The sequence below is a fragment of the Pelophylax lessonae genome (assembly GCF_965119305.1).
Source record: "Pelophylax lessonae genome assembly, chromosome: 7".
NCBI lineage: Eukaryota > Metazoa > Chordata > Amphibia > Anura > Ranidae > Pelophylax > Pelophylax lessonae.
This window is the reverse complement of record NC_138774.1, coordinates 102,715,344-102,859,522: the sequence shown is the minus strand read 5'-3', so window position 1 is coordinate 102,859,522 and position 144,179 is coordinate 102,715,344. Positions and strand designations below refer to the sequence as shown.

Genomic DNA, 144,179 nt, shown 5'->3' with positions numbered 1-144,179 from the left:
CAATAGTCTACTTTGGGTTGTGTTTAAGAAGAACAGCAAAGAACTGTTTGCTATGAAAGCTGGTCTTAAAAACCTATTGGATTTGGATGGAGATCCAGAGATTTTCCAGAGGTTCCTTTCTAAAGACTTTCCTTTCACAGTGGAGGAATCCAGAAGACTAATAAAGTGCACCATTAATCTGGATTCTTCTATAAAGAACAAAATGGGTCTCCACCGTGGAATTAACAGCCTTCAAAATGACTGGAAGGACGCAGAAGGTGCCGACAATAAGACCGAGAAAGAAGTTGATATCTGTAATAATGATGCAAGTAAAGAAACAATTGGGGAAGGGGGTCCTGACCAGTCTAAAGATGCAGAGAAAAGTAAAATTGACAAGACACAGTGGAAAGAGGCAAGCTGGTTTAAATCAGAAGTATACGAGGATATTGGAGAAGGATCCATAAGAGCAATGCAGGAAAAAGTGTTTGACGTTGTGATAGAAGAACCTGAAATTACCATTCACACAACACCAACTTTAAAGCTGTGTGGCACAGAGTGTGACTGTAGGGAATGTAAACCTAAAAATGACTGGAAAGACGCAGAAGGTGCTGACAATAAGACAGAGAAAGAAGTTGATATCTGTAATAATGATGCAAGTAAAGAAACAATTGGGGAAGGGGGTCCTGACCGGTCTAAAGATTCAGAGAAAAGTAAAATTGACAAGACACAGTGGAAAGAGCCAAGCTGGTTTAAATCAGAAGTATATGAGGATATTGGAGAAGGATCCATAAGAGCAATGCAGGAAAAAGTGTTTGACGTTGTGATAGAAGAACCTGAAATTACCATTCACACAAAACCAACTTTAAAGCTGTGTGGCACAGAGTGTGACTGTAGGGAATGTAAACCTAAAAATGACTGGAAGGACGCAGAAGGTGCTGACAATAAAGAAGTTGATATCTGTAATAATGATGCAAGTAAAGAAACAATTGGGGAAGGGGGTCCTGACCGGTCTAAAGATGCAGCGAAAAGTATAATTGACAAGACACAGTGGAAAAAGGCAAGCTGGATTAAATCAGAAGTATATGAGGATATTGGAGAAGGATCCATAAGAGCAATGCAGGAAAAAGTGTTTGACGTTGTGATAGAAGAACCTGAAATTACCATTCACACAACACCAACTTTAAAGCTGTGCGACACAGAGTGTGACTGTAGGGAATGTAAACCTAAAAATGACACCACCAGAAGTGGAATAGAGCTCTCTCAGGATAGAAAACATGGTGAACTAATGACACAAATGCAAAAAGATGACAATGAATGCATATTACAGACTCAAAAGAAAGCCATGGATGAGTGCATAGAGGGCAACCAATTAAAGGAGCTATTAGGGAAATTAATAGTGGTGCAAAAGAAGGATGAAGAATCCACCTACCAAATGCAAAGTCAGAATTTAGACATAGTACTAAGCATGGAAAAATAAATATTAAAGAAACAAGAGGCTTAATTCTCGAAGCAAATACACCAGGATGTTGTTCCTAAAAATGATGATAATTATTTTCTCTTGAGTCAAATGAGATTTGAAAATTACAGTCACATGGCTAGAATACGTATCCTTATGCATGTGCCAAAGCTTTGTGAGTCGAGTCCAAGGTTTTATTAAATAGCAGTGAATTATCATCTGTGATTGATGAGTAAGGGATACATTGCTGCTCACACACTCATTCAATTAATCTCTTTGTCTTTAATTATTTCTGTTTATGAACACAAGATGCACCTTCTTTAATATTTTCCTATTGTCCTATATACTGTATATTATTAATAGACACAAAAGTATAGGCAAGGTATGCTGATATCAACTCTTTAGTTAAAAACGTGTTTGTTGAAAAGGTTAGGCTTTTAACACCATCACAGTATAGGAAGATCCAGGATTACACATAATGCTAAAATTAGCTCTGCTCCCAAGTTCTTATTGGAATGAATGCCACGACTTGTCATGTGACTTGAGAGTTCAAAGTCTCATGACAAGTCGCTCCACATTAACAGCAATGGAACTGTTCTAATTGGTGCGACTGAAGTTGCTCCGATTTAGAAAAAGGTCCCTGCGCTGCTTTGGTGTGACTTCAACACAACTTGCATTGACTACTGTTAAAGAAGTTGTATGCAAGCCGCAATGATGTCGCGCAGAGATGTCAGATTCAAAATTGCTCGACTTTGAATCCGCGGCAGTGTGAACCAGAGGTGGGGGACTCGAGTCACATGACTTGACTTAAGTCAGCCTTAAGTCACCAGTTTGAGGATTTGAGACTTGCTTGACTAAAATTAATAAAAGACTCGACTTGACTTTGACTTGGTATTCATGACTTGAAACTTGACCTTGACTTAAGACATATGACTCAAAAGGACTTTACTTTTTTAAGTTATTAAATATTTGCATTTTCTCAAGGTGTGTTAAAGCAAAATTAATGTGCCTGCTATGTTTCTGACACCACAGTCACTTAAAACACCTCAGTGTGTTCTGATTTTTAGGACACTGACTGTTTAACGATGGAAATACTTAACGTGTTTTTAGTGACTGTGGTGTTGAAACATGACCGGACGAAGGATTTTGAGCTGTTTGGGCATTCAAAGTATTTCTTTAATATGCCAAGAAAAAAGCACTAAGCAGTTTTGTTAATGTTGAAAATAAAACAAAACCTTTCCTGACCACTGACTTTTAACTGATTTAAAGGTGAAAATTGGGGTAGATCAGTATTTTGACTTGATTTGTGACTTGACCAAAACAAATGGCTTGACTTGACTTGACTTGCTTGACTTCTAGCAGGGACTCGACTTGACTTGCTTGCTTTTTGCCACAGTAACTTGGGACTTGCTTGAGACTTGAAGGTTAAGACTTGAGACTTGCTTGTGACTTGCACATGTGTGACTTACTCCCATGTCTGGTGTGAACAAGGGCTAAACCACTTATTTAAAAATGAATCCCAGGGAAATATTGAAGATGCAATTCAATGTGGTTATTATATATATTTCTTAAAATGCAGGCAGTGTTATGCCCAGTACACACGATCCGAAAATCGGACGACGTTCTGTCCGTTTTTGTTTTGTTGCTAGGAACTCTCAATTATATTCACAAATGGGAGAGGTTACTTACGATACGAATTTTCTCGGACGATTATTCAAAAGCTTCCGGTATGCGTAACCACGTTGTAGCGTGTGAGGGGAAATGATGTCTACTGCTCATGTGCTGTCTACTGCTCACCATTTTTTTCGGACGAACAACATACTGATAATACGATTATCGTACGATGTGTTATAATACGATCAAAATTTTTATGCTTGCATGACCGGATAATATCGGGCGAACTGTCGTGATCGCCTCTCGTAAGCTGTGTACTAACGATCAGATTATCGTCAGATCTTTTCACAAGAGTTATTTTTCGTCCGATTTTCGGATCGTGTGTACGGGCCATTAGTACCCTAATTTGTCTTGATATCAGCTTCTTCCTGTCCTTATATAGAAGTTTTCAGGGAGAGGAAGTGAAAAGAAGTACAAGGAACCAAATCAGGTGTGTTGCAGTGCAAAGAACCGGCTGAAAGAAGGAGAGAGCAGAGTAAGGGCAAGATGAGCTTATCAGTGTGCTGCTTTTCCTTTCACTGTCCAGTCACAGGGTAGGGGTAGGGAGAAGACTAAGTGAAAATAAACCTGCAGCAAAGAAAGACCAAGTCCCATCCCTGCCAGACAGAACTGTGCTGTGTGGCAGAGCTGTGTTTATCTCTGGACTGGATGTACCAATATACAGGTGCTTTTGGGAGGTAAAACAGCTCTTATATTTGTATTTCATCTGTGTTTTTAGCTGTTTGAGGTTCAGCTTCTATACAGGCTCATTGGCCCTGATTAATGTGTAAAGGTCTGTGAAATTGTGTTCATTTCAAACATCAAGCCATGTTCATGGGATGTTTACATTTTATAAAGCTGAACTCCAGAAGAAGTAAATACTCTTCCCTTTCAGTCTGGCTGCCTTGGCACGTCAAGGGTTTCATCCTCATTTATGTCTAGGGGACTGGAAAAAGCAGTTATATTTATCTGTTACCTTTGCTGCAAGACTAGTCCCCACAGCCTCTTCTCCATGTTGCACTCCAGAAGCTGGATGCCCTCTGAGATCATCAAGACTAATGCAGAGCCCATAACCCTGCACTGAACATGAGGACAGTGAGGAACAGTTCATTGCTGGAACATAAGGGAGTACCGTCTGCCAGAGGAGCAGAGGATCGAATAAGAAAAACTGCCTTTCCTGTCTCCTGAACTCCAGGCTCCTTCAGAAAAAAATAAAAGTCAGCAGCTACAAAAACTGTAGATGCTGACTTAATATTAGGACACTCACCTGTCCAGGAGACCAGTGTTGTCTTCACCCGAGCCAATTTTTCAATTGGTTCTCGGGTGCTGCCGTTTCGATCCCGGCTAAGGGAACCTGGCAGTAAAGCCTTCAGGCTTCACAGCCCTTTTCCTACTGCGCATGCGCAAAGCACATGGGAAGGAGGAGGGGGTCCGAACTTCCGGCTGCGTTCGCTGAAGTCAGCTGGAAGTGGGAGCCGCTACCTGTCAAAACCAGGTAATGGCAGCAGGGGGATCTCAAACAAGCAGAGCTTCCCCTTTTGGGTGGAGATCTGCCTTAAATGAGCAATGAACCCTTGCAGTGTGGGCGCAAACCCACTACAAGGGAGTATTTTTACTTTTCCTAGAGTTGGCCTTTAAAATCCCTCCTCACAGGATTGAATGTTTACTTGCAGAACTTAATCTACAATAAGGTATTATTTTGGAATTGAATTAATCTACAATAAAGTATTATTTTTCTCCTATATTTCCCTATAGAATAAGTTTATTACGTTACCCCTTACTTAGAATACAGATGCTTTTGATATTAAAAAAATATGATTTGACTTCATTTTTAATAGATATGATTTCACTTGATTTTTATTTATTACGTGTATTTATTTTGCACCAACCATTTACACAGCACTTTTCATATTGTACATTTACATCAGTCCGTGCCCTGAAGGAACCTATAATCTAAGGTACTTATCTCACATGTATGCCACATACAAACACACATACAAAGGGCAATTAGAAATGAGTCAAACTTACTATAGTGTCAGGCAGGCCATCCATGGTTCGAATCTCAGCCAGTTCAGCAGGAACTGGCCGAGATTTGAATCGTGCATGGGCAGGCTGAATGTACCAAGATGATTGATCGATCAACTTGGGTACAACCAGCATGCCAAGTTTTACCTGCGATTATCGCTAGAGGCTGCTATAGCTGCTAGCAATAATCACAGTCTTCTCCCAGCAGGGACGGCTCCCCTGTCCTCTCCCGCACCCTGCTGGGAGAAGACAATGGCCCTACAGCAGGGATTCCCACATCAACACTGTCTGTGCCAATGTGTTTTTGCAGTTATCCCCAATCAAATAATATGCTACCTGATCGTGTTTTCTCAGTAAATACTGCCTAATTTCAGGAGTGACAGGCTCTTGTTGAGTTTATGATCCATAAACCACTACAAGTAATGGTTTAAGGACCAATAGGTTAGCAACACACAGATCAGTTGGAAGGATTCCTAGCTAGGCAGTCATCAGCAGTGACTTTGATTATATACTGTAAACTGTTGAAACTTCTGGATGCTGGATACATAGGTAATCTTTTTCAGGAATAACATTGCAAAGGTGGTAAAGCAATTGCAGAGACAGGGTCCAGCCACCCCCCTTCACATCATATGTTCCCCCCCATCAGATCAGAGCTTTCTACATCACATCAGAGGTCGCCCTTCACAGCAGAGCCCCCCCCCCTCCATCACATTAGAGGCCCCTCATCATATTAGAGGTCCCCCTTCACAGCAGAGGCCCCCCATCACCTTAGAGGTCCCTCTTCACATTAGAGCTACCCCCCCCATCACATCAGAGGTCTACCTTCACAACAGAAGCTCCCTATCACATCAGAGGTCCCCCTTCACAGCAGAGGCCCCCCATCACAGCAGAGGCCCCCCATCACATCAGAGGTCCCCTATCACATCAGAGGTCCCCCTTCACAGCAGAGGCCCCCATCACATCAGAGGTCCCCCTTCACAGCAGAGGCCCCCCATCTCATTAGAGGTCCCCCTTCTTATTAGAGGCCCTCAATCACATTAGAGACACCTTTCACATTAGAGGCCCTCCATCATATCAGAAGTCCCTCCTCCATCACATCAGAGGCCCCCATCACGTCAGAGCCCCCTATACATTAGAGGGCCCAATACATGAGAGCCCCCTCTGATACTAAGCAACCTGGGTCCCATGTTCGAGGCACCCAGGGGTACCCCAGACGGCACCCTGGTTAATTAATTAATTCTCAAAGCTCACATCTAAGGCTCTAAATTCAGGTTCCAGTCAGTATCTATCAGTTTACAAACACCTGCTGTGTGTTTAGATAGGGAGGCTGACAAGCTGCTCTACTAAGCCTAAAGCCTCGTACACACGCTCAGATAATTGGATGAATTTTCATCTGTTTTTTTGTTGCATGTTAGTCTCATATTGAAAGTAAAGAGGTTACTTTCATACGAAAATACGAAAATGTTCTTTCGTTTCTGAAAATGCGTAATCTTGCTCTTATGATTTTTTTCGGAGGAAAACTGTACTAATTAAACGAAAATCGGACGTTTTGTTCACATACGATAAAAATTTTATAGCCCGCGTCTTCAGTTTTTGTCGTCCGAAAATTCCTAATCGGCTGTTGAAAGCACCATACTAATGATCCGAAAATCGGCAGATCGTTCGTCGGATGAAATTTTACTTCCGATTTTCTTATGGTGTGTACGGGCGTTTAGACACATTATTCGTTTTTTTTTTCTGTTCAACCCAGTGGGCAGAATAAAAAAAAAACTGAAGAGCTCAGGAGGAGCCGCTGCCAGAACACACCGGTCAGCGCTCCCAGCCATGCCACTGGCTGAGAGCGCTGCATGGATGCTGATCAGCAGAACTTTTTCAGTCATGCCCCTTCAAACGGGCAGCTTCTGTTGGACCAGCTGCCGTACACATGGGCCTAATGATAGTCGGTTTCTATTGATCTGGCCGATGCCCCCTGATATTCAACCAGTGTATGTACTTCCATATAAGCTAGCCATATATTGATCGAAATTTGGCCAGTTCAGTAGGAACCGCCTATATTTCGATCCATTTATATTCGACTTCTCTCAAACAGAACTTCTGGAAAATTAGTGTTTGATCAGTACATGCAGCCGATCGGCTGCAGCCCTCATCAGTGTTCTGACGGCAGAGAAGTCCCGCTGTCAGAATACAATAGTGCAGCGAGAAGGATTCCTTATTCTACCTCCAATGTGAGGATGGGGGAAATCTGTTTTTTTTTTTTTTGATCAGCTGACTGGCTGATCAAAAAAACAAAACCGAACCATCCATTGTCAGCTTTAGGCTTTATACACATGAGCAGCTGCAGCCATACAATGTAAAATCAGAGCACCCCCACCTGGGAGACATAGGTGCTGCATACAGCTGCTCATAGAAATGTAATGGCTGTACACAAGTATACGTGGGTACTTGCATAGACATGTGCATGCCTATGAACGAACGCCCCAGGACGCAGACAGTCTGTGTATCAGTGTATACTTGCATTCAGCCATTGATTTCTATTATTATTCGTACGAAGCAGCTATTGCTCCCAGGCAAGAGAATACACCCACATTTTATGTTGTATGGTCCCAGGTCCTTATGTGCATGAGGTTTTAGCTTGGATTTCTGTGCTTCTATCTATTGTATTGAAAACTAAATGTGCAACCAGAAAATGTAAACTGTATCTTGCTCTGTCACAACTCTATTGTATGAATCCGTATTTACTGAATGTAATGAACAATGTAATGTATGTATAGAATTTATATACTTTTATAAATAAAAATGATATAAAAAATCAGTGGTAAATTATAGTCTTATGTCTATAATATGCCATAAAACAGACAACTGTAATGTAACTGTGAATTTAAATAAAATAACCAAAATCCTACATTTTTTAATGGCAAAGTTGTTGATTTGTTAATTTAATAATTAAGTCTTATTAAGTTCAGATATCAAGAGCAAATCTTATCAATGTTATAAAAAACCTTGTTTTTATGACTAATTACAACTGATTTAACCTTTACTTCCTGCCTTGTGGTGCTACAAAGTAATTGTTCGTAGACATGTGCAGAACAGAAAAATTTGTTTTGTTTCATTCCGGTAGATTCGTTATGTTACTAATTTAGTTTCGTTATGGAATTTGATTAGTTTGGTTTCAGAATTTGTTTATTTCCTTTTCCTTAAATTTCATTTAGTTTTTAATAAAATTGTATTTATTAATTTTCTAACGAATTCCACCTTTCCAAACTAGTAGAATTCGGATCGGTCAAAGAATGATCGACCGATTCGAATTCTGTGTGAAGAAATAGCTGGTTGTTAAGCAGGCTTCCCCACTGACAGATGAATGTAAAGAAAAGAATGCCGGCAATCGCCTGACAATGGAGAAATGTTAAAAAAACAGCATAGGGTCCCCCCAGTCCATACCAGGCCCTTTGATTCTAGTATGAAATTTTAAGGGAAACCCCAAGCCAAAATTATAAAAACGTTGTGGGGTCCCCTCTAAAATCCATGCAGCCCGGCAGGTAAGAAAAGGGGGGGACAGGCAAGTGCCCCTTCCCTCCTGAACCATACCAGGCCACATGCCCTCAAGCTGCCCCCCACCACAAAGCAGGGCGGGGGGCTTATCAGAATCCAGATCCAGCCCCCCTCCAATTCACCAAAAAAGTGTAAAAAAATAATAAAAACACAGGGACAGTTTTTGACAAATCCTTAAAAAATAAAAAGTAAAAAACAGTGTCCCCCGATGTAGATTCATTGCCAATCATGCCGCCTGCCAAGCCGAAAAATCGCTGTCACCGACACGGAGGCTCTATGCCTACTGCAGGCTCCTCCGTTTGACAGTTCTTTTGCAGCGTGCACCGGTCAGAAATGGGGGAGCAGTGCCACCAGGTTACGTAGACGGGTGGCCCTGCCCCTTCCTTTTAAAAGAACTGTCAAACAGAGGGGCCTGCAGTAGGCATAGTGTCTCTGTGTCGGCGAGAGCGATTTTTTGGTGTGGCGAGTGGCTTGATTGACGACAGATCTACATCGGGGGACACTGTTTTTATTTTTTAATAAAGGATTTGTCAAAAACTGTCTCTGTGTTTTTATTATTTTTTTTACACTTTATTGGTGAATGGGTATGGGTGAATACCCATTCACATAAGGGGGCAGTATCTGGGGGCCCCCTTGTTAAAGGGGGCTTCAAGATTCCGATAAGCCCCCTACCCACAGACCCCAGGGTTGTCAGGAAGAGGCTCTTGTCACCAAAGACATGGGGACAAGGTGCTTCCGGGTGGGGGGCGTACAGCCCCCCCCCCGCTCTAAAAGCACCCACCCCCCCCATATTGGTCATGTGGCCTGGTATGGTTCAGTCGCTCATCCCCCCTTTCCTGACTTGCCAGGCTGCATGCTCGGATAAGAGCCTGTTATAAATTGGGTCTGGTATAGACTGAGGGGGGAACCCTACGCTGTTTTTAAAACATTTTTCTATTGCTGGGCAATGACGGCATTCTTTTCTTTTCTTTACATATATCTGTCTGGCAATGGTATTGTATTGCCGGCAATTTAAATGTGATTTCTTGCATTTTTTCTTTCTTTAGAAATGTCATTTTTGCTGCAGCATATTCTATACATGCCACAGAAGCGCCACTTTACAGGCACACTAAGGGGACTGACCAGGCACTTTATTTAAAGAAATTTTTCATTTTTATTGGTTCAATTAAAGTGGGAACCCCACTTTAAGTAAAACAATAAAAATGTAAAATTCCTTTAAATATAGTGCCTGGGGGGTCCCCTTACTCTGTCTGCAAAGTGGCGCATCTGTAGCATGTATAACACATGCTGCAGCAAAAATGACAATTCTAAAGAAAAAAAAAACGCTATAAATCACATTTAAATTGACTTGCAGTTATTATTGCAAGTTATTATTAACCGCTATTTAAAAAAAAAAAAAGAAAAAAAAGGGCAGATTACAGATAAATGTAAAGAAAAGAATGGTGGCATTGCCCGGCAATAGAAAAATGTTAAAAAAAAACCCTGCCCCAAATCAGCCCCCCGTCCTGACCTGCCAGGCTGCATGCTGGAATAAGGATCTGGTATAGATTTTGGGGGGGGGGCCCTAATGCTGTTTTTTTATTATTTTGGCGTGGAGTTTCCCTAAAATCCTTACTAGACCCAAAAGGCCTCCTGGTATGGACTGTGGGTGGTGGGGACCCATATTCTTTTTTTTTAACATTTTTCTATTGCCGGGCAATGCCCCCATTCTTTTCTTTATATTCATCTGCCAGTGGGGAAGCTGGCTGACAGATGAAGACTCATAGTTATTAAGAACATGGGTGGCTGGCTTCCTGGCCCACTGCTTAACAACCAGTTATTTCTTCACACAGAATTTAAATCGGTCAATCGTTTTTCGACTGATCCGATTTCTATTCTTTCTGAAAAGTTGGAATTCATTAAAAAACGAATAAACTAAACAAATTTTACAGATTATACATCCCAATCTCCGAATAACCAAAAATTTCTCTGAATTTGTATTCGGACCAATTGCACATGTCTAGTTGTTTGCTTAAAGTGGTTATAAACCTTTACATATTACACAGTGAAGTGACTGGCCTTAGGTGATACACAGAGATTAAACAAATCCTCCTATATACGTTGTACCTGTTTATCTGCAGTCTTCTCTTATCCACATCTGTTCATATTTCAGAAGTCTTAAGGCTTACCTTAGCGTTCAGAAAAAAGGGGGCTGAAGTCACACACTAAAACAAGCAAGGTGTGAATATGACTCTCAAAAGAATATCCTGATCACACTAGCAGCGCTCCAATGAATACATAAGGATTCATAAAAATTCATAAAATTGTAATGCATATAGATATCCAATAATAAATATGTAAACAAACACTATCCTTAAATGTGATGATATCCCCACATATAAGAATAAAAATATTGCTGGTTAAAGTTCATATAAAGTTCATATGATTCCGGATACAAACAGTCTTCACCACGGTGTTAGCTTGAGAATAGCTAGACCACCTTCACCACACCAAACGCGTGTCTCCCTAGTAATGAACACTCACCGGACCCAAGAAAATAGACAGCCTTATCATGGAATCCAGTAACTCCTAATCGGCAATGGAGGTGGTCAGCGTGGCTCTTAACAGCATCCACCGGAACCCAGAGAAAGTGCAAACTTTGAACCTGGACACCAGCACCTCATATCCGGCAGTTGTGGCAGTCAAATGATCAATCTGACATCCACCAGTATCCCATACATACCGATATGCATATTTATTGATTTTCCTGGTGGGCACAGTGTGGTCATTATGTCATTAAGTTGTTCTTGTAAAATATTTACCATAAATATCTCAGAAGTAGTGTTGAGCGAACACGGACTGTATTATTCGTGTTCGTACCGAATAATTGGATTTTTGTTACCCGAACACGGACCCGAAAACTTTACTGTATGTTCGGGTTTAAAATCCGTGTTCGGTCATTTTATTTCCTGTTTTGTATGTAATGGCGCGCTTTTAATGGCGGGCTTTCAACAGCCAATCAACAAGCGTTTAACTGGTGTGACTTAAGCCATCCCAGCCATGCCTACTAATGTATTAGTAGCTGTGATTGGCCATCTGAAGCATGTGACCCAGGTCTTATAAGCTGGACACAGCGCGCTGCACGTCATTCTGCTGTAGTGTAGGGACAGAGCACACATCATACGTGCTGGCTGCTGATTAGGGACCGACAGTGAAAAATTGTATTGTGTCCGAAAAGAATGCAGGGACAGGTCGGAGTGTAGGCAGGGACAGTTATTTGAGCATATTAGGGACAGGCTGGAGCGATTAGGCAGGGACAGTCTACATCGATTTTGCTGTGTGGGGGGTGGTGCAGTGAACGATCTTTTTGAGCATTTTAGGGACAGGCTGGAGAGATTAGGCAGGGACAGTGTACATCGATTTTGCTGTGTGGGGGGTGGTGCAGTGAACGATCTTTTTGCCCTCACTTGAGCCCACTGAGGAGGAGGAGGAGGAGGAGGGAGAAAAAAAATCTATTTTTATCAGTCAGTTGTGTGCAGCGTTCATCAGCTATATTTTACTACAAGTTAAAGGGGAATTTTTTTTTCCCCCCTTCATAGCCTGCTTGCTGCTGAATCTCTCTGAGCTGACCGTGACATAAGACACTGCTGTGTTGTTCACATGTGCTATTGAGTGATTTTCAATTTTATACACTTTTTTCTATTCCACTATTCAATATACACCCTTTTGGGTTAGAAAAAATTAAATTGTGGCATAGTCTGTACTAATCTATTTAAAAATTACAAACTTAAAGGGGAATTTTCTTTTTTTTCCCCTTCATAGCCTGCTGCAGAACTGACCGTGACATAAAACATAAGACACTGCTGTGTTCACATGTGCTATTGAAAAATCACCAATTTTATATCATATTTTCTATTCCGCTATTCAATCTACACCCTTTGGGGTAAAAACAATTAAATTGCGGCATAGTCTGTTTCGGTACGTTTGAGATACACCTTCCAAATTTTTGGGGCGCATCTTCCACCGCCAAGGATTGCAGGGTGCTTCAGTTTGCCTCCTGCCTGTTCCGAACTCCTCCTACTCCTCATCCTGCCTTTAGGGTACAAAAAATAGTAATCAGGGCCTAGTCTGGGTCTGTACGTGTGAGATAGATACACCTTTTGATATCATATTTTCTATTCCGCTATTCAATCTACACCCTTTTGGGTAAAAACAATTAAATTGCGGCATAGTCTGTATCGGTACGTGTGAGATACACCTTCCAAATTTTTGGGACGCATCTTCCACCGCCAAGGATTGCAGGGTGCTTCAGTTTGCCTCCTGCCTGTTCCGAACTCCTCCTACTCCTCATCCTGCCTTTAGGGTACAAAAAATTAGTAATCGGGGCCTAGTCTGGGTCTGTACGTGTGAGATAGATACACCTTTTGATATCATATTTTCTATTCCGCTATTCAATCTACACCCTTTGGGGTAAAAACAATTAAATTGCGGCATAGTCTGTATCGGTACGTGTGAGATACACCTTCCAAATTTTTGGGACGCATCTTCCACCGCCAAGGATTGCAGGGTGCTTCAGTTTGCCTCCTGCCTGTTCCGAACTCCTCCTACTCCTGATCCTGCCTTTAGGGTACAAAAAATTAGTAATCGGGGCCTAGTCTGGGTCTGTACGTGTGAGATAGATACACCTTTTGATATCATATTTTCTATTCCGCTATTCAATCTACACCCTTTGGGGTAAAAACAATTAAATTGCGGCATAGTCTGTATCGGTACGTGTGAGATACACCTTCCAAATTTTTGGGGCGCATCTTCCACCGCCGAGGATTGCAGGGTACTTCAGTTTGCCTCCTGCCTGTTCCGAACTCCTCCTACTCCTCATCCTGCCTTTAGGGTACAAAAAATAGTAATCGGGGCCTAGTCTGGGTCTGTACGTGTTAGAGAGATACAACTTTTGATATCATATTTTCTATTCCGCTATTCAATCTACACCCTTTGGGGTAAAAACAATTAAATTGCGGCATAGTCTGTATCGGTACGTGTAAGATATACCTTTCCAATTTTTGGGGCGCATCTTCCACTGCCGAGGATTGCAGGGTGCTTCAGTTTGCCTCCTGCCTGTTCCGAACTCCTCCTACTCCTCATCCTGCCTTTAGGGTACAAAAAATAGTAATCGGGGCCTAGTCTGGGTCTGTACGTGTGAGATAGATACACCTTTTGATATCATATTTTCTATTCCGCTATTCAATCTACACCCTTGGGGTAAAAAGAATTAAATTGCGGCATAGTCTGTATCGGTACGTGTAGGTACACCTTTCCAATTTTTGGGGCGCATCTTCCACCGCCGAGGATTGCAGGGTGCTTCAGTTGGCCTCCTGCCTGTTCTGAACTCCTCCTACTCCTCATCCTGCCTTTAGGGTACAAAAAATAGTAATCGGGGCCTAGTCTGGGTCTGTACGTGTGAGATAGATACACCTTTTGATATCATATTTTCTATTCCGCTATTCAATCTACACCCTTTGGGGTAAAAACTATTAAATTGCGGCATAGTCTGTATCGGTACGTGTGAGATACACCTTTCCAATTTTTTGGGCGCATCTTCCACCGCCGAGGATTGCAGGGTGCTTCAGTTTGCCTCCTGCCTGTTCCGAACTCCTCCTAATCCTCATCCTGCCTTTAGGGTACAAAAAATTGTAATCGGGGCGTAGTCTGGGTTTGTACGTGTGAGATACACCTTTTTATATCATATTTTCTATTCCGCTATTCAATCTACATCCTTTGGGGTAAAAAGAATTAAATTGCGGCATAGTCTGTATCGGTACATGTGAGATACACCTTTCCAATTTTTGGGGCGCATCTTCCACCGCCGAGGATTGCAGGGTGCTTCAGTTTGCCTCCTGCCTGTTCTGAACTCCTCCTACTCCTCATCCTGCCTTTAGGGTACAAAAAATAGTAATCGGGGCCTAGTCTGGGTCTGTACGTGTGAGATAGATACACCTTTTGATGTCATATTTTCTATTCCGCTATTCAATCTACACCCTTTGGGGTAAAAACAATTAAATTGCGGCATAGTATGTATCGGTACGTGTGAGATACACCTTTCCAATTTTTTGGGCGCATCTTCCACCGCCGAGGATTGCAGGGTGCTTCAGTTTGCCTCCTGCCTGTTCCGAACTCCTCCTACTCCTCATCCTGCCTTTAGGGTACAAAAAATTGTAATCGGGGCCTAGTCTGGGTTTGTACGTGTGAGATACACCTTTTTATATCATATTTTCTATTCCGCTATTCAATCTACATCCTTTGGGGTAAAAATAATTAAATTGCGGCATAGTCTGTATCGGTACGTGTGAGATACACCTTTCCAATTTTTGGGGCGCATCTTCCACCGCCGAGGATTGCAGGGTGCTTCAGTTTGCATCCTATTCCGAACTCCTCCTACTCCTCATCCTGCCTTTAGGGTACAAAAAATAGTAATCAGGGCCTAGTCTGGGTCTGTACGTGTGAGATAGATACACCTTTTAATATCATATTTTCTATTCCGCTATTCAATCTACACCCTTTGGGGTAAAAACAATTAAATTGCGGCATAGTCTGTATCGGTACGTGTGAGATACACCTTCCAAATTTTTGGAGCGCATCTTCCACCGCCGAGGATTGCAGGGTGCTTCAGTTTGCCTCCTGTTCCGAACTCCTCCTACTCCTCATCCTCATCCTGCCTTTAGGGTACAAAAAATTGTAATCGGGGGCCTAGTCTGTGTTTGTACGTGTGAGATACACCGTTTTATAACATTTTTTCTATTCCGCTATTCAATATACACCCTTTTGGAGTGTAAAAAATTTATTTACGGCATAGTCTGTATCGGTACATGTGAGACACCTTTCAAATTTGTTTGGCGCATCTCCTTCCACCGCCGAGGATTGCAGGGCGCTTCAGTTTGCCTCCTGTTCCGAACTCCTCCTACTCCTCTTCCTCATCCTCCCTTTAGGGTACAAAAAATTGTAATCGGGGCCTAGTCTGTGTTTGTACGTGTGAGATACACCGTTTTATAAATTTTTTCCTATTCCGCTATTCAATATACACCCTTTTGGAGTGTAAAAAATTAAATTACGGCATAGTCTGTATCGGTACGTGTGAGATACACCTTTTAAATTTGTTTGGCGCATCTCCTTCCACCGCCGAGGATTGCAGGGCTCTTCAGTTTGCCTCCTGTTCCGAACTCCTCCTACTCCTCTTCCTCATCCTCATCCTCCCTTTAGGGTACAAAAAATTGTAATCGGGGCCTAGTCTGTATTTGTACGTGTGAGATACACCGTTTTATAAAAATTTTTCTATTCCGCTATTCAATATACACCCTTTTGGGGTGAAAAAAATTAAATTACGGCATAGTCTGTATCGGTACGTGTGAGATACACCTTTTAAATTTGTTTGGTGCATCTCCTTCCACCGCCAAGGATTGCAGGGCGCTTCAGTTTGCCTCCTGTTCCGAACTCCTACTACTCCTCTTCCTCATCCTCCCTTTAGGGTACAAAAAATTGTAATCGGGGCCTAGTCTGTGTTTGTACGTGTGAGATACACCGTTTTATATCCTTTTTTCTATTCCGCTATTCAATATACACCCTTTTGGGGTGAAAAAAATTAAATTTGCGGCATACTTTGCATATATGACTGTGAGATACACCAGTTGTATTTGTATACTGTTTTTCTATTCCGCTATTTAATAAACACCCTTTTGGGGTAAAAAAAAATAAATTGCGGCATAGTTTGCATATTTGACTGTGAGATACACCCGTGCCATACTGTTGTTGTTTTGTTCCGCTATTCAATAAACACCTTTCTAGGGCAAGATCATAAATTACAGAAATATGAGGAGACCGTCAAATAGGGGCCGTGGCCTGGGTCGTAGTGCTGCTGGTAAAGCTCCTGTTGCAAGGAGAGGACGTGATCGATCTGTGCCAGCTACACGCACAAGTGAAACACCTTCCTCAAGTGTGAGTAGGTGACAGAACCTGCAGCAGTATTTGGTAGGGCATCATGCGCCTCTAGAAGTGATGAGGCCAGAACAAGTAGAGGCGATAGTAGATTGGTTTGCTGCTGACAGTGCCTGCAGAAAGGTCAGAGTTGGCACCTGCAGCCGATGTCCAACCGTCTTTCACCTCACCCCCTTGCAAATCAGGAAGGCAGTCTGAGCCCCAAGTCATGCAGCAGTCTCTTCTTCTTTTTGATGACTCTGTCAGCAGGGTTTCCCAGGGCCATCCACCTAGCCCTGCCCCAGAAGTGGAAGAGATTGAGTGCAGCGATGCCCAACCACTTATTTCTCAAGATGAGTACATGGAAGGACCATCGCAGCACGTCTCCGATGATGACGAAACGCAGGTGCCAACTGCTGCGGCACTCAGAATTGTGGAGACCGACAAGGAGGGCAGGGGTGAAGACTGGGTGGAAGATGATGTGGAGGACGATGAGGTCCTCGACCCCACATGGAATGAAGGTCATGCAGGTGACCTGAGTAGTTTGGAGGAAGAGGCGGTGGTCGCACAGAGCCACCAGCACAGCAGAAGAGGGAGCAGGGTGCAGAAGCGGAGCGGCCGTACCCTAGACACTACGCCTGCTACTGCCCAACGCAGCAAGGGACCGAGCGCACCAAAGCCAGCTCAAAGGAGTTCTCTAGGGTGGAAGTTCTTCAGAAAATGTACTGATGACAGGACACGAGTGGTTTGCACCCTGTGCAATCAGAGCCTGAAGCGAGGCATAAACCTTCTCAACCTGAGCACAACCTGCATGATCAGGCATCTAAGTGCAAAGCACGAGCTGCAGTGGAGTAAACACCTTCAAAACCAAGAAAGGTCTCTGGCTCCTCCTGCTTCCTCTTCTGCTGCAGTCTCGGCCCCTTCGTTCACCTCTGTAGTGATACCCGCACCTGCCACCCCGCAAACAGGCGATCTGTCAGCAACACCACCACCTGGGTCACCAACCATCTCCACAATGTCTCGTGGAAGCGTTCAGCTTTCCATCTCCCAAACACTTCAGAGGAAGAGGAAGTACCCCCCTACCCACCCGCGATCCCTGGCCCTGAATGCCAGCATTTCAAAATTCTTGGCCTTTGAAATGCTTTCATTCCGTCTGGTGGAGACGCACAGTTTTAAAAGCCTTATGTCGGTGACTGTCCCACATTACGTCGTGCCCAGCCGCCACTTCTTTTCCAGGCAAGCCATCCCTTCCCTGCACAACCAAGTGGGGGAAAAAATCAGGTGTGCACTGCGCAACGCCATCTGTGCCAAGGTCCACCTAACTACCAATACGTGGACCAGTAAGCACGGTCATGGACGTTATATCTCCCTAACGGCACACTGGGTAAATGCAGTGGCGGATGGGCCTGAGGCGGATAGCAATTTGGCGCATGTCCTTCCACCACCGAGGATTGCAGGGCGCTTCAGTTTGCCTCCTGTTCCTAACTCCTCCTACTCCGCTTCCTCATCCTCTACCGCCTCCTCATCCGGTCAGCGTAACACCTTCACCACCAACTTCAGCACAGCCAGGGGTAAACGACAGCAGGCAGTTTTAAAACTTGCCTGTTTGGGGGAAAAACCACACACCGCGCAGGAGTTGTGGAGGAGCATGGAACAGCAGACAAATAAGTGGTTGCTGCCAGCGAGCCTCAAGCCCGGCCTGGTGGTGTGCGATAACGGGCGAAATCTCATAGCAGCTCTGGGCCTAGCCGGTTTGACGCACATCCCTTGCCTGGCGCATGTGCTGAATTTGGTGGTGCAGAGGTTCCTTAAAAATTACCCCGATATGTCAGAGCTGCTGCAGAAAGTGCGGGCCGTCTGTGCGCACTTTCGGCGTTCTCCCCCTGCTGCTGCTCGCCTGTCAGAGCTGTAGCGTAACTTCGGCCTTCCCGCTCACCGCCTCATATGTGACGTGCCCACAAGGTGGAACTCCACCTTGCACATGCTGGAAATACTGTGCGAGCAGTAGCAGGCCATAGTGGAGTTTCAGCTGCAGCACGCACGCGTGAGTCGCTCTGCGGAACAGCACCACTTCACCACCAATAACTGGGCCTCCATGCGAGACCTGTGTGCCTTGTTGCGCTGTTTTGAGTACTCCACCAACATGGCCAGTGCCGATGACGCCGTTGTCAGCTTAACTATCCCACTTCTATGCCTCCTTCAAAAAACGATTCGGGCGATGATGGAAGAGGATGTGGCACAGGATGAGGAGGAGGAGGATGAAGAGGTAACATTTCCAAGGCTTTCAGGGCAGTCATTCGCAAGTGGCTCCGAGGGTGGGTTCCTGCACACACAAACGCCAGGGACACAATTGTCCAGCAGGGGCACAGTTCTGGAGGATGAGGAGGATGAGGAGGAGGAGATGGAACCATGTTCACAGCAGGGTGGCACCCAGGCCAGCTCATGGCCATCACTGGTGCATGGCTGGGGGGATACAGAGGACACAGACGATACACCTCCCACAGAGGACAGCCTTTCGTTGCCTCTGGGCAGACTGGCACACATGAGCGATTACATGCTGCAGTGTCGCCTTGCCCACATTCTAACTTGTGCTGATTACTGGGTGGCCACGCTGCTGGATCCCCGTTACAAGGACAACGTACCGTCCTGAATTCACTCACTGGAGCGTGATCGCAAGATGCGCGAGTACAAGCGCACGCTGGTAGACGCGATGCTGCTGGCATTCCCACCTGACAGCAGGGCCACAGTGGAAGCACAAGGCCAAGGCAGAGGAGGAGGAGGAGGAAGAGGTCGCCAACGCAACCAGGGCACCGCCAGCACCTCAGAAGGCAGGGTTAGCATGGCCGAAATGTGGAAAAGCTTTGTCAGCACGCCACAACAAACAGCAGCACCAGCAGCTCATATGGAACGTCTTAGCAGGAGGCAGCATTTCAGCAACATGGTGGAGCAGTATGTGTGCACACGCCTACATGTAGTGAATGACGGGTCTGCCCCCTTCAACTTCTAGGTCTCCAAATTGGGCACATGGCCTGAGCTTGCCCTTTACGCCTTGGAGGTGCTGGCGTGCCCTGCAGCCAGTGTATTATCTGAACGTGTATTTAGCACAGCTGGGGGCATTATCACAGACAAGCGCAGCCGCCTGTCCAGAGACAATGTGGACAAGCTCACGTTCATTAAAATGAACCAGGCATGGATCCCACAGGACTTTTCTGTACCTTGTGCAGAATAGAGATGGATGCCGACCTTACCCAGCCATTGTTATATTTTTGATCTTTCTCACTCTTTTGGGGTGTACCCTAATTTAAAATGACTGAAAAAAAGCAGTGTTGGCTACCTCGTCCCCCTCCACCGCCGCTTTCACCTACACCGCCACATCCACCGCCACCTCAACCTCCCTCCTACTCCATATGGGCCTCGTCCTTCACAGATGAAGAAAATTGTTTTATTTTTCTGTTTTTTTTTTTTTTTTGTTTTAAGTTATTTCCCTATCCACATTTGTTTGCAGAGCACTTGCCATGCTCTTAACTACGTTTTGCTGCCATTTGCAGCACTCTAGCCCTTTCCATTGGTGTTTTAGAGCCATTTTAGTGCCTGAAAGTTCGGGTCCCCATTGACTTCAATGGGGTTCGGTGTCCGGGTAAAGTTCGGAAAAAGTCCGGGACACGGACCCGGACTTTTTTTTCAAGTTTGGCCGAACCCGCCGAACACGGACATCCAGGTGTCCGCTCAACTCTACTCAGAAGCAGAAATCTGAAAGAACTGTTCTGCATGTCTCCACAAATAAGCATTAAGTGACCCAGTTTCATCTTCCAATGTAAGGTTCATAACAAAAACATATGTTAAGGGTTCAATACCCAATGCTTTTGCTATTTCAGTAGCATTCCAGGATCCTTCATGGGTTAAAGAGCTAAGTGCTTCTATAGACTTCAGGCTTGAACATTTTCTGCACCCATAATGCCATCTGTTGCCTTGAACAAGAAATGGAGCTGAAAGATCTAATTCCAAATTGGCCTGGTTACATGTTACTGGGATTATACTGTTAAACTCTTTTGATAGTTTGCAGAACTCCTTGAAAGTCCCACCTTTTTGCAGTATATAACCATGCCTTGTCTGGTCACCTCGCTCTCCCTTAGAAAGTCAAGACTTTCTATGTACACGCTATAGAGAATATACTTTGTTCATATTTATATATTGTCTGAGATTTACAACAACTTTAAAGCAGATGTAAACTCACTTGCTAAAATTTCTGATATGTTAAAAGAGAAGCATGGGATAAAAAAAAAATCAAACATACATACTCACTTATGTGGCTGCAGCATTGGTTCGATCGTGCCGCTGTCCCCTGCTGCCTCTAAGACTAGGAACCAAGCAATCACACGACTGCTGACTGCTTAGTTCTCTGTTCAGTTACTGCTCAGTGGTCTGCCCCTTCAGGGCTCACTGGATTGCTGGGATGTGAAAGGGGTAGTAGTGGCTGGCTCAGGCTCTCAGCGCTGTGTTGAGAGGCTGGGCCAGCTGCCAGTCAGACATCTGGGCGAGATCGCTGCCAGTCAGGCAATTGTCAGGGTTCCTTGCAAAGCCTGGAGAGGCTCTGTGATGTTTGGGTCACATGATTGCTGAACAAGGTGCACTCCTGTGACTCACAGGAGAAGTATAGCTAAAATAGTTTTGGCCATGCTTCCCCATTAATGGGATTTCCACAGAAATGTTTATTAATTCAAAGTTGACAAATGTGTAACTTAAATTAGATAATACCATGTGATCCTGCCATGAAGGTCTTTTTTCAGTTGTTAGTTTCAAGGCTAAGTTAACCTTTTTTTGTCTAAAATCCAGCTCCCTTAAGTATCAATATATCAATAATGTACCTCGGTTGCAGAAAAACAAAGCTTTTTTTGATTTTCAGAACAAGGCCTTACCTTAGCCCTTCTTGTGTTCCATAGAAAGCTTCAGAGACTTCCTGGTTAGTAGATTTGGGATGTAAGAGCCACTAAGACACAGGAAGTAGTTTACCAGCTGACCTCATAAGCGCATACTCTACACCCATCAACTAAGTTTGCACGGCATCCCGAAATTCTTGCACGCGTGCATTTGCCTGGCTTGTCAATATAAGCTGCCACAGCTGCTATGTTTGCATGTCATCTCACCAGAGGGGCCCAGGCCACATGCTAAACTCTCTGGGGCCACGTGTTGGACAAACCTGTCATGGGTCTGCTACCTAAGGGGTTAACTTAGTGTAGAGTCTGCAGCCTAATTGCAGTGATTGGCAACAGGCTGCTCTATTTAAACTCTGCAGCAGCATTATGTCCTTGCTGTCTGATCCACAGCTTCCTGTGACCCCTGCTCCTGTTTACCTGCTTCTGTGATTGATCTCCTGTACGACCCGGCTTGACTTTGGACTTCCCTTGCTTTCTGCCTGCACCTGACCTCGGCTCCCCTCTGACCTTGTACCTGCATGCTCCTTTGGATTCCACGCTGCCCGCCTGTTGTTGACCCGGCCTGTGAACTGATCCGTTTGCCTGTGAACCCCCAGAGTGAGTGTGGACTCGGGTGTTCCGTCCTTCTGCCTGCCTGCTGTTGGAATCCTCCTACCTGCTGGTTGTCTCCTCTTCAAGCATCTGGGACCTTGGAGCTACCCGTCCAACAGCTGACCCGCCAGGCCCTCATACCATTCTGCTCTCCCGTGCCACCTGTCTGCTCTACCAGGGGCCGCGAGTCAGATACGTAAGGGAGGCCTTCCTCTGCACTACCGGGCTCATCAGTCAGGTACGTGAGAAGTTGACAAAACCCTGATGTAGTGCAAGGGTCTACCTGACTGGATACAGAATGAATGGATAGATAGGTGGATCCTCCTATTCAATAGTTATGGTGAATCCAAAGGAAATTGTACTGAGATTATATAATCAGATTGTATAGTGTATGGCGATGTTTAAAGAACCCAGTACATACTTTCTATATTACAGCTCTATCCACACAGGCTGTTATCTGATCGCTCAGCTCCTGCACACCCTGTAAAATGAACACTCTATGGCTGTGTATTTAATGAGGATGGTATTCGCTGACTGCATTTAGAAAACATGCACCCGATAAGGGTGGCTAGATCTGCTGGAAGGGAGAGGACAAATGCCGGTGTTCCGTGAGAATTACCTACCCATGAGAAAAACCTACCCCTCGTCACTTCCGGTACTCGGCACTGTATGTAATGCAGCGGGTACATTAAAACAGCTGTGCTGAAATAGGAGTGATCTCCGCTCCTGTCCCGGTCACTTCCCTGATCTCGGATAGTAAATATAAAAGCGGCGGCGGCTGTATGAAAACATAAATCACGGAGCCGAAAGCCGCTTTTATATTTACTTGCCGAGAGCAGGGAAGTGACCGGGACAGGAGCGGAGATGACTCGTATTTCAGCACAGCTGTTTTATGTAAGCGCCGCGTCGGTAGGTTTTTCTCACGGTACACCGTGATCGTTTCATACTAGTGTGCATGCGCACTAGTAAGCTCCTCTGTTCTTCCATTAGGTATCCGGGGCTCTGAGCATGCGCACTGCTGCGCTGCTCAGCTGTTTCTGGCCGGAAGTGACGAGGGTAGGTAATTCTCACGGGGTAGGTAATTCTCACGTTACACCGGGTGTGTGCTAATGAGGTCAGCTGGTAAACTCCTTCCTGTGTCACATCCCAAGGCTGTCCAGTAAGTAATGTAGTGTTTTTTTACAGCCAGCTGAACCCACAGGTAAGGGGCGTGTAAGATGATTAGAAAGTGTTTTTTGCGGCAAAAGAAGTACGCTAATGGTATACTGGTACATATGGGAGCTGAAATTTAGAAAAAAGGTGAACTTATCCTTTACTACATTTAACACTCCCTCCCCACTCCCCCCTCCCCCTGACTGACAATGCTGTTGCCTGCTGTGCTTCCTGTGCCTATTCATCCAGAGTTGTGTGTGACTAATACAGGAATGAGATATACCTGTGCTCATATCCCAAAAGCTTGTACATGTAAATAATCTATCAGGTGCTAAAGGGATATAAACACATGTTAACACTAGAAATTCTGGATGAACCCTCTGCACATTGTCATATACCCATTCTGGAAAACTTTGCACTAAAAATTAGGGATTTTTTTTAAATGTTACACATATTGCAATACATAATTATGCTGGCCAACTGTGTCAAAGTAATCCCTTTTATGGCCAGTCCTGCTCTGCTCTGTCAACGTAAAGGGTGGGGTGATGTCAGGAACCATGAATCAGACTGAGACAAAAAATACAGTAAATACACAAATTTAATGTAATGGTAAAAAATGGTACAGAACTGTATATGTAGTCAAAACATAAGCCAGGGGTCGGAAACCAAAATGGGAAGTCAGACAAGCCAGTGATCAGGAAACCAAAAATCAGCATAGTTGGAGGCAGAGGAACAGGATCAGGAACCAGAAGGAACATCAGCCGGGCAAAGTCTTTCACAGGTACACAGCAGAGAAATGCCAGATATGTTGACCAGACGAAGGTAATAAAGGAATGAACAAGGCAGCTTAAATAGCCAGAAGAGGCTGGCTGTAAGGGGGACTGACGAGCAGATAATGATAACCAGGTGAGGCACTGAGGAAACAAAGAGTGCTGACAATTCATTGACAGCTGAGCAGCCTGAATACAGAGAAGAGAGCTGCTGCGAGCCCAGCCCTGACAATACCCCCTCCTCAATGACCCCTCTCCCCTCTGGAGGGGCACCAGGTTTGAGGGGAAAATGTCTATGGAAAGCACGTAGGAGGACAGGAGCATGTATGTCCAAGGATGAGACTCAAGAGCATTCCTCCAGACTGTACCCTCTCCAAAGAACAAGGTACTGTATGTGCCCACGGAACCTCTGGGTGTCAATGACCAATTGTATCTCATACTCCTCTTGGTTCTCAACCTGAACCGGAAAAGGACATGGTACCGAGGCGGTGAAGCAGTTGCACACCAAAGGTTTTAACAAGGAAATATGAAATACATTAGAAATATGCATCTTAGAAGGAAGGTCTAATGCACAAGCCACTGAGTTAATCCTACAGAGAATACGGAAAGGCCTATTATCCCGCGGTGCCAGTTTCATTGAGCTAACACAGAGTCGGAAGTTTCAGTGAGGGAACACTGAGTCGGAGGTCCATGCTCACCGCTGATGCCTACCTGCGCCTCCCTGAGGAAGGCTCAGGTAGGCATCAGTGGTCAGCATGGAGTCTGTACCTATCACTGGCACATCGCAAGGACTTTTGGACCTGCACCCAAGTGGAACAGAGATCACAGAGATGCTCTTCTATCGCATGAATTCTTTGAAGAACAAATGTGTCAGGCAACATGGATGGCTGCAAGCCATAATTCGCCATAAACAGAGACTATCAGGAAGCAGCATTGAGGACACTAATATGAGCAAACTCTGCCCAAGGTAAGAAGTTTGACCAGTTATTATGGTGGTCAGAAATAAAGCAAAGTAACGCAACGTTGTTCTGTGGCCCCATTGGACTGTAGGTGATATACCGAGGAGAAGGAAAGCTGAATTACCAACTGTGCACAAAAGGCTCGCCAAAACCTGGACACAAACTTGGTACCCCTGTCCGAAATGATAACCTTGGGTAGCCCATGTAACTGAAAGATCTACCGAGCAAAAATGGATGCCATTTCTTTAGATGTAGGCAACTTTATAAGTGGAATACAGTAAGGCATCTTCGAAAATCGGTCAACCACAATAAGAATTACTGTGTTGCCCTGGGAGTTAGGTAACTCCACAATGAAATCCATAGACAAGTGGGTCCAAGGCCTCTCTGCATTGGGTATGGGTTGTAGGAGGCCCACTGTAAGGTGTCGTGGTGTCTTACTCTGAGCACACATGGAACAAGCCACTATGAAGGCGGTTACATCAGTGCAGAGACTAGGCCACCCGAATTGTTGGGAAATAGACCAGATGATCTGATTCTTCCCAGGGTGACCAATATTGAGCAAAAAACAAAAAAGTCTGGCGCTAAACAGCCAGGACTGTCACTCAAGCGAGGCTTGAGCCACAGGTGGAGAGGAGAGATGCAGAGGGAGGTCACTGTCGTCCTGACTATGCATTTCGGGCATGCCCCTTTGTCAAGTCACCTTGACAAAGGGCCACGCCCGAAATGCATCATCAGGACGACAGTGACCTCCCTCTGCATCTCTCCTCTCCACCTGCGTTCCACCTGCGGCTCAAGCCTCTCTTCAGATCAAGACTTCCTGAGTGATGACTACATGCCCGGGTTGTTCCTCTGTTGCCTACGGTACTGCTTGTCAGTCTCACCAGCTTCCGTATTGACACTGCCGACTGCATCTACACGGCCAAATGCCTCATCTTCTGCCATTCCCAAGCCTGGCTTGATTGTGGTCTTTTCCCCTTTCCCCTCTACCTCGGGGCCTCTGCTTGCTGGAACACACCACAGCAGCCTGCACCGCATTACCATCCTAGATGGTTGAGCCTGTGTGACAGTACATTGGAGGAGATCCATCTTGTCAGTCTTTGCCCTGACATGGTTCACCAGCGTGGCCAAGGGAATTTTGGCTTTTATGGACTAAATGTCTACTTTTGGATTCACTTCCAATAAACTTTTTAGTGTTTACCATTTATGCTAGAGTCCTCTACATTGACTATATGCTTACATTGCCTATTACCAGCGACACTTGTGGGTTCATTCAGCACTTTTCTCTGTGGTTATAATTTTCTTGACTGATTCCCAGAGTGACCAGCTGCCTTGGGAGAATGGTAAATATATGGAGCAAAGCAGTGCAGAGATTCTAAGGGACAAAGCAGCGGTCATAAGGTTCTTCAGGAGAAGAATGGATCTGAGCAGCAAGAATTCTGTCACCCAAAGGTGAAGTGAGACTAGTGCGAATAGTGGCTAGAATACGATCTGGAGGTATCACAGGAGTAGGAACCGACCCCATCTCGGAGGAGGAGAAAAACTGTTGCGACAATGCATCAGCCCTTACATTCTTAGTACTGGGTCAGAATGAGACTATGTAATGTAATTGAAGCTTGACAGAAAAAGAGCCCATCAAGCCCTTCTTGGAGATAAGCGTTCAGCCTCTGACAAGAATGTTAGATTCCTATGGTCAGTCAAAATGGCACAGTGGTACCCTTGAGGAGATGCCTTTATTCTTTAAGAACTACATTTTTGCTAGCAATTCTCTGTCCCCAATCTGTAATTGCATTTTGCAGGAGACAATTTGTTAGAAAAGTAGCCACAAGAATGCATAGTGCACTTAGAGGTAGGACATTGAGACAGAAGAGCGCCTACTCCAGTCTCAGAGGCATCAACCTCAAGAATGAAGGGTAACGTAGGATCAGGATGTCCCAGCACAGGAGCTGAAATGAAGCAGCCTTGAGAGGCTCAAATGGAATGGAATCTGGAGACCAATTCTGTGAGTTGCTGTCCTTCCTGGTCATATTAGTCAGGGGTTTGACCAGAGAAGAGAAGTTACGAATACAATTCCGATAATAATTGGCAAAGCCAAGAAAACATTGTAGTGGACATAGACCCAGGGGTCGAGGCCACTGTAGAACTGCAGATAGTTTCTCTGGGTCCATGTAGAAATGACATAACCCAGAAATGTAACCTTTTCACGATGAAACTCGTACTTCTCCAACTCATAATACAGGTTAATATCTCTCAACCTCTGTAGCACACGGAAGATATCTGTGCGCTGGCTCTCTAGGGATTTTGAATATATGAGAATATCATCAAGATAAAACCACCACACATTGCTGCAACATATCTCAGAGGATTCAGAGATAAATTCCTGAACAACCGCAGAAGCATTGCAGAGACCAAACTGCATTATGAGGTATTCGTAATTTCCGATCCTGGTATTAAACGCAGTTTTCCATTCATCGCCCTCCTTGATCCTCTTGAGATAGTATGCCCCTCTCAAATCGTGCTGAAAACCGTGGCTCCCTTGAGGCGGTCAAATAATTCCGTATTCAATGGAATCGGATAAGCATTCTTAATTTTGATGCCATTGAGACCCCTATAATCGATACAAGGTCTCAGTTCACCACTCCTCTTTTTCACAAAGAAGGATCTAGCACCAGCGGGAGACGAGGACTTGCAGATAAATCCTCGAGAAAGTGAATTGGCAACATAGTCTTTGTCAGGGTCACCTGCGGGACCAAGTGACGGGGAGCACACCGCGGAGGTTGTGAACCCCCCAACGGCTTAATTGCTGAGGGTCAATGGCTCAGAGAAACAGCTATACTGGGTCACAGCCACGGTCCTTGACAGGGAGCTAGAGCATAAGATTCCCCAGGGTGCAGAGTCTAAGAACCAGCAGGTTTTTTACCAGAGCCTTTGATGGTGAGGATGGACTTGGCTGCAGCTGACTCTGGGTCGCAGCCCCTAGGGTCTCCCAGCTCATGCTCATGACTGGCTCTGATGGATGGAGAGGAATCAGAAGTACAGGGCCACAAGGGATAGTCAGGAGAACAAGCCAAAGGTTGGAGCAACAAGCAGACGGGGATGGTCAGGACAAGCCAAAGGTCGGGCCAACAAGCAGACAGGGAGGGTCAGGTGAACAAGCCAAAGTCAGTACACAGCGATCAGACGTAGAGCACATGGCGAAAAACCCTCAGGGAAGCCTTCACACAATTGTTGCTCGGGCAAAGATGGCTTGCAGTGCGCAGGTAATATAGTGTTTCCTGTTAGAGGCTGGGGTGGAGCCGTGCTGTGAGAAGATTACTTAAACATAAAGGTGTGAGATCACAGTCCCTAAAGCTGTTACACAGACCAGAGATGTAAGCAGACAGTCAGGGCATGAAACATTATTGCAGATTCATGACAGCCCTCCATAGCATTATCCTCCGAGACAGACAAAAAGTAGATAGGGCCACGAGGGGGCATGGCACCAGGTTAAGGGTCAATTGCACAATCATACGACCACTGTGGAGGGAAACTACCGGCTTGACCTTTGTCAAAGGCATCAATAAATTTGCAGAACTCCTCTGGCAAGGAGGAGAGTGAAGGGGTGCACAAGACCTTAACCACTTTCTGAAAACATGTTTTACTGCATTGTGGTGACCAGGAAAGAACCTCAGCACGATGCCAATCAAAAGAGGGGTTGTGCCTCTGTAACCAAGGATAAGCAATGACCGCCAGGTAATGAGGTGAGGAAATGACTTGAAATGGGATTATCTCATGGTGCAGAGCCCCTACAACCATGGTCAATAGAGCAGTCTCATGAGTCACATGGGTAGGCTGTAAAGGCCCCCAATCAAAAGCCTTAATGGCAAGAGTGACAAAGCTGCAGCGAAATCGAGTGCTTAAACACAAAGCCACTATCTATGAACAGGCCTGCAGCCCCAGAATCGATTGTGTGTATCGATGGAGAACTCAGAGCAAGAAAGGGAAACCAGAACTAGAGACTTATCCTTCAGGATAACTGGGAACGCAAAAACGCCACCTAAGGTCTGTCCCCTACAGGACCTCAGGTGCAGGCGTTTCGCGGACGGTAGGACAAGACTTTATTACGTGACCTGCCTTGCCACAACAAAACCACAATTTCTCCCTCCTATTAAAGGCCTCTCCTCCGCAGAGGGATTTGTGAAGTCCAACTGCATCGGTTCTACTTCACTTGTGGACTCAGTACCAGGAGGCATGGGAGGTGCGGGAGGCAGGGTTGGGAACGTGAAGCTCGGAGCCAAACATACAGAAGGCTTCCGCAAGCGCTCCTTAAAGGAAGGTCTCTCTCGGAGTCTGGAGTCAATGAGAATGGCAATCGTAAATAACTTTTCCAGATCCGTAGGTATGTCTCAGGCTGCTATCTCATCTCGAATGTTATCTGAGAGACCATAAGAAAAAGCAGCCATGAGGCAGTGTCATCTTAAGAGCATTAAAGGACCCCGGGCAATGCAGGACACTGGGGCCCCACCTACACAATCACCCATGAGGGTAAAAATGTGAATTATGGATAAGGCGATATTTATTGGTACAGCAGTGCCAGGCTAATGACAGTTTCCAAGTTGGGCCGCTGGGTCCGGTGAACACACACAGACGGGAGTCAGGCTGGACTGTCCTGTGTGTGCCTGTTCCCGTGGAGGTGGACAGCCATTCCAGCAGTTGTGGGCTCCCCCTCCACGGGCTAAGTGGCCTGACAGCAGCGCAGGACCGACAGGCGCTTTCCACCTGCTAAGTTCGGCGGCGGGATGCACGCAGGAATCGGGACTAATGCTTGGCTGGGTCGCTGGGAAGGTGGGGCCCCCCGGGGAAGTGGGGCCCCCGGGCAACTGCCCAGCTTGCCCATTCGGTAAGATGGCCCTGCCATGAGGGCCTCATTTTTCCAAGCAACCTCTGCTGCCAGGGTATGGAATTCAATGGCGTAATCGGTTCTCATACTCTGTTTGATGGACATGAGGTTCTTGGCAGCAGAAGTGGAAAAAGCGGGAATGTCAAATACCCTTTTAAAGGAAGCCACAATCTCAGGGTAACTTAGGACAATGGGTTTTTGCATCTCTCATAGAGGGTTTGCCCAGGACAAGGCTCTATCCGAAAACAAAGTAATAATGAAGCCTACTTTGCTTCTGTCCATGGGGAACGCCCTGGGCAACATCTCAAAGTATATCCCAACATGGTTGAGAAACCCTCTGCATTGAACAAGATCGCCCCCAAAAGGCGGAACCAGGCATACCTCTTACAGAGGTAATATTCAAGGCAGGTGCCTACACAGGGACTGGAGCAGCAGCAGGGATAGCCTGCAACACTGTTTGTACCAGAACAGCCACAGTGGGAGGATCCAGGTGAGCAGTACGAATCAGGAACGTCTGTAACGCTATGGCAAACTAATACATGTGGTGGCCCTGCTCATCCAATCTGGAAAAAATATTACCACTAGGTGGATTGCCTGCATCTTCTGAGTTCATGGCCTTCGCCTACTGTCAGAAACGATGAATCAGACTGAGACAGAAAATGCAGTAAAATCACACCTTTAAATGTAATAGTAAAAAATGATACAGAACAGTAAACATAGTCAAAATATAAGCCAGGAGTCGGAAGTCAAAATGGGAAGTCAGACGAGTCAGTGATCAGGAAACCAGAAATCAGTGTAGTCGGAGGCAGAGGAACAGGATGAGGGACTAGAAGGGACGTCAGCCGGGCAAAGTCTTTCACAGGAACACAGCAGAGAAACTCCAGATATGTTAACCAGGCAAAGGCAGGAAAGGAATGAACAAGGCAGATTAAATAGCCAGAAGAGGCTGGCTGTAGACGGGACTGACGAGCAGATAATGATAACCAGATGAGCCACTGAGGAAACAATGAGTGCTTACAATTAACTGACAGCTGAGCAACCTGAGCACAGGGAGGAGAGCTGCTGCGAGCCCAGCCCTGACAGATGGACACCATGCCAACATGGGGCAAACAGACACAAAGTGGGGGAGAGTTACTAGGTTCAGGTCTGGTCACTGACCTGCAATGCAAGGTATACCTGTGCTCAAATCCCAATATCCCAATCCCTCTTTTTCATTGCAAAGTTTGCCAGAACGAGTGTATAGCAATGTGCAGAGGGTTATTCCAGAATTTGTAGCGTTAACACCGCTTTAGCACCTGATGGATTATATAAATGTACAAGCTATTGGGATTTGAGCACAGGTATATCTTGTTTCAGTTGCATTGCAGGTCAGTGACCAGACCTGAACATGGATGAAGGAGAACAGGGTGCACCTTTGGATAGCGGCATTGTCAGTCTAAGGGAAGGGAAGTATTAGAAGGACTAGCAGATTTAGATATACTAACAAATTGAAGCCAAACCCCAGCTAATATTTTTTTTCTTTTTGGGATAAAGATTTGAAATAAATAAATAAATAAATAAAAGCTGATGATTGTAAGCAACCCTGCCAGTGTTAAGTGGCTAATCTCATCTCTGTAACTGATACAACAGAGCTTGTTCTCTCCAGCAGAAGAGAACTGACTTACTGGCTGTATCACCAGATAAAAATAGAAGAAAGGAAGCTTAAAAAAGAAAACAAATGCAGCCATTCCATGTAAGAAATAGTGAACTGCAATATAATTAATGTTTGCGTTTGGGTTTAATACTGCTTTAGGCTGGCCAAATACTAGTAGAATTTTGTATAAAATGTTGATGTTCAGAACATTCTTTCAATTTTCCAATAGTGGAGTTAAATCAATATTCATTTTTGACCCTGGTGACGGAAAAATTCAAAAGACCAGGATAGAAAATCTCTCTCAAATTAACAGAATGCTTACCGCAAATGTGTTTTTCTATTATAGAAAAAGCATACATATTGTATTGAAACCTGTTTAACATAGAACTTGCATTCAAATAGCAGGTCTGGATTACATTTTTAGGACTTTTGGAATGATGGGTGATGGTAAGAAAGAATGTTCTAACAAGCATTTTTGTATGAACGTATGTACGAAATTCCACTATTGTATGGCTAGCTCTACCAGTCCGCAGACTCGGGGGCTGTCTTTGATTTCTTTTTTTAGACTAAGTACATTATCTGTAAAGACAGGAAAAATACCTTTTTTTTTTTTTTTTCAGGTTAGGTCATTTTATTTACATAGCATACATAAATTAAGAACATATATTGCTCAGTAAATCAGCATTCACCGTTTACCATCCGGCCTCAAAATCCATGAACAATGTTGTGAGTTTACAAATAAGTCAATGTCATCATCATCAAAAAGGTCCCCGAAATTGTTGAAGTAGTCTAGATGCACAGCCTTTTCATTGGCTGCCAGGTCCATTAGTAGTCCTGTGCTTCCCCCCGCCTCATCCAGGTCCACATAGGGCCCGGAAAAATACCCTTTGATTGTGCTCAAAATACAGTGTCCTTGTAACTCCTTGTGCACTGAACTGACATATCAAACAATCGGCTTTCCTAACTATCTTCTGTGAACTACAAAGCAAAGCCTTAATATATAATTAAGATGAAGAGAAGATGAGGTGTGTGCAGTGGTGGGATTCAGCCGGTTCGCACCGGTTCCATAGAACCGGTTACTTAATTTTTGCATGTTCGCAGAACCGCCCTGTGAGTTTGGCCATCTGTATATCATCCTGCTGATCCGCTGACCGCTCTGCTGCTCTCTCTGTCCTCTGTCGGCGCTGTCTTTCTGCAGGGAGGCGGCCGGAGCCCACACACTGCACTGGTTGCTAGGCTAGAGTGGTTTAGCGTCTAGCAACCAATGACGTCACCCCTTTCTCCTCCAGGCCGCTGCCTCCCAGACAGTCCCAGACACCCCACCTATTACAATTTGGCTCTAGTAGGAAAAGGTGGACCTCTGCGCCCCAAGCCCACCCACTGTGTGACAATAGCGAATGGAAATTAGCTATTGTCACACGGATCCTCCTCCTCGGCCAATGCCATTGGTCGAGGAGGAGGCTGGACGCGGGAGGACTCGAGGAGACGTGGGGACTGAAGAGAAGAAGCCGCCGCTACAACAGGTAAGTCAAGTGCACTGGTCTGGGGGGCTTGGCAAGTTGGCACGCTGTTCACTCTGCATTGAAGGGGGCACGATGATCTCTGCATTGAAGGGGGCACGCAGCACGCTGGTCTCTGCATTGAAAGGGGGCACGAATGATGATCTCTGCATTGAAGGGGGCATGAATGATGATCTCTGCATTGAAGGGGGCATGAATGATGATCTCTGCATTAAAGGGGGTACGAATGATGATCTCTGCATTGAAGGGGGCACGAATGATGATCTCTGCATTGAAGGTGGCACGACGCACAATGATCTCTGCATTGAAAGGGGGCACGCTGTTCTCTGTGCATTGAAAGGGGGCGCACTGATCACTGTGCATTGAAAGGGGGGCACGCTGGTCTCTCTGCATTGAAAGGGGGCACGCTGGTCTCTCTGCATTGAAAGGGGGCACGATGATCTCTGCATTGAAAGGGGGCACGCTGGTTTCTGTGCATTGAAAGGGGGCACGCTGGTCACTGTGCATTGAAAGGGGGCACGCTGGTCTCTCTGCATTGAAAGGGGGCTTGCTGGTCACTGTGCATTGAAAGGGGGCACGCTGGTCACTGTGCATTGAAAGGGGGCACGCTGGTCTCTCTGCATTGAAAGGGGGCACGCTGGTCACTGTGCATTGAAAGGGGTGCACGCTGGTCACTGTGCATTGAAAGGGGGGCACGCTGGTCACTGTGCATTGAAAGGGGGCACGCTGGTCACTGTGCATTGAAAGGGGGGCACGCTGGTCACTGTGCATTGAAAGGGGGGCACGCTGGTCACTGTGCATTGAAAGGGGGCACGCTGGTCATTCTGCATTAAAAGGGGGCACGCTGGTCACTGTGCATTGAAAGGGGGCACGCTGGTCACTGTGCATTGAAAGGGGGCACGCTGGTCATTCTGCATTGAAAGGGGGCACGCTGGTCACTGTGCATTAAAAGGGGGGCACGCTGGTCACTGTGCATTAAAAGGGGGCACGCTGGTCACTGTGCATTGAAAGGGGGGCACGCTGGTCACTGTGCATTGAAAGGGGGCACGCTGGTCCTTCTGCATTAAAAGGGGGCACGCTAGTCACTGTGCATTGAAAGGGGGCACGCTGGTCACTGTGCATTGAAAGGGGGCACGCTGGTCATTCTGCATTGAAAGGGGGCACGCTGGTCACTGTGCATTGAAAGGGGGGCACGCTGGTCTCTCTGCATTGAAAGGGGGCACGCTGGTCTCTCTGCATTGAAAGGGGGCACGCTGGTTTCTGTGCATTGAAAGGGGGCACGCTGGTCACTGTGCATTGAAAGGGGGCACGCTGGTCACTGTGCATTGAAAGGGGGCACGCTGGTCTCTCTGCATTGAAAGGGGGCACGCTGGTCACTGTGCATTGAAAGGGGGGCACGCTGGTCACTGTGCATTGAAAGGGGGCACGCTGGTCCTTCTGCATTAAAAGGGGGCACGCTAGTCAATGTGCATTGAAAGGGGGCGCGCTGGTCATTCTGCATTGAAAGGGGGCACGCTGGTCACTGTGCATTGAAAGGGGGGCACGCTGGTCACTGTGCATTGAAAGGGGGGCACGCTGGTCACTGTGCAGTGAAAGGGGGCACGCTGGTCCTTCTGCATTAAAAGGGGGCACGCTAGTCACTGTGCATTGAAAGGGGGCACGCTGGTCACTGTGCATTGAAAGGGGGCACGCTGGTCATTCTGCATTGAAAGGGGGCACGCTGGTCACTGTGCATTGAAAGGGGGGCACGCTGGTCTCTCTGCATTGAAAGGGGGCACGCTGGTCTCTCTGCATTGAAAGGGGGCACGCTGGTTTCTGTGCATTGAAAGGGGGCACGCTGGTCACTATGCATTGAAAGGGAGGCACGCTGGTCTCTCTGCATTGAAAGGGGGCACGCTGGTCACTGTGCATTGAAAGGGGGCACGCTGGTCTCTCTGCATTGAAAGGGGGCACGCTGGTCACTGTGCATTGAAAGGGGGGCACGCTGGTCACTGTGCATTGAAAGGGGGCACGCTGGTCCTTCTGCATTAAAAGGGGGCATGCTAGTCACTGTGCATTGAAAGGGGGCACGCTGGTCACTGTGCATTGAAAGGGGGCACGCTGGTCATTCTGCATTGAAAGGGGGCACGCTGGTCACTGTGCATTGAAAGGGGGCACGCTGGTCACTGTGCATTAAAAGGGGGGCATGCTGGTCACTGTGCATTGAAAGGGGGCACGCTGGTCACTGTGCATTGAAAGGGGGCACGCTGGTCACTGTGCATTGAAAGGGGGCACGCTGGTCACTCTGTATTGAAAGGGGGCACGCTGGTCACTGCATTGAAGGGGGCATGCTGGTCACTGGATTGAAGGGGGCACGCTGGTCTCTGTGCATTGAAGGGGGCACGCTGGTCTCTGTGCATTGAAAGGGGGCACGCTTGTCTCTGTGCATTGAAAGGGGGCACGCTGGTCATTCTGCATTGAAGGGGGCACGCTGGTCTCTGTGCATTGAAAGGAGGCACGATTGTCACTGTGCATGGAAAGGGGGCACGCTGGTCATTCTGCATTGAAAAGGGGCACTCTGGTCACTGTGCATTGAAAGTCGGAACTGGTTACTAAAATTTGTGAATCCCACCACTGGGTGTGTGTAGAAGGGGAGGTGTGCAGTCCAAATCCTGAGAGCAGCCTAGGGATTATCTCCCAACTTTTTGAGATGGAAATGAAGGACAACTGTTAGCAAAAGTATGCATGCATAGGACACATCCCCTGCCACTCCCCCTAAAGGAGAATTAAAAAAAAAAAAAAAAAAGATTAGTTAAACCCACAAGTGCTTTTCTTTACCACTACCATGTTTCCCCGAAAAAAAAGGTTTGGGTCTTATATTAATTTTGGCTACAAAAAATGCATTAGGTTTTATTTTACAGGGATGTATTATTTGTCCCCCTCTCCCTCCCTGTCAGCACAGGAGTCAGCATCTCTGTAATCACCAAAATAAACTCTAGTTAAAGTCCTTGTAAAATCATTTAATCCACTCTGTAAATGGATTATATAATGTCAAGTGTGTGTCTTTATGTAACATTGTAGAAAAAACCTTATTTACAACGTTGCTGGGCGCTCACATGACTTGTCGGAGCTCTTCTTTCCCGCTCTGAGCACTGCCGAGGGAGATGCCGGGATCCCCGCTGATGTCAGCCCTGCTCCGAGCACTGCGGGGGGGGGGGGGTGCCTACTGATGTCAGCTGGGAGGAGAGCTCCAGCGGGTCACATGAGCACCCAGTGGCACTGTAAATAAGGTATTTTCTACAATCATGTTACATAAAGACACACACTGGACATTATATAATCCTTCTACAGCGTGGATTACATGATTTTACAAGGACTTTAACTAGGGCTTATTTTAAGGGTAGGGCTTATATTGCAGCCATCCTAGAAAACAGAGATAGTTCCTATTTTCGGGGTAGGTCTTATTTTTGGGAAACATGATACTATTCCTTTGTAATGGCTTTTGAAGTTTAAAAATGCAACAATTTAGAAACTGGATGAAAGGTTTAGCACTGGGAAACACTTTTTGAAAGATAAAAAGTGCATTTTAGATACAACTATATAGATCAGAGCAAAATGAGGAACAAATGAGGAGGAAAGAGGGACTTTTTCCTAAATCAGGGACAATTGGGAGCTATGGCCTAGGGTGACATCCATGATCCTCCATACAGCATGGCCGAAGATGTTGTCACCCTAGGAAAGGAAGTGTGTTATTGGCACGATCAGTGGGTGAAAATAGTTTTTTGCCCCCTGCTTGCCTACTTGGGCACAGCTTCTACAGCTTCCCTGTCTTCATGAGCTATGGCCTCCTGCAGAAACATCAGGACTGCAAAAATGAAGGAAATTCTTTACAGGTCAATTTTAGGGGAAAAAAGTCAAAACCTGTGACTGTCCTTGGACTTTCATCACCTCATAAGCAGCTATGAGTTTGTATTCCTCATGTGACACAATTGGATTAGCTTCATGTGAAAACCAACTAGATCTGACATGCAGGAAGTTAGAATAAAACAGCAATGATTGCAATTGTGTATATAATTGTGTATATAATAAAATCATTAAAGAGACACTAAACAATATCCTTATTCTACAAAATAATCCACATACATTTACTACTTGATAGCCCTGTACAGTAATCTTTTTTTTTGTTCATGAAATTGTTTCTTATTGTGTTGTTCTTTTCTTTAAACCAGAGTTTAGTGTCACTTTGAGGTGCATAATTTCAACAGAGAGCTTCATCATGCTCTGCTTGGCTAACCACTTGCAATCAATGTTTTGCAGACCATTCATGAAATGTAGGCTGTAACGTGCAATCAGGCTGTCCCATGCAGTTCTCTATGCTTAATGCAGCAGAGAGAGCTTTATCTGAAGAATGAATACATCAGTGCTTAAAGCAGAACCTCGCCCAAAATGAAAAGTTCCAATACACCCCCCTCCAATATTTGGAGTGTTGTTATTTCTTTGGTTTGTTTACAGGGTGAAGATCCTCCATAATTGTCATAGTGAAAGTGTTATGCTTTAGAAATAAGATTGTGGTAGTAGTCCGCTGAAAAAGAAGCTGAGGTAGTAGTTTACTTCATTCACCAATAAGTGTCAGGTATGCTGTCCTCTCCAGACTGGGGACATCTCTACAATGAACAACAAATAACATATAAAGGGTGCAAGAACTCATGCATTACCTTTTAAAGGGTTTATTAAGAAACGTAAACGCCAAAAACATACTCACAAAGGCTGTAAGGCAATAGACCTCAGGGGACACACAGACCTCAGGAAATAAACAGACCCCAAAGTTGGCAATAGACCATGGGTGTCCAACCTTTTGGCTTCTCTGGGCCACATTGAGTGTAGAGAAATTTTCTCGGGCCGCATATAAAATATCTACTATATTTAAGGTATATGAGTAATAAAATGTGGCCGCGCCCTTCCCGCGCCGCCGCACCCCCTGCACTAATTTAACACAACTAGAGGATGATCAGATGAAATGGAATCAGTATACAGAGGTTTACCTATTCTGAGAGATATTAAAGGAACACTCCAACCACCATGACCACTTCAGTGATTTGAAGTGGTCATGGTGGTAGGAGTCAGAAACACTGCAAATGCTCGCCTCCCCCCTCCCCTTCGAGACAGCCTCTGCCTACCGTTAGTTGGAAGCCGCTGTGGTCGTGCCCCCGACCCGACTTCCTTCCTCCCTAGCAAAAAAAAAAAAAATTGTCAGGGGGCAGTGGGCCGCATTGCCTGCGGTTCGGGGCCGCAGGTTGGACATGCCTGCAATAGACACAAGGTACAAGTGCTCCATGTGTCCTGGACCTCACTCCCTAGCAAGCAAACGAGCTGCTGCATATCAAGGGTGAAACTCTCTTCCTTAGAGCTTAGCTTAGCTCTGAGGAGAAGGGTTTTATTCTTTTGCTAGGGTGCGAGGTCCAGGCCACATGGAGCACTCACATCTTGTATCTATTGCCAACTTTGGGGTCAGTTTATCCCCTGAGGTCTATTGTTTTTTGGCTTTCGTGAGTAGGTAATGCAGAAGGTCTTGCTCCCTCACTAGAAAAAGCTTCATGAATGAAGGAGAGCTGGTCTTGTGACTTTGATGGATCTCCCAGACTCCTGAAGCCAGTGGAGCACAAAGCACATTTAAAGTATCTCACAAAAGTGAGTACACCCCTCACATTTTTGTAAATATTTTATTATCTCTTTTGATGTGACTACACTGAAGAAGTGACACTTTGCTACAATGTAAAGCAATGAGTGTTCAGCTTGTATAAGTGTAAATTTTCTGTCCCCTCATGGATGCTTAGTAGCTCCTGTGTACAGAAGTATAAAATCCCTGATGCTTTATGTTGCCCCGGGAAACCACACATGCTGCATACAGCCGCCAATACAAGTAAATGGCTGTTACGTGGCCATGGCAAAACAGAGACCATTTTACAGAGGAGAAAACCCCAGTGGGCTTTATGCAAAATACACATTTACATTTTATTCACACAAAAACAACTGTCCCATTTTTAGGGACAAAACTTAAAAAATGTAAAGCTACAGCTGCAAACATGTACTGTATGTGCCAAGTGCCAACTAACTATTACTATTCCACTCTGGGCCATCTACCGCCCATCTATCCCTCTCTCCCTCTCTATGGTTCCCAGGGAACTTAGCGCTGCGCTCTCGCACTGCACAGCACCGTCGGCGCTCTACGGTAGAGGCGTTCTTTATTCGTTGGTCCTCCCACAAACTCTATGGTGGTTGCTGACGCGGAGCGACTTGGTTGGCTCGGCGGAATTAGCCGACGTCAGAGGCTGGCAGGGAGTTGAGACGGAGACATGTGACCCGGAAACTGAGCTAGACAGCGAGAGACATTCTTGGAGCGTAAGAGACAAGTAGGGAATTCCTGGTGCACGGAAAGCGAGCTGAGGGATTCCTGGAAGGTGCAGGCTGATCGACAGGGACGGCTGGGAGTGGGCAGAGGATACTTCATGGGAAGTCACTGAGTGACAGCAGGAGACAGCCCGCCCTGGGGCACCTGCAGCACTCAGGACACCCAGGAGAGGGAGGAGCGAGAGACAGCATGGGGCACCTGCAGCACTGAACACAGACAGTTGGCAGAGACATCCAAGAGAGAGAAACACAAGCCAGAGACTGCCATCCCATCATAGAGAAGTATACAGGCTGCCCATCCAGAGACATCAACAAAAAACTGCCATCCAATCACAGAGAAGGATAGAGACAGCCCATCCAGAGACATCAACCAGAGACTGCCATCCAATCACCGAGAAGGATAGAGACAGCACATCCAGAGACATCAACCAGAGACTGCCATCCTGTCACAGAGAAGGATAGAGACAGCACACCCAGAGACATCAACCAGAGACTGCCATCCTGTCACAGTGAAGAATAGAGACAGCACATCCAGAGACATCAACCAAAGACTGCCACCCCATCTTAGAGAAGGATACAGACAGCAGTAGTGAGCCCATCCAGGGACATCCAAGAAAGAGAGGCTGAAATCTCATTATCGTGTGAGACAGAGCAGTAGACGGCCTTTCCAGAGACATCCTGTATAGAGAGAGAACCATAAATTGACACCCTCATCACAGAGAAGGGTGCAGGTAGCCCATCTGGAGATATCAACCAGAGACTGAGATCTCATCACAGAGTGGGATAGACAGAGCCGCAGACAGCTCATCCAGAGACCTTCTGGACAGAGACTGTCATCCCATCACAGAGAAGAGTAGACGGCCAAGCTTTGAGACATCTGAGAGAGAAGAACCAGAGATTGATGTCTCCATCACAGTGAAAGGTGCAGACATCAGCAGACAACCCGTCCAGAGACTGACATCTCATCACAGAGTGAGGTAGAGACAGCCCATCTGGAGACATCCAAGAGAGTCTAGAACCAGAGACTGACATCCCGTCACAGAGCGGGATACAAACAGCAGCAGACAGCCCATCTGAAGTCATCCAGGACATAGAGAAGAAACCAGAGAGAGCGCCATCTCTTAAATTACCAGAGCCTTTGACAGCCAGGCTTAGTGAGATGGACCATGAGACCTGGGCTGAGACATGTAGAGACTAAGTGTGAGAAGCTACAGTGACTCTTTACTATTCCACACCAGCCTGTAAGGAGTGATTCATTCCCCTCTTCCACACCACTCTTATTACTTCACCCAGGCTGATCTCTTCAAGTGTAATAACACAAACATACACAAAAACTGCTGCAAGCTGCCTGTCCGGTCCAGAGACTGAACCTCCACTTTATGGAGAAGTGAGACTGCAAGTTGTTGGGAAATCTTGTTAAGTTTGCATGTTTCTGGAATTGCAGTACTGAGCCGGCGCCAGCTGTGGTCAAGACATTCTGAAACTTTTTGATATTATTGCACTAACTTAAAGGGGACGTTTCGGGGATCTTTTCTTGTATTCATATTTTTTATGGAAATGATTCACACGATCTGTTGATATTTTGAAGCTTTTTTGTAGTGCATGAAAAAACAATGGCTGCTGTGGCTGGGTAAAGCACTCGCTACTATGGAGATGCCTGCAGTCTTGGAAAGTTCAAATGTACCCTCTGAGGAGTCACCCAAAGAGCAGGAGCGTGCAGAGAAGAGTAGTGACTCCTGCTACCCAGAGGAAGGTTCAGGTATTGGGACTTGTTCAAATGAAAACACTAAACAGGAAGAAGGCGCAGATGATGTTTTTGAGGGACCTGCACACAATGACAAGGAAGAAACAAAAGATTCTGCCCACCCAGAAAGCACAAAAGAGGAACCAAATATTGACAAGACTTCAGGGGGCCAATGCACTGTGGATGGGGACCAGGAAAAGACTGAGGAGGGGTCTTCCAATGCTTCACCAATAAGCCAGAATGTGGAAACTTTGCCTCACAGAACCCAAGAGGCATCTTCCAATCCAGAGGAAACTAAGGTTGATACAGTGGAGTTGGTAAAATCCACTGAGAGAACAGACCAAGGGGAATCTGGTATTAAGGTCCAAGAGGAAGGGACCCAAGGGGAGGACAATGGGCGCAGTAAACATGGGCCCAAAAGGGTCACATTTCCAAGTGATGATGACATTGTATCAGGTGCCCTAGAACCCAAAGATCCATGGAGGCATGGTGAGGAGTGTTTTCTTTTGGTTGGATGCTCTCCTTTATTTATCATTACAGTAGCCTATCATATAATATCTAAATGAAATGAAGCTCTATAATGAAAGCTCAAATGCAGTATTTACTGACCTAGACTATAATTTTAGTTTTGTGAAAGTGATGTTGGGAATCCTTTACACTGCTTTGCTAGTGCCTAGGCAGTATAAACACTGGTAGGTTTATTTAGAACATGAGAAGTATGATGGGTAGTATTTATCCATGGAATTCCACAAAAAAACAGGTAAACAGCTCTAAGTTCTTTTTCTAAACTGTCTAGATCTACATTTTAGTGCTCAACCCTTTTTGGGGTTGATTTAGAGTCGGTTCACACTGGGGCGACGCGACTCCTTACTACTTCGGGAGGCGACTTGTCAGTCCCGTGCACCACGACTTCGGAGCGACTTGCAGGGACTTCACATAATGGAAGTCTATGCAAGTCGCTCCGAGGTCGCCCCGAAGTAGTACAGGACCCTTTTTCTAAGTCGGAGCGACTTGTGTCGCTCCTATTAGAACGGGTCCTATAGCAGTCAATGGACCGCGAGGGATCGCGACTTGTCAGGCTCTTATAAAACCGGCTCTTACAAAAACTGAAGAGTGCAAAATCTGGTGAAGCTCTGCATGGTAGCCAATCGGCTTCTAACTTCAGCTTGTTCAATTATGCTTTGACAAAAAAAAAAAAACAGAACTTAATTTCTAAGCAGAGCTGCACCAAATTTTGCACTCTCCAGTTTTAGTAAATCAACCCCTTTCAGTCATAAATAATTCCTCATCAATTTTCCATCCATTATGGGAAATATGTAAGTTTTCTTTTCCTTCTGTGTTGAAATCCTCTTGCAGTGCTGAAGGTGAATTCCAGTTTTTGCATAGTTACATTGTAATGCATGTACCCTACCTGTCAGATCTCTCTGGAAGGTGACAATCCCTCTAGTAGTCATTGCTTTTACAATGATCGCCTCTGTTGTACTTGCTGTGCTTTAGGCCAGCCTCTCAGCATGGGACCAAGAAGATAGCAGAGGTCACCATAGTAGTAGCGGTGACTACTACAATGATTGTCACCTTCCACAGGGGTTCCACAGGAATGGTTATGTATAATTACATTAGTCTAAACTGAACCAATGTAACTGCAAAAAAAGCCATACCTGGAGTTCAGCTTCAAAACATTTATGATTTTAACTATTTGTATAGTAATGCCCCGTACACACGTGCAGATTATCTGCAGACTTACCAAAACCATATAATAGGAGGTCAAACCTAAACACTTTCAATTTGTATGCAATCCGGCAGGCCCTTGCACTACATAGAAAAGGTAAGTCTGCAGACAAAAGTCTGCAGATAATCTGCACGTGTGTACGGGGCATAAGAATTTAAAGAAATGTATGAAAATTGTCCTGTAGGTTTGTTTATTACTAGCTTGAAGTGGAATTCCAGCCTAACACTAAGCTTAAAAATGTTCCCACACCCTCCTGCTACCTATCCTGCATAACCTGTGTAAAAAATGTTTATACTTGGTATGTTCTGGTCTGGTCACATGATCCTGCAGCTCCGACTCCCCTGTGTCAATGAGCAGCTGCTGCAGAGGAGAAGAGGGAGCTCCGACAACGTCTGGGCAATGGGAGCTAATGGGTAATGTCATGGCTCCTGGCTGTATTAGTAAGAACTATCTCCAAGTAATTGAAGTGGTGGGCATATCGTAGGCTCTACAGGCAGTGCTATGAAGGCAGGGACAAGAGAGCATTTGCTTGTCTTGGACAATTGGTAATCACAATACTGTTTAGGGTTAAGACCTCTTGCACATGGGAATATAAAGTGCCACGTTTTTTTTTACTGATCTGAACACAAGTGCATTGCTGGAACAATACGTACAGCTGTGTAAGTGCCGGTTCACACTTATGCGATGCGGGAAGGCTGCGAATTTGCAGCCTGTTCCCGCATCGCACACGCACCCCAGGCAGTTCACATTGCCATATGCGATACGCTGGGGGTGTCAATGTAATCTTAACGACACCCCCAGTTTGATTGCATATCGCAGTGCGATCGTGCAGTTCGCACAGGATCGGATCGCACAAGTGTGAACCGCTGTGCGATCCGATCCTGATGCGGCTGCAAAAATGCCTCCTGTGCGTGTTTGCTGCGGGTGCGATGCGAATTTAGCCATACAAACTGTATGGCTAAACTCGCACCGCACAGCCGATCGCATGTAATGTCGGAGCAGTGCGCTCCCACATTACATGCGAACCCCGCACACGCAGAAGTGTGAACCGGGGCTCAAGATCAGTAATACAGGGATGAGTACAGAGCGGTAAATTTAAAAATAGAAACTTTTACGTTTGAGTGCGATAATTTTTACACACGCATGCTCATGCATGTATACACACGTATATTGCAACTAGAAGAGGATGAAGAAATATTTTCTGAATTTAAATGCATACTCAAGTTTATGCTCTTACACATTGACTTTAGGGAACATTTTTCTATCAATAAGATCCTGAGCTCAGTAAGTTATGTCTGTGTGCAAAAGGCCTAAATAAGTATGGATACTGTTGGTAAAGATTTTACCTATCATTCCTGCTATATTGGAGCTTGTTAAAGCAGAGCTCCACCCAAAAGGGGAAGTTTAGCTTTAACCACATCAACTCCGGAAGGTTTTACCCCCCTTAATGACCAGGCCATTTTTTTGTGATTCGGCACTGCGTTACTTTAACAATTGCACGGTCAGGCGACGCGGTGCCCAAAAACAATTGATGTCCTTTTTTTTCTGAGCTTTCTTTTGGTGGTATTTGATCACCTCTGCGGTTTTTAGATTTTGCGCTATAAACAAAAAGAGCGTCAATTTTGAAAAAAACACTGTTTTTACTTTCTGCTATAAAACATTCCCAATAAAAAAAAAAAGAATTTAAAAAATCTAATTTTTTTTATTCGTTTAGGACAATTTGTATTCTGCTACATAATTTTGGTAAAAAAATCCCAAAAAGCATATTAATTGGTTTGCGCAAAAGTTATAGCTTTTAAAAAAATATGGGACAGATTTTTGGACTTTTTATTTTCGTTTTTATCAGTAATGGCGGCGATCAGCAATTTTTAGCAGGATTTCGACATTGCGGCGGACAGATCGGACCCCTAACTGACATTTTTGACACTTTTTGGGGACCAGTGACCTTAATACACTAATCAGTGCTAAATAATATGCACTGTTACAGTAAAAATGACACTGGCAGGAAAGGGGTTAACACTGGGGGTGATCAAGGGATTAAATGTAAGACGAAATATGCCTACTGACTGGCACACTCTCTGTGAAAGGCACACAGAGATCGGTGTTTCAGCTTAGCTGAGACACACAATCTCACTGTGCCTGTGTGACAGAAGAGCCGCCTGCTTTGTTTACATGGGCAGGTGGCTATCCTGTCAGTTTCTGTGAAGATCGTGGGAGGCCAGTGGCGATCGTGCTCAGTCCTCCCGCAGTCTGGCTCCCGCTGTGTCTAATCACAGCAGGAGCGTGGCTCCAGCGCCGTGCACATGATCACCTGCCGCAGTAAATCTGCATGGGGCAGTCGGCAAGGGGTTAAGGACTCGTTCCCAGCTCCTCTTAAACAATTGGCGCTTTTGAGGAACGAGGGGGAGTGGGTACCCGATTTTGACAGGTACCTGCTTCCCACTTCTCCTCCGAGTGCTGCTGCACTCGGAAATGGAAATTCTCTTCCCTGACAGGTCCCAGAAGACTGCATCCACCACTTCAAATGCACAGTGGGCACCAAGCCGCAAGCTGTCACAGCCGGGTGCCCATAGTGAAGATGCCGGGGACTGAAGACATCGGGTGAGCTCACCGCTGGATCCTGGGACAGTTGAGTGGCTGTTTTTTTAAAGACAGCACCTACACTTTTTGTTGCTGTTGTCTTTTATTTTTACCACAGGTGACTGGAACTCCTCTTTAAATACTACTCTTTAACATTTTGTTTTGACTGTAGTTGAACTTTATTAGGAGCAGAAGACATCCATATCCTTTCTGCCTAGTCTCCACACTGCGCATCCAGTATTCTCTCTTGTCTCACATTGCATCTCCTGTGCAGTGGTGTCCTCAGCCCCCCCTCCCCCCCAGCAACAAGGGAAATAATACAGCTGACCCCTCATGGCCAATCGTACACCGTCCAGAAATGTGCTGAGCCCTTTGACAGACACTTTTGGACCTGTTAGGGGATCCTTAGCTGGATTCTGAAACATCTGAAAAAGACTTCCCTTTTTTAAAGTGAATGGAAAATAAGCTTTGGTGAGTCAGACATGGAATAACTATTCTGATTAGGGCTTTGACTCCATTATTACTGCCCTGTTAGGTGGTTATTAAATATAACCCTTTCTGACTGGAGCCTAGGTTTGAAACTGAACTCCAAGCAAACAGAAAAATACAAAGATGAAATGCATATATGGAAGCCTTTTTAATTGCCAAAGGATTTGCATTTATGCCAATCCAGGCTTGATATTTACACTGCTCTGTCACACAACAAAGCCCTGTCAGGCAGGAGCGGTGTTCCTGCCTCCCCTTCCAAAAATTAAAAGTCAGCAGCTACACATACTGTGATCTTACTATGAGGACACTTACCTGTCCTGGAGTCCAGCGATGTTGGCACCGCAGCCGATGTTACTATCGGCTGTTGGGTGCTGTAGCCGCCATTGCCGGTAAGGGAACCCAGCAGTAAAGCCTTGCGGCTTCACGGGCGGGTCCCTACTGCGCATGCGCAAAGCGCGCTGCGTATTCAAATTGGGAAGGAGGAGGGGCCCAAACTTCTGAGGGACATCGCCGTGGGGAAGGGTACCTGTCAAAAACAGGTACCTGTTCCCCCCCTTCCCCTTGAAATGGGCCAAATCTGGCACCGGAGGGGGGGAGGAAGCAAATGAGTGGAAGCTCCACTTTTGGGTGGAACTCCGCTTTAATTTACACTTACAGGATTTGTCCCTCCTCCAGCCTGTGACTTGACAGTTAAAGGAGAAATAGATCTATGCATGTTTCCTGTTCGCAAACTTTGGTAGCTTCAGCCTGCCCATACATGGTTTGAATTTCGACCGGTTCCTGCTGAACGTCTATGGCCTAATTTTAAAGTGCATATTTCTAAAGCAGTTAATGACATTCACCATACATTCCCTGCAAGTGAATTTTCCAGATGCATCAATTTATTGAAAGTCACTTTTATTGCTTTTGAAATGGGCTGCTTAGTGATGTGTTTGATACAGAACTGCATTAGTGTATTAAAACCCAAAAGCAAAAATGTAAGGCCCCTTTCACAAGGGGCGGATTCTGTTTTGATCAGCATGAGGATCTGTACGCTGAACCCTTGATGATCAGAAGCAGAGCAGGCAGATGACAGCTCCGTGTCTGCTCTGTTTCTGCAGAGCTGACATGGACAGAGCCTACTTTGCTCTATGGGCGGCTGGGTGTTAGGCCTCTGCTGTCTGTTTTTATACCTGTCCACCCTCCAATCCGATCTGCCTAGATGAGAGGATGGATCCCTTTCCGTTTTAGGCTGGTAAGCTGGTTAAAGTTAAACGATACAAGTTCATTGTTTACACCTGCCGGTCCATAGGGGTGAATGAACTGTCCAATCGGGTCTGCCTGAAAAATTGACAGGCAGACCTGATTGGAAACCTTTGTGTGAAAGGGGCCTAATACATTGCAGGATACTAGCGCTTGGTGTGGCCATTGTATTTTTTTTTTTTTACCTGGTAATTCTACAAATAACACATTTCCTGTCCCTGGGTGACTACATCACTCTGCCACTGTATTTATGGAGGGAGGCATGGTTGTCCCCCTAGGTTTCTCCCCTGATATGGACTACAGACATGTCTGTTTTCACTTCATTTTACATGGAGGGCAAGGCAGTTGATAGTTTACAGACAATAGCTAGGAAGGGAAGATATTCTTCAGTGTGACGCTCAGGAAGTGACCAGGACATTGCATTTCTGGCAAGATCAACAGGTATTTTCTGTATTTGCTGAAAATGTTCTTAGCTTGTGGGGAAAAGAAAGAAAACAAACTCAGCCACATCTATGGACTATAGGCTGAAACATTATATTTTGTTCTTTGGTTCTGTTTTCCTTTAATTTTTATCTTTTATATCTACTTGAAGTTCAGCTTTTAGGTATACATTTTATTGGTGCATGATTGAGTAATTTACAATACAACTGCTTGATTGATTAATTTACAATGCAGCTCCAACATTTCGCCATCATGCGATGTATACACAATTGCTTTAAAATGTGTTTCCGCATCGTAAAACATTTGTGTATCGTGAGTGACGGTGATAGAGCAATGTTGCACATTCAAGCGCAGCATATAAACATAGTTGTAGAGCTGGATAACTCTGGTCCTTATAGTGTTACCCTGATCTGAAACCAGATCTGACCCTCTTCTGGGTTGATTAATTATAAATCAAACTGAGCACTTATGAGTTATTCATTAACCACACTTGTTGTTCCTGCACCGAGAGCGGCCTATTATAATGATATCGATGTATTCATAGCGATTCATTTTCTTTAACGAATGACGCTGCTGCTGGAACCTCTAGCATGAATTTACTAGAGTTATGAATCAGACAAGATATCAGAAGGTTAATTTCCGACACATTAAACATCTGATTCATTGGTGAGTCGTTAGCAAGTTGTCAGCATAGTTTCTAAGGGGACAATGCATGCTTGTGCTTTTTGTTCATATACCAACGTAATGACAGCATCATCCTCTTGTTTTAAAGTGTACCTGTAGCCAGTCCGACAGTAGTAAATTGACTTTGGTTATGGTGTAGCAGGCCGCTACATGAGCTTTCACATAACCAAAGGTATTTTCTACGTTACCCTGGAGATCCTGCTCTACAATGCAGATACTGACCCCAACTAAAAAAACACCACTTGACCCTACCTCCTCCCATCTGCAACCTCATACCTGGTCAGTGAAGATGTCCATCAAATTATTAAACTAGAGGACAGGATTGGGAAGAGGCAAGGTCAAGCGCCACATTCATAGATGAATTTGGTACTTGTGTGTTTTTTTTTTTTTTTTTATTCCTTATTTAAGGTATGCCACAAGACAATGTAGTATGATACTACACTCAATGATAGTCATCAACAGTAATATATTAGGCACGTGCAAACAAGTGGTTTTAAGACCGCATTTAAGCACTAGACTAAGTTCCTTTATAATAACACACACACAACGCTTAAAGACTTACGGCTGTGGCATCCATGGTGAGTATATGCTGCATTGTGGTGGAAGTCCTATAGGAGAACATGACTGGAATATGCGCCGAGAAGATGGTACAGACTGGTAGTCTCATAAATACTATGAGGTGGGGGGTTAAACAAAACACTCATATGGTGTACGGCAGGGCAACTATGCCCAGGCTTTAAAGCAGTCCCACCAAATTGTCAGAGCATACCTGGTAGCATTTTCCTTGATGTTAGAGAGCAAAATTGACACACTGAATGTCTAGGGAAAGGGGACAAGGGGAGAAAGGGAAGGTGTGGAGCATCGGCGGGGTTGACGGCTCAAAAAGTCTGATTCCCAGAGAGGAGAAATCTCAATTCATAGTAGGTCAAATATTCACCTGAGAAATATAACAAATCTCAATATAGCCAATGTGTGTTGTCTTCCTCTGTCTTGTCCCTGAGGGCAGCAGTCAGGTGTTCCGTCTGTTAAATGTCGCTCACTCTGCCAAACCATTGCGACACAGTAGGTAGGGATTGTTTCCAAATGCTGAGGATGCATGTCCTGGCAGCATTCAGAAGCTGCTTCAACAAGGACTTGGGGTATCTCTTAGGCATTAAGTTAAAGGGCACTGCAGCTGGGTTGACAATCAGATAAATGTCCGTAAGTTTGTGAATAATCTGCAGGACCTGTTGCCAAAAAGGGTGGAGCTTTTGACAGTCCTAGAAGATATGGAGTAATGTGCCAGCCTGGGAGCCACTCTGCCAGCACAATGGGCTGTTTCCAGGGAATAGTGACGCTAGTACTGACAGGGTCCAATATTTGCGTGTCAAGATTTTAAATGTGATCTCCTGGTATTTACTGCAAAGGGAAGACTTGTGAGCAAAGATGTGTGTCCGGTTCTTTTGGTCCTTCGAGAATGTAGTGTTAAGGTCTCTTTCCCATTTGTGTAAATATGGTAGATCATGTTGGGATGTAACTACAAGTAAGATATCGATGGGTGGACCCATCCAAAAAGACCAAGAAAGGCAGAAGCTCTAATCCGAATACTCCCAACAAGCAATTCAGCCAAGCGCTCACTCCGAAGGGGATGACCAGCGTGCTGCTCTCCTCAGGCAGGAAACTCCAACATGGGTACATAAAAAAAAAAAAAAAAGAAAAAGGAGGCGCAAACACCTAGTGCATTACCCGTGGTCACCATAAAAATGTTTTAATAATAAGCCAAAAACGTACTCACAGACAAGAAGAATCATAAAATCGCATTACAAGAATCCACCACACATGGAATGGAACATGTCCCTAGAGATAGGACTGCTAACGCGTTTCGGGAGTCAAGCTCTCTTCATCAGAGCTCTGATGAAGGGAGCTTGACTCCCGAAACGCATTAGATGTCCTATCTATAGGGACATGTTCCATTCCATGTGTGGTGGATTCTTGTAATGCGATTTTATGATTCTTCTTGTCTGTGAGTACATTTTTGGCTTATTATTAAAACATTTTTATGGTGACCACGGGTAATTCACTAGGTGTTTGCGCCTCCTTTTTCTTTTCTTTTAGAAGCTCTAATCAGGTTCCAGTCCGGCTGCAGCTTAAAGGCTTTATTAAATATCCAAAATTAAGTCTGGGTGGCCAATAATAGGCATCAGTGGTAAAGGGAAGCCAGAAGTCTCGGTCAACCTATAGTACCTACGGAGTTCCAGTAAAGTGGGTTTGATCAAGGGATGTGGAGGCGAGAGTCAGGAGTATTGAAGCCCCTGTCCATGGAGGACCGGCTAAGGAGGCCAGTACAGATTCCTGCTCCAGTGATACCCTTAGTTTTGGTACTTGTTGTTTTAACTGCCCTGGGTTTTGGAGCTCAGATGACCTCTTTGATGATTACTAAGGCAGTACAGTACTGGAGCTGATTTACTACAGTTGCTTTACAGCTCTGGTTAGATTTCTGCATGGTCTTCTAGGGGAAAATTGCTGTATATAATCCTTCGGCCATTGTACAGTGCTTTTTGAAATATTAGACCTAATGGTTAGCTGTGTAGGGTCAACTTGTAGGTATTAAAGAGGGACCTCAGCTTGATGTTTAAATTGGCAGCTACAAATACTGTAGCTGATGGCTTTTAAAAACCAGGTGCTTACCATTGCCTGGGGTCCAGCTCTGTCTTCCCACAGCGTATTCTTCTTACCTCTCTGGGTTACTGGTGCCACCATCTTGGATATGAGAGCCAGCTGAGTCTTCCCACTGTTCATGCGCATGCTTTGTGATGGATCCTGCAGCCTCCTGGGATAAGTCGCATGTCCAAGGAGGCTGTGGGAGGGAATGGGGCTGGGCAAGGGACTAATGTTTTTGCAATTGTTGTGCTATAATGCTATAATCCAGAACCCTCAAAGTCATTACCCCCTCGAAGAAAGGCCTCCCCTTTCTTAAGAGCTTGAACAGTCAATGTTAAAGTCACAACAGAATGCACTAAGGCAGTGGTCCTCAACTCCGGTCCTCAGGCCCACTAACAGGCCAGATTTTAAGTATTACCTTGGGGAGATGCAGACTAGAGTACTGCAATCACTAAGGCAGGCCATAGACGTTTCGAATTTCGTACGAATATCGTAAATGCCAGTGTTATCGAACGATTTTCGTATCGTTAGTGTGGTATGTAAAACATGCGATTTTCGTACGACAGCAAAAATTCACATATCCAACATGTTGGGTTTTTTTGCGAAAATCGGCCAAATTTCGTATCATTAATGGGGGAGTTGTATGATTTCGCCTAACAAAACACAGAACAGTAGGGAGTGTGTCCAGTAGAGATGTGGTTAAAAGGCACAAAAAATAGTGTTTTCTCGTACGATTTTCGGATCACATTGATGGTACACTCGATGATGTACACGAGTGCCGCTTGCGTTTATCGCACGATAAATCGTACGAAATTCGAAACGTCTATGGCCTGCCTTAGCAGCAAATGAGATCACCTGTGATGTAATTTAGTTATCTTGCAAACCTGGCCTGTTAAGCCCCGTACACACACACACACAGATCGTCGTCATACAAATGTTCGTCTTTTCTCCCCGGGATGTCGGTGTCTGTTGAAAAGTGCAAAGACAGCACAAGGACAGCACAAGAATTTTGTCCGCAGACTTAAGCTGACTGCAGAAGTGATGTCATGTAATGGTTAACTTTCCCTGTGTTTTTTATTTTCTGAGCATGCCCAGTCTTGCAAATCTGCGGTCTGTCGGCTGCTTTCTGTACTGACAGGCGAACAATCGTCCGTTCTGGTGTCTGCAGACAAAAATTTTCATGTTTGCAAGAAAGACTCTTGTCCGCGGATTGTGTGCAGACAGCTGTCGGAGGCACCATACTAACACGCGTACAATCGGCAGATCTTTCGTCCGCCGACGTTTGTATGACGACGATCTGTGCGTGTGTACGGGGCTTTAGTGGCCCCTGAGGACCGGGGTTGAGGACCACTGCACTAAGGGACTCATGTTAAGACTTTATACATAGATACGTAGTTGGTAAGGTTGAATAAAGACATTAGTCTATCTAGTTCATCCTATGTGGGTGGATGTATGTATTTGTCTCCACCATTTCCCATATTCCTGTAAACTTGTATTGTGTTTGCTAAGTTGCACATCCTTTTTTTTTTTCTTTTGTTTCAGTTTGAGAGGAGATGAATTAGAACAGCTGTCTTTTTTTTTTTTTTTTTTTATTGCTCTGTGTCCCCATTTGGAGCTTCACCCTCTCTATTTGTCCTGTTTACCATTATCATTGAAAGTGAAAGTAAGCAAAAAAAAAAAATTTTTGCATTGTCCCCAGAAAATATAGAGGAAAGCTTCCAATGGGGTGACTAGTTCTGGTGGCCTGGGGGTCCCTAAGAGATTCCATTAATTTGCAGGGATTTCCTCTCACTTCCTGTTTTGGCTATGGAACTGGAAGTAAAGGGCAAATGTCCACAATGGGGCACAGATGGTAAAAATAAACCTTATGGATGCATAGAGCAGTGGATCAGGAGCAAGCATGCAGCGGTGCCCCAGGGTAGGTGGCTTTTTCTGCGGGCACTGCTTGAGGGGGAGGAGCTAAGAGCACCAGCTGGGAACCCGAAAAGAAGAGGATCGGAGCAACTCTGCAAAACCCCTGCACAAAACAGGTAAGTATAACATGTTTGTTACTAAAAAAAAATGCCTTAGTACACATAGTCCAGCGGTGCTTCACCCAGCTTCGGTGATCCATTCGCTCAGCCTCACTCCCATCGCCTCTCCCTTAAAGCGCCTCACCGCTGTGGTGGGGGATACGAAATTCACGTCTGTCACTCTGTTTTTCCTGTTTCTTGTTCAGCCTAGCTTAGGCCATGCTCGTCGTTTCTAATAATGACTCTTGAGTCATAAAAATCCCATCAGACATTTTTTTAATTTGTAAAAATTGATAAATGTCGGTCCTCAAGTGCCCTGAGAGTTACATTTCTGACGAGATCAACAGGTGTTTTCTGTACCTGCTGAAAATGTTTTTAGCCTTGAGCAAAGAAACCCAATGCAGCATCCACATCTAAGGACTGGCAAGCTGTAAGAGGTTACATTTTCTAAAGGTTTATTTATTCTATAGGGCAAGTTCACGCTAACCTACGTGATGGAACATACTGCAGCACTGCGGTGACATGCAGCTGCACCGTACATCACACCAGCATTATGGTATGAATGGGGCAAATATAAAATATTAAATTCAATGTGCCCTAGCAGTAACCTGCATTAAGTGTAGAAAAACTGCACTATGTATGAATGAGCCCTACATAAAGATTTACATGTACCCGCACCATTTACCCTGAGTCTGACTCTTTAACTGGAGTGTTATTTCCCCCTCTTGTCCTCACACAGTCTTCCAGCTATTTATGTTGCAGTGTCATGCAGTTTGACAGGTTCTCCAACATATTCCAGTAACTTGCATTTCTTTGGTTTCAGTACTTTCTATTCGCGATCAACCGATTATCGGCAACGCTGATATATCGGGGGCCAATATGCACTTTCCCTGATATATCAGAATCAGCCCCTGAGGTTACCGATATTGCTGATATTTAGGGAAAGTGCTATACCGGGGTGATGCCTGCAGCTAGAGGCATCTCCCCGGTACCGGTGTCCATAGCCGACGGTCGGCTGACTTGTAATGACAACTGATGCGGCTGAGAAGCTGCTCGGCTGTCATTACAAGAAGTGGGAGGGGACTACCCCCTCCCGCAGCCTTCCACGGCTCGTCCGGGTCTCCCGCCCACACCGGTAGACCTGGGCATCCCACCTCGACTGCCGCCGAAGAGAAGACCCGGGTCTCTATGTAAAAAAACCCAGAAGTGATGTCATGACATCACTTCCGGGTACTCTGCGTCAAATTAAAAAAACTGACAGCATTCAAAACAGACAAACTTGGTGTTTTTGAATGCTTTTCAGTGCCAAGGAGGGATTTGGGGTCTTTTAGTCCCCCAGATCCCTCCACAAGGAGTACCTAAAAAAAAAAAAAATACATTTTTAATGTCCAAAAATATCGGCCGATATCCGATGACCAAAATATTAGTATCTGCATTAAAAAAAACGATATTGGTCGATCACTTCTTTCTATGTTACTAACCTGGAACAAGCATACATATTCAAATTTTGGTGTGCGCTCCTTATCTGCATACCTGTTCTTTATCAGTTCTTCAGAAAATATTGAATCCATCGGAACAGAGTGACAGACAGTCAGCTAACATTTTCAGAAGGCAAAGGCAGAGATTTATTATTTTGGTAAAATTTTCATTGGTCTAGTAGTTTCTAGTATTTACTAGTTAAATGCCTAAATGTGTTTTCTGCTTTCTTGGGGTTTGTCTAGGCTTTTAGTTGGGGGCATTAAAAACTTACAGCTGAGCCACATTTTCGTTCCCCCCCAAAAGCTCCCTCTTAAGCTTCAAAGGCAATGCTTAACTTCACGCCCGTAGCAAAAAATATTCATAGTCGAGTTTGATGGTGGTGCTGGCTGAAGTGAATAAGGACACACTGCAAATGCCCCGCAACTGCATGCAACCCATATGTTGGTGTAGCATTTATGAGATCAAAGCATGCAGTGGGGAGGTGACCTATTGCCTCCTCCCTGCCTGTCAAATGCCTCTGAAAAGGCATGGCAATTATAGGGGAATGCCTACAAGTGGCCTTATAGCTGCTTGGTAGTCCAAAGCCAAAGCTCATGGATCTATAATCATTCTTCAGAACCTGGTTGCTTTTTTGCCAAAGCCAGCTATAGTCTAGCCTGAGGAAAAAAGTTCCAATTTTATTGGGAAATTGAAAACGCACTTAACCCCTTGATCGCCCCTGATAACGCCTTCCCTGCCACTGTCATTTATACAATAACCATGCATATTATTTAGCACTGATCACTGTATCGGAGTCCCTGGTACCGCTAAAAATTGCTAATCGCCACCATTACTAATAAAAACAATAAAAAAAAAAAAAGTCCATAAATCTATCCCATAGTTTGTAAACGCTATAACTTTTGCGCAAACCAGTTATATGCTTTTGGGATTTATTTCTTTACCAAAATATGTAGCAGAATACAAATTGGCATTAACTGATTAAGAATCTTTTATTTTTTTCAATATTTTTATTGGGAATGTTGTATAGCAGAAGGTAAAAAATATTATTATTTTTTTTTTTTTCAAAATTGTTGGTCTTTTTTTGTTTTATAGCGCATAAAAAAAAAAAAAAACCCGCAGAGGTGATCAAATACCATCAAAAGGAATCTCTATTTGTGGGAAAAAGGACATCAATTGTATTTAGGTACAGCGTCGCACGACTGAGCAATTGTCATTTAAAGCAACGCAGTGCCGTATAGCAAAAAATGGCCTGGTCATTAAGGGGGTAAAACCTTCTGGGGCTGAAGTGGTTAATTTAGTTACTGTCTTCCCATCCTTTTAGACCAGGTGTGCATTCATGATGTCATTCTGGCTGTATCCTTCCCTGGAATCATTGTTTGCTTATAATAAATTGGTTCCTCCTTGTATAAATAGCTGTATGGTAATCTGGTAAAGAAACCCTTTTTCTGCTGTGCTAGCTCATCTCCCATATTGCTACAATAAAACGCAACACCGCAAATGTTTACACTATAGCTATGTTATGGAGTCAAAGTAAATTGGTTGTAAAAGGATATATTTTCAGCTTAGTTTTTTTTTTTTTTTTTTTTTTTTTTAATGCTTCCAAGGACTCCTGCACACTGGCTTTTTCAAGAGTTTACAGGCATACTCTCTTATAAGCAGAAAGGAAAAAAAGAAAGACGCCCAAGTGCCCAAGCACGTCCGAAAAAGCAAGAAGCTCGAAAAGGAAAAAAAAAAAAGGGGAGGGTTTGTAAAAAAAAAAAAAAAACCCTTATATTTCAAGAAGCTCAAAAAAATGTACAAAGGCAGAGATAGAAAAGCTCAAATGCCTGTAAAAGCAGCTTTTTTTTTTTTTTTTTAAACTCCCCTACATGTTAGCCTATGTGTCCATGCACACTATAGGCATTTTCAGATGTTAAAAGGCAGGGGAGTTTACAGGCAGAAAAAAAAAAACATCACTTGTGCGGAGCTTTTGAGCATAAAATCACACTCAAAAGCTCCTTAATGCTTGTTAATGCTAGGTGCCTTCCCACGTTAATTCAGTCTATTGGCCAGGGTTCTGGCCAATATAATGTGTGAGCGTGCATTAACGCCCATGCAAAACGCTACTATTTACTGCATTTTTGCTTCTGCTAAAATCCTGTAGGAGAAAAAAATTTGCAGATCTCGAAGAAATATTCAAAGCACACCAAAGACTTAAGTAGCAATACACATTATTCAAACAATATTTGCTTATCCCAGAGTTCACTTTTAACTTATCTCATACCCAGCAATCATACTTCGCTTCCCTCCAAAGCCAAAGACCACAATGTGCTAATCAGTGCTGTCACAGGGGAGTCCATAGCCCCAGTGTAAGGTATGATTCCAGCAACTCGTTAGTGCACCATCCAGCTGCAGCAGCATTCAGCCTTAGTGCCGGTTCACACTAATACGACTTGCCAGGCGACTTGGTCAGCCTGGCAAGTCGCGGACCGTCGTGGTCCATTGTGTAGTACAGGAACGGTTCTAATAGGAGCAACACAAGTCGCTCCGACTTAGAAAAAGGGTCCTGTACTACTTCGGGGCGACCTGGAGCGACTAGCATAGACATTAATTTTATGAAGTCCGTGCAAGTGGCGCCGAAGTCGCGCTGCACGCGACTTCACAGGTCGCCCCAAAGTCGGATCCGACATAGTGTGAACGGTAACCAACTGCTTTGGAGCAGGGCTAGATGGCCTGTGCCTTCCACCTGTACCTGTGCACCAAGACCTAAATCCCAGTGCGCATGGGGTCTTAGTCTCTCAGGCAGCTCAATGGGTTTGGGGAGATTTTCCAGACGGGTATATCTCTTACGACAGGTCTCAGACCTGCACAGGCAACCATCAGTTGGTCTTGGTACTCACTGGAGCCATATACAGTATCTACTAGTTGATAGCTAACTTTTAGCCAAATACATTACCCAAATAATACAGCAATGATAAATGAAGGCCATCTTCAACCAAAAATATTTGTTTCTCTTACGTCCTCCGACAGTCGCCGCCTCTTCATATTCGTCACATATGGGGTATTAGACTTTGCTCCGAAGGAGTAGCTAGGCAACAGAATATGTTAACAATAAAGCTTTTAACATATCCCACCCTCAAGGGGTGGTCCCCTCAGTCAATACCCTCCTACTTCCTGCAACCATATCTCAGTTTTAATGTCTAGCTTGTCAGGAGTGGCTGGCTCTCTCTGTGCTGGGACTTTCTGTCCCAGACTCTTTCTTCTTTTTAATATTTTGTTTGAGTTTTTCTCTCTACCTTTATTTAGCTGTTATTTTGTCAGCGTTAGTTCTTCGGATGAAGAGGATCATGCGGACTGGGTCTCGGGCTGATCCCCCTGGTCGCAGGTCGTGGGTCAGGGGCTTCCCAGTCTGCCATCGAGCGTTCAGCCAGGTAACGCTCCTGGCATAGTGAACGACCCATCCCTGTTCGGTGCAGGGATGATTGGTGAGGTGGCTACCTCACTGGACGCTGTGCGGTTTCTTAACCCCCATTTTGTGCGTCTTGACTTGCGACTCTCCCTGCCTCATGTGCAGCGGCTTGTTCGCCTGTGCGGGTCCCCCACGCCATGTGAGGTAAGTGTATTTATGTGGGGACCTGTCTGTCTGGGGGGGTGTCAGTCTGGGACTGTGTAACCTGCCTCTATTCACACTGCTTGTCTCCCTATCTCTCGGCTGCATGCTGTGGGCTGCAAGGGGGGGGGGGGGAGCTGTATGACACTGTGTGTGTCAGACTGGTCAGTGTGAGAAGCTGTGTGCTGTGGGGCATGTTTTTTTGGCATGTTTGGGCATATACAGCGATCGCTGCGGCGATCTGACATGTATTCTGATATTGGAATGTAATGTGTGTTTTAATGCACTGTGGAGCGGCAGTTTCGGCGCCAAACGACGCCATTTTGCCTACACCCGCTCCGGCCGCATGGTTTACATGCATGGCGGCCATTTTCTTGTAGCCTCCATAGGCTTACATAGAGCGCCCTGGCAGCATCACTTCCTCTTTCCAGGAACACCGATCGAGGCAGCAGCAGCGGCGAGGGTCTCCTCAGGTTTTATCCTTCTGTTCTTGCTATCCATTGCCTGTGTTCAGTTTGCATATTCCCTGTGGGGGTCTCATTGTGCTTGAGTGTGGTGCGGTGGGCTGCGCTTGCCGCGCTTGCTTAAAAGGGGCAGTTAACCCTTGGTTGTCTGGCATTACAGGGGCAATGGATTCTCAGGAGGGCAAATTTCCTACAGTATTGGTGGAAAGCCAGGGGACCGCTGTTTCCCCCCCAGGGGGGGATTTAGCCACTATTGTGGCTGGCCTTGCTGCTCAGGTGCAAATGCTGGTGGCTGCTCAATCTACTAAAAGGCCCAGAGTTGCTCTTTCCTCTGATTCTGAGGGTGAAGGTGATGGGGCTGTTATGGCAGGGACCTCCTTATCGGGGTCCCGCTCCTCTCTTGATCTAGTGGGGTCTGAGGTGGAGGCTGAAGTTGAGGGGGTTGATAATTCTCCCCCTGGCTCGCCTGAAGAGCTTGCAATCATGGATGAGTTGATTGCTTCCATTAAGCAAACGCTGCGTTTGCAGGACGAAGTGTGTCCCCCCGCTGCCTTGGCGGCTTATGGGACGCAGAGGAAACGCAGGACGCCGCAGGTTTTTCCCTGCAATGCTGATTTTCAGCGCGCTGTTAAGGATCAATGGCGCGATCTGCGCAAACCTTTTGCGGTACCAAGTAAATTCAAGCTGCGTTATCCTTTTTCGCCTGCCACTGATAAAGGTGGTGTGTGCCTCCACCAGTGGATCATGCAATTGCGGTTTTGAACAAAGCCACTGCGATTCCTGCAGAGGGTTCCCCTATTTTCCGTGATGCCACGGATAGTAGACTGGAGTCTCTTGCCCGTCATACTTATTCTGTTACGGGTTCTATGCTTAAGGCTCTGTTTGCTTCTCTCATGGCGGCCCAGGCGATCGCAAGTTGGACGCAGATGCTTAGGCGCGTCCTAGTGGCCGATTCGGCCTCGCCGGCGACCCTGGATATGGTGGATCAGATCCACCAGGGTGTCATGTATCTGTGTGATGCGGACCTGGACCTGATTCCGTTGGCTGCACGTGTGCACAGCGTGGCGGTGTTGTCTCGCCGCCTGGTTTGGTTAAAATGTTGGTCGGTGGACCAATCTTCACGTAACACCTTAGCCAATCTGCCTTATGATGGGTCTCGCCTTTTTGGGGAGTCCCTGGATGTGTTGATTAAGGGGATCACCGGGGGTAAGAGCACTCTCTTGCCCCATTTCCCCAAGGCTAAGGGGGCTTCTGGGAAGAAGCATGCTAATTTTCGGCCCCCTCAGGGGTCCTTTCGTGCCTTTCGGCCGCACTACAAGGGCAAACCGTTCAAAGGTCAAGGCTCTCAGAAGAAGCCCTGGTCTGGGAAACAGAAGTCCGGCCAATCCGGACCTGCAGCCCATAACAGTTCGGCCTGAAGGGGCGCCCTCACCCAGTTTTGGGGTGGGGGGACGCTTGCTCGGTTTTCTTCAGCCCTGGTTGGCCCGTGTGCGGGACAGATGGGTTCTGGAAATCGTTCGATCTGGTTACAAGATCGAGTTTCTCTCTCGGCCGGAGAGCAGATTTTTTCCCTCAAATCTTCAACTGTCTCCAGAGCGCTTGCGGGACCTGCACCTGGCGGTGCGGGACCTGAGGGCTCAGGGAGTGGTGGTTCCGGTGCCTCATCGGGACAGGTTTCGGGGGTTTTATTCCAATCTGTTCACCGTGCCCAGAAAGGAGGGCAAGGTTCGTCCGATTCTGGACTTGAAGGCTCTGAACCGCTCTGTGCGGGTTCGCAAGTTCCGCATGGAATCCCTGCGGTCGGTGGTGGCTGCCCTGGTTCCGGGGGAATTCATGGCCTCCATCGATTTGAAGGATGCGTACCTTCACATCCCCATATTCGAGGGTCATCAGAGGTACCTTCGATTTGCCATTGGGGAGGATCACTACCAGTTCGTGGCGTTGCCCTTTGGTCTCGCCTCGGCTCCGCGGGTCTTCACCAAGGTGCTTGCACCGGTTCTGGCATTATTGAGGGCCCAGGGCGTTTCTGTCCTGGGGTATCTGGACGACATTCTGGTTCGGTCTGCGACCAGCCAGGGTCTGGAGGAGGACCTGTCTGTCACGATGCAAACTCTGCAGGAGTTTGGTTGGACGATAAATTTTCCAAAGTCGACACTGAGTCCGTCGGTTCGTCTCCCCTATCTGGGAATGATACTGGACTCGGTGCAGGCGAAGGTCTTCCTTCCGGAAGACAAACTCAGGACTCTCCGGGAGGAAGTCAGGTCCCTCAGGGACGTTCCGAACTCGTCTCTGCGGACGTGTATGAGATGTCTGGGATTGATGGTCTCGGCCTTCGAGGCGATTCCTTTCGCCCAGTTTCACACGCGGGGTCTCCAAGCGGAGATCCTGTCCAGGTGGGACGGGCGACCTCAATCTCTGGATCTTCAAATCTCGTTGAGTCTTCGCACCAGGGAAAACCTTCTGTGGTGGCTCCAGTCCCCGTTGGTGTCCGGGGGCAAGTCGTTTCGTCCGATCTCGTGGACGGTGATCACCACGGATGCCAGCCTGTCGGGCTGGGGTGGTGTTCTGGGCGTTCTGTCCGCTCAGGGGACTTGGTCGGAGGGGGAGTCTTCCCTTCCGATCAACATTCTGGAATTGCGTGCGATAAGTCTCTGTCTTCATCGCTGGACGGACCGGCTGCAGGGTTGCCCGGTTCGGGTGCAGACGGACAATGCCACGGCGGTGGCCTACATCAACCACCAAGGGGGCACCAGGAGTGCCCGAGCGGCTCGAGAAGTGGCCGACATTCTGTCTTGGGCCGAGACTCATGTCCCGGCGATAACGGCGGTTCACATTCCGGGAGTGGAGAACTGGCAGGCGGACTATCTGAGTCGCCAGACCCTGGATCAGGGGGAATGGTCTCTCCATCCGGCTGTCTTCCAGATGTTGTGCGCGAAGTGGGGTCTTCCAGATGTGGACCTGTTCGCGTCTCGTCTCAACAACAAGGTGATGAGGTTCGTGGCAAGGACGCGCGACCCTCGGGCAGACGCGTCGGACGCGTTAGTGGCCCCGTGGCATCAGTACAGGCTGATGTACGCGTTTCCACCGATTCAGTTGCTGTCCAGGTTCCTTCGCAGGTTACACTCGGAACGCAACACGGTGATTCTTGTGGCACCGGACTGGCCTCGCCGGTCCTGGTACGCAGACCTCGTGAATCTGGCGGTCGACGCCCCGTGGCATCTGCCTCTTCGAGACGATCTACTGTCTCAAGGACCGATATACCATCCTGCTTTACAGTCGCTGGCTTTGACGGCCTGGCTGTTGAGACCGAGGTCCTGAAGGAGAGGGGTCTCTCTCCGGAGGTCGTTCATACTTTAATCAACACGAGGAAGTCTTCCTCAGGGAAGGTTTATTACCGTACTTGGAAGGCCTATTTTGCCTGGTGTGAGTCCAGGGGGTTTTCACCCCGCACGTACTCGGTGTCCCGTGTGCTGTCTTTCCTTCAAACGGGTGTTGATCAGCGTTTGGCGCTGGCTACGATAAAGGGTCAGGTGTCTGCTCTGGCCGTTCTGTTTCAACGTCCCGTGGCTTCCATCCCATTGGTTGGCACCTTTGTTCAGGGTGTGCGGCATCTGGTTCCCCCGAGGCGGGATCCTCTGCCCCCTTGGGACTTGAATCTCGTTCTATCTGTGTTACAACGTGCTCCTTTTGAACAGATCAGGGAGATCTCGTTGTCTATGTTGTCCAAAAAGGTCGCCTTTTTGGTGGCGATCACTTCGGCTCGCAGAGTGTCGGAGCTGGCGGCTTTGTCCTGCAAGTCTCCGTACCTGGTTATTCATTTGGATAAGGTGGTCTTGCGACCTAATCCTTCTTTTCTTCCGAAACGAGTTTCGGAATTCCATCTTAATGAGGATATTGTCTTGCCTTCGTTGTGCACGAAGCCTAAACATCCAAAGGAGGTGAGATTGCACTCTCTGGATGTTGTTCGGGCGATTAGGGTTTACCTTAAATCGACTGAGTCTTTTCAAAAGACGGACTCCTTGTTTGTTCTTCCAGAGGGTCCTCGGAAGGGCATGGCGGCTTCGGCCTCTACCATCGCCAAATGGATCAGGCAGACCATTGAACAGGCCTATGCCTTGCAGGGGAAGGTTCCCCCTGTGCCTGTGAAGGCGCACTCTACTAGATTTCTGAGTACGTCTTGGGCCTGTCGTCATGGGGCTTCTGTAGCCCAGGTGTGTAAGGCGGCGACTTGGTCGACCGTGCACACTTTCACAAAATTCTACAAAGTAGATGTTCAGGCATCGGCGGATGCTTCCTTTGGCCGCAAGGTTCTTAGTGCGGCTGTTCCCTAGGGTCCCTTGTTGGGGACTCCTGGCTGTTGGGATAAGTTTTGTATCCCCTGGTTTTTTGTCTTTTCCTGGGTTGTTGCTCCTGTTGAGCACTTGTTTTTTGCTGTTGCCCAGCTGGTTTCCTACCTTTGGTAAGGTTCCTTCTTTGATGCGGAGACTGCGTTGCCTTTCGGCGCGGATGCGTTTCCCACCCCTCATGTTTGCACTGCTTTGGGACGTCCCCATATGTGACGAATATGAAGAGGCGGCGACTGTCGGAGGACGTAAGAGAAAACGGAATTTTTGTAAAATCTTACCTGTAAAATTCCTTTCTCTGAGTCCTCCGACAGTCGCCGCCCCCGCCCCTCTTTTGGGGTTTGATTGTATACTCTACTGCTATTCCACTAAAACTGAGATATGGTTGCAGGAAGTAGGAGGGTATTGACTGAGGGGACCACCCCTTGAGGGTGGGATATGTTAAAAGCTTTATTGTTAACATATTCTGTTGCCTAGCTACTCCTTCGGAGCAAAGTCTAATACCCCATATGTGACGAATATGAAGAGGCGGCGACTGTCGGAGGACTCAGAGAAAGGAATTTTACAGGTAAGATTTTACAAAAATTCCGTTTTTTGTAGGTATGTGTCAGAAAATTCCATGTAGTCATTTCCTACCCCTCCACCATGGCCAGAACAAAGGTGTCACTCTCCTCCAGCTTGTTTTGCAGTTTTTCTTTTATTTAACAATGTGGCAAATCCACCAAGAGGGCATGACTACGTGATTTGAATACTGAATATCATTGCCACAGCTGTAGGGTGATACTCATTATTCTGGTGGGAATATCTCACAAGGATAGTCCTTAATATATGTAAGAATCCAAACTCTCATTATTTTTTCTTTATGACGGATTAACAGAAAATAGACAGCGCAACTGGTGGACTTAGTTTAGAGCAGATTTCTCATTTAAAAGATAAAATGCAGCAGTGCTTAAAGGGTAACTCCACTTTCGTGGGGGAAAAAAATAGAAAATAAAGAAAAAACAATATAGCGTATACAATTGTGACACAAGTCCTATTGTAAATTAATGTTGTTTAAAAATGACCTTTCCTTTTCAATGTCCAGCTGTTGTATATTCTGAAAATGCAATGCAATATGGCTACCTGGAGGTGTTCTGTACACAGAATGTGTACTGACCACACCCCAGAATCATCATTTCCTGCTTGTGTGATTGGCTCACCAATTTTCCCAGAAGTCTGCCTAAGATACAAGTCAGATTTCTGGCATCTCCTGCAATAAAAATGTCATTTTTGGTGAGCTATTACCAATAGAAACACATCTAAAGGGATGTAGGCCCATCAGATTTCCTCTTTAGAGCCCTGCAGCTGCCACAGCTGATGGATAATTATGAAACCACTCCCATTAGACCCACTCAGCACAGAGGAACAAACAATGATTTCTTCAGAATAACAAAAGGTAGGAATCTGCAACAAAGTTTGTTAAAATCCTTGTAATGTACAGAGATCTCCCCGAGGGGAATGTTTTTTTTCTCAACAAAAGTGAAGTTACACTTTAAAGTGAAATGCTGAGATTCTTAATATGCGAGCTGCATTTGTTGGCTTGTTCTTAAAGGTGCAGGATCCTGGAACTGTACACCTTGTGATTTCACTACCCTCATGAGTCATGGTTGTCTGTACCTTCAAAAAAAAAAAAAAAGGTATCAGCAGCTCCCGTATGTTTTATCCTTTTGGTTCTCTTTACTTCTTAATTACCTTTTTGTGTCAAATTAATCAGGAACTACATTCAGATATTTTCTTAAGTGTTAGGCCTCATGCACATGGGGCGTCAGAAAAAACGAGCTGCAGAGCCACTTCGAACGCCAGGAAAAAGCAGCTGTAAAAACGTGCTTTTAGTAGCTGTTTCCATTTGCGTTATTGCACGTTTGGCCACGTCGCTTTTAGCAGCGTTTTTTCTGCCTCCATTAAGAAACAATGGTTCCCTATGGGAGCCTATTGATTTGAATGGAAGGCACATCGCAAGTCGGATCAGGATGATCCGGCTTGCGGTGCGACTTGCGCTCTGAGAATCTTGAAGGAGAACTCCACGCCAAAATGGAAAAAAAAAACTTTGTGGGTTTCCCCCCAGGTTCCAAACCAGGCCCTTCGAGTCTGGTGTTAATTTAGAGGGCAGCCCCATGCCAGAAAAAAAACTGCGTGGGGTTCCCCCCCAAATCCATACCAGACCATTATCCGAGCATGCAGCCCGGTAGGGCAGGAAGGGGGAGGGGATGAGTGAGCGGCCTCACCCCCCCTGGACCAATTAAGGCCACATGCCCTCAACATGGGGGGTGTTGGTGCTTTGGGGCAGGGGGAGCTCTGCACCCCCCCACCCCAAAGCACCTTGCCCCCATGTTGATGAGGACAAGGGCCTCATCCCCACAACCCTGGCCGGTGGTTGTAGGGTTCTGGGGGCTTGGGGCTTATCGCTATCTGGAAGCCCCCTTTACCAAGGGGGGGGAGCCCCAGATCCCGGACCCCCTCCCTATGTTAATGGGTATGGAGTACATTTTACCCCTACCCATTCACCCCATAAAAGGCAGTGTATGTAAATAACGACAGGAGACGTTTTGAAAAGTTTATTAAAAATCTTCATCCGGTCTTCTCCGCTCTTCTGGTCTTCTCCCCTCCGCTCTTCTGGTCTTCTCCCCTCCGCTCTTCTGGTCTTCTCCCCTCCGCTCTTCTGGTCTTCTCCCCTCCGCTCTTCTGGTCTTCTCCCCTCCGCTCTTCTGGTCTTCTTTCTCCGGTCCTCCTCCGACGATGTCTCCGGTGATTATGCCGGTCTCTGCAGCTTGTTTTATAGCCATTGTGGCCGTGGCATCCCGATGACATCATCGGGAGACCCCACCCCTTGATGTTACAGATGTGACTTAATTATTTCTGAAATCTTATTGATTTTTTTAAGGGAAAAAGATGGGGGTAATATTAATGATTGTAATATTGGTTTGGAGGTAATTACTTTTAATGTCAGAAATATTAAGGTTAATATCCTCTCTATTAGGCTGCTGCTCTATATATATATATATATATATATATATATATATATATATATATATATATATATATAGAGAGAGAGAGATTACCTTCCGCAGCACATGAGGGAGGAGGTTGGTGGAGCCATTCTGCAATAGGCACGGAGGAAGATCCTCCTCCGCTCTGCATTCTGGGTCCTCTCCTCGGGACGTCACTGGTTGCTAGAAGCCAGTCGGCTGGCCATCCTAGCAACCAGTGTAGCTCAGAATAAAGCGGCCTGCGCCCGGCGGAGGAACAAAGCAGAGATACCCGCCTGACAGCTTCATTACAGCTATTAGCAGGCGCTCGCACTGCACCTGCGCTGCGCCCCCCTTTTCGCGGCGCCCTTTAATTTTCGGCATCTTTCATCGGTTGTCGGCCGCCGAAATTTCGTGTGGTACCATAACAACATTTTAATTGTCCCTGTCGAAAGTGTTAAAACATTGGTCAGTTGAACCTCCATTTTTAGAAGTACCCTGGGGGTGGGGGATGCCCTCTGAAGGGGAATGCCTCTTGGATTGGTTGTTAGAAAAGTATACCAAGGAAATCACTGTCAGTAAAAGTACACTCCTGCCCCCCCCCCCCCCCCCCAAAATAAAGGCTTGTGTTCCTGGCCATCTGCTCCCATATCTAGGAAGGGTTGCTTTTGCTCCCCCCTACCCCCTTCCCCAGGCTTCAGGTGTTAGTGTTACTAAACCCACAACAGAAAAATCAGTCTGTATATGCAATAAAGCATGCTTGTTTTACTCACTGTGGAACGAAAGAGGTTAATCCTGTGCATTGTGTAAAAAAAAAAAAAAAAAGGCTGTTTGATTCTGTCTTCTCTGATCCTCCCCTTCTTCCAATGACTCCTAATAATTTCCTGATAACACAGTTTACGGAGTCAGGCTGCACATTCTCAGTTTGGTGTGTATTGCTAGAGAGGTTTTCTTTTTCTTGGTAGGGTGCATGTGATCAGCACAGGGCCAATCAGCACTGTCCCAACAGAGGGTCAGGGGTCTTGCAGTCTCATAGGTCAGTCAAGCTTAAACCAGTGCTTGGCTGGAAACTGATAGAAGACACAAGACTGCGCTAACTGCTAATGAGAGAGATTTTGTCCGTTTTATATTTACTAAAATAATTGCATTTCCATGTTCTGTGGGAGAGCAGATATTGTGAATGCAGGCTCCTGGGTTTAGTAACATTTTAAGTCAAAACCCGGGGCATACTTTTTTCAGAAAAAGTGGAACTATAAGCCTGACAAGTCTGGGAGCAAGCCCTCTTCAGAATTAAGTGTGCCCCCCACTTGTCCAAGTCAGCTTTTTGGCCATCTGGTGCCATGGAATTTCTAATGTTTGCAGGGGCTACAAATTAGGGTTTCAGACTGTGCTTTCCCCCACTTCATGGTTTTCAAATTTGCCATCCTCGCTGCAAAGACAGGCAGGTCTACATGCTTCTTCTTTTCAAAGGTTTTAATCCAACTTCAAGGGGAATAGTTGCATCTACCGCCTCCTTGATCTCAAGACTTCAAAGTTATTTTTAAAGGTCCAGAAGTCAAGTTGGTCATTGCCTCCCATGTAACGGGATCTGCTGGCCTCTGTTGACATCATAGATGCCTACCTACACTTCCTAATTTTTCCACCTTCTCAATTCTATCTGCGGTTTGCAATAGACACACACCGCTACCAGCATGCTTGCCCTTTGGCCTGTCCAAGTCACCCCAGGTCTTTACGAAGGTGGCTGCGTAGGGCAAATAGATGCAGTCTCTGAATTGGCCAATGCTTCTGACCTGAATGGCCAAACTCTCCCTGACTTAGTGGATTTCCAGTCTGGCACTGGATTCAGGAAAGTCATTTCGTAGACCTGGACAGTTCTCACAACAGATGCCAACCTGTTTGGCTGTGAGGGGGTTCTGCACACCTGTTTGGTCCAAGGGATTTGTCAAGGGAGCTCTACGTCGCCTTAAATTCTTCAGAACTGAGGGTAATTTGGTAGTCCCTCAAGCAATAGACTTCTCAGCCGCAAGACCACCTGACCAGAATCCATATAGACAAATACCATAGCAGTGGCCTACATCAACCCACCATGGAGGCACCAAAAGTGATATCACTCAAAGGGAAACGGAAGATTCTCTAGCTGTTCACATTCCAGGTGCAGAAAATTGGCAGGTGGCCTGCCCCAGTCATCTCAGATCCTCTGGACCTTTTTTCCCCAAGGACCTGTTCACCATCCTATTCCTTGGCTGCTGCCTATAACAGCATGGCTGTTTGAATCACGGGTCCTGAGGGATAAGGGTATTTTGAATTCATTCAGCCCAACTCTCTTGAAAACTGGGAAGTTGACTTCTCACAAAGTCTACCACCACAACCGGAATGCCTACTTCTTCTTCTATCTCAACCAGGATGTTATGCTTCCCTGCCTTTATCCTGCTCTGAAACAAGGAAATTAATCTCCACTGTCTGGATGTTGGACATAATGTGAAAGGTCTACCTCTCGAGTACAGCCTGTTTTTTAATCGGATTCACTATTTTTCCTCTCAAAGGGCTTCCTTTCTCCACCATTGCTAAGTGCATTAGACAGGTTATCATTCGAGCCTGTGGTCTTTAAGGGTTCCTTCAATCCCTGTTAAAGCACACTTTGCCAGATCTATTAGGTCTTCATTTTCAGCATCAGGCATCTGTTTCTCATGTTTGCAAGGCTACCACCTGGTTCTTTGTTCACATGTTTAAAAAGGTAAATGTTTAGGCCACCTCTGATACCATTTTTGGGCTTAAGGTGCCTCAAGCTGTTCTATGAGCTCTGGTGAGAACCCCCCCCCCCCCCCAATTTTTATGTGGGCTTGTTAGTGTTTTTTTGTGTTGCCCACCCCTAAGTTATTCGGCGTTGGCATCCTGGAGATCCTCTGTGTACTGTATGATTAGGGAGATAGGATTGTTTACTTCCTAGTAGAATGAATTTCTTTACGTCCTTCTTTTTTTTTTTTTTTCTCTTTTTTTTTTTTTTTTATTCTCTATCGCTTTTTAAAAGACTAAGGCTAGCTGCAGAAGTGGTTATAAAGGGGATATTCTTGCAGGTTTTTTTTGCTAGTGTTGCCTGATAACTGCGTCATGGTTATGACTAGAGATCCTACAGTGTTCTGTACTGCACTCTAGGAAAAAGATTTTATAGCCAAGTAAAATATCCTATTAAGCTATTGGGTTATGCAGCAAAGTTAGGTTGATGATAAACCAGTCAATATCTCCCTGTGAATGGGAGATATTTGTCCAAAGAGCTATAAGAGGGGGTCATGTGAATATACCAATCAGTGTGCACCAGAACTAAAAAAAACAAAAAGTTGGATGTGGTTGATCTTTAAAGGTAATTACGAAAGCCAGGATCGTAGGTTGACTGCAGTTTTCTAGGTGTTGGGAGACTGTGCATCATTCTGTTCATACCTTAGCGGACCTTTTACAGTTATGTTAGTTTTAATGTAATTGTTTGTTAATAGTTGGGTGCTTTTACAGGCAGTCCCTGGGTTACAATTTTGGCACTTTTCCACTGCAAGTACCGGCTCAGCTCTACTCAGCCCTGCTCGGCCCGGTTTGCTTTTCCACTGCTGGTACCGCATGGTACGGTGTTGGAACGGTTCGGTACGGTACGGTTTGCTTTTCCACTAAAGTAGTACTAAAGTTAAGTGGGTGGGATAACAACGGGGTGGTGGGATTCTCTGACCAATCAGTGGCTAGTAGTAAATGCATGCAAAGGATTGTGGGATATGGTACCTCTTGGAACCACAATCGAGGTGGTACTGTTTTTGAGAGCCGTACCGTTCGGTTCCATGCAGTGGAAAAGGGCTAACAAACGGTCAAGAGGGAAAAGAACCGCTCAAGTGAGGGGATAGTTCCAAACACATCCAACCCAGGTGCAGGCACGGATCCGCAGTCCTGATAGCAGCAAATGGAAGAGCACAAAAAGCCACACAACCGGTTGAAGATGCAAAAAGTTAAAATCCAAATTTATTTTGCAGGCAAAAAGATAAAATCATCCAAGATGAAACCAAAACAGTCGGAGACATGGGGGGGAAAAGGGGAGCATGGCGGTTGACGCGTTTCACTGAGTCTTCCGCTTAGTAATGATGGTTACGACTAAGCGGAAGACTCCGTGAAACGCGTCAACCGCCGTGCACCCCTTTTCCCCCCCATGTCTCCGACTGTTTTGGTTTCATCTTGGATGATTTTATCTTTTTGCCTGCAAAATAAATTTGGATTTTAACTTTTTGCATCTTCAACCGGTTGTGCGGCTTTTTGTGCTCTTCCATTTAGTGGAAAAGCGCTGCCATACCATGCCGTACCGAACCATTCCTACACCATACCATGCGGTACCAGCAGTGGAAAAGCAAAAAAGCGAGCCGAACCGTTCGGTTCCATGCAGTGGAAAAGCGCCAAAACAAGATATGTTCTGTAGGTTTCTTCTAAGTCAAATTTTGTATGCAAGTTGGAACAGGTACATTTTTTTTTTTTACTTGAAAATCCAGCCAAAAAAATTATTAAGTTTTTGGGATAGCATAGGGAAGGGTAACACCCCTGTAACATACATTTTGCTGTCTGTGCCCCTGTTCAGACGATTTCACCCCACGTTCTGCCCCTGTGACATTTGGATTTTGAAAAATATCAGGTTGTCGTGGAAACAAGGATTGGTGATAAAGCTTCAGTGGAGACACCTTTTTCCCATGAGAACTCTTACAGGAGTGAATTTCCCTTCCTAGGGGTAGATTTCCTCTCACTTGTCTTCCTCCGTTTGTAGGTATGATTGTATGCAACTCAAGGAATGCCTGTACTATTCTTGTAGTCAGGACAAATTAGAATTGAGGCCAGATCGCTATTATTTTCTTGTTCTTTGTGTTATTTGCCAAAAATTTGTGTATACTTTTTGATTTAAAGCCACAGTGTACTTTTTAGAGGTTTTCATGGTCTTCTGCTGTGTGCTTTTATGTTTCTGCAGCATCTTTTACTAGATAATGTTAGAGAATGTGACATACGTTCTATTTGTTCCTTCAGCTCAGAATGTCACTGTGGAGGATGTCATCACATCCTATACACAAGCCTGCCAGAAACTCAACTGCAAGCAAAGTCCAAAACTCATTCGACAGCTGCAAGTAAGTTCCTATGTTTACGTCCTACTGCAGTGTGGTATTAATGCAGATTGCTGCTAGAATGAGGATTTTTGTGTAAACCGTCTACTTCTAAACTGTTTGAATAGAGTTCTGTGAATAAACTGCATCTTACGCTAACATAGGATTATATGTCACTTTCCATAGCAACATGCAATAATAGCCCCCGTTAGTTACCTTGAATCCAGGTCATTGCTTCCGACAATACAACTTCACAGCTGTTTTCTTTTTTACCTGTATTTTTAAAGGTGCAAAGTATTTAGCATTTAGGGAGCTAAAGAAGGTATAAAAGTGCACAGTAGAACAAACATGGTTTTAACAGTAAAAAAAGAAAACATCTGTCTACTAATCTGAAGGCCACTAAACATAACCTTCATGTTGGTTTATAAAGCAGAATTTTAATAACACTCATGGATTTTTATACATGTTTTTATATATTATTATTTTATTTTTTTTAGGAACTTACTGATCTTTCAGGGAGAGTTGAAAGCCTGGATCTCAAAGGTAGAAAACTTCAGTAGTTTTAACCATGATGTCTTCAGTCCTTGATAGGCCCTTTCTTGCTGAAGAAATGCTAATTGTATGTTCGTGCTTATGGACTAAGTTGCTTTCCTTTCTTCAGGAGAGAAGCTGGATCACAAGGCCTGTGAAGCTCTGGAGGAAATCTTCAAACGTGTGCAATTTAAGATGGTAGATCTGGAACAGACCAACCTAGATGAAGATGTAAGCTCTAATTAACCTTGAACTGAACTGCAAGTATAAATCAGTTACCTAACTCAGCACTACAGCGCACTGCAGGCTTCTGTGGGTTCCTGCAAGTCTGGTTCACCCTGGGAGCCCCTTCTCCCCATCCTTGTCCTGCTTTAGGGCCGGTTTCCACTAGTGCGACTTGCTGTGCGACTTGACACATGTTAAGTCGCACAGCAAGTCAAAAGCCATTCGTTTCAATTGGGCCCGTTTTTACTGCCGCGACTTCAGTTGCGGCGACTTCAAAAGTAGTTTGTGCACTACTTTTGAGCGAACTTCAGTGCGACTTCCCTCTATAATGAGGGACAAGTCGCACTGAAAGCCGCAGTTTACTTTCACTACGAAGTCGCGCTAGAAGTAGCACGACTTCGTAGCCGCGGTAGTGAAAACGGAGACTTAAAGAAGAATATAACTAGAACTATCAAACTTTACTTTCAATGAAAGGGGACACACCTATATTCATATAAAATATATATAATAATTTATTACAAAGGAATAAAATATGCAAGGTCAAATGTCCCAAACAATAAGAAGTCCAGCTGCCACTTATTGACCACTGTAGTGTTGTGGAACATTACCACATTAGTTTGTCTCATAGCAATATATGGTATGGCAATGAGTCCTCATGAGTCAACACATTTCCCGTTTCTGCTTTTTCAGGACGTATGAGAAGTTCACAGCAGTAACTTACAAATGTGTGCATAGAATGCATGGAAGATACACCTGGGTGCGCACTGGAGCACAGGTATACCAGGCAGGCAGCATACACAATTGTCATCAGATTAGCCTTATGGATGGATGACCCAAAGAGGGACTTCTGACTATAACACGCCATAAGTTGCCACAGGCAGCCATCTCATTACAGTCATCTCAATGTACATAAATCTTCTAAAACCATCATGCAGAGTCCACCAGATATACAGTATTTGCGAACGCTGCCATTAGGGTCCAAAGTATAGCTGAACCAGTGGTGTATAGGCCAGTCTTGTAGGAAAAAAGGAGGGGGGGGGGAGCTAAACAGCAATCTTCATAGATCCCCAACAAACTCTGCATAGAACAGCAGTCACATGCACATTCTCAAGGAGAAACTCCAAGTAAAGTCTGATAGTTTTAGTTTTAGTTCTATTCTTGTGAAAAGTTTTGGATGTGGCAGATGAGCTGTATATAACATCCTGCTTTAAAGTTACTCTGTAGCAAGGCTTTGGCCAGTCAAGCATTTACAGGATCTTAACAAGAAAAATCTTAATCCTTGAAATTTGTGGCAAAAGCACAGAATTCCTTCTCTCAACAATTAAGCTTATCAAGCTCCCCCATGCTAGCAGTGATGAAGCAGACTTTTAATCTCTTATACAGAATTCATACCCCTTGAAATTTTCCACATTTTGTCATGTTACAACAAAAAACTTAAATTTATTTTTGGGGATTTTATGTAATAGACCAACACAAAGTGGCACATAATTGTAAAGTGAAAGGAAAATGATAAATTGTTTTCAAACTTTTTTAAAAATAAATATCTGAAAAGTGTTACGTGCATTTGGACGCAGCCCCCCTGATACTTTGTAGAACCACCTTTTATTGCAATTTACAGTTGCAAGTCTTTTGGGTATGTTTCTACCAGCTTTGCACATCTAGAGAGTGACATTTTTTCCTATTCTTCTTTGCCCTCAAGCTCTGTAAGATTGGATGGAGAGTGTTCTATGAACTGCAATTTTCAAGTCTTGCCGCAGATTCTCAATTGGATTTAGGTCTGGACTTTGACTGGGCCATTTTTAACACATGAATATGCTTGTGAAATAGCTCCGGCTGTATGTTTAGGGTCGTTGTGGAAGATGACCTCAGCCCCAGTCTCAAGTCTTTTGCAGACCTTAACAGGTTTTCTTCTAAGATTGCCCTGTATTTGACTCCATCCATCTATCCATCAATTCTGACCAGCTTCCCTGTCCCTGCTGAAGAATAGGATCCCCACAACATAATGCTGCCACCACCATGTTTCACGGTAGGGATGGTGTGTTCATTGTGATGTGCCGTGTTAGTTTCCCACCATAAACTTCAATTTTGGTTTCATCTGACCAGACCACCTTCTTCCACATGGTTGCTGTGTCCCCTGCATGGCCTCTCGTAAGCTGCAAACGGGACTTCTTTTGGCTTTCTTTCAACAATAGCCACTCTTCCATAAAGCTCAGATTTGTGCAATGCATGACTAAAAGTTGTCCTGTGGACAGATTCTCCCACCTGGGCTATGGATCTCTGCAGCTTCTCCAGAGCTACAATGTGCCTCTTGGCTGCTTCTCTGATTTTAATGCTTTACTTGCCCAGGCTATTAGTTTAGATGGACGGCCATGTCTTAGTAGGTTTGCAGTTTTGCCATACTCTTTCCATTTTCGGATGATGTATTGAACAGTTCTCCGTGAGATGTTCAAAGCTTGGGATATTTTTTCATAACCTAACCCTGCTTTAAACTTCTCCACAACTTTATTCCTGACCTGTCTGGTGTGTTCCTTGGCCTTTATGATGCTTTGTTCACTAAGGTTCTCCAACAAACCTCTGAGGGCTTCACAGAACAGCTGTATTTTATACTGAGAATAAATTACACACAAGTGGACTCTATTTACTAATTGGGTGACTTCTGAAGGCAATTGTTTCCACTAGATTTTCGTTAGGGGTATCAGAGTAAAGAGGGCTGAATACAAATGCACTCCACACTTATCAGATATTATTTATTAAACATTTTGAAAACCATTTATTATTTTCCTTCCATGTCACAATTATGTGCCACTTTGTCTATCACATAAAATCCCAATGAAATACATTTACGTTTTTGGTTGTAACATGACAAAATGTGAAACATTTCAAGGGTATCCAGGCACTTCATTGCCTCTATTGTGAATGTTAAGATATTACTCTACAATGTCTGCAGCTACAGAGATCACTGAGGGCTTGCTTGCTTTATAAAGGTGCACTGAAATTTCAGCGGCCGAAACAGATCAGCCGAAAATTGTGTTTTTTAGAATTTTACCAATGCAGAAAAAGGTGCCGATAATGGGGTTAAAACGCATGATTTTGCCGCGATTTTACTACAATTTTACTGTGCTTATGGTGTGTTTTTCATAAGTAATTGTGACTCAAAAACCGCATAAAAAACATAACGGGTGCGTTATTGATGCGTTCTTGCTGCGTTTTCAATGCACTTCAACGGAAAGGTGCATTTTGGTGCGGGTTTTTTTTTTTTTTTTTAACTGACAAAAAATGCAGAAAGCGAGATTTTTAACACCACACGGGAAGCACAACCGACCAGTGTGAAGACCTACATAGAATTTAAAGGAATGCATTTTTCTTAAACTTTTTTTGCGCTAAAGGTGCCAATAGTGGCCAACAATAAATTCATATTTATTTAAATTCTTATTTATTTAAATTCATAACAGTAAAAAGTTGAATATAATTTAATTATATATGTATATGTATATGTGTATATATATATATATATATATATATATATATCTTTTAAAACCAGTCTATTGCTTTACTGCTTGTGGCTGGTTCCTGAGGCCTTTGCTGTGCATCCTAAACTTTCCCTGCTTATTGTATCACCTGTGACATTCAGTCTTCTAAGTCAATATTGATTCATGTAGCAAGAAGCTGCAGAAGTAGACAATAGTTACTGTCAAACACTTGCTAAATTTGTCTCAGCTGGTTAATGCACATAAAAGAAAAGTCAAGTCAATGGACTTTCCTGAAAATATCCCCTATGTCATGTTTCCAGGGTAATGTTGGCATATCGGATATTACTTGTTGCCGAGAACTTACTTTTTTTTTTTTTAAAGAAACTGAAAATAGTTGTTTGCAAGGATTTCTGGTCCTTTGAGGGTTATCGGAAAATCAGTTAACCTTGCAAAAGGCTATTCAAAGCCACACTGGCTAATCCCTTTCTTTTCCATAGAGGAAAGTCCTAGGAAAGTGACTGAAAATTTCTCACCTGCTATTGGAACATTATCTGACGCCAGTGCCCATAAATTACCTATTTTTCCATATTAACTTTTCATGTATGAATGGATGATACAATAGGGAACACAGCAAGTAAGTTGTATTAAGAAACACTCTTGCATAGAGAGCAAAGCAACAACCTATACTGTCAGCTAAAGAGATGCTCGAATCCTAAGATTTGGTGTGAAAAGGGAATGTGCAAGCTCTGCAGTTAAGTTTTTCTCATCTAGAAGAAACTGGCTCTTTGAAAGTTGTATGCACCACTTAGAACACAGCAGCTGTAACTGGTACCCCCTCTAGTCCAGGGTACATGTCTATGATGGTCAGTGGGTCTTGTGGGAGGCTGGGTGCCCACAGACAGGCAGTGTACTTGCTCTAATGACCTACTATGAAATTTGAAGGCATAGGAAAGGGGTGAAAAATTTAAAGTGGTTTGAAGGTAAGAAGGTTTTTTATTTTAATTTATTCTCTGATAAAAAGTCTTCTGTGTGTAGATGCCCCTCTAATACTTACCTGAGCCCCATTTCTATCCAGGGGTGTGCATAACTGCCTCGGCCGTCTGGAACTCTCCTTCCTGATTGGCTGAGACACAGCAGTGGCGCCATTGGCTCCCGTTGCTGTCAGTCAGCCAATCAGGAGAGAAAGGGGTGGAGCCGAACTGAGGCTCCTTGTTTTAATGGACACATGGAACTATGGCTCGGCTTGGGTGCCCCCATAGCAAGCTGACTGCTGTGGGGGCACTCAACGGGAGGCAGGGGCCAGAGGGACCAGAGAAGAGGAGGATCCGGGCTGCTCTGGGTGAAACCACTTCACAGGGCAGGTAAGTATAACCTGTTTTTGTCATTTTTAAAGAAAAGAAAAACCAAGACTTTACTATCACTTTAAGGAACAGCACAGTTTTTCACCAAGCACCAGAGGCAGCAGTGTGTCGAAACCGAAACAGCTAAAACTGAAGGTTTGCTTTAAAAACTTTTCACTACTTTCTCATTATCTGAGGATTGCACCAAAATGGTTCCATCCAATGTAAATCTACCCCTTGCTTTCGCCATTTTAAATAATCTACCCAAAGTGTTTATTTATTTTGGATATATTAGGAAAAGGTTGTCAGCGTGTTAATGCTATCTGGGGCTCCATCAGTAAGATTTCCCCTCACTTTCTGTTCTATTGATGTAAGTGCAGACCGGAAATGATGGAAAATCTGCAACAGGTAAACAGACAACAGCAAAAACCAACAGGGGTTCTTGAATTCCCTTACTTAGCCTATTGAAAAAAAGAAGACATTTTAATTTTAACTATGTTGCTGTTAGAGAGATTTTCACTCCCTTCCTGTCCTAGGGGACAACTTTTTTTTACCACTCGGGAAATGAAGAAATCTCTCTAATGGGACCCCTGAAAGCATTAAAACTGGAGTTGTAATTCTTCCTAGAGCTGCACGATTAATCGTATGAAAATCGCGATCTCGATTCACCCCCCCCCCTGACGATCTAAACCTGACATATTCTCGATTCTTTGCATAGCTGAGGGAGCAGAGAAAACAGCTGTGGAAAACTCCAAGTAACTATAAACAAAATGATTACATTGTATCTTTCCTCCCACAAACGCCTATCAGCATAAGGGCTCTTTCACACGGGCGGTCCGATCAGATCCGCCTGTCAGTTTTTTAGGCGGATCTGATCGGATCCTCCATGCAGCTCTATGGGGCAGCGAGTGTCAGCGGAGGTCACCTCCGCTGACACCCGCTGCCATCCGCATCCGATCCTGTGCTGAAATCTGGACGGATGGAAACCCTATTTTTCCATCCGTTGAGTAATCGGAGCGGAGCGGATCTGATGAGAGCGGACAAGCGGTCCGCTCTCCTCCGATCCCCCATAGAGGGCAGCGGGTGCCGAGACACCTCCCTCTCCGCTCTGCAAGCGGAGACGGAGCTGTCATCCGCCCGGCTCAGCGGGGATCGCGGATCGATCCCCGCTGAGCAACACTGATCCGCCTGCGGAGGCGGACCGTGTGAAAGAGCCCTAAGTCTCCCAGTAACTATAAACAAAAATGATTACATTGTATCTTTTCCTTCCCTCTGCCAGGGAGAAAGGAAGTTTAACCTCTTAAAGACTAGACCTTTTTCTGACATTTGTTGCTTGCAAGTTAAAATCATTTTTTTTTGCTAGAAAAGTACTTAGAACCCCCAAACATTTTATATATTTTTTTAGCAGAGACCCTACAGAATAAAATGGCGATTGTTGTAATATTTTATGTCACACTGTATTTGCGCAGCAGTCTTTCAAACGCAATTAATAAACTTTAATGAATAAAAAAAAAAAAACGTAACAGTAAAGTTATCCCAATTTTTTTTGTTACACAGAGAATCGTGAGAGAATCGTGATCTTTATTCCAAGCTAAAAAATCGTGATTCTCATTTTGGCCAGAATCGTGCAGCTCTAATTCTTCCCCATTCCATTCAAAACTAAAATGTTTGGGCTATAGATATACTTTAAGGTCCATGCACACTGGGCTTACAAATCGCTGCTTCTAAAGGAGTTTTGTGTTTTGCCGGTAGAAGCAGCTCAGTGTTATCCTATGTATCCATGCACGTTAGGACATTTAAGGGCATATTTTAAGCTCCGCGTTTAGAGGAAGGAAAAAAAAACCCCCTCTATTTTGCATATTTGATTGGAGTTTTCTGGCAGAAAAAAACTCCTAAACGCGTCTAAATGTGTACAAATACGTATTTGACCGTTTTCTGCCAAAAGAACTGGCATTTTTTTTTACATGGTTCTAAAGGCTCTAGGTTTTTTAACTTCATGCATGAAGATAAAAAAACTTCTCTGTGCAGTTGCCCCCCCCCCCATACTTACCAGAGCCCCATTGCAATCCAGCAATGTATATGAGAGCTCTCCAGGGAATCTTCCTCCTCATTGGCTAAGTCAGCAGGGGGAGTCAATAGCTGCCAATGAGGAGAAAGGATGGGGCATGGTCGAGCCGTGACTGTGTGTGTAAAAGGAGTGGAGAAATGTCATTAGCACACCAAGGATTCCTCAGAAGGGTCTAAAGCTATGGTCACATAGTCCTCATACAGCAAAGTTTGAGAGCCATGCAGGCAAGTGTGTGTGAAAGAACAGGCAATACAGCGGCTTGGGAGCAAGCCTGCTTGGGTGCCGCCACAGCAAGCTGCTTGCTCTGGGGGCAATCGGCAAGAGGGAGGGGCCAGGAGCACTGTCAGGGAACCATGAGAAGAAAAGAATCAGGCCTGTTCGGTGCAAAACTATTCACAGAACCGATAAGTATGACGTTTTTGTTGGGTAAAAAAAAAAAAAAATGCCTTTTCATATGGAGCCTAACAATACATTTGCAATTGATTTTTAGATAATACCTAGCTCTCCATTGTGAGTCATATGTGATAGGAAAAGGTCAGTTGCTTGTGGCTTTTAATAGACAAAGTTAGTAGCAGGGTTCCTGTGTTGAAAAAGAAAATCGCACCTACCCTATAATTAGAACTTTATCATCTAGACTTGTGATCTTGTGATCATCTTTTCAAAGGAATGTTTAGTCTTTTCAGTGTTTTTAGATATAAATGGAAATTTAAATCCTATTGATGTATTAGGAGTGTATGGATTGTAATTGTATAACTTGCTGTGCATTCCAATTACTCTATTCACATGGGTTGAAATAGGAGAAATTTGGTGGGCATTTCTGACTCCTGGCAAATGCCTCCTGAAAGACAGGAACAGTACACATCCGAGTAGTCAGGTATTCTGCAGATGTCTTATAGTTATCTGAGGCAATTGAGGAATGGTTGTCAACTCAGGGTATTGCTTTCCATGGACCCGAAACCCCTTAAATGTATCAAAGGAGTGCAGTTCATTTTGCGCTCCTGTGAGCTATTTTTAGCACACAGCGGGCTGAAGTCTGCTGTCTGCTGACATCACAGACCTGCTAAGAGCTTGAGCTGGCCGCTCCTGCCCCCTTCACAGCCCAGCCATCCAGTGAGCGAGGAGGGGCAAAGCAGAGAGCTGCCGACTGACAGCCAGCAGCTTTCTGCTCAGGGAGCTGTGAGAACCGAACGATCTGCGGTATTAGATCGCTCGGTTCTCAGTGTTCGAGCCGGCGAGGACAGATGCAGCATCAGACCACTGCTGCATCCCCTATGTAAGTATGAATCTAAAAAAAAAATAAAGTCCATACTTCTCTTTTTAAGGTGACCATACATGGATCGAAATTCGGCTGATATAGCAGGGACTGGACAAATTTCGATCCATGTATGGACAGGCTGGTTGTACACAAGGTAATCTATAGATTGTACACAAGTCAATCAGCCTGTTGGGTTTTTCCTCGAACAATCAGTGCCACCGGCAGCACTGATCATTGTATTCTGACAGCGGGGAAGGCTGCCCACTGTCAGAATACAATAACACAGCGGGAAGGATTCCTCCATCCACATTGAATGTGTGGATGGGGGAATCATGGTTGAATGGAAAAATATGCATAATGTATGGGCTAACTTAGTCTTAGCCGGCAGAGTGAGTGGATTGGTGACAGCCATTTTATTATTGCATGGTTTTATGCAACCAGCGCCTATGTGCATTTAACTAGAGCATCCCCAGCCCTTTCTCAAGCACTGCGTTATCCCTGCAGTTACCAAATGCCTGTGCAAAAATGTACATTTTGTCTTTTTATATGTGAATCATTTTCCTTCTTTCTCAGCATGTTGTAGTCTTGCTAATTCTAAGCCAGGGAAATCTCATCAGACATGATGCTGTGGTAGCCTTTATGTTCTACTGCTGGATCTTAGACTTTCAATTATTTTGGGCCTCGGTTGTGGTGTATAGTGATGGATGTTATTAGGTACTAAGTTTGCATGTTCACTGCTCTGTTTGAGAAAAGCAGATAAAAATATTATTTGGTTATACTGAGTGACCCTGGAGATCCTCATTTGTAAAATAATGTCCAGCTTTTTAATAAGGGCTCTTCACATCTGCAATGCCTTCTGAAGAGTGATCCTCCTTAAATTGTTTTTTAGATTGCATTTAACAGGCAGAGAGGAGGTGTTGCATCTCCTCACTGCTTGATTCAACCCTGTAATGCACCCCTACTTTGCCACAGTCATGCGCATTGCCTGCGGTTGTGGCACAGTCCCTTTCAATTTAATGGGCAGTGCTGCTTGTCAAACTCTGCATCTCAAGAGAACAATGTGGCAGCAGGTCCCCCGTTCCCCCAGAAATCCCCCCCCCCCCCCCCCCGTCCATCCAAAAGAGCACAAATACTATAGTTCTCCTTTGTAGAGATATGTCACTCCTCCTTTTCTGGTGTTTGCAGGGTGCCTCCGCTTTATTCGACATGATTGAGTATTATGAATCGGCGACACATCTCAACATTTCCTTTAATAAGCACATTGGCACTCGGGGATGGCAAGCCGCTGCACACATGATGCGTAAGGTAAGTGTATGTTGAAAGTGAAACAGAGCTATATATAAATTTTGGTAAATAAGTTTGGGAATCGAAAATAACAATCCTATTTGCTTAGCGGTTGCAGCACCGATTCCAGCGGCATCTGTCACCCATTGCCTCTACACCGAGCGATCAAAGACCACTGATCACTCAGTTCTCAGAGTTCAGTGAGCACGCTGTCAGTCACCAACTCTGTACTCTGCCCCCTCCAGCACTCACTGGAGTGCTGGGCTGTGGAGGGGAATGGGAGTGTCTGTCTGTCTCTCAGCTGCTTGCTGAGTGGCTAAACCAGCTGCCGGTCTAGGCATCTGGGTGGATTCCAACATTAACCACTTGAAGACCTGGCCTCTTTCTTACATTTGTTGCTTACAAGTTTAAATCAGTATTTCTTGCTAGAAAATTACTTACATTTTTTTTTTTTTAGCAGAGAACCTAGAGAATAAAATGGCGGTCGTTGCAATATATAACACACTGTATTTGTGCAGCGGTCTTTCAAGCACAATTAAAAAAAAAAAAAAAAAAAAAAACTTTGATAAATTAAAAAACAAAACCAAACCGTAAAGTTAGCCCAATTTTTTTATATCATGTGAAATATGATGTTACGCCGAGTAAATAGATACCTAACATGTCATGCTTTAAAATTGTGCACGCTCATGGAATGGCGACAAAAAACGGTATGTAAAAATGACCATTGGTGACGCTTTAAAATTTTTTACAGGTTACCTGTCTAGAGTTACAGAGGAGGTCTTACCCTAGAATTATTGCTCACACTCTAATGTGTGGTCTAAACACTGTTTACATATGCGGGCGCGACTTTCTTATGCGTTCACTTTTGCACGCAAACACAGAGCGATGGGGCGCTTTCAATTTTTTTTTTATTTTATTTTACTTTTGATATTTATACTGTCTCTTGTTAATGTTTTTTTTTTAACTTTTATTGCTGTAAACATCCCTGTGACAGCAATAGGAACATGGCAGGTACTCTTTTATAGCAGGATCTGGGTCTATATGACCCTATACCCCTCCTCTGCACTTGAAAGCATTCAAAACGCTGAGATCTGCATTTTTGAAAACTTTCTATTTTTTAAAACTTGCACCGTTGGTTCCTGAGTACACCAGAAGCGAAGTCGCTTCCGGGTTACCATATGAGACCTGATCAAAGCCAATTCCGGCTTTGTTCGGTGGGCCTGCAAAATCTGGTGCAGCTCTGCATAGCAACTAATTGGCTTCCAATTTTTTTCTTGTCAAAGCTTAATTGAACAAGCTGAAGTTAGAAGCTGATTGGCTACCATACACAACTACGCCAGATTTTGCACTCTCCAGTTTTAGTAAACCAACCCCACTGTATACTCAAATGGTGCATTTTAGGTGTAAAGGGAGTTTGCAATATGATGCTTATGTTAACTTTGCACCCTCTATATTAGTCTGTTGATTACATTCACTGTGGACTAAAGCCAGACACTGACCTATGTTGCCACAAGGGTATGACTATGCACATGCTTAGTACATGTTAACCTTTGTTGCTTTTTTAAGGTGCTCATACAGTAAAAAAAAGTGTGTGTGTATATATAGATATATATAGATATATATATTTTTATTTTATAAAAATGTTATGTAACATGTACATTTTGATATGTGACAGACAAACTGTCTGCAATACCTGGATGCTCGCAATACCCCTTTGCTGGACCACTCGGCTCCATTTGTGGCTCGAGCACTCCGCATTAGTAGCAGCTTAACCGTCCTTCACCTTGAAAACACCAGCCTGTCTGGGAGACCGCTCATGTTACTGGGTGAGTGCCCTCTTGTGGCTGCCTGCCTAACCTATCCCAAGATTGCATTCGACTGTATTGACTTGTTTTTATCCAGAATGATTTAAAGAGTAATTTCACTTTTGTGGGAAAAAATGGCAAATAAAAAAAATATAGAGTGTACACAGTTGCTACACAAGTCATATTGTAATTGAATGTTTTTACAAAATACCTTTCCTTTTTAATCTGCAGCACTGTAATTGTCTGTCTGTAAAATACAAAGCAATATGGCCACCTGGAGGTGTTCTGTACACAGATGATGTACACAACGCCTCCCAGAAATGTCATTTCCTACTTGTGTGATTTGGCTCACCTGATTTTCCCAGAAATCTGCACTACGATACAGGTCAGATTTTGAGCATTCCCTTCAGCAAAAATGTTATTTTTACTGAGATACTCTGTGATGCACACCCTGCCACATTCCAAAATTAGAGCCCTGCAGGTCCAGCAGCTGATTGATAGTTATAAAGTCACTTGGCACATGGACACAGACAAACCGATACAGTGCATCCAGAAAGTATTCACTTTTCCACACTTTGTTACAGCCTTATTCCAAAATGGATTAAATTCATTATTTTCCTCAAAATTCTAAAAACAATACCCCATAATGACAACGAGAAAGAAGTTTGTTTTTAAATCTTTGCAAATTTATTAAAAATAAAAAAGCAAAAAAAAAATCCAATGTGCATGGGTATTCACAGCCTTTGCTCAATGCTTTGTTGAAGCATCTTTGGCACCAATTACACCCTCAATTTTCTTTAAATATGATGCTAAAAGCGTGGCACACCTATTTTTGGGCAGTTTCTCCCATTCTTCTTTGCAGGAATCTTTCAGTCCTTCAGTTTATATGGGGAGCGTCAGTAAACAGCCATTCTCAGATCTCTCCAGAGATGTTCAATCGGGTTCAAGTCTGGGCTTTCACAGAGTTGTCCCATAGCCACTCCTTTATCTTGGGTGTGTGCTTATAGTCGTTGTCCTGTTGGAAGATGAACCTTCACCCCAGTCTGAGGTCCAGAGCGCTCTGAAGCAGGTTTCCATCAAGGATGTCTCTGTACATTGCTGCATTCATCTTTCCCTCGATCCGGACTCGTTTCCCAGTTCCTGCCGCTGAAAAACATCCCCACAGCATGAAGCTGCCACCGCTATGCTTCGCTATAGTAGTGATGGTATTGGCCAGGTGGGGCCTGGTTTCCTCCAGATGTGACACTTGCCATTTCGGCCAAAGAGTTCCATCTTTGTTTCATCAGACCAGATAATTTTTTTTTTCAAGGTCTGAGAGTCCTTCATGTGCCTTTTGGCAAACTCCAGGCGGGCTGTCATGTGCCTTTTACTGAGGAGTAGCTTTGGTCTGGCCACTCTAACATACAGGCCTGATTGATGGAGTTCTGCAGAGATGGTTCTTCTGAAAGGTTCTCCTCTTTCCACAGGGAAATGCTGGAGCTCTGTCAGAGTGACCATCGGGTTCTTGGTCACCTCCCTGACTAAGGCCCTTCTCCCCTGATTGCTTAGTTTGGCCGGGCGTGGCCCTCTCTAGGAAGAATCCTGGTGGTACCAAACTTCAATGCTGCAGAAAGTTTTCTGTACCCTTCCCCAGATCTGTGCCTCAATACAATCCTGTCTCGGAGGTCTTTAGACAACTCCTTTAAGTTCATGGCTTGTAGAAAGGATGATCAGTGGGAACAGGATGCACCTGAGCTCAATTTTGAGTGTCATGACAAAGGCTGTGAATACTTATGTACATGTGATTTTATTTTGTTTCCATAAATTTTGCAAACCTTTCAAACAATCTGGGGGTATTGTTTGTTGAATTATAAGGAAAATAATTTAATCCATTTTGGAATAAGGCTGTAACATAACAAAATGTGGAAAAAATGAAGCGCTGTAAATACTTTCCGGATGCACTGTACGTAAGTTTGTTATAGATCACCCAGAGGGGAATGTTTTTTGGGCTTTTTTCTCAACAAAAGTGGAGTTCCTCTTTAATCTGCCAGAGACTAAATTCAGAAAGTTTTACACAAGGAAAATGATCTTTGTGTTCAGCCATGTGTCTATTAATTTTTTTTTTCATAGAACTCAGAAAAGAGTGGTGTTTCCACTTACAGCAGGGCTCCTTTCAGAGTCTGCTCTGATTGGTGGTGGGGGGGGGGGGGGGGCTGGGTGTGATTCCCTACTGGTCAAAGCCGAATGGGACAGATGTCACATCCATGCCCCTTCAGTTTCTTTAAATGGACTCCGCTATCTATCTGTATCAGGCTTCATTGGGTCCAGTCTGCAAAAAGCGAATAAGGACACAGTTGTTCTGGGTTTTTTGTTTTTTTTATTCAGACCTGGATGGACCCTATGGACCTGATTCGTATTTAACTGTAGGTGATAATAGAATGACACAATCCTAAAACAAAACATGGGAACGAGTAAACAAATGAAATGACCCTGTTCACAAGTCTGCATACCCTTAGTTTTTAAAACTGTGTATTGCTTTCTTTAGCATCAATGACGGCATGCAGTCTTTTGTAATAGTTGTCTATGAAGCCCTTAATCCTTGCAGTTAGTATAGCTGCGCATTCATCTTGGCAAAATGCCTCCAGGTCATGCAAAGTCTTTGGTCGTCTTGCACAAACCACACATTTTGAGATCTCGTCAGAGTGGCTCAACGATATTAAGGTTAGGAGACTGGGATGACCACTCCAGAACTTTCGCCTTTTTCTGCTGTAACCCCTGAAGGGTCAAACAAATATAGAGCTCAGTGTTGTAATGTCCTAAGGACTGTCTGCCACATCCCTCAAGATATATGGAACTCAGAAAAAGAGGGGCGCCCCAGATGGGACTTTGTAGGCCGAAAGTAAGTGGAGTTATGAAAATGTAAAATCAATAAATGTTATTCAAATAAGTAGAAGAGTGACAAATATCACATTACAATAAAATAGAAGAATTGACCATTCACTTGTACCATAAGTTCACTCAGGGAACCCGGGTGGGTCGCAGGGTGTAGATACCCAACCAAACATGGGGTTCACACTGATATATCAGACATGTTTCGGAACATAATTATTCCTTCTTCAAGGGAATATGGGAACAGGGTACTCAGGCCTATAAATACAAAATACGCATGTAAATATGGTTAAATCAATCAGTGTCATCACAAACCGATCCATGCAATACTCATGGTGCATATTATACTATATACTCACACTTCTACAGTTGGATCAAAACATTGCAGTTGGCCCATAGATACGTGTCCCATGTATCCATGCCTTAGTGTGTTGCCATGGGATGTATCATGGCAAAAGGATGGAAGGAAAAGAGGAATGCTTCAAAAGCAAATGCTCAAGGGTTCGGCCACTTTGGTCACCCACAAGGATCGACAAATGGGAACCAATCCTAGTGAAAAAATAATAGTCGTGGGTATCCTCAACCAACAGTATGACATATCTAATGTGTGTAAGGAGTAAATATATAGGGCATAAGAGAGACTTCAAGTAGCGCCCAACAGTAAATGCATAATCCACTGGAGTTGCAAGTGTCCAATGTTGACAAAAAAAAAAAAAAAAATTCCCCCCCCCCCCTAGGTATACTTCCATAAGCAAATGTTGTGAGTAGTTCTCAGCTATACCCAAGATTTGAATAAAATGTATTGATTTTACATTTTCATTACTCCACTTTCTGCCTACAAAGTCCCATCTGGGGGTCCCCTCTTTTTCTGTGTAACTACTGGAGGGTCAACCTGGCCTTGTGCTTAGGGTCATTGTCGTGCTGGAAAGTCCAAGAGCATCCCATGCGCAGCTTGTGTGCAGAAGAATGCACATTGTCAGCCAGTATTTTCTGATAATATGCTGCATTCATCTTGCCATCAATTTTCACAAGATTTAGTGTGCCTTTAGAGCTAACATGACCCCAAAACATCAGTGAGTCACCACCATGCTTCACAATGGGATGAATAATCTTTTCGCTATAGGCCTTTTTGACCCCCCCCCCCCTTCAAACATAGTGCTTATAGTTGTGACCATGAAGCTCTATTTAGGTCTCGTCACTCCAGATTACAGTGTGCGAGAAGCTGTAAGGCGTGTCAAGCTGTTGTTGGGCATATTGTAACCAAGGTTTTTTGTAGTATTGGCACAGTAAAGGCTTCTTTCTGACAACTCGACCATGCAGTTTTTTTTTTCTTTCAAGTATTGTTTTATTGTGCGCCTTGAAACAACTACACAGTCTTCTTTTCCAGAGCAGCCTGTATTTATCCTGAGGTTACCTGTGGGTTTTTCTTTGTATCCCGAACAATTCTTGTGACTGCAATCTTTCTTGGGTTACCTGACCTTGGCTTGAGATCCCAGAATTTTCCACTTCTTAATTAGTGTTTCAACAGTTCTGACTGGCATATTTAAGGCTTTGGATATTTTTTTATATCCTTTTTTCATCTTTTAAAGTTCCCATACCTTGTTACACAGGTCTTTTGACAGATCTTTTATGCTCCCTATTGCTCGATTGCTAGTCTGCTCCGTTTATCCACAGGAAAGCTAACAAACTCATTGACGATGCACAGACACTAATTGCAATTTAAAATGCCACAGATGTGGGGAATTACCCTTTAATTGCCATTTTAATCTGTGTGTCACCTTCTGTGTCTGTACCAAGGACAATGGAACCTTTTGATGAGGGCCATTTGGGTAGTTTCTGTTATTCTGATTTAAAAAACGAGCGAAACAACTATGTGAAAATAAATGGCTTCATATGATCACTATCCTTAAATAAAGACAGTTTTTTTTTAGCATGATCAGTCAAATTTTCAATATCCATGCCTAAATTTCATGATTTCTGCCAGGGTATGCAAACTTTTGAGCACAACTCTATGTACATGTTGCTGTTTTGTAACTATATGTTGGCTTTCCTCAAACTGTTAAGGAGAATTTCATTTCCCAGGATAATTCACCCCCCTTCTTTCTGCTCCACCAACAACATTAGCGATGCAGGTCAGATAGGGGCTAGCGCTAGTGTTTTCTCCATCCCCATCCGTTTGCCCATTCACAAATTGCAGCCTGGGATATGCCGTGTGTTTTGTGAATGGCTAAACAAAGCACTGGTGTCTGTCAGACCTCCAACACTGATATCCTAAAACACTGATATTTGACACTGATAAAAAAGAAAAATAAAGAATTACATTTAAGAATCTCATTATTAGGTAGCTAGTAATTGTCTTAGAATTAAGAAACATGATGGCTTTAGAAAATTCCAGTGATAACACTGTATAGTAGGAGAATTTAGTTTAGATTGCTAAGGGATAGTTTACACCATGAATGTTGTTATGTTTTTCCTCAAACCACTGCACATAGAAAACAGTTGTTTTGTGCCCTGTTCATTCTTTACATGTACATTGGTGTGCAGAAAGGCGCAGTTCAGTGGATATGGTGTAAACAAGCCTTAAGACATGGCGCTGTCAGCTATGCAGTTGAGTTTTTGGGGGCTGCCTCTTTGATTTTTACATTTCTTAGCAGTGCTGTGCTTTTTATTTAATGTATCAGCAACTCGGTTCTCCCATTACTCTCCCGTTTAAGCCACCGCACTGAAGATGAACATAGTGTTACGGGAGTTGTACCTAGCTGACAACCGCCTGAACAGCCTGCAGGACTCTGCTCAGCTGGGAAATGTATTAAAGTTCAACAGCTGTATACAGATTCTGGACCTACGGAACAATCACATAATGGACTCAGGTGAGTGTTGACTGCATGTGTGTCATTACGACTGTAGTACTTTTACTCTCCAATACTTTTAAAGAATCTGTGTGTTTCATGGGCTAGTAATGAGTAAGTACACAATTACTGGTACAGCTGAGAAAATCCCAGCAGCCATTGCTGCTGATCAAAAGAACTCCGCTTTACCTTTGTTATATTTACGAGGTGTATCGAAAAAGTTTAGTGAATGGTATCTGAAAACAAACAAAACAGAAGATACAAACAATTTACCTTTTTATTGGCCTTCAAACTAATCCCCATCCTTCACAACACACTTTTGGCAACGTTCATAAAGCTTCTTGGAAACTGTCAGCAAAGGCCTTTTTAGGAATCAATCGCAGAACCTCTGTTGTACATTCTTGGATTGCCGTCACATGTGCAAAACCTGTCTGCCTTCATGACGCTTTTCAGGTGAGGAATCCGAAGTCCACAGGCGCCAGATCAGGGGAGTACGGTGGATGATCTAGACTAGGTACTCCACGCTGAGCTAAGAGTTGGCGCACACGTTTTGAACAAGGTCTCATCCACTGTGACAATGTTTTGCCGAAAGGATGGATCTTGGTCACACATGGTAATGAAATCTCTAGAGGTTTCCATACGTTTTGCTTTCTGTTCGTCTGTCAGCTCATGCGGCACAAACCGTGAACAGATCTTTCACTTACCCAAATCTTCACTGACGGTGGTGCCCACTGTGTCCTTGCTAATGCCCAATTCCTCCGCCATCAATCGTAGAGTCAGTCGCCGATCTCGTGCCAGCATTTGTCACACTTGTTTGATCATGTCTGGGGTTCTGCTTGTCGACAGCCAACCCGAATGTGGCTCATCCTCCGTCATTTCCTTCCCGTCACGAAAATGTGTTTGAACCAGTTGTAAACACATTTTCTGCTCATGGCTTCCATCGCTGTTTTCCCCAATTTGTAGAAGAACTTGATGAAGCAGCACTCGTTGCTCCATTGTACTGTGACCTTATCCCCCACGCTGACTATATTCGACTGCCCACAGCAGGTTTATCCTGACAGCCACGTGTACTCCAAGCTAGGCTGCGATTCTTGGTGTGTCTCTGGATAGCCATGTGCACGCAACTGGCCCTTGTTGCCATTCAGATATCAGACCATTCAGTGAACTTTTTAGACACACCTTGTATTGTTTACTGTAAAGTAGAATTCCAGGCTAGAACTAAGCTTAAAACTGCTCCCACTCCTATACTAACTACCCCGTTGAAGGAAGAGGTTTATACTTCTCTATTCTCAGGGTGCTCCAGTCAAGTCATGTGTTCGACTTCTAGGGGCTGCCTTCAAGAGAAAGGAGGGACAGCCAACAATAAATGCCCCCATGGACAGCCAACAATAAATGCCCATAAGGCAATTGGTGAAGTCATCCCCCAGGCATTCCAGTCATTGTCAGTGTTCTTTCTTCTTCGCATATGAGTATAGTTAAGTATTAGCATCTTCCTTCTTTGGGGTAGTTAGTGTAGGGGTTAAAAGGGGGAGGTTGTTTTAAGCTTGGTTCTAGCCTGGAATTCCACTTTCAAAGAGAAGTTCGGGATTCATGGGGAAAAAAAAATCATACCCGCAAAGGTGAATCCAATATTAGTCCGATGCTGCATCTGCCCCCCCCCCCCCCCCACCAGCTCTAGACTGAGAACTGAGCGATCAAACACTGCTGATTGCTCAGCTCTCGGCCTTCAGGCGACAGAGTTGGTGACTGTAAGTCACTGGCTCTCTGCTCTGCCCTTCCAGCGCTCATTGGAGCGCTGGGCTGTGGTGTGTACAGAGTGGCTGGCTCAGCCTCTCAGCCAGCTGCCAGGCATCTGGGTGGATCCAAACCCCATGGTTGGGATCTTTTTAGAGCCTTGACTGGCTCTGTGACGTCAGCCAACAGCTGGCTTTAGCTGTCGGCTTAAGACCATAAACAGAAGTGCAGCACAAACTGCACTCTGGTGATCCATCCGTAAAATAAAGCCAAAAAAGTGTTGGCTGTACTTCCCTTTTAAGTGCATGTATACTAAAAATTTTGCTGGATAAAGCAGGTAAGGGTTAAAACCCTTTAGTCTCATCAAAGATATTTCCCTTCACGTCCTGTTGCAGGAATGCAAAAAAAAAAGTGATAGAAAGTCTCTAGTGAGGGCAGTTCACCTCTTAGTTGACGTCAGAACAGGTGTCTCCATTGAAACATCTACTCTGTTCTTGTTCAGGTGTCAACTGTAACATTTTAATTTCCCATCACTATTTGACTATGATGGGAAATAGAGGGTGAATCTACCTAATGCAAACACTAGCAGCAATAAAAATGTGACACGGGTTTTTATTCCTTCTTGGCTTTACATACACTTGATTTAATAGTTGGTATTTATGAGTTTTAGATTTAAAACAAAGGTCTATTGAAGTTGCATAATATAGGTAAATAGCTGTATATTCTTCTCAAAGTTAAAAAATCTAAACCCTTTTTGGGCAGACTACAACTGTGTATTCACTGTTGTTCAAGATGGAAATTCACAGCCTATGTGTTAGTAGTGCAGGCAATTTGAACATCGTTTGCAATACTTGTACAGAGGCTATTTCCTGAACTATAACCACTTGTAATTAAGGGTTCATTATTACATTCTGTCCACAGTGTAAAAACTCTGTGGTTGCGTTTACAATACATGTAACCTAGGAGGGGTAAAACCTGTATTGTTGTAGGGATGTACAGTGGGAACAATTCTGGTGCCCAACAATTTTTGCTCTGTAAGGCTGACCTTTAGGCTATACTTGCAAAGACAATTATTAATGGTCAGTGAGCTGTATTTTTATTCTGTGTAGACTATATTGTTTGATTTATTCAGTAGGTTGCTTGTATATCTTGGCTAAAGTATTTTACATATTGCATACTCTACATCTAGGGTTGGCTTATATCTGTGAGGGGCTGAAGGAGCAACGCCAGGGATTGGTCACATTGGTCCTCTGGAACAATCAGCTAACGCATGCTGGCATGGTCTACATGAGCATGTGCTTGGTGAGATTTCTTGTGATATATTGTGCAAAAGGTAGAGTGGCGTGTACATAGAAGACTCTTGAGGTGAATGAGTTATGTGCAAGGAAGCAAATATATTTGGCACAAAGGGTGGTATGCAAGGAAGAAGGGAGTTCAGAGAAAGAGAAGCTACAAGAGTGCGGCCAACAGATGAGAGCGAGTTGGGCATATACTGTCTACAAGGGAGAAAATATATTTGTGCTGTACAGGGGAAGAAAACTGGGGATCTGTGATATACAGGTATGGAGTATGTACTTGGGAAAGGGAAAGTGTGGGAGTTAAAAAGGGTGTACAGACGCTGTGAAGCTGGAAAATTTGTGGTGTACATAAGAAGGGCATCTAGAAGATTTATGGCATATAGGACACCTGTAAGGTTTGCAACATACAGACAGGGGACCTGGAAGCTGTGTGGTGAAGGGAAGATGAGAGATTTATGGGCTACAAAGGAAGGAGACCTTGGAGATTTATGGTATATAGAAGAAGATGAGCTGTGTAATTTATGGTGGGCAGAGAAAGGGAAGCTGGGCAAATTATGGTGAGCAGAGAATAGAGAGCTAAAAAAACCTTTCTGCAGGTGTAAAGGTTGTACAAAAAATGGGAGGTATGTGGTTTAGGAAAGTTGTATAAAAGATTTGTTGTGTGGAGGGGAACAGAGATGGGGTACCTGGGATGTGGATGATGTACAGAGGAGGAGAAATCTATGTGGTTTAGGACAACGTACAGAGTATTGGGAGTCAGAAGTTTTAAATGTAACACCTTTTCTTTTCTGTTTAATGTTCTCCTTCAACCTTTACCTGTAAAATATCCCACTAATACAGTAGTTGTGTTCTTCTTCATCCTAGCCTCATACTCAGACTTTGGAAACTTTGAATCTTGGTCACAATGCTATTGGCAATGAAGGTGTCCGCCATCTTAAGAATGGTCTAATTGGAAATCGCAGTGTCCTTAGGCTTGGCTTGGCATCTGCTAAACTGACTTGTGAAGGTAATATCCATTTTCCAGTAGTTTTTGGGCAATTGTACAGTGTTTGGAAAAGTATCCAGTTGACCTTAGCATAGTGGCAGAGTATATGGCACTCTTGGCTTGCAGTATTTTGAGCCTGGGTAAAGAAGTACAGCCAAAGGTCATTAGGCTGTACTTCTGTGGATCACAGGGGTGCAGTTCATTTTGCACTCCTGGGACCGTTTTTTTTTTTTTTTTTAGCAAACAGTGGGCTGACATCACAGAGCCGGTCCAGGCTCGGACAAGAACGTGACCACATGGTCAGGATCCACCCGCATGCCTGGACCGGCACCCAGCTCAGCTCCTCAGTGAGCTGCTGAGAGCCCTGAGCTGGCAGCTCCCGCCCCTCCGCAGACCAGAGCTCCAGTGAGTGCGGAGGGGGGCAGAGCAGAGAGCTGTGAGAACCGAGTGGTTAGCGGTATTTGATCACTGAGGTTCTCAATAGGGATGCACCGAATGTTCGGCGGCCGAACATTATTCGGCCAAAAATAGAAAAAATAGCACTTTCAGTGTTCGGCCGAATAAGTCAAAAGGCCGAATAATTTTGTGCCGAATAAGAGGGCTGAACGATAGTCGATATGATATTGACTATCGTTCTGTGGCCGTAGGCGATATTCATATCGCCGAGGTCACGATATTTACAGGGGGAAGGGACTCGGAGGAGGACAGGAGGACTCAGACTTCCGTGAAGCCGGGACACTTCAGCGGTGAGCATACATTACATTACTCACTCGTGCACTGCAGCCCGCCCCACACATTCAGTGAGTCTTACTCTCCTCCCTAGTTTTTTCAATGGCACATTCAGGAAGCCAATCACGCCGTGATTAGCTGCACAGCGAACCAATCACGCGTGCCTGCACACCTGATTGGTTCCGCTGTGCCGCTACTCACGGCGTGATTGGCTTCCTGAATGTGCCATTGAAAAAACTAGGGAGGAGAGTAAGACTCACTGAATGTGTGGAGCGGGCTGCAATGCACGAGTGAGTAATGTATGTATGCGGCTGTGCTCCTTTCCAGGCTCCTACTAGTCCACCTCCAGCCTCCTACTACAACCACTATGAGAGACTGTCTGTACCTGTATAATCTGATCGAGTCCACACTGACACTGACTGACTGTCTGTCACTGAGTAATTGATGTTACCACATTAACCCTGACCTGCCCAGTGCCCTGTATCTGCAATTAAAATTTACAAGGCTGCCTGCATGCTTCCTGATTTCCATTCCCAGCATCCTTCCCAATCCCTACAGTGTCACTAACATTAACCCTATGGTACAAGGCTGCAGTGGGCACTGAATCCCATTCCCTACAGTAACATTTAGGGAGAGAGAGAGACATGAGAGGACAAGAGAGAGAGAGAGAGAGAGAGAGGACAAGAGAGAGAGAGAGACATGAGAGGACAAGAGAGCGAGAGAGAGTGAGAGGACAAGAGAGAGAGAGACACAAGAGGACAAGAGAGAGGACAAAAAATTGGCAAAATAAATGGAAAAAATGCAAAACACCGCGTTCGGTATTCGGCCTTCGGCCAAACATTTTATCATTATTCGGCTTCGGCCAAGAATTTCATTTCGGTGCATCCCTAGTTCTCAATGTTGGAGCCAGCTGAGGACAGATGCAGCAACCACCTAGGTAAGTATGATTAAATAAAAAATGATGCCCATACTTCTCTTTTGAAGTGGCCCTTCAAAAGATCATTTTATATCATGTTAAGTGCATCTATGCTAAATATTGCGTAAATGTAGCACTTCCATGTATTTATTATGTCACACAGAGATCACATTACTCCTCCAGACCCTGCCTTTGTATACTTTTCTCTCCAGAAAGACCCATCTTTGTTGAAACATCCTCCAGAGTCAGCATCTATTTCCTGAAGAGAAATGCTGGCTCTGAGATTACACAGCTATTTAAAATCTGGAACCTGTGTAGGTTTTAGCTGTGTTTGGATATTTTACACAGAGCAGCCCCTGCTGCAGCCTTCCACCTTGAGGCTGCAAAGTTACAATGCTGAGGTCTGATCATTGATGGGTGGTAGACTGAGAAAGTGTTTCCTCCTACCTGAAGCAGACTGATGTGTATGGTTGTGGTGGACCTCTCCGAATGTTGGGACTGTGAGTACTACTCACTGCTCTCTGTCAAGTGCTCTAAAAATACGTGTGTTGACACGATCTACGTAAGCAAAAAAAAATAAAACCTACCAGTTTGTTTTGGACGAAAGCAGAGCAACATGGAAAACATATGATCCATATAGATGATGTTCTTGGTGGGACCTAAATCTGTCACCTCAATGCAGCCCAGTGTGAACATTGTTAGATACAGTGGCTGTCAAACTTTATTTTGTTTTGCATTTTGTTTATATTGTGTTTATAGTTTTGTTATTTGGGTCTTCAGGTGCTGTTGCCGTAGCAGAATTTGTGGCTGAATCCCCACGGCTTCTGCGCCTTGATCTTAGGGAGAATGAGATTAAGACTGGAGGCTTAATGGCACTCTCATTGGCTCTTCGTGTTAACCAGTCACTACTTAGGCTGGATCTGGACAGAGAACCGAAGAAAGAGACCGTGAGTGTTGATGGCATATACTAATCTCCCTTCTTTTGTTCTGCCCAGAATGTTTCTTGATTTAATGTATATTTGTTCCCAAGGCAGATAAAGTCCACCTGATAAGATTTCTGGCAGAATCAACTTTATTTTTTTTTTTGCACTTATGGAGCAGCGGTAACAAAAAATTTTCAATCACCTATTTAACATACCAAAAGAGACCAAATAAGTTAATTGTTTGGGATTACAAAAACTTTAAAGTGTAACCAAACTTTCACTAAACACTATGCATTTTCCTGCAGCATATGTAGAAACTCTAATAGGTTAGCTCCTCTCAGGATAAATCCTGTTTCCAGCAGTATGGCCTTGCTTTGTGTGTGCATTCTGTAAATGACCTAAAAAAGATTATTAATCGCAGCGCTTGCTTGAAAATTGATGAATAATTTACATTCTGTAAATTAGCTGCTCCTGGGAACCACAGGTGCGGTTTGGAGATGGAAGCCCTGCTTCATATTGAGCTGAATTAGCAACTTGTCTTCCTGGAGTAGCGTTTTCAGAACAAGGGGCAGCAGACACTGTTTTTGGAAACCGAACTTATGTTCGGGAAAGGTAACTGATCTTGCAGAGGCTGCTGGGAGAAGAAAAGGTGTATGATTTAATAGAGGTGACTTTAAAGCGAAGCTCCACCCAAAAGGGGATGTTCCGATTTAAGGCCTCCTCCCCCGCTCCTGTTTGTGAAATGGAGCTTTTGGGGAGAAGAGGAGCATTGGGCAGGTATGCGTTTCCACTTCTGCTCCGACCGCCTTGGTGATCAGAAGTGGAAGTGCCCCCCGCAGTCTTCTGGGAAACATGACAGCTCCCAGAAGACTGCAGGACCATGCGCAATGGGCACCTGGCTGTGAGGCTGCAAGCTCTCACAGCCAGGTGCCCATAGTAAAGATGTTAGCGCCGAGGAGAGAGGACACAAAGTGAATACACCACAGCACTGAATCTTGGGACAGGTGAGTGGCTGTTTAGTAAAAATGCTGCTGACTTTTTACACAAGAGATTGAAGCTCCTCTTAAAAATGTAACATTCTGGCTAATCTAAATGTTTTTTTAAAAAACCTTGATCAGGTTGACTTTAGCCTATAGATGTTTATTTACAGCTTTTTTTATTCAAGAATAGTTTTCTTGTTTACTTGTGTTTACATATCCTTGTCGATTTCACTTTTGTTTTCAGGTGAAAAGCTTTATTGAAACACAGAAAGCCCTGTTGGCTGAGATTCAAAATGGCTGCCGACGGAACTTTATCTTGGCCAAAGAGAAAGAGGAGCGCCTCCAGCAGTCAGCGTCAATGGCAGAGATTGCTAGCGCTGCTGAAGAAGAAGATTCAAACACTGCCCCTGAGGAGAATAGCCTTCCTTTGGAAGATTGCAGCACTGCCCCTGAGGATACCACAACTAATAATTCATCCAAACAGGATGAGGAAGAGATCACGCCTGACCCAGACCCTCAGGGACCAGATTCAGACTCTGATACAGAAGATGAATTAGAGGAGGAAAAGGAAAAGCCAGTTGCAGAGACAAAACCTGTAGTGAACTCTGTTCAGAACCCTCCAGGTCAGGTGGCAGTGTCCAGTCCAGGTCGCGGTCACAAGATCTTCTTGGTTACCCGGGTAGAGAATGCAAACACAACAGGCGGAGGATTGACAGCCCAGGGTGTTAAAGGCTCCTCGCTGGCGGGAGTGGCTTTACCAGCAGGTCCTTCCCTTACCAATGGAATTGAGGCAGAGTTGGGCAGGACAGCAAGCAGCTGTGAAAATAAGGGTATGCATAAAATGTGTTGCATTTTATTACTTGTCTTAATGTTTACATGTCAAGTACATCAGCGTATCTACACTGAAAATACAATCAAATGCAGGCCATTTGTGGTGCTTGTCATTTCAGAATCGATTAATTGGCTAATTTGTTTCGATTAATCGAATAAAAATCTCAAAGTGTGGTGTATAATTTAGTTAATATGTAACGTTTAAAAAAAGGCAATTCTTGAATATATGCAGTAATAAACGTAAAAACACGCTATATTATTAGGGAGCAAAATATCGAATCCACTCTGAGACTAATAGACAGATGAGAGAGAGAGAGAGATGAAAATGGTGCCTGTGTCCTATCAAATATAAAGGAGCGTGAATTGAGGCTATTTTGGACTTTCATGGTACCGTACAAAGGCTTGACATTAACAATAAGTATAAAAATTTAATTTTATTCCAACAATATATTAAAACTTACAGACATCTAAAAAATAGACATGGTAGACTGTGTCCTAAACACTCGGCTCTATAAAATCACAGATGGGATGACCTTTGGGAACTGACAATTGTCAGGTTTAGCATATACCATCTGTGTGTTGGACACTCAAAAAAATAAAGGAGCACTTTAAAAACACATCACATCTCAATGGGGAAAAATATCATGCTGGATATTTATACTGATATGGACAGGGTACCGTGTTAGGAACTAAATGCCACATCGTTTTATGGAAATTAAAATTATCAACCTACAGAGGGCTAAATTCAAATGCTCCCCAACATCAAAGTGAAAAAAATGATGCAGCAGGCTAGTCCATTTTGCTGAAATTTCATTGCAGTAACTTAAAATGGTACTTAAAATAGGAGTTTGGCCCCCACGTGCTTGTATGCATGCCTGACAACGTTGGGGCATGCTCCTAATGAGACGACGGATTGTGTCCTGGTGTATTTCCTCCCAGATCTGAACCAGGGCCTCACTGAACTCCAGAACAGACTGAGGTGCAACCTGGCGGCGTCAGATGGACCAAAACATAATGTCCCAAAGGTGTGCTATTATATTTAGGTCAGGCGAGCGTGGGGGGGGTTCACTGGTATCGATCCCTTCATCCTCCAGAAACTGGCTGCATACTCTCTCCACATGAGGCCGGGCATTGTCATGCACTAGGAGGACCCTAGAACCCACTGCACCAGCATCGAGTCTGACAATGGGTACAAGGATTTCATCCCGATTCCAAATGGCAGTAAGGGTGCCATTGTCTAGCCTGTAGCAGTCTGTGCGTCCCTCCATAAATGCCTCCCCAGACCATCACTGACCCACCGCCAAACTGGTCATGCTGAATGATGGTACAAGCAGCATAACATTCTCCAAAGCTTATCCAGACCCTTTCATGTCTGCCACGTGCTTAGGAGGGTAAACCTGCTCTGATCTGTGAAAAACACAAGGCACCAGTGGCGGACCTGACAATTCTGGTGTTTAATGGCAAATGCCAATCAAGCTCCCTGGTGCCAGGCAGTGAGCACAGGGCCCACAAGAGGACGTCGGGCCCTCTGGCCAACCTCATTAAATCCTGTTTCAGATTATTTGGTCGGAGACATTCACACCAGTGGAGATCATTTTGTAGGGCTTTGGCAGTGCTAATCCTGTTCCTCCTTGCACAAAGGAGCAGATACCAGTCCTGCTGATGGGTTAAGGACCTTCCACAGCCCTGTCTAGCTCTCCTAGAGTAACTGCTTTTCTCCTGGAATCTCCTCAATGATCTTGACTGTGCTACAAACTACTGGAAAACAGTCAGAAAAGACGAGTAGGGGAATAAAATGTCAGTGACCTCCATCTGTAAAACCATTCCTGTTTTGGAGGTCGTCTCATTGTTGCCCATCTAGTGCACCTGTTATATTCATTACCCCAAAGCAGCTGAAACTGCTCAACAACCCCTTCCGATACTTACCTGACCAGATCAATATCCCTAGAGTTTAAATGACTTGATGCTATACTCTGGTAAAAATCTTCCATTAATTTTTTTGAGGTGTGTGTGTGTGTATGTGTATAATGAGAAAGGGGGAGGTAAAAGGTGGCGCTGCCAGTATTGTATGTATTCAGAGTGTAAAAATGAAATACTTTTAAACCAACAGTAAAAGTGTTTACAACCTACAAAAATCCATGTGAATAAATAAATTAAATAATATTAGAAAACACTCCTATGATTCAAAAAAAAGTATTCAAATTTGAAGTGCTATAAACCTTATATGTGTTAATATATTCGTGCAATATATATATATATATATATACATACATACATACATACATACAATAAAAAACATGTATGTGAGTCAAAGTCCTTAATGTATGAATCAGTCTTCAGTGAAAACTACACAAAAATGTCTTCATCAAAAAAAATGCCAAGTGAAAAAAGTAACTTGTGCCTGAATAGTCAGTGAGGGATAGGTGATATTCACTCGTGCTCCCCCCCCCCCCCCCCTTCGGATCCACAGAGTCGCACCCCTGCAGGGGTAAAGAGCATATAGATATAAGCCAGATTTAAATCCTCTCTCCTCTTACTCCTTGTCTGGCTGCTGGTTCTCTGAATATACTCACACATGGAGGGGTAGACAAAAGAAACAATCTATAGTGTAAAACTATAAAACCGAGTTTTATTAATTTAAAAGCAGCTAAATGTGCACTTACAATCGTGCTGTGCAATCAGAGCATGTACAGGTAAAATCTCCAAGGTGCTGTGCGTTCCATGGACTGGGCTATAAAAATACCGGAGGTGATGTAATGATACGCGGAGCACCGCCCAGCGGGTTTCGTCGGATAGACGTCATCAGGAGTGGCCATCTTGCTACACCTCAAATCCTGTATACCCTAAGGTTGCCCGGCAACAATAAAAGGTGTATGATCGGCCATATTGGTCTAGAATATCATCTACCTTATTGAACACCTAAAGAACCAATTACGAAATATCCACTATACTTTTGAATGTGTAACACCCACCCACCCACAAGTTCAGTGGCTGCATGCACTCCCTCAGTCAGCCATGATGTGTCAGCTAATCGGTCAGACCCATACTATGATATATTCAATCCATGCCACCAGAAGCTTGTGTTTAGAACCGGTTTGTGCAATCTGTTTGCCCATGCACATAAAGATACAATAGATATATGATATACAGCACATAGTTATCATAACATCCAAACAGATATCTCATCCCACATATGCATAAAAATACATATAAAATGAAACCACCAATGTAAATATGCGTGCAAACAGTGAAATTAGATAAAAAAATAAAACTAAATATAAATCAGTATCAGTAAATATAAAATATTAAATAAAAATAAGGGATAGGTTGTATGTGTACAGAGTCAAAATGAGAATTTATATTTCACAGTTTAAGTGTCTAATCAAAAATAAAATATATTACCTTATATACTCGAGTATAAGCCGAGTTTTTCAGCATGTTTTTTCATGCTGAAAATGCACCCCTCGCCTTATACTCGAGTCACTGGCTAGAGTGTCATTTTAAAAATGGCGCCGCTCGGCGCCGACGTGTCACCGCGCATGTGCCGCATGCCCGGGAATAGCCGAACGTGTTCGGCCTTTCCCGAGCATTGGCGGCGCATTTGCGGTGGCGCTAAAAATCGGGAAATTGTCCCAAAGAACGTCTGAGGCAGGGCCTAAGGTTCAAAGGCCCTACATCAGATGGAAATAAAAGAAAAAAGAGGGGAAAAGGGGAAGAAAGAGAAGGGGTGAACAGGGAAAACAAATGGGTCAAGAAAGGAGAAAATAGAGGGGGATAGTGCAAGGGAGAGGAAGAGGAGGGATAAAGAAAAAACACGAGTGGGAACTAGGAAGGGGGAAGAGGGGATGGGAAAAATAGGGAGGGAAAAAAGGAATGGAAAACACAGAAGAGAAGGGGAAGGGATGGAAGAGACAGCAAGAAAATGTTGAGGGCTAGTGGGATTTTTTAGGTACCATATTTTAAGGATAAATGACAAAGGTATAAAAATAGAACATTTATTGGTAAATATTAAAAGCAGGGTATGACACACTAAAAAATCATCATCCTATTACAAATGACACATGTAGAAAAATAAGTATATGAGGAAAACGGGCATAAGGCAGTAGTGTAAATATAATCAGGTCCAATGAGGATACATCAGACAAATCCCAAATTGGCGGTGACGTATTGGCGGCGCTGGGTGGCGCGATTTTTAAATCGAAGACAGCACCTCACCGACAGGTAAGTGAGACTCCTCTGCAGCCCCTGCATTTCCTCATGCAGTGCTGCGGGCATGGAACAGGACATTCCCCTGTACCATGCCTGCAGCACTGCATCTCCTGTGCCGTGCCTGTACCTAGTGTGCCATGTCTATACCTACTGTGCCATGCCTATACCATCACCTGTGCCATGCCTATACCATGACCTTTGCCATGCCTGTACCATGACCTGTGCCATGCCTATACCATGACCTGTGCCATGCCTATACCATGACCTGTGCCATGCCTATACCATGACCTGTGCCATGCCTATACCATGACCTGTGCCATGCCTATACCATGACCTGTGCCATGCCTATACCATGACCTGTGCCATGCCTATACCATGACCTGTGCCATGCCTATACCATGACCTGTGCCATGCCTATACCATCACCTGTGCCATGCCTATACCATCACCTGTGCAATGCCTGTACTATGACCTGCGCCATTTCCTGTACCATGCCCGCAGCCCCTGTTTTGTGTCTCGTGGTGGTCCAGTTTAGTCCAGTAGCTGCTGCATTTCCCACCCTAATCTTATACTCGAGTCAATAAGTTTTCCCACTTTTTTGTGGTAAAAGTAGGGGTCTCGGCCTATAGTCGGGTCGGCTTATACTCGAGTATATACAGTAATTAAAAACGGAAATAAGTGATACAAGGATCCTCCACCTAGGGCAGCCTTTCTCAACCTTTTCAACACAGTGGAACCCTTGAAATAAATTTCTGGTCTTGGGGAACCCCTGCTAAATATTAAAAATCTACAACTCATGACACATTCGTGTGGCAGTCAGTGGGAAGAATGCTCCTTACTCTTGTCATCATTGGGAATAATTACCCCGTCACAGATAGCTAAAAGGAACAATGGTGTCATTGGGAACTTATCTGAGAGGCAGAAATTGCCCATTGCTCAAGCAACCTCAAGAGGAACCCTAGTTGAGAAACCCTGACCTAGGGTATAATGAGCACCACACATATTACAAAGGATAAAACCCATAAAGTTGTCACTTTAAAATACAATGTCTCAAAAATTGGAAATGAAACAATGTTGAGGCCCCCTGGATGCAAAGACCCCAATTGATCTATCCATCTTGTTTCATTCTGTGACACTCTAATCCTCCTATTATCACCTCTCCAGCGGCCTTTAATTTGATCAATTCCATAAAAGGATCTCGATGGCGCACATCTCTAAAGTGTCGTGAGAGACTGCGCTTAGGGAACCCTTTCCTAATATTATTATGCTCCCTAATCCTCATGTCTAGTAGTCCTCCCTACATATTGGAGCCGACAGGGACATTCTATAACATAAGTGACGTGCTGGTTCATGTGATCAACTCTTTTATCTTGTATCTCTGACCTCTGTAAAAATCTTTTAGTTCTGAGAATAATCTGATAGTCTTCGGGGGATCTATGATGTTATGTACCAGACGGTTTCTGACGGTAGGGGCCTTCTTATAAATTAACAAAGGTCTTTTTGGGAGTATCTTAAATACAATTTTATCAGTTTTCCGGATAGGCCAGTATTTCCTAATGTGTTCCACTGATTTATATTGTCTGTTAAACCCTGTAATGAAGGCTATACCTATTAGACACCCATTATTGGTGGAGTTATTTCTTTGTTCTCATATTTGAATACTTCTCTACAGCCACTGGTACAGGAGGGGAGATCATAGTCAGGAGTAAGGACCTAATTCCGTGCTGGGATCTCTTTTTCTTTTTTAGATAGAAAATTTTTCTCCTGGATTTTTCCTGTGAGATCTACAATCAACTGCTGGACTGGGTGACAGGCTGGATAATCTAGATCCAGTGGTCACCCTAGTCTGGCCAGAGAGCATGCGCAGGCCTCAGTTCCACTCTAGGTCGGCCACGACATAGCCCCACTGGACGGGGGCTGGCCTGCAAGTTAAATGCCTCGAGAGGTCGCATACGACTGGGTCTCTGCCCGAGTCGCAGTGTTCCTCCTAGCCAACAGCCCGCCCCCCCCATTTCAATGGAGAGGGGTTCTGTCTGAAGCGGTGCACGCCTGTTTCCTGTTATGGTGACTTGCTGCCCCCCCCCCCCACTCCCCCTGGAGGATTTTGGGGTTGGAGATGGGCCCCTCCTTGGGACGGTCGGACCCCCGGGTTCCCCTCCTTCCCGCAGACACCCCCCTTGCCAAGCCCCTAATCCTGCTACCCACTACACTGGGGCTGTTTGGGTGGTCTGGCCACCTTCCTGGGATGGGGGCAGGGCGCTAACTGGGGCTGGGGGGGTGCACCGCCGGCAACTGGACGATCTACTGTGCGGGGGGGGGTTGTACCTGGTGAGGACTCCTGCCAGGGCTCCCCGTCCTGCCTTGATCTTCTATCCTTTAGGCCTGGCCTCCCTCCTGGGTCCCAGTAAGCCTCGTGGTGCCGCATGGGGCCGCCATTTTGTTGTAGCCTGTATGTGTTTCTATACAAGGCGGCCAGGTTTGTGTAGTTCAGCGGCCATTGTGTTGTGGTTTGCCATTGGAAATAGTGCCGGCCATGACAGTGGCGGCCATGACAGTGGAGCCCTGCAGGTGGCCATTCAATTGGTTGGAGGCCCTCATCCCCTGGTCCTGACTCCTGGATCAATTTACTTCCTGATTGCCGCACGTGTAGTGCAGATACCCCTGGTGGCTGCAGGTGCTCGTTTCTGAGGATCGCTTGGTACTTTGTGCCTGGCGACCGGGTGGTGCTGCCCCTTAGCAGTATTTTACACTTTTTGTGGGGTCCCCTCTGGAGACCCATGGAGTCTCTGGATAATTTTTCCCCATCTGATCCCCTCTCTGAGGCTCCGGGGGCCCTCTGGGTCCCAACCATGTATCCATGCACTGATGGTGGTCCTGGAGTCCCTTGTGTCCCGGGTGGAGGTGGATTGCGGGCGACAGGCTAGCAAAAAGCACCCCCGCCCTCCCCTGCCTTATCTCTCATCCGATACTAAATCATCTGAATTGGCCGCTGAAGACGTGGGTCACCCTGCTGGGTCTGCAACCATGCGCCTGGAATCCTCTGATAGGATGATTCCACGCACGAAAATGCTCTGGTGGATGCATTGTGATTGTATCTGTGTAAGAAATCCTGAAGATGAAGCACACATCTGAAGCTGCAACGGAGGCGCAGGTGCCCTTTGGCATTCACAAGCCATCCAAAGCGGCAAAGGTGTTTCCTTTCCCTACCTATTTTGACAGAATTGTCGCTATTAAGTGGGGACGACCAAAGCGTCCCCGTGGGGTCTCTAAGCGCTTTACTAGGCGTTACCCCTATGAGGAGTCCCTTCCTAAAAAGTGGACTGTGCCATCGGTGATGGATCCTCCGGTTTCCAGATTAACCAAGGCAACCATGATATTCCGGTTGAAGAGTCCCCGGCCTTTAAGGATCCGGCTGACCGGAAGATGGAGGCTGTGGCCCACACTATGTACACTCTGGCTGGTTCAGCAATGGGGCCTGCATTCATCATTGCCCTAGTGTCGCAAACGCTGAGTGGGCTAAGCTCCTCCGCCGTGACCTGGAGGGGGAACAGCTCCCCCTGCCTTTGCCGAGCTGGCCGACCAGCTGGTCCAGGGGCTGCAGTTTATCTGTGATGCCTCTTTAGATGTGACTCCTCTGATGGCTCCCCTCTCTGTTTCGGCAGTGGTCCTTTGGTGTGTCTTTTGGCTAAAGTGCTGGTCTGCAGGTCAGACTTTAAAAAAGGCCTTGATTGATCTTCCTTTTCAAGGGGATCGTCTGTTTGGAGCTACCCTGCATGACATCATTAAAGGTCTCACAGGGGGGGGATAGTACTTTTCTTCCGCAGGCAACTAAGGGAAAGGAACCTTGTTGTAGACGTGGGCCTTCCTTCTCTGCTCATAAGAATTTTTTTTGTCCCTCAGGGTCAACTGACAAGGGCTCAAAGCCTTTCAGGGCCTTATCAGGTAGATCCAAACAAATTTGGTCTGGGCTTCTCCAGACCCATGGACAAGGCTCATGCTGCATAAAAGTGCGCCTCACCTGTATCGGGGGTGGGGGGATGTCTTTGCTGGTTTTCGGGCCCGTGGACTTCCCAGGTGCAAGACAAGTGGGTCCACAAAGTCATTCGGTCCGACTACAAGATCGAGTTTTGCTCTTGTCCCCCCCGGTAAGGTTTTTTCCTTCCAATTTGCGCCTGTCCCCAGACCGCTTACAAGGCCTGTTTTGGGCGGTACAGGACTTGTTTCTTCAAGGGGTGATTGTCCCGGTTCCAACCTCGGAACTTTTTCAGGATTTTTACTCAAACCTGTTTACAGTTCCCAGGAAAGAAGGAAAAATGCGTCCAATCCTGAACCTTAAGGCACTAAACTGCTTTGTGTGTGTACAGAAGTTCAGAAGAGAGGCCATTAGAATGGTGGTGGCATTGCTACATCAGGGCGATTTCCTTGCCTCTATCGATATCAAGGATGCCTACCTTCACATTCCAATATGTGCCACTCACCAGTGTTATCTCCACTTTGCTGTGGGAGAGGAGCATTATCAGTTTTTGGCGTTACCCTTTGGTCTCGCATCTGCTCCTCGGGTCTTCACAAAAGTGTTAGCCCTGGAACTAGCTTTGCTACGCCAGCAGAGGATCGCGGTACTGGGCTACTTGGACGATCTCCTTCTGCAAGCAGAGTCTCCCTCTGCTCTGGTGGAGAACCAGGAGATTACAATGCGAACTTTGCTGGAGTTTGGCTGGATTCTGAACTTTCAGAAGTCTGTTGTGGTTCCGTCCACAAAGCTGGACTATCTGCGCCTGACTCTGGACTCTGTCTTAGCCAAAGTGCTCCTTCCTCTGGATAAACTCCAGAAATTGCAGGCTGCAATTCGCCTCCTGCTGTCTAACAAATGGTCATCGCTCCAGACTTCCATGCGGGTGTTGGGCCTCATGGTGTCTACCTTCGAGGCAGTTCCGTTTCCACAGCTCCATACGAGGTCCCTACAGGGAAATTCTGACCAGACGAGACAAGACTCGGGGCACGAAGGAGTCCCTGACATGGTGGCTTCGTTCTCTGTCGCTTCGGCTGGGAAAATCCTTCCTCCCCTTGTATTAGACAGTGGTTACCACAGATCCCAGCCTGTCCAGCTGGGAAGGCGTCCTTAGCAAGCATTCTGCTCAGGGGACCTGGACACTGGAAGAGTCCAGACTCCCAATCAGTGTCTTGGAACTTTGAGCGATCAGACTGTGTCTGAATCATTAAAAAGATCGTCTTCAGGATTGTCCAGTGCTCATTCAATCGGACAATGCCACGGCCATGGCTTATGTCAATCACCAAGGGGGCACAATAAGTATCCTGGCAGCTCTGGAGGTAGCTGGCATTCTTAGGTGGGCAAAACGGTTCGTTCCAGCCCTCTCTGTTGTACACATTACCGGGGTGGAAAGTTGGCAGGCGGATTACCTCAGTTGGCAGGCGTTGAACCACGGGGGGGGGTGTGGTCCCTTCATCCAGAGGTGTTTCATCAGCAGTGTCTCTGGTGGGCACCCTCGAAGTGGATCTGTTGGCGTCTCGGCTTAACAGAAAGGTGCAGAGGTTTGTGGCTCGGTCAAATGGATCCTCTTGCAGACGCCACAGACACATTGGTGGTCCTGTGGGGGTCAGTATCGTCTGATTTACGCCTTCCCTCCTCTCAAGCTTCTGCCAAAACTTCTACGCATGATCGGAAAGAAGGGATTCCGGTCATCTTAGTGGCTCTGGACTGGCCTCACCGGGCTTGGTATGCCGATCTGGTGCGGATGGTCGCCGACGTTCCTTTGCAGCTTCCTCTCAGGGAGGATCTGCTGTCCCATGGACCGATCTTCCATCCTGCTTTACAGTCACTGGCTTTGACGGCTTGGCTGTTGAACGCCATATGTTGAAGGATAGGGGTTTATCTAAATCTGTGTTTCCTACACTGTTGAAAGATCGTAAGTGAGTGGAAGACGTATATTGCATGGTGTGAGTCTCTTGGGGGTTCTTCCTCGCTGCTTCTCGTTGGCTCAGGTCTTGACATTCTTTCAACGGGGGGGGTGGGGGTTTGAACATAAATTGGCCTTGAGTACCATCAAGGGCCAGGTGTCGGCTTTAGTGGTCTTCTTCCAACGACCTTTGGCCACACACTCCCTGGTGCGTACCTTTCTTCAGTGTCTGACATTTGGTTCCTCCAGTGCAGGCTCTGTTGCTGCCTTGGGATCCTAGTTTGGTGCTTTCAGCTCTACAGAAGCTTCCCTTTGAATATTTTTGGGAAATTCCCCTATTTACGCTGTCCCATAATAAGGTGGCCTTTTTAGTGGCTATCACCCCTGTGCGCAGGGTGTCGGAATTGGCGGTGTTATCCTGTCGTTCACCTTACCTGGTGGTTCTTCGCCCCTGTCCGTCGTTTCTTCCAAAGGCTGTCTCTGATTTTCATTTGAATGAAGACATTGTGTTGCCTTCCCTGTGTCCCAACATCCAAAGGAAATTGCCTTGCATGCCTTGGATGTGGCCCCGGCAATTTATAGTGTACCTGGCAGCTACAGAGTCTTTCAGGAAGTTAGACTCTCTTTGTGCTCACGGATGGACCTCAAAAAGGGTTGTTCACTTCCTCTGTGACCATTTCCAGATTCATCAGACAGACGGTGGTTCAGGCCTATTCCATCAGGGGTCAGGTTCCTCCTTTCCCTGACAAGGAGCACTCTTTTCAGGCCCTTAGTGCCTCCTGGGCTTTCTGTCATCAGTCGTCAGGGATGCAGGTTTGCAAGGCAGCCACCTGGGCGTCGGTGCACACTTTGCAAGTTTTATAAAGTGGATGTGTTTGCATCTGCTAATGCTTCTTTTGGCTGCAAGGTTTTGCAGGCTGCTGTTTAGAGGACCTGATCCTCTTTGAGGGTGTGTTGTTTTTTTTCAGGTGGGTTCCAGTTGTTTGGTTAAGCTCCTGTTGCCTGCCCCTCATATTTAACACTGCTTTGGGACGTCCCAATGGTTATGAATATCAGGAAAGAGAAAATGGGATTTTTGACTTACCTCCTGACACTGCTTGTAACAAAACCTAGTGACCATAGCAGAGAGATGAAGTATACCCTCTGGGACTGCCCATGGGTGTAGCCAGAATTATTTTCTGCCTAGTGTCCTACTCCTGTAGGGGGCAGTATAACCCAATGGTTATGAATATCAGGAGCTGTGTCCATCAATAAACATCAGAGAAATGGATTTTACGGTAAGTCCAAAAATTCAATTTTTTATGCATATGTGGGATGAGATCTTTTTGGATTTTATAACCATGTGCTGTATATCGTATATATCGTATCTTTATGTGCGAACGGATTGCACGGACCGGTTCTATACACAAGCTTCTGGTGGCATGCATTGAATATGCCATAGTATGAGTCTTGCCTATTAGCTGACACATCACGGCTGCCCGAGGGAGTACATGCAGCTGCTGAACTTGTGGGTGGGTGTTACACATTCAAAAGTATAGTGGATATTTTGTAATTGGCTCTTTTGGCATCATTACATCACCTCCAGTTTAGGATAGCACGGAGCCTTGGAGATTTTAGCTGTACATGCTCTGATTGCACAGCATGATTGTAAGCACGCATTTTACTGCTTTTAAGTTAAAAAAAAAAAAAAAACAGTTTTTATATTTTACACTATAAATTGTTTCTTTTGTCTACCCATCCATGTGTGAGTATATTCAGAGATCCAGCAGCCAGACGAATAAGGAGTAAGAGGAGAGAGGATCTAAATCTGGCTTAAATCTATATGCTCTTTATTCATGCAGGGGTGCGACTCTGTGGTGAGTGTGGACCCGAAGGGGGGAGCACGAGTGAATATCCCCTATCCCTCACTGACTATTCAGGCACAAGTCACTTTTTTTCCCTTGGCATTTTTTTGATGAAGACATTTTTATGTGATTTTTCACTGAAGACTGAGTCGTACATTAACCACCTCAATACAGGGCACTTAAACCCCCTTCCTTCCCAGACCAATTTTCAGCTTTTAGCGCTGTTGCATTTTGAATGACAATTGCGCGGTCATGCAACACTGTACCTAAACCAAATTTATGTCATTTTTTCCCCCACAAATAGAGCTTTCCTTTGGTGGTATTTGATCACCGCCAGGTTTTTTCTTTTTTGGTGCACAAATAAAAAAAGGCCGAAAAGTTTGAAAAAAAAAAAAAAGTTTTTTGTTTAGGTTATAAAATGTTGTAAATAGATATGTTTTTTCCTGCACTGATGAGCACTGATGCCGCACTGACAGGCACTGATGAGGAGACACTGATGAGGAGACACTGATGGGGTGGCACTGATGGGGTGGCACTGATATGCAGCACTGATGGGCACTGATATGCGGCACTGATATGTGGCACTGATAGATAGCACTGATAGGCAGCGCTGGTGGGCACTGATAGGCAGCGCTGGTGGGCACTGATAGGCAGCGCTGGTGGGCACTGATAGGCAGCGCTGGTGGGCACTGATAGGCAGCGCTGATGGGCACTGATAGGCAGCACTGATGGGCACTGATAGGCAGCACTGATGGGCGGCACTGATCGGCACTGATGGGCGGCACTGATCGGCACTGATGGGGGGCACTGACGGGCACTGATAGGCAGCACTGGTGGGCAATAATGGGCACTGGTGGGCGGCATTGATAGATGGCAATAACGGGCACTGGTGGGCAGCACTGATAGATGGCATTGGTGGGCAGCACTGATAGGGGGGCACCACTGGCAGGCTCTCTCTGAGCCCTGTTTGCCATCCCTGGTGGCCATGGTGGGCATCCCTGGTGGCCATGGGTGGGCATCCCTGGTGGCTCTAGTGGCATCCCCTCCCCCCAGGGCTGCACTGGTAACCCCCCCTGTGATCAGTGAGTAATTAGAAATACTCACTGATCACCCCAGCTGCAGAATTGATCCTCTTCTCTTCTCCTCACTGACAGGATCTGTCAGGAGGAGAAGAGATCGAAGCCGTTACAACGGCTGTATTGACATTACATGACGGCTGTGATTGGTCACAGCCGTCATGTGATCAGGAGGGCCAATCACAGGGCCCTCCTGCCGAGGCTTGTTGCTCTGTGTCCTAGGGACACAGGCACATTGAGATCGCGCCGCTGCGCGTGCCCGCGGCGGCGCGATCTCTCTCTCCTTCTGAAGGACGTTCCGGAACGTCCATTCAGAAGGACGAGACTCCCACCCGGCCGTATATGTACAATGTATATTAAAAAAGATTAGCGCGCAAATGCAAAGGAAATTACTACCAAATCTGAAGAGAGTCCATAAATAAAAATGGGGGTTTGGTCCCACCATATGGCCATATCGTGCTCAAGCCCACTACATACATGGGTATGCTCCCCCAAATTTTTTGCCTGTTTATTATGTATTCGGTCTGACCAGACTATCGAGGTTGAGCAGCCCTCCCCACCCCCCACACACACCTGTACTCAATCAGTGTCCACCATCAAGTGGATATAGGAGGAGTCCCCTGTAGTGCATTTGCACATTTTTCCCAGCAAGAGTATTATCTCCATGGGTTAGAAAGGCTGGATTCATCTCTTTTTCATGGATAGTGTAGGACCCACTGATAATGGGGTACTTTGACGCAGTAGTGGGCTTGATATGGTGGGACCAAACCCCCATTTTTATTTATGGACTCTCTTCAGATTTGGTAGTAATTTCCTTTGCATTTGCGCGCTAATCTTTTTTAATATACATGTCTTTTGGTTCATAGCTGCAGCAGCTTTGGAAATACATGGGTATGCTCCCCCAAATTTTTTGCCTGTATATGTACAATGGCCCGGGTGGGAGGTGGTTAAGGACTTTGATTCACATACTTTGTTTTTTATTGCATATGTTATATATATATATATATATATATATATATATTTATTTTTTTTTTTTTTTTTTTTTTTTGTATATATGTTTATTGCATGTATATATGAACACTTATATGGTTTAAAGCACTTCAAATTTGAATACTTTTCCTTGGATCATAGTAGTGTTTTCAAATAATTTTATTTATTTGCTTATTCACATGATTTTACATTTTGAATACATCTAAGGGCCAGTTCGCATTTATGCGATCACTGCATGGGAGCCTCTGCTACCAAACATAGGTTATAACTCTGATGACAACCTGAGAAAGATTAAACACTTAGGAAGCAGTGGATCAAGGTTTGCTCCAGTGGTGTATAATGATGTGGAGGCTGATACTTGAACGCTACGGTTATTGATTAAAGGCGCAGTGTATAGTTTTCTCTGGTGAGTGTTTATTACCTTAAAGGGAATCACGAGAGGTGTGGTGAAGGCGCATGGCGTGAAACATTCAATTGTGAATACACTGGTAGAGGAAAGAACATTATAAAATTATTGGACTGTCATTGACTTATTAGAAGTCTGTTTTTCATAACATAGACGTTATTAGCGCTGCTAATGTTTGTTTTCTTTCCAACTAATATATGATTGTCTATTGGTAAGGTAACATATGTGGTTTTTTTTTTTTATATATAATCGTTATTTTGTATAAATATCTCTCTTAGAGCCGGTTCACACTGAGGCGATCCAACTTCTGGGGGCGACCTGTGAAGTCGCGTGCACCGTGACTTCTGCGCGACTTGCAGGGACTTCACATAATGGAAGTCTATGCAAGTCGTTCCCAGGTCGCCCCAAAGTAGTACAGGACCCTTTTTCTAAGTCGGAGCGACTTGTGTCGCTCCTATTAGAACGAGTCCTGTACTACTCAATGGACCGCGACTTGTCAGGCTCACAAGTGGCCTGACAAGTCGCGCTAGTCTGAATGGGCTCTAATATATACAATAATAAATATTTCTATAAGTAGGATATGCATACATTTAGTCTGAAGTGTCCCTTGTGCTGCTGGCTGGTCTGTTAAAGTCCGAAGTCCTCTACAACACCTTCCCCCATACCCTTGCCGCTGTAATTTTCTGTGGGAATTAATACGCGTACTGGACTGATGACGGGCACTCATTAAGCGTGTTGATTATGCCCATCGGTTGTACTATAGCTTCTATTAATTAAAAGTGCTCTATGAATGGAGGAGGTGGACTTTTCATTCATCCGCCTGTCCTCCATTTATAGGTCGTGCGTTACAGAAGTGATGGACGTACGTCAGAAAATTGCTGCTTGAAGTGACTATAATAAGGGAAAAGTGGGGGCTGCCATTACTGGTCACCTTCTTCTAAAAATGTTTTGTCAGAGACAGAAAAGCATGCTGCAGTGGCAGAACTTATCTCTAGACTTGTTTTTGCTTGATGACTGTAAAAGCATTAAAAAGACAGCTAGAGAACTTGCATTTTAAATGGAAAGTTCAGCAAGATCCGCCTATAATAATCTAGCATTGCTTAGTTTTCATAAAAAACTTGGCATTCGCATGCACATTAGACCATATAGGACAGGCTCTATTTGCCCAATTTTAAACAGAGCTACTTTGAAGGTGAACACAGAAGCACTGTTTCTTTGTCGTTGGTCAGAGCTGGTCTTTGCTGCATGTTAAAGACTCTTCCTAATAATTTATACTCTGGATCTGGAGGAGGTAAGCTGTGAATTACACTCTATTTCCATTGATGTGATTTAACCTTTTATACAGTTTTAACTCTTGGCAGTTGACCCCATAGAATTCTGTGGAATGTTCTGGCACTCAGAATGTGCTGGATACTCAGGAACCAGAAGAGAGATTGTACAGCATTTGATCTTAAGATTTACTTTCAACTATGTAGTACAAGGGCCTGCCTGATTGCATACTAATTGAAAGGAATTAGCTTTGACCTCATTTTATATATTCCAAAGAAAAATTGTACAAGAAAATTGTATAATGTTTGGCCAGCCTTAGAAATAACGTTTATCTGTGATCAAAACTTTAAATCCCATGATTTCCGTGTTACATTTTAAATATTACTAACCCACTCTTAATAATCTGAACGATCTTGAAGCTTATAAATTTACTTTTGAAGAATCACATTTACTACCGTATTTTCCGGCGTATAATAATTTTCAAGTTAAAACATAGGTTTTGGGCTATACTCTCCTTATAAGAATACCCCCCTTCCGAAGCAAGGCAACACCATTGAAAAACATCAAATTTCTCAGATCTCTTGTATATCTCCAAGGTACTGTGAGAAAGTAAGAACCATTCAAACAGCACACTAGGTGCTGCATGGCTCTGTCACAGTGTGCCACATGGCTTTTGGGTACTGACTTTTATTGCTAGAACTGTGTTATAGTCTATCATTCAGTACAGCCATAAGTTAGCACCCAAAAGCCATGTGGCACACTGTGACAGAGTCATGCAGCAGCTAGTGTGATGCCAGTGCCATGCTACCCATCGCCATCGGTATTCGTTTTACATTTCCCGCTCCCTGCCAGTCACCTCACATAGTCTCATCACCTGAGCAATAGAGTGCATGACACTCAGATCACTCCGCCGCCAGAGAGCAGCTGCCCAGAACTTCCTGAACATGCGATGCGGCACTGATAATGTACATGCGCCCAAAATGGAAGAAAAAGTCCCTGCATTGCTCCCACCTACTGGGCCCCTCTCTTGAGCTGAGCCAATCACGGTGAGCGATGTATTCTATTATTGAATGCAAAGCCTGCTCATATTGGAGGAGTCAGAGAGGCGGGGTGATGTTACTCCGCCAATCCGAGCCGGCTTTGCATTCAATAATAGAATACATCGCTCACTGTGATTGGCTCAGTGCAGTATCCTGTATGTAGCCAAAGCTACGGTACATACGGTATACCGGTACAGGATTCCCGCACAGCCAGCGCCTTCAGATTACATCTACCAGTAATACTGATACTTGGGGTACCTTGGAGATATTATGCTTGGCGTATAAGATGACCCCCCCCATTTTTGGATTTTTGGGGGATATTTTTGAGGTTCAAAAGTCATCTTATATGCCAGAAAATATAGTACTTTGAATTCTGTGCCACATATTCACTATGCCCTGTGAGTAGGCACTGCTATGTCACAGAGCCTGCCTTCTGAACTACAGAGGTGATAAGAGCGGGTGGTTCAGGAGGCAGAGCGAGCACAGGAAACGCACTACATCATATTGCAAAGCATGCTGGGAATCCAGGAAGTTGTGGAAACCAATAGCCAGCAAACAGGCAGCAGAGGTTTTTCTAGTAGGCTTATATTGGGTTGTAAAAAATTACGATTGTTTGTTGCTATTGCAATGATGATGTTGTAAAATAACTGTATCCTGTGACTATAAATTTCCTTTATAGTTCACAGCTTCACGTTGACCTTCCTCAGGAACCAGGAGACCGAATCTAAATGAATTTCTTCTGTGTGAGATTTCTGTCTGTTAGAGGGTTTTGGCAGGCGGGAACAGCAGAGCATACCAAACTTTGTTTGCATTTAAAAAAAATGTAAATCAAATATACCAATTAAAAGAAACAACCACTCCATCTGTCACCTAAATCATTCACATAGCTAGGCCCTCCTTGGTCTGGCATCAAGACAGTAGGGCCCCATTTCTACAAATTAGACCTGGGGGCCAGGACATTTTCTCTGTTTTCCTTTGGAGCATAAAGTCTGCTATTAAAGCCTAAATCTCTAGAGCTAAAAAGTAATATAAAAATATGCCACTCTTTTTTTTGTTTTTTTTAACTCGTACATCTCGTTTTTACACAGATTCTCTTGGAACCTTCAGTGACAGAGAGCTAGAGGACTTACTGCGGGATGCTTCCTCAGAACCAGACCCAAGTCTGAACGTAATAACACTATAAGGTATTTTTTTTTTTAGCCTATTCTATAGTTTCTATGGAACCAGCGATACACATAAAACTGACAGCTCATTCACACATTGATGATTGTGAGGAGCAAAGCAATGCTCATTAACCCGCCTAATAAAGCTTTATTAACCACTTCTGGACCGGGCCTTTTTCTCTCTGCTAAAAAAAAAAAATATGTTTGGGGTTTCTAAGTAATTTTCTAGCAAAAAAAAAAAATTTTAACTTGTAAAGAAATCAGTTTTTTTTTTTTTTCCACGGGTTAAAAATTGGCAGGCGGATTACCTCTGTCGACAAGCGCTGGACCAGGTGGAATGGTCCCTTCATTCAGAGGTGTTTCATCAGTTGTGCCTCTACTGGGGTGCCTCCCGAGGTGGACCTGTTAGCCTCTCGCTTCAACAGGAAGGTGTAGAGGTTTGTGGCACGGTCTAGGGACCCTCTGGCAGATGCCACGGACATGCTGGTGGCCCCGTGGGGTCAATATCATCTGATTCACGCCTTTCCCCCTCTCAAGCTTCTGCCAAGGCTTCTGCGCAGGACCGAGGCAGAAGGGATTCCAGTCATCTTAGTGGCTCCAGACTGGCCTCACTGTTCTTGGTACGCCGATCTGGTACCATCCTGCCAATCTTCCATCCTGCTTTACAGTCGTTGGCTTTAACGGCTTGGCTGTTGAAAGCCAGGTGCTGAAAGATGAAGGATTATCTGATTCAGTGATTCCTACGCTGTTTAAAAGCTAGAAAATCTACCTCTAGGAAGATCTGCCATCATACATGGAAGTCGTACATTGCGTGGTGTGAGTCTCTTGGAGTTCATCCTCGCTCCTTTTCGGTGGCTCAGGTCTTGACCTTCCTCCACCGGAGTTGAGCAGCGCCTGGCTTTAAGGTACTATCAAGGAACAGGTCTAGGCCTTGGCGGTCTTCTTTCAATGACCATTGGCTACACTTTCCTTGGTGCATACTTTTACCCTGGGAGTTCGACACTTGGCTCCTCCAGTGCGGTTTCCATTGCAGCCTTGGGACCTCAATTTGGTGCTTTCATTCCTCCAGAAACCACCTTTTGAAAACCTTAGGGATGTTACCCTGCTTACGTTCTCCCAGAAGGTGGCCTTTTTGGTGGCAATTGCTTCTGCGCGCAGAGTGATGGAGCTGGCGGCGTTGTCTTTTCCACCTTTGTGGTTCACGGAGATAAGGTGGTTCTTTGCCCCTGTCCGTCATTCCTTCCAAAGGTTGTCTGATTTTCATTTTAATGAAGACATTGTGTTGCCTTCCCTGTTTCCCCAGGCCAAAACATCCTAAGAAAATTCCCTTGCATTCCTTGGATGGTTTGGGCAATTAGAGTGTACCTGGCAGTTACGGAGTCTTTTAGGAAGTCAGACTCACTATTTGTGTTTCAAGCCTATTCAATTAAGGTTAGGTTTCTCCTTTCCTTGTTCCGGCGCACTCTACTAGGGTGCTTAGTGCCTCCTAGGCCTTCCGTCATCAGGTGTCAGTGATGCAGATTTGCACACCTTTACAAAATTTTATAAAGTGGATTTTTTGACATCTGCGGATGCTTCCTTTGGCCGCAAGGTTTTATAGGCTGCTCTTTAGAGGACCTGGTCCTCTTTGAGGGTGTATTGTTTTTTTTCAGGGGAGCTCTAGTTGTTCTTGGTTTAGCTCTGTTACCTGGTTGGCTATGGCTTAGCCTTGGGGAATTTTTTTCTGCTGTTTCAACCCCTCTGGTTAAACACTGCTTTGGGACATCCCAATGGTTAAGAAGATCAGGAGCTGTGTCCGTCAATGAACCCTAGAGAAAATGGGATTTTTGTCCTACCGTAAAATCCATTTCTCTGATGTTCATTGACGGACACAACATCCACCCCTCTGTTGAGTTGGTTTTCTTCTGACACGGCTTGTAACAAGAATTGAGTTGGTTAGTGGACAAAACATGGACTTTATCGGCACAAAGATATGATAAAAATAAACTTTTTATTGTTATCTATTAAAACCAGAAACAGACACAACGCCTGTAAGGCAACAATATGCCAGCAGTTCTGTGATTGACAATCAGTATAACAGAATTACAGTATACATAAATACATAAGTAAAAATATTATTGCATATTTATCTGTGATGAAATCCACATGAGAATGATCTGTCAGGGAAGACAGGTAGATGAAGCTGTCCTACGACGAGCTCGATCGATGTGTTCGCCACAGATGCATGTAATAGATAGAATCTATTGAGCTAGAATACTTGACATGTTTTGCAAAAATTGCTTCATCTGAAGTTTTAGATTCATCACTCTGTAATATGCTTGCAATAAGTGTATTCAAAGAGAGCAAGGGAGGTGAGACCAGAGGAGCCAGAAATCGCCTGAAGTTACTAGGAATCATGGACATTGATTCCAATTATGATATGGACTCATAAAAATCCATGGCCTGAATGTCACAGATATAGCCCACTCAAGGGGTGAGAGGGTCGGTGACAACAGTCCAAATGTCTAAACTAGGGTGGCACGGATACGTAAAGAAAGCTATAAAGACCTTAGGCCGGCTCCTGTCTATCCACCTGCCCAGGATGGGGGCTTACCACCATATTACAGAGTGATGAATCTAAAATTCCAGATGAAGCAATTTTTGCGAAACATGTCGAGCATTCTAGCTCAATAGATTCTGTCTATTACATGCATCTGTGGCGAACACATCGATCAATCTCGTCGTAGGACAGCTTTATCTACCTGTCTTCCCTGACAGATCATTCTCATGTGGATTTCATCACAGATAAATATGCAATATTTTTACTTATGTATTGATGTATACTGTAATTGTGTTATACTGATTGTCAATCACAGAACTGCTGGCATATTGTTGCCTTACAGGCGTTGCGTCTGCCTCTGGTTTTAATACATAATAAGACGTTTATTTTTTATCATATCTTTGTGCTGATAAAGTCCCTGTTTTGTCCACTAACCAACTCAATTCTAGTTAAAAGGATGTGGCACTTTTTTACTTCCTAAACGCACCCAGTGATCCGCCATCTGGGAGTGTGACAATTTGACCCAAACTGCTTGTAACAAAACTGAGTGCCTATAGCTAAGAGTGGGAGTATACCCCCTGGGACTGCCCATAAACGTAGTCAAGCTTTTTTTTTTTTTCTGCATAGTGTCGTCCTCCTGTAGGGGGCAGTATAACCCAATGGTTAAGAAGATCAGGCGCTGTGTCTGTCAATGAACATCAGAGAAATGGATTTTATGGTAAGACAAAAATCCCATTGTTTGTTTTTTTTTTTTTTTTTTACTTTTTGGGCTAGTTTTCCTTTAACCGGTTGCCGACTGCTCACAGTATATTTACTGCGGCAGTCAGCCCCGGCCAGGCAGAGTGACGTAGGTCTACGTCGCTCGCCTGTCACTCCTTTTAGAGCCAATAGCGGGCGAGCGCGCGCCCGCCTTGGCTCGTTCACAGAGGAGTGCGGGAGTGTGACCGGCAGACCCGATGTCCGCCGGTCACACTACGATCGCCGGTACAGCGGGAGAAAGACAATGTGGGTTATGTAAACAAGCCGCCTGTCATTCTCCCCTGTGTAAAAATGAAGATCAGACGGTTCTACTATGTAGAACCGTTGATCTTTGTTTTTACACTAGGAGACCTGTCCCCCTACAGATAGAATCACGCCCCTAGGACACACTTAACCCCTCCCTGTCCAATACAGTTAACCCCTTCCCTGCCAGTGTCATTTTTGCAGTAACAGTGCATATATATAGCACTGATTACTGCAGTAATGTCACTGGTACCCCCAAAAGTGTAAAAAATGTCAGTCAAGGGTCCGATCTGTCCGCCGCAATGTCGCAGTACCGCAAAAAAAATCGCAGATCGCCGCCATTACTCGTTAAAAAAAAAAAAAACACCAAAAATGACAAAAATCTTTCCCTTTTGTTAGTAAACACAATAACTTTTGCGCAAACCAATCAAAATACGCTTTTTGCGATTTTTTTTTTTTTTTTTTTTTTTTTTACCAAACATATGTAGCGTAAAACAATTTGGCCGAAAATGTTAAAAAATTTTGATTTTTAAATTTTTTGGGGGGGAATTTCATATAAAAAAAAAAAAGTGAAAAATATTGTTATTTTTGCAAAAATTACGCTCTTTTTTTGTTTATAGCGCATGATCAAAAAATCGCACAGGTGATCAAACACCACCAAAAGAAAGCTCTGTTTGTGGGAAAAAAAGGACGTGAAATTCGTTTAGGTACAGCATCGCACGAACGCGCAATTGTCCGTCAAAGTCACGCAGTAAAAAATCGCAAAAAAAACCCTGGTCAGGAAGGGGGTAAAATCTTCCGGGGCTTAAGTGGTTAATGATAAAAAAAAATAAAAATCAGGAGACATCTATAACCATTTACCACCAAATGAAAGCCCAATTTGTCCTGAAAAAGACAAAGTATAATCCACCTGGAAGCACAAAGTAGTTGTGATATGTACGGTTTTATTAACACATGTCAAAGTTGCAAGATTGTGCTTAGGCATTACGATTTGTTTTAACTTTAGGTGTGAAGGAGTTAAGGAAGTCAGAATACCTGTTAAAGTGAAACCAGAACTCCAATAGTATATACCTGGTTTTCCTCCTAGAAAAAATGTAGATGGGCACCTTTTGGTATCTGTTGTTAGGCAAGACAGTAGTTCATGTTTTAACGGCTGGTTGTTGGAAGGAGCTACTGTATATTCTTCACATATTCATCTAAATTATTAGGTTAGCAGCATCTGCTCCATGCCCCTAGTCATTCCATCTGAGCAGCATTTTTCAGATAAGGGCTCATATTTCACACAGCCTCCAAATATCCTGTGGAGCTTTATAAGCTGTGGAGTGTAAATCACTAATTATATAGTAAAAAGTGCAGCGTTATAAAAATTAGATATAAATATATCAAACAATAAATATCCAGTAAGATATAAAGTGCAAAAGTGCCAATATTAAATAATCGTGACTAGTGATGGGCCGAACACCCCCTGTTTGATTCGCACCAGAACATCTCAAACATCTGCAAACTCTATTAAAATCTATGGGACACGAACATGAAAAATCAAAAGTCCTAATTTTGAAGGCTTATATGCAAGTTATTGCCATAAAAAGGATATGGGGACCCGGGTACTGCCCTGGGCGACATGTATCAATGCAAAAGAACATTTTTAAACTGATCATTTTTACAGGAGCATTGATTTTAATTATGCTTAAAGTGAAACAAAAATGAGAAATTCCTTTAAATATCATGCCTGGGGGTCCCCTTAACGTGCCTGCAAAATGGCGCGTTTGTAAAATGTATGTAGCCAGCTGCAGCAATACTGACATTTCTAAAGGAAAAAATGTCATTTAAACTTGCTCGCGGCTGTAATGTATTGTCGGCTCCCGGCAATACAGATAAAAAAAAACATGAAAAACACTGCGTAGGGTCCCAACCCCAGTCCATACCAGGCCTGTCTTGGGGTTAAGGGCCTCTTCCTGACAACCCTGGGCTGCTTGGCATGGCATGGCACTGCTCCCCGTCTTTAACATTGGCGTCTATGGGAAATATTGGAGAGCTTGACGTGGCACTGCTCCCTGTCTCTCATACTGGCATCTATGGGAAATCTTGGTCAGCTTGGCATGGCACTGCTCACAAACTATAAGTGACAGGGACACAGTGCATTATGGGGCGCTTAGCGGCAGGTGAACTTCCCGCTGAGCGCCCCATTTGTTCGTGTGTTCAGCGAACACATGAACAGCTGATGTTCGAGTCAAACATAAAGCCCATCCCTAATCGTGACAATAAAGTCCACAAAGAAAGGAGGATGAAAATCCAGATGTAAACACTGTAATAGAAATGGATCCTGCCACCATCTGATCCTCATTCACCACTGTGTGACTGTCCACTACTCTACAAGGATAAACTGCTTACCAGAGAGTATGGATACTATTGGCCCTGAGACGACAACCCTTGAGTGTACCCAAAAGTGGGGTTTGAAGGCAGCTCTGAAGGTTTCCAAGCGTGATTCCAAGATAGGACTGCCACTCGCAAAGTAGTATCGTACAATGCGTTGGACCATAATGATAAAAGAAGCCTCCACATAGCCTCCACATAGTGTAAATCTGTAACTTTCAATTTTATTTAAAAGGTAAAAAACTTACATCATATCCAAGTAACAAGCGCCTTTTAACATCATCCAGCATGGAAAATCTGAATGGAAAATCTGGTTGTTGTCCTGTTGGAAGATGAACCTTCATCCTAGTCTGGGGTCCAGAGTGCTCTGGAGCAGGTTTTCATCAAAGATGTCTCTGTACGATGTTTCTGTACATTGCTGCATTCATCTTTCTCTCGATCCTGACTAGTCTCCAAGTTCCTGCCGCAAAATAACATCCCCACAGCATGATGCTGTCACCACCATGCTTTACTGTATGGATAGTATTGGCCAGGTGGTGAGTCATTACCATCCAGACCTGACGCTTGTCATTCAGGCCAAAGAGTTCAATCTTTGTTTCATCAGACCAGGGAATTTTGTTTATCGTGGTCGGAGAGTCCTTCGGGTGCCCTTTGGCAAACTCCAGGTGGCTGTCATGAGCCTTTTACTGAGGAGTGGATTCAATCTGGCCACTCTACTATACAGGCCTTAATGGTGGAGTGCTGCAGAGATGGTTGTTCTTCTGGAAGGTTCTCCTCTCTCCACAGGGAAACGCTGGAGCTCTGTCAGAGTGACCATCGGGTTCTTGGTCACCTCCCTGACTAATTCCCTTCTCCCTCGATAGTTTAGTTTGGCTGAGCAGCCCACTCTAGGAAGAGTCCTAGTGGTTCCAAACTTCTTTCATTCACATTTCTGGATGCATTGTATAACCAGTGGAGTGAATAGCCTCGGATGATGCACATAGATGAAAAAAAATCCTCCTATATACAATATCTCACAAAAGTGAGTACAGCCTTCACATTTTTGTAAATATTTTATTATATCTTTTTCATGTGACGACACTGAAGAAATGACACTTTGATACAATGTTAAGTAGTAAGGGAACAGCTTGTATAACAGTGTTCATTTGCTGTCCCCTCAAAATAACTCAACTTACAGCCATTAATGTCTAAACCACTGGCAACAAAAGTGAGTACACCCCTAAGGGAAAATGTCCAAATTGGGCCCAATTAGCTGTTTTCCCTCCCCGGTGTCATGTGACTTGTTAGGGTTACAAGGTCTCTGGTATGAATGGGGAGCAGATGTGTTAAATTTGATGTTATCGCTCTGTCTCTCATACTGGTCACTGGAAGCTCAACATGGCACCTCATGGCAAAGAACTCTCTGAGGATCTGGAAAAAAGAATTGTTGCTCTACATAATCATGGCCTAGGCTATAAGAAGATTGCCAAGACCCTAAAGCTGAGCTGCAGCACGGTGGCCAAGACCATACAGCCATTTAACAGGACAGGTTCCACTTAGAACAGGCCTCACCATGGTCGACCAAAGAAGTTGAGTGCACGTGCTCAGCGTCAAATCCAGAGGTTGTCTTTGGGAAATAGATGTATGAGTAATGCCAGCAATGCTGCAGAGGTTGAGGGGGTGGGGTGTCAGCCTGTCAGTGCTCAGAATATGCTCTGCACACTGCATTAAATTGGTCTGCATGGCTGTTGTCCCAGAAGGAAGCCTCTTCTAAAGATGATGCACAAGAAAGCCCGCAAACTGGGACCATGTCCTGTGGTCTAAAGATCTGTGGACTTCCTGGAACCATGTCCTGTGGTCTGATGAGACCAAGATAAAATTATGTGGTTCAGATGGTGTCAAGCATGTGTGGCGGCAACCAGGTGAGGAGTACAAAGACAAGTGTGTCTTGCCTACAGTCAAGCATGGTGGTGGGAGTGTCATGGTCTGGGGCTGCATTAGTGCTGCTGGCACTGGGGAGCTATAGTTCATTGAGGGAACCATGAATGCAAACATGTACTGTGACATACTGAAGCAGAGCATGATCCCCTCCCTTCGGAGACTGGGATGCAGGGCAGTAGTCTAACATGATAACGACCCCAAACACACCTTCAAGACGACCACTGCCTTGCTAAAGAAGCTGAGGGTAAAGGTGATGGACTGGCCAAGCATGTCTCCAGACCTAAACCCTATTGAGCATCTATGGGGCATCCTCAAACAGAAGGTGGAGGAGCGTAAGGTCTCAAACATCCACCACCTCTGTGATGTTGTCATGGAGGAGTGAAAGAGAACTCCAGTGGCAACCTGTAAAGCTCTGGTGAATTCCATGCCCAAGAGGTTTAAGGCAGTGCAGGAAAATAATGGTGGCTACACAAAATGACAGGTTGGGCCCAATATGGACATTTTCACTTAAGGGTGTACTCACTTTTGTTGCCAGCGGTTTAGACATTATTGGCTGTGTGTTGACTTATTTTGAGGGGACAGCAAATTTACATTGTTATACAAGCTGTTCACTCACTACTTTACATTGTAGCAAAGTGTAATTTATAAAATAATTACAAAAATGTGAGGGGTGTGCTCACTTTTGTGAGATACTGTAAGTTTTACATGTTTAACTGCAGTCTTCCCTTCTCTACACCTTTTCAAAAGTGCAGATAGTGTCAAAAATCTTTCATCTGTCAATAACAGAGAAGAGGTTGCAGTTACACTATGTGAGAGCTGATTGGAGGAAGGGGACACCCTCCCTTCTACAGAGGAGGGAAGGAACATGCAAAGCTTTATTCTAAATAGACAAGCTGTGCGCATGTCTCCCTCCCTGTCACAAATTGTAGCCCATGCTATCTAATGTGTCTAGAAAACTTCTCAGAAGTGACTCATGCCGATAACAGAGCAACAAAGCACCAGAGAGAAACAACACTTAGCGCTTTGGAGAGAGACAAGTAAACACTACAGATTTATGTGCTTAGTTCAAATTTCATGGCTGGTGTTTACAACCACTTTAATGCAAGAGAGAAATAGTATGTTAAAGTTCCACAATCTATTTTTTCCTTACTAGTGGGTTTAATTATGAAATTTTTAGGAAATGTATAAAGTACAGTATCTTATCATCTGATTGCATGCCATTGATTTTTGCACACTACGTTTCATCCTTAGGCAGGCCACATAGACAGTGCCAATTTGGTTGCAGGAAAGAAATTTTCACGATTCCCCATCAACACAGTGTTGACAGGCGAAGCCGTCCCTGTCGGGACATTGTATTCTCCCAGGGCAGGGGAAGCCATCCCCGCCGGGAGAAGACAGTGATTATTGCTAGCGGCTCTAGCTGAAGCTAGCTATAATCACAAGCAAATCTGGTGGGCTAGTTGTACCCAAGTTAATCGATCGATCAACTTGGTACATTCAGGCTGCCCATACATGGTTTGGATCTCGGACAGTTCAGCAGATTCAAACGGTCTATGGCCAGCCTTACTCTTTGCAAAATCTAACTGGATAATCAAATTCGTTTAGCTCCACATTGTATTATATTGGAGCAGGGACTTCTGCTGTAAGAGACACTTTCGCCTTGCCCTTAAAAGGGCAAAAAACAATGTCACTAAAAAGACTCGTCCCTCTTCCCCGCAGTCACCATACCTGTACTCCCTTGCTGCTCCTTTCTCTATCACAGCTGGTGCCACTACCCAGAACTTCAGGGCTTTGCTAGACCTAGGCAGTGTCACATAACCAAGGTGGTGACATCATCACTCCCTGGAGTCAGCAACACTGGTTATTTCAGCATTGGCTGTGATAGAAATAAAGAGTGGCGAGGGAGCAAAGGTAAGGTGAGTAACTGGGTGGCCCTGGGGTCCTTTTGCAGAGACACTGTTACTTTGTCCAACATGGGCAAGGTGACTGTCTTTTTAAGTATCTTGTTTCCCCTGAGTTCTCCAGCATGTAGATATTCACTTATTTTCAAGGTTTAATCTTGTCTTTTTTTTTTCTTATAGGATTGACTCTTCCGACTCTTGGGGTTCCCTTTTCTGTTTTCCCTAAATACTTTTTAAACCCCAGTGATCTCGCCTTAAGAATTGGGGCCCCAAAGGATAATATGACACGGGTTCCCATTTGAGGACATTCAGTTGATTCTAAACTTTGCTTCCCCATATGATGGCAATAAGGGCGGACACTATTCCTGCAGGTAATGGAATTTGCACAGTTTAAGCCTACAGCTCATTAACTTCATGCTGGGACTTTCCCCTACTGGGACTTTTTGGAGAAGAGGCAATTTTACGGGTTTCTGGATAAAGGGACACAAGCTGATATCTAACCCCCTATCCCCCCATACACTGGACTGTTACTGGCTTTGGGAATTGTCATGGAGGAGGACTGTCGTTGACATTAACTGACCCTTCTGATTGTCCTCACGTGGTGGTATCTCCAATTATCTGCAGTATGATATACTAGGGTTTTCAGCCTTGCCTTCTATACATCGCACTTACTGTGTTACACTACACTAGTCTCCTGACAATAGCTTCTGACCCTGGGGTCCAACACGCTGGTATTGTCCTCTGACATATTAAATCTTTATGCCAGGACATTCTAGGGTGATATATGGGTTTTGGCATATAGGGGTGGGAAATGTCCTAATCACAGCACCTATAAAGAACATCCAACCTGTCTGCTGTAAGCTATGACATGTACTCAGGCTAAGATGTCCATTTTTCCCTTTTGGAGTGAGGTTCTAAAAGGCCTAACTATTTTGTGCTACTAGGTTTAGCATACTGACTACCAGAGCATGTTCTTCTGTGGACCACACTTTCCAAGACCTGAAGACCTCAACCCCAGCTGGAACGATGTTTGTATTCATTTTTGTTTACCTCCTCTCCTTTTTTTTTTTTTCAGGATGTGTAGTAAATCACAATGCTGTTCCCCTGGAAGATTTAGAAATAGTTAGATCACATAGGGCTATATGTATGACAAGGACGTCTAGTTGTACCTTGGATTTAGTGCTAATCCTGTGATCTTGGCCACTTTTTTGTATCTTGCAGTTTCAGGACCACAGGCAGCTGAGCAGAGTCAAGTGTAGGTTCCATGGCAGGCTTGGTATCTTCTGACTTCTGTAATGGGCTTAGTTCACTTGGTGCTGACCAGCAGCTGTTACACTTGAAGTAAAATAAATCGAAGTCCTACTGTGATGAAAAGATGAGAGCAGGAGGGTGGCCATCTTGTATGGGTCTATGTATTTGTACAACATTGCATTTGTGTCTACATAAACATATTTTATGTATTTGTAGACCTAAATGACATCTGCAAAAGCATATGTGTATTATGTGGGTTTTATTTAAAAACATTATTAGTAGCCACATAAAACCAAAGAGTGTTGATGTGTGGCTGCTATGTGTTACAGAACATAATTTTAATTTGTACAATGGTATTAAAGTGTATGTATAGCCAAAATCTTTGTTGTTTTGATAGAATAGGTGAAGGTTAAAACATTTTATTCTTTGCTGTCTGTGTATCTGGGGAAGATTTCGATTCATGTTCTGTCTCCTGGAAACACAACAAGAAATGACAGTACGTCTCACAAAAGAGTGGTGAATTGCATCTTCGATAGTTGCCACTGGAACCTTTTTTAACCCTTGGAAGATTTCCCTTCACCCCTTCCTCTGGTGACAGCTCCTCTAAATGGTCACCAGGGTAATTGGTTGTGAATCTACCCAGCAGGGACACAGACAGCAGTAAAAACCTGACAGGGTCTAACCCTTCACCGGTCTGTCCAAAACTAGAAAACTGTTTTTATCTTTGCATACACGTTAAATCGTAATGCTTTCCAAAACCTAAAGGAGGACATTAAACTAAAAAAACTGCCACCAAATGTATATTGAATGTATATATAGCATGAAAATACTTTTGGTTTTGATTGGCAGTCAGCACAATTAGGCCACACTACCCGTGGCCATAATGGGAGGTATTTTTAACATTGTGTAGCTGCAGGCCATATTTGTACTGGCATGTTCAGAAAAGGAAAGCACTTGGCTTACTTGTATGCATTACAGCACTTTCCTTTGTGCTGACCAGTTTTAGGATGTCAGCCATTAGCTCCTTCTACAGCACAGAGCAAAAGACTCTAGCTGTGTTTGGCCACGGTGTTGGACATGCATGCTTGTTCCAGCCTACTAATTTGTTTGTCTTACATTTTTAGTGTGTAATTTCACAAACACTACTGCGTATGTTAGTATGCATGTCATTTTGGCATGAGATAGTGGCTTAGCCACAGTCTTTCTCCATGGGAACTGTTTATTCTTTTTCTTAAACCACCGAAGTCTAAAATCTACTCTCTCTCCCTGATTTTTGTTTCCAGTCTTTGGAAACTTTATTTGGTAGTAGAATACTGACCTATGTTAGCCATTGAATAATGCAGAAAGGTTAGAGTTTAAGTTAGCTAATAAAAAGTATCACTTAAAGTGGTAGTAAAGTCCCCCTGGACACTTCTATCTACAGGTAAGCTTAAAATAAAGCTTACCTGTAGGTACAAGGAGTATCTCCTAAACATTTAGGCGATATTCAGTGTCCTTGCAGCTGGTGACGTCCCTGGCGCATGCGCTCTGAAGGAACTGCATACCTAACCCATACCAACCTGCATAAATGCATCTAAATGCATGTCAAGTGCTTGAGCGCTCTTTCATTTCAGTGGGCAAAAAAAAAGTATATTCTGGTCAATAAAATGAATGAATGCCCAAGCGTTGACCTGCATAAACGTGTTTGCAACACTGCTAGGAGAAAGGAGTTTAGAAGTGCTTGGCAAATGCCCACTGTACATGGGGATGCAGATTGTTCTAGATGCCTTCTTCAAGCGTTGTATATGTCTGCAAAATTTGTATAGCCTAAAGAAGATATCCAAGACATCCCAAAAGCGTTTTTCTCCAATAACTTTATATTAAAAAGCCTAACGCTAAATATTCACAAAAACATTTTTTCCCCTCTCCACCTACCCATTCTGCTTACCCTGTGTAAAAAAGATTTACGTACTTACCTTTTTTTTTTTTTTTTTTTTTAATCCAGTCCAGTCAATGTGATCCTGTTGCTCTGGCTCCTATGTGTATGGGAGCACTTAGCTGTAAATTCTGAAAGATGTAGCTTCGCCCATGGCTCAGCCATTGTCTGCGCTCTCTCCTCTGTGGCTGTCGCAGAAGAGCCGGTGCTGCAGGATCACGAAACTGGACCAGAGCGCACACTTTTTTTTTTTTACACAGGGTATGCAGATTAGATAGGAGGAGGGAGAGGGAACATTTTATAGAAAATATATAGTTAGGCTTTTCTTTAAGTTATCCAGTAAAAACTATCACTTAAGCTCCAAACTTTCTGTGAAACTTTAATTTAAATTTTAATTTGTTAGTGAAAGAAGAACCCATTTTCTTTTTACATAGATTATTGCACTCTGCTAAAACAGAAGGTCCAGTTGGCAATCAAGGACCATGCTGACTGTACATATTTTCCCTCCATCAGAATGGAGCCAACTGCTGCACTATTTGATTGGTTAGTCAACAGTGATATGGCTGCCCTTGGTGCTGGTACTGAGTGTATAGAAACATGCCACATCTTAACCAATTCACTTATTAGCAGGTACATGAGCAGTTTGGCCCATTTTCCATAATGTCAGTTACAGAGGACAGGCCCAGGGCTGGTTCTCAGGCATTCAGACCCTTAGTAGACGGATAAGGGAACCTCTGGGGGGGCTGATTGTACCTCCGTAGTGAAAAAAATAAAATATTTCCCAGAAAACATATTTGCATTAAAAGTTTCCGTTGCATACCCCAGATGAAATGTTTTGCATTTGTAATCTCCTTCCTGAGCTTGACCTATAACAGGTCAGTATACAAAAGTATTGTAAGGAAGAATGGCTCTTGGTTCCCCAGTACTCTATAATTTCACTTTCTCACAATGTACTGTAAAGCAATCAGATTTCTGTCTTTCATTCTCCCACTACCACGTAGGAGAATGGAAGGGATAATGTGGTTGCTGTGAGCTGCAAGGGCTGTTTTCCTATAGACACTGCTGGTATATGTTAATGCCAAAATAAAGTAGATCTTGCTCATGAAAAGAGAAGAGGGAAACAGAAGTGTTACAATCATTTCTAACCTTTCACCTTGTGTTGAAATTACACCAGCAAGACTCGGATTTTATATGTTCGGTTAGCTCACTTTTCCTTCTACATTCATCATCCATGAGGAGTAATGGCTGCCATTTTTTGCTCTGGGACAACATTCATGAGGATGAAGCCTGAGACATAACTTCCTAATAAACTGACAGTTCAACTGGGTGTAAGGTGCAGATAAGAAGCTGTCATGTTTACAGAAGTCATTTTATTTGTGATGTAGTTTACAGATCAGTATTTATGTATGTCTTTGTATGAATATGTGGAAAAGAAAGCACATGCGTCCATTTATTTTTAACTGTCTTGGTCCTGAATATTAAGATGGCCACCCTCTAGTCAAAGGGCATTTGTCATTAAAGTAGCTTTCATGTATCGATCTGCAAAGGTTACCCCTAAAAATGTACTTGTCCGGAGAGTTGTTCGTTCTAAAAATCATATAATCGGAATGGAGAGGGTGCCATGCTAAAAGTCTGAAGTGTATTTATTTCCTCCATGTATATTGTAAAAGACCAGTCATTGTGATTTGGGGCATCTAGGGGCTCTCCTCTATTGGGGCTACAGTAATGCTCCTGGGATCCCTGAAACACATTGGCTTGTTTTTGTTTCCACTCAATATGCTTTAGATACTTTTTGTTTCTGGCCCTCTTTCTTTTCCAAGTTTTTCTTGGTCTTCACCCAAGAGGCCCCTTTTTGTATAGGGGCAGTTGAGTTTTTGCACTCTATTCTGTTTATTTTACTTCACTACACGTTGGAGCATCAAATTGGGACCTAGCATCCTTCATAAAAACCATATCTGCATGTTTTTTTTTTTTTAACGGTCATGTGCTTCTGGCGGATGACAGCAAAAAAAAAAAAACATTGCAATGGTGGTTTTTAGAATGAGGTAAACTAAAGGGGTAAGCAATGCTGGCCATACACATATAGATTTTGGTTTGGAAACTTTTGTTTTAAGAAAATTCCTTTGATTTTCTAATCTGTAGTGGGGTCAAATCGATGTCCGTTTTCGACTGCATTGACGGGAAGATTCGAAGGGGCAAGAAGGAAAACATTTTTTTATCGAGCAACAAATTTTCGGGCAGTGTGTGTGGTTATCGCTCAGAAATCACATTTGTTTTAAAATGGAATGTTAAAAGCAAAAGACAATTTTTTGAACGACATTCGTCCATTTGTCGAATGTTCAAAGAATTTTCGTACGAACATTCTCGTCCAAAAATCTATTCATGTATGGCCAGCATTAGTGCTTGGGTGACAGCCCTTTACGGTAAGCTTAGGTGTGGCAAATGCAAGTTTCATGTGCAATACAATTCCCTCTGACTGTGTCCCACACTACACAATATTTTGCACACACCTCCCTTCACCTATATTGCTACCCCTTATATACACCCTACCAATCTGTGCTGTGTTTTAAAAGGATTTTCTTCCTATTGTCAAATAAAACAATTTCTTATGTCTCATTGTGTCTCTGTATGTATGTCATCGTATGTTATGATTGCCTACGGGCCATATGGCTGGGCAATGTTATGGGCAACAAGTCAAATATGTACATAGCTTCCAATACGGCTTAAAGGGCAACTCCACTTTCATAGAAAAAAATATAGCAAATTAAAAAAAGAATATAGCATATGCAATTGCCACAAGCCATATTGTAATTTAAAGTTGAATTCTAGACACAATGCCTTTCAGTTAAATATATTCCTCAATAGCCACAAAGTTTGTAAACCCATTTTGTGTGCACTAAATAACTTTACAAACACTTGTTTGCATCAGTGGCATCATCACTGTGCTGAACCTAGCCTGAGCAGAGAGCAGAGCTGAGAGGGCAGGGCTAGCAGTCCCTCCTCACTAAGGACTGCCTGCATAAAACTACAGGAGGGGGCGGAGACAAGATCAGTCTCCCTGCACAAATAAAAAGAGCAGCCATGACCAGTCTTTATTACAGGAAGTTCCTGCTCAGAGGCAAAGTTTCACACTGGAGTACTACACAGAATATGGAAGAAATACACAAAGCACTCCAAGGTTCAAGAATACGCATGACTTTTGTATATAGACAGCTTTTGCTTATCCTGTTCAGCTTTAAAGTTATTGAAATTATTTTTCCATTTCAGTCTGCAGCCCTGTAGTTTTTTGTAATTTTCAATCTGATAAGATTCAATGCAAATTGGAGGCATTCTTTACACCGTTGGTGTGCAGAAGCGCTCCACAAATATAATTTCCTGCTTGTTCCATTGGCCCACTGTTTTTTATAGACACTGCACTAAGATACAAGTCAGAAAATTGGCATCCTCTCAACCTGAAATGTCATTTTTGGTGAGATGCTCAATAATAGTTCTAAAGTGAAGCAGATGCTGCAACTTTTCTCAGGACACTGAGAATGCACCAGGTGATTAAAATGAACCAGACTTTCTTATTCAGGATCAGTTTGGATGGGACATGGTCACACAAACCTATCTCTCTGAGCAAAAACGGGTATAAATTTGCAACAAAGTTTGTTAAAATCACACAGATGCTAACTCCCTGTTGCATGAGTGTGAATAGAATTGGTAAAAGATGACTTTAAAACAGCCCTGAAAAGCAGCTTACGGGGTCTTCAGGCAGAGAACAGGAGCTGAAGCCATCTTTAACCCATTCTATTCACACTCATGCAACAGGGAGTTGGTGTCTGTGTGCAGATGGCCATCATTTTGTTAGTCTACTTTCTGGTTGCTTGTATAAAACGCTGTGTCAACACTGCTTTAGATCTGCTAACCTATCCTTCATTCTTCCAACACTTCATTTAGCTGCTGGTCTGAAGAAAATACCAAGTATACCATGTATCTCTGGGTATGGAGGAGCATGTGTTCCTTTAATGGGAAATTCTAAAATAACTCAAAAGCCAGCACCAATAATGAACAAATCTTCTAACTATATATATATATATATATATATATATATATATATATATATATATATATATATATATACACACACACACACTGCTCAAAAAAAAAATTAAAGAAACACCATGGAAAACACATCAGATCTCAATGAGGAAAAATATCCTGCTGAATATCTATACTTGTATGTACTGGGTAATGTGTTATGAACAAAAGGATGCAACATTGTTTAATGGAAAAGAAAATTATCAACCTACAGAGGGCTTAATTGAAAGACACCCATAAAATCAAAGTGAAAAAAATGATGCAGCAGGCTAGTCAATTGTGCTGGAATTTCATTGCAGCGACTCAAAATGGTACATGTTTGTGTAGCCCAATGATGTCACGGGGGCCATTTTTCCTTAGTCTGGCTGGTCTCCAACTGGCGGCCATGTTTGTGTAGCCCAATGTCTGCAGGTATGGGCCTCACGCGGCTGGATCCAGACAAAAATTTAGGTGCGGCTTTGCGGCCTACTTGCTGGAAACTGAGGCGGCCCCTGTGAGGGTGGTTGATGCCACTGCCTCCCGTTTGGGCATCCGCCTACCCCTCCACTGCCCCTGGGTGGTTGATCCTGCTGGGGCACGCGTACTGGCGGCTGGGCGCCTTCAAAAATTTAGGCCTACTGCCGATTTGGACGTTGGGGTGCAGCCTCAGTGTGTGAAGCTGAAGCCCCCACTCTTCTTTTGGGCACCTGCTGGGTTGAGGATCCGAGCAATTGAGGCTGGGCCTCCACAAAAATTTAGGCCCAGGCCTGCTAGGCCATGTGCTCAGCTTGGCACCTCCCTTGAAAGGGGGGCGCTTCATTTTTTTAAAAAATGACAGCCTTGCCACCATTATTGTGTGGGACACCTGCCTTGTTTTAGTGGGTGTTCCCTGCCTGCGCTTCCGCATCACTGCAGGCGGCTCCCTTTCAAGGGGGCTATGTCCTATTATATCTGCTATGGAGGGCTCAGAGGGCAAACCCCTTGTTTTTATGTGGAGTGTGATAAGTGGTCCATTGTGGGCCTTTGGCCGGCGTCCCCTTTGCGGGATTGCAGACGGTGGACTCCCCTGATTATTTTTCAGGGTGAGCTTAGTATATAGTGACCCTACTGGGTCTACGTCCACGTACCCTGAGTGCTCAGTGAGGATGATTCCTCTGCTCCTCACTGCGTGAAACTTTAAAAATGGAGGTGGCGGCTGATGCTGCATCAGAGGCAATGATTCCTTTTGGCACCCACAGGCCCTCCAAAGCGGCAAGGGTGTTCCTCTTTCCACTTACCTTGACAACTATGTCACAAAACAGTGGGTTCGTCCAAAACGCAGTGGTTGCTAAGCGTTTTTGCATGCAGTATCCTTATGAGGATTAACTGCATTACAGGTGGACAGTTCCATCTGTAGCGGACTCGTGGGTTTCCAGGTCAAATTGAGCTACCTTCATTCTGGCTGAGAAGTCGCCGACCTTTACATGTCCAGCTAATTAGAGAGCGGAGGCTCTGGCCTGCCATATGTGGCTGTGACTGGTTCGGCAATTATGCCGGTAATTACTATTACCCTAGTGTCTCAAACTCTGACCAAGTGGGCTAAGCTTTTACACCGGGACCTGGAGGAGAAGCAGCTCCCCCTTGCCTTGGTGGAGCTGGTGGATCAGTTGGTTCAAGGGCTACAGTTTGTCTGTGACGCCTCTTTGGACGCCGCTCCCCTGCTTTTTAGACTGTCTGTCTCAGCAGTGGTCCTGCGGCGCATTATCTGGCTGAAAAGCTGGTCTGCAGACTAGGCTTCTAAGAAGGCCTTGTCTGTACTTCCATTTGTGGGGGATTGCCTGTTTGGAGCTTCCTTGGATGACATCATCAAGGGCCTCACAGGGGGAAAGAGTACTCTTCTTCCTCAGGTTTCCAGGGGTAAAGAGTCCCGTCGCAGATGGGGACCCTCCTTTTCAGCTTACAAGTGGCTTTTTTGCCCCTCAGGATCTCAAGACAAGGGATCCAAGACCTTTCGGGTCTTTCAGTCTGGCTACAAGATCAAGGTTCACCCTTGTCCCCCAGCAAGGTTCTTTCCTTCCAACTTGCGCCTCTGCCTGGACAGTTTACAGGGTCTGTTTGGGGCAGTACAATACCTGTTGCTTCAAGGGGTGATTGTCTCTGTTCCAACTTCGGAACGTTTTCAGGGTTTTTACTCAAACCTGTTTACAGTTCCCAGGAAGGAAGGCAAGGGGCGTCCAATCCTGGACCTCAAGGCACTGAACTGCTTTGTGCGGGTGCAAAAGTTCAGGATGGAGTCCATTCACACGGTGGTGGCATCCCCGCATCAGGGGGATTTTCTTGCCTCTATCGACATAAAGGACGTTTACCTTCACATTCCAATATGTGCCGGTCAGGAAAACCTGGTTCCATTCACAAAGCTGGATTATCTGTGTCTGACTCTGGATTTAGCCTTAGCCAGAGTGCTCCTTCCTCTGGACAAACTCCAGAACTTGCAGTCTGCAATTCGTCTCCTGCTGTCCAGCAGATGGTCATCCCTCCGTACTTGCATGCGGGTGATGGGCCTGATGGTGTCTACCTTCGAGGCCGTTCTGTTTGCACAGTTCCAGACGAGGTCCCTGCAAAGGGAGATTCTGGCCAAGTAGGACAAGACTCTGCAGCCTCTGGACAATCAGATCCGGCTGAGCCAGGGAACGAATGAGGCCCTGATATGGTGGCTTTGTTCTCTGTCACTTCGGCTGGGAAAATCCTTCCTCCCTTTGTATTTGACAGGGGTCACCACAGATTCCAGCCTGTCTGGCTGGGGAGGGGTTCTCTGCAAAACTTCTGCTAAGGGGATCTGGACACTGAAAGAGTCCAGAATACCGATCAATATCTTGGAACTCAAATGATCGTACTGTGCCTGGGACATTGGATGGATCCTCTTCAAGGATGTCCAATCGGACAATGCCAAGGCCGTGGCTTATATCAGTCACCAAGGGGGCACAAAAGTGTCCTGGCGGCTCTGGAGGTAGCTGGCATTCTATGGTGGGCGGAACGGTTTGTTCCAGCCCTCTTCGCCGTACACATTCCCAGGGTGGAAAACTGACAGGTGGATTACCTCAGTTGGCAGATGTTGGACCAAGGGGAGTGGTCCCTTCATCTGGAGGTTTTTCATAATTTGTGTCTCTGGTGGGGCATCCCCGAGTTGGATCTGTTGGCGTCTCTGCTCAACAGAAAGGTGCAGAGGTTTATGGCTCGGATCCTCTGGCAGATGACACAGACGCGCTGGTGGTCCCGTGGGGTCAGTATATTCTGTTTTATGCCTTCCCTCCTCTCAAGCTTCTGCCAAGACTTCTACGCAGGATCGAGGCAGAAGGGATTCTGGTAATATTAGTGGCTTCGGACTGGCCTTACTGGGCTTGGTACGCCGATTTGGTGCGGCTGGTCACCGACGTTCCTTGGAAGCTTTCTTGCAAGGAGGATCTGCTGTCCCAAGGACCAATTTTCCATCCTGCTTTACAGTCGCTGGCTTTGATGACTTGGCTGTTGAACGCCAGGTGCTGATGGATAGAGGTTTATCGGAGTCAGTGATTTGAATGCTGTTAAAAGCTAGGAAATCCACTGCTAGGAAGATCTGCCATCGTACCTGGAAGACGTACATTGCATGGTGTGAGTCTCTTGAGGTTCATTCTTGCTCCTTCTCTGTGGCTCGGATCTTGACCTTTCTTCAATGGGGGGTTGAACAGAAATTGGCCTTGAGAGTACCATCAAGGGCAAGGTGTTGGCTTGGCAGTCTTTTTCAAACGACCATTGGCCACACACTCCTTGGTTTGTACCTTTCTTCATGGTGTCCGACATTTGGTTCCTCCAGTGCGGTCTCATTGCCGCCTTAGGACCTAAATTTGGTGCTTTCGGTTGTCCAGAAGCCTCCCTCTGCTTACGCTGTCTCAGAAGGTGACTTTTATGGTGGCTATCACCTCTGCAGGCAGGGTGTCGGAACTGGCTGCGTTATCCTGTCGTTCACCTTACTTGCTAATTCACATAGATACGGGGGTTCTTTGCCCCTGTCCGTCGTTCCTCCTAAAGGTTGTCTCTGATTTTCATTTGAATGAAGACATTGTGTTACTTTCACTGTGCCTTGCATGCCTTGGATGTGGTCTGGGCAATTAGGGTGTACCTGCCAGCTAAGAAGTCTTTTAGGAAGTCAGACTCACTATTTGTGCTCACAGATGCGCCTCAGGCAGGGTTGTCCACTTCATCTGAGGGCATTTCCAGATGGATCAGACAGATGGTTATTCAGGCCTGTTCCATCAGGGGTCAGGTTCCTCCTTTCCCTGTCAAGGTGCACTTTACTGGGCATTTAGTGTCTCCTGGGCCTTCTGCCATCAGGCGTCAGTGATGCAGGTTTGCAAGGTGGCCACCTGGTCATCGGTACACACTTTCAAAAAAGTTCTATAAAGTTGATTTGTTGGCATCTGTGGATGCTTCTTTTGGCCGCAAGGTTTTGCAGGCTGCTGTTTAGAGGACCTGATCCTCTTTGAGGGTGTATTGTTTTTTTCAGGTGGGCTCCTGTTGGTTTAGTTGAGCTCTTGTTGCCTGCTTGGCTACTGTTTAGCCTTGGGAATTTTTATGTGTTGTTCCCAGCCCTCATGTTTAACACTGCTTTGGGACATCCCAATGGTTATGAAGATCAGGAGCTGTGTCCTTCCAATGAACGGAAGAGAAAATAGGATTTTTGACTTACCGTAAAATCCATTTCTCTGATGTTCATTGACAGACACAGCATCCACCCCTCTGGGGAGTTGTAATTTTTCTGAAACTGCTTGTAACAAAACTGAGTACCTAGAGCAGAGAGAGGATGTATACCCCCTGGGACTGCCCATAGGCATAGCCAGATTATTTTTCTGCCTAGTGTCCTACTCCTGTAGGGGGCAGTATAACCCAATGGTTATGAAGATCAGGAGCTGTGTCCATCAATGAACATCAGGGAAATTAATTTTATGGTAAGTCCAAAATCCCACTGACCCAAATCCAAAAGAACACCTCTGGGACAGACGAGAGTGGGGGCCAGTCAGTGGTATCAATTCCTTCATTCTCCAAGAACTGGCTGCATACTCTTGCCACATGAGTCTGGGCATTGTCGTGCTCCAAGAGGAACACAGGACCCACTGCACCAGTGTAGGGTCTGACAATGGGTCCAAGGCTTTCATCCCAATACCTAATGGCAGTCAGGGTGCCATTGTCTAGCCTGTAGAGGTTTGTGCGTTCCTACATGGATACGCCTCCCCAGACAATCACTGACCCACCACCAAACCGGTCATGCTGAACAATGTTACAGGCAGCATAACATTCTCCACGGCTTCTCCAGATCCTTTCACATCTGTCACGTGCTCAGGATGAACCTGCTCTCACCTGTGAAAAAGCTCAGGGCGTCAGTGACGGACTTGACAATTGTGGTGTTCAATGGCAAATGCCAATCGAGCTCAACAGTGCTGGGCAGTGACCACAGGGCCCACTAGAGGACTTTGGGCCCTCAGGCCATCATCATGAAGTCGGTTTCTGATTGTTTGGTCAGAGACATTCACACCAGTGGCCTGTTGGAGGTTATTTCGTTCTCTACGGCTTCTCCAGACCCTTTCACGTCTATCACATGTGCTCAGGGTGAACCTGCTCTCATCTGTGAAAAGTACAGGGTGCCAGTGGCGGACCCGCCAATTCTGGTGTTCAATGGCAAATGCAAATCGAGCTCTACGGTGCTGGGCAAGGAGCACAGGGCCCACTAGAGGCTGTTGGGCCCTCAGGCCACCATCAAGAAGTCTGATTCTGATTGTTTGGTCAGAGACATTTACACCAGTGGCCTGCTGGAGGTTATTTTGTAGGGCTCTGGTAGTGCTCATCCTGTTCCTCCTTGCACAAAGGAGCAGAGACCGGTCCTGCTGACGGGTTAAGGACCTTCTATGGTCCTGTCCAGCTCTCTTAGAGTAATGCCTTGTACTCCCGCGTCGATAGTTGGCCGTGAATTTTCGGCCAAAGTCCGATCGGCCGATTTTCGGCTTGTTAGTATGATGCTTTCGACAACCGACTCCGACTTTTCGGCTGAATAAAATCTGGTGTGCAGGCTATAAAATTTTTGTTGGCCGACAGCACAACGGCCGATTTTTCGTTAGTCAGTACAGATTTCGGCAGACAAAAATCTGATGAGCAAGACTAGGCATGCTCAGAGAAGAAAAAACACACGGAAAGTAAACCAGCACATGACATCACTTCTTAAGTTGATTTTTGTTGGCTGAAAAAATTAGTGTGCAGTCTAGGCACATTCCAACCAACAAAACACACCTCTGGACAAAAGACGGCCGCTCGGTCGGCCGATAATCGTTGCGTGTGTACGAGGCATTACTGTCTGTCTCCTGGAATCTTCTCCATGCTCTTGAGACTGTGGTAGGAGACACAGAAAACCTTCTGGCAATAGCACGTATTGATGTGCCATCCTGGCATAGTTGGAATGCCTGTGCAACCTCTCCAGGTATTGCATCATGCTACCAGTAGTGCTACTGACCCTAGCCAAATGCAAAACGAGTGAAAAACAGTCAGAAAAGAAGAGTAGGGAAAAAAATTTCCATGGCCTCCACCTGTAAAACTATTCTGTTTTTGAGGTTGTCTCATTGTTGCCCATATAGTGCCCCTGTTGTTAATTTCATTAACACCAAAGCAGCTGAAACTGATTAACAACCCCCTCTGCTACTTCACTGACCAGATCAATATCCCAGGAGTTTTTTTGACTTCATGCTGTTCTCTGATTAAAAAGTGTTTTTTTTTTTTATTTATTTTAAACAGTGTGTGTTTGTGTGTCTATATATATATATATATATATATATATATATATATATATACAGTAAACCCCCCTCCATTGCGGGGGTTACGTTCCGGACCCAGCCGCGAAAAGTGAAATTCCGCGAAATAGAAAAACCCTATTAAAATGCATTGTAGGCATGTTTATTTTACTGTCACTGTAAGTGTAGAAGCATTTTAAGGTCTTTAAACACACTTTTAAAACAATAGAAACTAATTTAAACACATAAAAGATACTAAGAGACATAGCAAGAGCTATGGAAAACACAAAAATATTTCATTTTTAATGATTTATATAGTAAAATAACATTACAAAAAAAAACGCGAATTACCGGGACCGCAAAAACTGAACCGCGATGGAGTGGGGGATTACTGTATATAGACACACACACACACATTTATTTATCAATTTGCAAAATGAATGAACAGAAGAAAAATCAAATCAATTGATATGACTACCCTTTGGCTTCAAATCAGCATCAATTCTTCTAGGTACACACGTTTTTTTTTTAAGGAACTCAGCAGGTATGTTGTTCCAAGCTCTTCTATGGATGCAGGCTGCCTCAAACCTTTCTCTGTCTTCATGTAATCCCAGACAGACTCGATGATGTTGAGATCAGGGCTCTGTGGGGGCCAAACCATCACTTCCAGGACCCCTTGTTCTTCTTTACACTAAAGATAGCTCCTAATGACATTTTCTGTATGATTGTAGTCGTCGTCCTGCTCCAAAATAAGTTTGGGGCCAATTGCATGCTGATGATATGGCATAATGGATAAGTATCTGCCTGTATTTCCCAGCATTAAGGACATCATTGATCTTGACTAAATCTCCAACTCCATTTGCAGAAATGCAGCCCCAAGCTTGTGAAAGTTCACTTTTGGAATATGTTACATGTTCCAACCATTTTTACATGTTCCAGCATCTACAGCCTCTCCCCACTGCACCCCCCCCCCCTCTCTGTGACAGTAAGTGGGGGATCCTTTCCCACAATGGCTGTCACAATTTGGAAACAGCGTGCCCATGCAGCGCTCCGTCCACATGGCCACATGCTCTTCCTGCTCTCAGGTAACTGCCTGCTCATATGAACAAGCAGTTATGCTGAGAGTCTGCTGGAGCCTGAGATTGTACCTGCGATCTGATTGCAGATGCAATGCTCTGCAGGTTCCTTAGAAAAAAAAAGAATTATGCACATATGCACATTTTATACCTGCAAAAAATGTGCATTTGTTTTTTAGGGTAAACCTATACTTTAAATTAAAAAAAAAAAAAAAGATTCTAACCCAATAAATCATGTTCAATAATAAAGATGTTAATAGAATTGCTTACCTTACTGGTACCGTTTTTCTGTCTTCTCATATCAGTAGCATCACTTTTACACTAGTACACTAAATTTAAGCCATGGTTGGTTCAACAGCTGCCCATCTGTGAATAGAGTTTGTGCTGATGTCAAGTGAATTAGATGGGCAAATGCAGCTTGCTTTTAACATTAGTTTGAGATGCTTGGAGATCATTGCAGGTGAGTTTAGCATTTTTTTTTTTTTTTTTACCTGTTTCAAGCTGTTCTTGCATTACCTAGGCTTGTATGGGGAGAGACGCTGTTCTCAATCAAACAAAAGCCTGTTACTGCTGGACCTTACAGATGTCTAGTAGTTTATCTCCTTGAAGTTCCCTTAAAAGAAATTTAAAAATTGGAACATATAAAACAGCTATGTGACATCTTTAACACTGCTAAGAATTCATTTTAAAAAAAGAAGAGTTTATCTAACTTGCTGTAACTATTTAATTTTGATTGTGCTGTGTGAAAGGAGCATCTGTTTCCTGAAGTGTAAACTATGGTTATTTTTTCAGCTGATTAAAGCTATACATTACCTAATCATAGATGCCAGCAGTAAAGGAAAATCATTCTATTGAAATAAATGCATTCCTGTTGCTCTGTTGCTTTCTATGTTGTTCAGAAGAAAATGGTAACAGATCCAGTTATATCATCATTTATAATACATTTTATTTACTGCCCGTCTAAGTACCTTTCTTTATTTTGGCAAACCAGGCGTTTAGGAGAACAATACAAGCAGTGTAAAGCCCCATACGCACGGGCCGAGTATCAGAAGTGTACGGCAGCTGGTCTGGCTTTTGTCGAAGGGGCACAACTGAAAAAAAGTCTGCCGATCGGGATCCAATCAGTGCTCTCAGACAATGGCTAAAAGCGCTGACCGACGTGTTCTGGGGGGGAGATCACTGTATTTACATTGGATAGCTAGTACAGGATCTCCTCCCGAGCTCTTAAGTATTTTTTGTTCAGCCCACTGGGTTGAATGCAAAAAAAACTGATAGTGTATACCAGGCTTAAAGTGGGGTACACACTAGTAGAAAATCTGCCGAAAATTCCCATCCGAGGTAAAATCGTACGATTTTCGGCTAGTGTGTACACAACTTTCAGCAGCCGATGCCGACATTTTTAATGAAAAAAAACGGAGGGACAAACACCAAAATTTTTATCGTCTGGCCCCAAACTACCAATTTTCGTTTAATGTGTATGCAGTACGTCCATGAAAAATCGGATACGAAAGACCGCGCATGATCTGAAGTTGCTGACAACCCGGAAGTCTAGGAACAAATGTCCCAAAAAAAAAAAAAAAATCGGACAAGAAATCTTGTGAACATTTATGCACTGTCAACTAAAAACGGTTATGACTACTGAGCAAGAGAGAGAAAAATCGGAGGATATTTCATCCGATTTCCATCAAGTGTGTACGGACCTTAAGGTTGGCTATAGATTATGCAATTTTTTTTTTTTTTTCAGCCACAGATTGAAGGAAAGAAAATAATTCAATTCCCCCCATCAACACAGTCAGTGCTGATAAGGGAATCCCTCCCTTGCTATTATATTCTGACAGTGGGGGTTTTTCCTGTCATCAGTACAGTGATCACTGTGATCATAGCCCCTAGCAGTGACAGCCTGCTCATAGAGGGATCGAAATCCAGCTGTTTCCTTCTGTCTACGACCGGCTTAAATGAACTTTTGGGTTTCTTTGTTTTTGTTTTAAAAATAATACTTACCTAGGTGGATGCAGCATTGCATTTGTCCCACTCCGTCTCTAAGGGTTAGAACTGAGCTATCAAACACTGCTAATCGCGCAGTGCTCTGTTAGAGCCTGTCAGTCTCCGGTTCTCTGCTCTTACCACCCCCTCGCTCACTGGAGCACTGAGCTGAGGAGGGGGAGGGAGCGGCTTGCTCGGCTTCTCAGTGGCTTGCTGAGAGCATAAACCAGGTGACGGTACAGGCTCCTGGGTGGATCCTGACCATATGGTCGTGATCTTTCCCTAAACAGGACCGGCTCTGACGTCAGCCGAAAATGGGTCACAGGAGTGTAAAACACACTGCACTCCTCTAATCCACAGGAGGAGTACAGCCAAACGAGCTTTGCCTGCACTCATTTTATGTTGTACAGTGCTATCAGTCTATCAGTATGGGGGCAGGGGCTGACCTAGCTGTATTGTTTATCGGTAATGGAGAAAAAGTGAGGTCACCCACCTGATTATGCAGGGATGTAAATCACAAGAGGGACATGACAAATTACATATTTTGTCAAGTTAAACAAGTTCATCTTTTTATTTTTATTAGTGTATTTAGCTGCCTGTTAAACCAAGAAATTCTAATTGTCTATCTTAAAATTCCCATCCTCTCTAATCACAGAGAATATTTAGAAAAGCTGCTTAGTCAGTCAGTAAATTCTAGACACAGATTTGGTTTCTTTCAGTTAGGCCACATTGACACAGTTAGGTTGCAGTATACATGTAAAGGGGTACCATTCAGAATGAAAATGCGTGTTTATGCGTGTTCCTACAAGTGCATAGGTGTAAATCTAGCCTATGTGGATTGTGAACTCTTGATCTGCATCAAGAGTTCTGGGTTAGGGATGATTAACCAATTGCCGCCTGAGCCATAGCCGAATGATGGCTATAACGCCGTCGGCTAATTCTAGTAGGACAAAAAAAAACAGACCCACACTGTAAAGTCCTACAAGATATAAACACTTCTGCCTGTGAACGGGAACCATTCCATTATGTTATATACAACACATACTCACACACCAAAGTGGATGTAAGTTGTACCTCAAAAATCTGTTCCTTTTCATTCTAAGGTTTCCAAAATATCAATTTCTCCCCATGGAGACAAAGGAGAGGTAATTGTAAATGTGCGGCTACTCCAATTTGCATACAAAAAATATTTTATTGAAGGAATATAAAAAATCCACATGTACAACATAAATCACAAGACATGTTAAAACCAAGTCCTAGCTAGCCTGCTCCCTTTGGGCTTACATGTATCTAAGTGTATGTAGCCCTGCCCCCTAGGGAGCTGCTGAGAATTAAACTTCTTGGGTTCCCCTAGGTTACCATTAGCAACTGACAGCAGATACACGGCATTAAAAGTTCTTGGCTCATACAATGAACAGTCCAGGGGATTTGTTTTGTTTTTTTTTGTATTTTTATTGGAACTTGGATGGGAGAATGGATGAGTGGGATACTCCAACTTGAACTATGCACAATTCCTGAGGACAACTCACTTTAGAATGCGGCAAGGCCACTTCTTCACCTTGCCACTGAAGTGAAGATAAACAATATGTGCTCTCGTTTAGGTTACTCTTCAGGGTTCTAACTTGGCACCCCCTTTCTCACTGCTTGTGTGCACAGACCTTCTGTCCACTGACACCCTACTGGAGTGGTCCCCTTCCTGGAAAGACCCCTGACAAGTTTCCCGGTACTCACCGACACTGTTTTTCTCTGGGTCGCTCTGCCTCCAACTCCCTTGTCAGCATCCTCTGGACCTCCTGGTTCAGCACCGCACTTCTGGTCCACAAGGCCGACCGCCTGTGACCACCTTCCTCAGCAACAAGAGGAGAGACAGCCGTCACCCTCCTCCTGGGACCTGGCTTCCCGCCCAAAGACGCCCTGTCACATGTGCCCCTGGCTTTTATGACGTATCCCAGGATGCACCACTTTTGTGCCAACCCACTGGGACAGCCACAATAGCCTGTGTGTCACTGGCTGGGTTTCCTCCACTGTCCAACAGGTTCCCCTATTGGACACAGCGGGGACACTCCCTCAGCCCAGATTAATCACCCACTGGACACATGCATCTAGGGCATAGCAACAGATCAGTCTCCCCTGTGAAGCAGGCAGAGTAAACTATTATTTTTCTTAGCACCTACCTAGGAGGGTGCTACATGTAATTATGTGATTGTTGAACTACATGATTCTGATCATACTGTGTTTACATCTATCATATAGTAAAGTAATGGTCACCTATTTGGCATCTGTAATTTCTATGGAAGTCCATTGATGATGAAACTATAATTATGAGACTCACTGTTTAAAACTGACAGGACAGTCTAGTCCAAAATTTATGAAGACACATAAAAAAGGA

General features: G+C 44.6%; 2 protein-coding genes across 2 annotated transcripts in view; both read left to right on the top strand.

Moving 5' to 3' along the window:
• NKPD1 (NTPase KAP family P-loop domain containing 1) overlaps positions 1-1,456 on the top strand; it is a gene marked incomplete at its 3' end in the record, with an annotated part of 4,279 nt that extends 2,823 nt beyond the window's left edge. Inside the window, exon 3 of the mRNA XM_082264149.1 lies at positions 1-1,456. This exon is cut by the window's left edge and continues 1,387 nt beyond it. Coding sequence (XP_082120275.1) covers positions 1-1,456 — 1,456 coding nt within the window.
• Positions 1,457-40,316: 38,860 nt separating this feature from the next.
• Positions 40,317-126,350, top strand: PPP1R37 (protein phosphatase 1 regulatory subunit 37). The gene is made up of 13 exons (XM_082264442.1): positions 40,317-41,661; positions 70,907-71,004; positions 71,478-71,523; positions 71,642-71,742; positions 81,055-81,174; positions 82,829-82,979; positions 88,541-88,696; positions 91,599-91,711; positions 92,572-92,713; positions 95,118-95,284; positions 96,485-97,070; positions 114,909-115,004; positions 124,899-126,350. The coding sequence occupies exons 1-12, from the start codon at positions 41,031-41,033 to the stop codon at positions 115,001-115,003; spliced, it is 2,406 nt and encodes an 801-aa protein (XP_082120568.1). The 5' UTR covers positions 40,317-41,030; the 3' UTR covers position 115,004; positions 124,899-126,350.
• Positions 126,351-144,179: the final 17,829 nt, after the last annotated feature.

Coding starts and splice junctions, on each gene's coding strand:
- PPP1R37 (XM_082264442.1), top strand. CDS start 41,031: ATGAAAAAACAATGGCTGCTGTGGCTGGGTAAAGCACTCGCTACTATG. Junction 95,285..96,484: donor GAGAACCGAAGAAAGAGACC/GTGAGTGTTGAT, acceptor TTTTGTTTTCAG/GTGAAAAGCTTTATTGAAAC. Junction 97,071..114,908: donor AAGCAGCTGTGAAAATAAGG/GTATGCATAAAA, acceptor GTTTTTACACAG/ATTCTCTTGGAACCTTCAGT.